This window comes from Trachinotus anak, unplaced genomic scaffold, assembly GCF_046630095.1.
Source record: "Trachinotus anak isolate AG129_WGS33_773 ecotype Australia unplaced genomic scaffold, CSIRO_AGI_Tana_v1 ptg000013l, whole genome shotgun sequence".
In the NCBI taxonomy this organism is placed as follows: Eukaryota; Metazoa; Chordata; class Actinopteri; order Carangiformes; family Carangidae; genus Trachinotus; species Trachinotus anak.
Window position 1 is genome coordinate 4743850 of NW_027273864.1, and position 134973 is coordinate 4878822.

Below are 134973 nucleotides of genomic sequence, written 5' to 3' on the forward strand. Positions count from 1 at the left end.
ATATTTGAATGAAAACCTGAAAACTCATCTCTGTTATTATAAACAATAACAAACATAAAACAGTTATGTTCACATGTGTATACCATAAATAAATAATTTCACACAGTATTATCTCCCCTGTATAAAAAAAAGATTTTTTTTTCTTTTATTTCTGCTCCAGTTCCCATCTGAACTTTCAAACCCACAGCTCCCATACATTATAATACACTTTACTTTTAGCAGTGTCACATATTTTCCACTCTGAGCTGTCAAACTCATTGCAGTGAGCAGAGATCACACAGGCAAAGGTATTTAGGTAAGGTGACTCAGAAAGTGATGCTGCAGCTGAGGTCTGTCCCAGAGTGACATTATTCAGCGTAGATAGTAAGAAGTCAGGTGTAATTTTAGTGGTAGCAGCTAGTCCAGGACACTTTCTCAAGAGTAACACTTACAACTTTCTTACATTTGTACAACACAGATGACAGTAAAAGAGAAACCATATCACTGTGTGAGTATGTTCTCCTGGCACTGAGGAGCAGATGGAAAGAGAGAAGGATAGAAACTGAGATGAAATAAAGGATAAAAAACAAGCGATGACAGGATGGATGTTGGACAGTATCATGAAAGACACTGTTTGCATGTCGCGGTCCCAAAGCATGGTGAATTTAACCCAGCAGGGAAACCAAACGCTGGCTTCAGTTTGACTGTGAAGCAACAAGCCAGATGTTGCATAATAGATGTCAAGTTAGAGACAAAAACAAACCGCTGAGCTCTGAGGGTTCACAGAGCTGGAATTAAAGTTTCAAACAGGTTTTTACCTGGAAGACTGTGTGTATACCAGTATACGCCCTCTTAAGGGCCACACACACACACACACACACACACACACTTGGCCTGCATGTTCCTCAGACATATCCGAGCACTGCATGTGTGTGTGTATATATGTGTTTCTCAGTCTGTGGTGCATGTGTGTAACATTCGGAGCCCATTAACCTTGTCATCACATCCCATTCATCTATCTGCATCCGTGTGATTCCTTCTCTCTGCAGCATGACCTACTGTCACCATGGATGGAGCTGCGTGATTGGACAGAGACCAGGAAGTCCTCTGGAAGGTAATTAGCATAACAATGTTCATGGGAACGTTTTAAAACGAGCGTGTTGTCGTGAGATTGGCAAAACCTCGCTGGAACCAGTTTCCCCTCAGCTACACGAGTGTTCCCAGTTAGCCTCCATGACGTATTATTCATCCTGGGTCTCTGCTGCCTTCAGTGATGACAAGAGAAGCCACAGTCAGGATAAATAATCCCAGACAACTAAAACCGCATTAACACACTAAATGACATACACATGAGCACACATGCACACACACAGTAGTCTTAAGTCTTATATTTACTGGGTACACACACAACACAGCAGGGAACATCAGCTCGTTTGTGTAGAGAGCCATGTAGTGTTAATGTAATGATCCCATTGCAAACACATGTCAGTGTGGCACACACACAAACATACAAAAACAACATACACTGTAGGGAACCAGTGTGCAGTGTCTATCACAGTGTTTCCTCATACTACCACTGGAGAACGCCAGAAGTCAGAAAGTCCACACCTAGTAGCTTTAAAGCTGCACTAATCAACACTTTGTATTAAAGTTGATCTAACAATACATTTAATATCTATAATAACAATGGAACGTAGCCTCCATGACGTCACGCACAGGTTTCTGAAGAAGGCTCAGAGTGGGCTGCTCCGCCGTTGCAAACTTGGCAGTGCCTGACTCTACCTACCTCTTGGCTAAACCAAAAATGGGCAAAGAGGTGGGGTGCTCAAGAGTTCAGATATTGGTAGAGGAGTTGGTAGAGACCAGTGCAGAGCTAAAAAGACATTAACATTGGGGTGCTGGGCAGAAGCGTGACCCCAAACAAATGCTAATGTGGCTGGTTGCAGTGTGCTGGATGTGTAAATAGGCAAGGTTTGCACACAGTTTTGCCAACTTTATAACAATATGCCAGTGTGGCTGCCCCAAATGGCCACAAAAATATAAAATCTGTTCTGAGAAACTTGCTGTGTGTCATTTGCAAGCAACTACAAGCAAAAGTTGGTTTCCATTAAAAAGGAGAAACTCTGTTGAGTTATAGTAACATGGATACTGTGTTATCAGCTATTAAATATTAAAGGAACAATTCTGTAGTGTGACTATCTTGTATTTATAAGTGATCCATGACAGTAATTATTAGCATTGGATATCACTGTTATCAATCTATCAATCACTTTTCAGACAGGTTAGTAGAGTGCCTCACAAAAAGTACAAATGAAGAAAGAAAGCTGACAATGAGATTCAATAAAATAGATGTAAAAAGCTATGACCACGCTGTGTTCTCCAATAAAATGTCAAACTTTCAAACTATAGCTGTCAGTAAATGTCAGAAATACTGTAAAACATAATTAAAACATCTTAATGACAGACATGTTGACATGTGGTGGAGAAACCACATTGGCGACCAGACTGTTAGGGAGAAATCACGTGACATTATACACATCTTGGAGAATTTGCTGATAAGATTGACACCGCTGTCATATTTGTCGCCAGACTCCAGTTAACTTGGCTTCAGCAGTTTCACACCTGATGCATATTTGTCACTCCTGAACAGAATGATAAACTAGACCACTAACAGCTTTCTAACCAAAGGTACTTTAATGTGCAACAGGTTCTGTTTTCTTTCTAAAGGCTTTAACTGTCTGGCGTAAACACATCTGTTCATACATCACTTGTGACAAACATAGCTGCTACTGAGGTTGTTTAACAGGAGCAGATATGAAGAGTCTGTAGTAAATAACTGTATTACAGGGGCAGATGAGCTGCAGGGTGATGATGTGGTACAGTACCCAGTCTCACAGTGCTGCAGACGGTCTTCATGATCCCGGCCCAGCTGTGTAGGTGAGATGTTTTATAAACTAATAATCCTCTTATCTGGGTCATCTACTGTGCTGCTCTGCTCTCTTCACGCCACACTACATCTGAGACACACGCACACACACACACACCTCACCTGTGTATAACCGTGCATGCTCCAGCACCTTTGTTATCTGATGGTGCTGTGCTTTCTCTCTGCCAGCAGCAGGACTGTCACTGGAGACACACAGGTGGTGAGGAATCCTGGTATGTGAGTGTTGAAGTATGTCTGCTTACCTCAGTCCATACGGCCAAGTTTGACTAAACACAAAAATAGATTTTTGTACCTCTACAGACCACTGATACAGAACTTAACTACATCCTGTACTTTTTACTCCAAAGCCACACTCACCTATTCACGCATGCATTCATATAGCACCTTTTCTCTATTTCTATGATTCACACACTGACATATCAGGGAAAACTTGGGCCCAAGGTCAAACCACCGATCCTCTGATTAGTGGATGACGCAGTCTACCTCCTGAGCCACAGCCAGCAGAGTGCCAGTGTGTGGCTGTGTGTCCATATTCAAAGTTTCTGTAATCAATTCCAGTGGGCTGTGTTACTCAGAAAATGCAAGTAGATATAAAACATTTAAAAGCCACAATACCCAATATGCGAAATATGTTATCTACAGGTTCCAGGTGATGCTCACAATAAAACCACCAATATCCATTATTGCTGTAGCCAACATTTCACTGCAGTTCCCATGCTTTTAAATTCACTTTGCTAGACACAACAGCAGCTCTGCAGCTGTGCCAAACTGTGGTGAGTGCTGTCTCATCACTTATCTAACAGTGTGAATCTCATAGCATGGGGATACCACATGATCACAGAAGGTTAAGAGAACAGGCCTCAATAAACACGCTGACTTTGCTATTGTGAGGAGATGTAAGTGGCTGCTGTGACAGCATAGTGATAGTAAAAAACAGAATCTGTGGCTCCTGTTGGTCATTTTCCAACAGTGAGAAATTTTCTGGGAACAGTGGGAAGTGTAGAATGAGTCACTCTCAAGGAAAATTAAAATAACTAGAATTACTGCTTCAAAGTTGTACGCCTCCACCACTCAGACTAGTTTCAGGTTACATCCCTTCTTATCCAGAATCATATAAAATATTAAAAATTTGTGTGAAAGTTTGTCATAATTGCTGTGTCAAGTCTTGAATTATGGCTAAAAAGTTCAAATTTGAAGAAATTCCTTCAAGGCATTCCTGAGATATTGCGCTCACATGAATGGGGCGAACAGATGGACAACCTGAAAACATAATGCCTCTGGCCCTGGCTGACGCCTGCGCAGAGGCATAAAAACACAAATAATGGCCATGTTTGGTCCTGAGAGAAGGCTGATTTTATTATGAAGGGACACAGAGCCTTGGAGAAACAGCGTCAAACCTGAGATGTGAATGAATGTGTTGTTTTTAACCCGATCTGTGACTGCTGAGAGGAGAGGTGGAAAGGCCCTGCAGCTCTGTGCGTTATGACACTTATCAGATGCTCTCTGATTTGTAGTGGAGCAGCACATGGGGAAGCCCTCATGTTGAATATCACCTTACTGTAAACTACATGATAAATGCACTGCAGAGCAGAGGGGAGGGGGGAGCAACACTTTATTCACAACAGGTGGCCATGCGTGCTAAGACTGAAATGACAAGCATCTGGAGTGGTGTGCTCATGGCAACACTCACATGAACACACACACACACACACACACTTGCTCCTGAACTTTAACATGATTGTCTGTCAGCCTTTTTCTGTCTCATAAGATGCTTGAAGTCTCTTTTTGTCCATCCCACAGGTTGGGCTCTGTAGTCTGAGCAAAGTCAAACAAACAGTAAGCGCTGATTAAACATTAATCCAATTCTGATTTGTCATTAAGATCGAATCTGAGTACTCCTGTCTTCAGCTGGAATGATCCATACAGTGCTGTGCAAAACTTTTAAGCACCTAAGATATTTAGATTCTTCACCATCACGCGATACCTAAAGCCTAAATTCCTTCTGCAGCAGGACAATGAGCCCAAACACACAGCCAGAGTCATAAAGAACTACCTTCAGAGACAAGAAGAACAACGAGTCGTGCAACAGATGTGATGGCCCCCACAGAGCCCCGATCTCAACAGAGTCAGTCTGGGATGAAGAGACAGAGGACACTGAGACAGCCTTAATCCGCAGAAGGACTGTGCCAAGTTCTCCATGACCCTTGGAACAACCTACCTGCCCAGTACCTGCCAAAACTGTGTGTAAGTGTACTGAGGAGGATTGGCGATGTTTGGGAGGAAAAGGGTGGTCACAGCAAATACAGATTTGATTTAGTTTTTATTCTGTTTACTGCACTTTGTATCAAGTTCATTGATGAATAAAAATGATTCACGCACCCTCACTTTACTTTTAGTGGCTAAAACCTTTGCACAGCTCCGTATGTAAACAAGACTAAGGGGTTACAGCCATTCTAGCAGCTCTGTCAGGCTGTAATTAGGCATAGTGTACTGTAGCTTTGTGCTAAGTGCTAACACAGCTTAGTTTAGCATGCTAACATTTGCTAATTAGCGCTACATAAAAAGTACAGCTGAAGGTATTGTCAATAGTTTTGCAGGTATTTGGTCATAAAACACAAATTGAAAGTTACATTTTTAACTGATGAAGGTGTTGAAGAAAACTCATTAAAATTCATCCATCCAAATTTGATGGTAACACATCCAGTAGGTGTAGTGACATCTCAAAATCACAAATCACCGAAGTCATTAAGATTTATCCTCTCGGGATCATAAATGTCTGTACAAAAATTTAATCCCAATCTGCCCAGTAGTTGTTGTGATATTTTAGTCTGGACCCAAGTAGTGGACTGACTGACAAAAGACCAGCATTGTCATCCCTGAAACAATGCAGTTTAAGTCAAAGGTCTTATTTGAAGTCAAAGGTCTTATTTGAAGTTTTTTTTTACATTAACAATAGTTCAAATATAATGTGAAAGTGTAGTCACACAGGACTACTGCACTGCAGTTCCTCTCAGCTCTACGGATCATTTTAGTGCCTTTTAGTCAGTTTTTTGGTTTTACAACCCACAACTTTACCAGTTGGGAAAAGCTGTGATCCAGCTTCAAACAACAGACAGACACAGTTATCGGCTCACTAGCAACATAGTGAGGGATCCCAGCTGACACTGGACGTCAATGTGACATCGGACAGACGAACCCTAACGACTCTTACGTCTAACACTGACATCAAAACCCAACGTTGGCTCACGACATTGTGACATTTGGCTGACATTGGGTTTGTTCACACTTAGGTATTTTACATGTCAAGATGGTGTTGGTAAGAGACATCTGGAAGATGGTGGATTCTGGTTACTTGAGAACACAACTGAAAACTAAAAAAATAAAATCAGCTGTCGTCACTATTCTAAGTCAAATTGACGTTGGCATTAGACGTTGTCCTGACATTGAAGTTTTGTCACCTGACGTCAGAACTTACATTCAACCAAATGTCAACATCTAACGCCACTGATGTTGCAGCTGGTCGATATCACGCTTATTATGTTTGTTGTTATTGTTATTATGTTTAAGTGTTGAGTGTAGAAAGGTATTTTAAAGGAGAGGCTTCTAAGTCAATAGGATGCCCTGCTGTCTGCCATTTAAACAAACAGTTCCTCAAGAGGGTTTTATTTATCTTTTTGGACCTAAATTTTTGTGTGGTAAGGTATGCTTGTTTAAACTGTCCACTAAGTGACTGACATCCCGTACTGTGAGCTGAGCAGCCATGCTCCCATGTTGCAGTCACCTATGGTTTTTGGAGATCTAAGAGCTCTTATCTCTCGCAGTTAGAGCATGACACTAGGGGCTAAGGGCACAGATTCACACCAAATCGCTTTCCATTTTCCCACCTCTCTGAGCCTGTATGAGTGTGTGTGTGTTTATAAAGTTCAGATTGAATGAGTGGCATGCCTGTCTCGCACGAAGGAACTCTGAGTGCCAGTTTCACGCTAAGGGCCGTTCCAACGTCAATCCACTTTGTCAGTTAATTTGCTTAATGGACCTCCTCACCTTTCATGTTGAGCTGTTTATCTGGCTGTTGCCCAGCCAACTCTGTTCTTCCATGGCCTGGAGTCACCAGGAATTTGTACGTATAAACAGCTAGGAAAAGCTCTGAGGATAGTGCAAGGTCTGCTTTTATCACTTGGACATTTTTGTCTTCATATCACATTTGTATTCATAATTATATTATCCACCAGGTCCTGAAAAATTGCATCCGGGCATGTCAATAGGCCCTTTCACACAGCATGCATTTATACCAATATTGTCCTATTCCTCCATAGCTGGAGTAAGGTAGTATGTGCATAGACAAGCAGAGACTAATAAACCATCAGCTTTGTGAATGCATGTCCAAAGCCTTGATATCCGGCTGCCGTCCTGAGCGTCCAATCAGGTCTCTGATCCAGGCTGAAGCCGGGCCAAGAGTAACTCTCTGTGGCTGCTCTGAAGGAGCCAGGCCGTGACTAACATGAACCACCGTCACCATCACTGAGCTGCCAGCCAGGAAATAAATACAGCTGGAGAAGACTGTGGACCAACGCGCCTTTCACTTATGTTTGGTCCCAGGTGAACCTGCACAGAACAGGGAATTAGTGGATCAGCACACAAACTACTGGCAAGCTTTTACAGAAGGTGACAGGACCTCAAGATTATGTCACTCAACAACTGCATGTTCACATAACTGTAAGGATAACTGTTATGAAAGGACACAAGGAAGCAAAACATTGACATGATTTGACTATTTAACACACTGTAACTGCAGACACATGTAATCAGTCAAATCACTTCTAACCAAACTGAAACAGAGTAACACCTACCTAGCTGGATATTCTACTGCCCCATTTTTGCCACACTCCTCTACTGTTAATTTTATTACATAAGAAATAGTTTTTACAAAGACACAACACAAAATCTGCATAGAAAAATCACCTCATGAACACAGCTGTACAATGTTTTCTGTGGCTTTGCAAAGTCTAACACCTCGGTTTGGAGACTGTCCATTTCAATGGAAAGCCTGCATTATACACTGGGGCAATAAAGTTCAAAGACATGGGCATTTAGCAGACATGGACAGTCTAGCAAAGGAACATGATTGAGTTGCACTACTGAAAATGTAGAATCCGGCATTTTTTAAGTATATTATGTAAAATTTTACACATTAAAATGTCTAATTCAAGATAAATCCATAACTTTTATCACCGGTCTGTTTAATTAATTAAGTGGCGTCATCCTTTTGTAGATGCATCAGGATTATGGTTTTCTATCAGAAGTGGTCAAAACTGACTTTTCATTCAGTTTTAAGCAATATTTTTTACAATACACTGTCTACATCTTGATTGTTTTTTAACTATATATTTCAAGTGTATAAAGGATTTTAGTCATAAGATATCTGGATCATAGGTTATCTGAGAAATAAGCTGAACAAAGCCCCTCAAATCCATCTTTGTTTGTGTGTTTTTACCAGTTTTGATTACCTGGTCCCTTCGTTTTGGAGAGGAACTTTACTTTATGTTATGTGGCAACTGTACTCTGCTGTACCAAAAAATCAAGGGTGTGTATCTAACCCTGTTAAATTGGTCAATATGTTCAGTATTTCTGCACATTATTCATGTTTTCATGCAAATTACCACAATTTACAACCAAATTTTCAGAAAATCAGCAAAACAAAATGTAAATCAATGTGCGTTGCCTTCTTTTCTTCAGTTGGGTGCAATTAAAACTTTGCAGAAGAAGAGGATGTAACATGATGCAATTAAAAGAGCACCAGTTAAAACCTCAAGTGAATTAAATCAATGTAAAAATGGCTTCCTTCCAAAAGAGCAGACGAAAGTTGATTACCCCACTGCATCTGCCTGTCCATCACGAAAATGTAAGAATAATTATATAATTCCTGTACATTTATAAAACCAACAAAAATGTGTAAAGTTAAGGACAGATGTAAACGTTCTGCAGGACATTTACAATATACAATCCATGGCAGCATCTGTTGCCAAGTTGGGAACAAGCCCCTCTGATCCACGGCCCATTTGAGCTCCCTGGTGGAACCGTGCTGCCCAGGCCTGTGCAACTGTAGTGTTGGTGTGACCCATGTCCCGTTCTCTGTGGGCTGAGCAGAAGCATTCCAGCAGCTGTCACGCTCCCATCCTTAAGTAAACCCTGCTGGCGTAATCATCCGAGGGAAGCAGCCAGAGGAGTTGCTGAAACACTGGAATCACGCACTCACTTAACAGTGCCCGCATTGAATGAGGCTCAGCGAACGAGGCGGCCCAGAGCAGATCTGCAACACCTGCAACACCTGCCCCGTTTAATGCGGCATTCACATGATGTGGGAGAGACGGCAGATATGAGATTCCAGCTTTAAGAAGCTGTTCGCATCAGACTTAAGCCAAAAAATACCTTTGAACTCAGTTCTCTGGTTGTAACTATAGCAAGCTGGGCTTGGTGCTCGGGCCAGACTTCTCTGATTTTACATATTTTAAAATAACCTGTAGAAGAAAATGCAGGAAGTTGTGTATTCATTTCAAATAACCCCCCCACAAAATGATGGGTTGTCCATGTGACGACTTGTATTCACAAGTCAACAGATGGAAACTGCATTTGTTGTGATTTTAATCTTAAAGTTTAGTTTGACCTGGAAATTCACACCTTCCACGTCCAGAACAGCTTTGGTTCACTTGACACCATGTCTGCGAGGGTCTGCACGGACTATGTGGACGTCTGTGTGCAGCTCAAAAGTTGTGCAAAGGAGGTCAGGCGTTAACTCACATTTATATGATTCTTCTGTGAAATAATGCAATATACAGTACTACATTGCTTTTAATGCATTACCAACACCAACCAAAATGGAGTGTGGACAGGAGAATGCACATTTGGAAAGCCAGACTGACGTGGACCAACCAGATTTTGTCGCAGTAGCAGCAGGCTAAAGAAAGAAATCCGTACTTCCCTTTCCCCATCAACACTTTCCAGCTCCTCCTGGAGGAGCTCAGAGTGCTCCCAGTTCAGATGAGATATACAGTATGATCACCAGGTGGCCCTGTGAATATATAATCTGTACAAACCATGGATGCATAGTACAAACTCACTCAGTAGATCTACTTAATCAAATACACAGACGTATGCACCCCTCTGCAACACCTAATCATTATCTGTCAGTTGTCAGTGTGTTTACATGTGCTGTAGGCAAGATGCAGTGATAACTCATCTGGATAACGCAACAGATATAAAACTTAACTTTTCCAACAAACAGGAAATATGCTGCCATTGATGAAGTGAGTTAATCTGTGGACTTCAACTTGAGCCTTGTTTTTATTTTAGCCCATGTTTGTTCATGTTTTGGAAAATTAAGTGTACTGCATTAGCTATTTTAAGTTCCTGTTTGGATAAACTGACAACTATCAGTGGATCACTCACTGAGGAGCTTTGTTTTTCTCTGATCTCTGAGCAGATTTATGGAGGTTTATTTGCAGTGGTGTTTTCATGTCTGTGTGTTCAGGTTTAACTGAATCATGACACAAAAATTGACACTGATGTGAGTTTCAGATGTTTTTGGTACAAAATGTGAGTTTTGGATATTGATATTTGATCTTCTGATTTGTTTTGGAGATCAGTTTTGATGCAATATGTGAATAAATGTAACCAGTGATATAAAACCTGAGGAGCTGTCAGACCCTTTTTTTACACAGTAAAAAAGGTTGGGGACCCTGATGTAGGCACACTCACACACTATACATACACACCATGAGCTGAAATGTGTAAATCTGCTTTTATTAGGAGTTACAGAGCACCATGCAGATATTGCATGACAATCAAATGCCATCACAAATAGTTATTTTAGTTAAATCGTTAAATAATTATATAGTTAAATTATCTGGAGGCATTCACAGGAAACAGTGAACTCTTCATTTGACAGCAGTAAAGGGCAGAAAGGGCCACTGAAGTTATTTACCACAGCAAGACTGCTCCTCGTTCCATACGGTCTTACCTAACTCACACTTTCTCTCTCAACACACACACACACACACACACACACACACACACACAGAAGAGGGCCTGTAAGCGTCCCTCTCAATTAGGTGTGTTTAGCTTTAACAGTGCGCCAGCGTCGGCTAAGCCACAGCTCCCTCGAGACCAAGCCGCCAATCTCACTGAGTCAACACATGTATACATACAGTACTCTGACTGCTCCACAGACTGAGTCAGAGACACACACACACACAATCTCACACACAATTTGCTGACAACTGTAATAGGTCTACCTAGTAGTTTGCTACTTCAGCAGAGACAGCGCCCCCTCAGGAGGCCTTGCTGCACACACACACAATGCTGGTACACAGTCCATTTCATCAACCTCACCTGTCTGAGCTGTGTCTATATGTTGATTTAGTGTGATAGCGTGTGTGTGTGTGTGTGTGTGTGTGTGTGCCGGTGGGATACACTACACTCATTCATACAAAGACACCTGGTTGTCTTGGAGAGCATGTTTCTTTCTGTGTATGCGTGTGTGTTTGTGTGTGTGTGCATGTGTGTTTTGACAGCTGGGTCTAAGTAGGCAGCACAGTGTCCTCAGATGTCCCACAGAAACCATAACCTTTTGACCTGGCACCTCAGTCGCCACCAGCTACACACTGCAGCTCAAGTCAACTGCAGCTACATTAACTCAACACCAGAGTCAAGTTCAGGCAACCCTGCTATACACAGCTAACAAACAAACATTAGCTGGATTCAGGGATTGTGGTATCACCATCTGGGTAACAATAACGTCTCCATCTAATCACAATAACAGATCTAAATTTTCATTTAGTCCACAAGCCATTAAGTTTTTAAATGAGTCATCTTCATAACAATTAGGCAGGACATCCAACTGGTCTGGCCCGCCTTCTTTGGTACAAGGCGCAATACATGAGTATGAGCATGTCTATTGTTATGTTTTCCTAGCTCTATAAGAGTATGGGTATGTGTTTTGTTTTTTGTTTTTTTTTTTCAGAAGAACTGATAAAGGAAGCTAAACAAAAGTTTAATTTGAGTTACACAGTGAGGCTTATTTAGCTCTCGACGGTGAAAATGCCAGCAAAGACAAGAGTTAGAGCTCAACGTTGTTGCAGTTTGCAAGAAAAAAATGTGTCATAGTTGCAGAAGTCATCTAAGATTGAACTTTAATCCAAATCTAAATCAATTAAAACTTCATAATGTACAGTAATATCAAGTTCCATTAGCCTTATCTCACTTTTTTTATGTGACAATGTCTATTTTATTATGACTTCTTCTGCCTTAGCGATTATATTATTTAATTTAGAATTATACTATTTATTTTAGAATATATTACTTATTTTATCAATTATAACTATTTATTATTTTAGGATATTATATTTTAGGATGCTGCTATATGGAGTGCTGCTGAACTAAGTTTCGTTGTATTGTTTTATCAGTGCAATGACAGTGAAGTATCTGTCTATCTGTCTATCTGTTAACTTTATCTTACCATTAGCTTCATCTCACTGTTAGCTTAATCTCACCGTTAACCTCAGTTTACCATTAGCTTCATTTTACCGTTGGATTCATCTCACCTTCATCTGACTTTAAAATATTTAATGCTTACCAAACTTCTCATTGGTCATCATTAGTGATAAGTTTTTTTTGGCTTCTTTTTTGAATGAGTACAGTGACAAACAGTAAATATGGGAAGAAAGAGATATGCAACAAAGGCCCCTTGGATGTGAGTCAAGCAGTACATGGTTGAGGTTGTGGTATGTGTGCCTGTCCGTGTATGTGCTTGCAAGCTACCATGGCACCTACCATTGACTTCTTCTCAGAGTTATCAAACATATTTCCAATCAAACAGAAGTTTGACTTTGGGAATCCTGGATGCACAAATTAACTCATTCTACTTTGCAACTTATAGGACCTGAATTAATTATAAATTGTTTTTAACATTTTTTTTAAGTTATATGATTTGACTAGTGAATACAAAAAAAAACAAAGGATAAGAAAATAAATAGAATATACACTCATTAAGCATATATGTCATCCATATATGACTAAATGTTTTATTTTCATAAAGCCAAACAGTTTTGTTTAAGGGTCACTGAATAAACTGTACAGAGAGCTTCTGTTCTGTATTGGGTATTAGTCTCTCACAGTCACATATTTTGACATGATTCTTATTAATGTCAAGTTGTGAATGTTCCTATATGCCTGACTTGCAATAATGTAATTTTTTTGCCAACAGTGTACTTTTTTCAGGTTTCCCATTTTTCCAAAGAAAAGAGCGACTGTTGGTCGTAATTCAACATCTTTCTGTTACATTTTGACCACAGGGCTGCAGTGTGCCTGGACCCTGTTGGGAAACACTCTGCTCTGGAGAATGCTCACTGAATCATTTGTGTGTTCACAGTCCTGTTGTATGTGTCTGTGTGTATGTGTGTGAGAAAAACCACAGGGTTTTAGCCTATGTACAGCCATTTTTATAACTGCTGGAGGGCACAGCCAGATCAGTCTGTATGTGTGTTTACATATGTGTTGCACTGCGTGTATGTCTGTTTGTGCATGTATCTGTGTATGTGTCTGCCAGACACTAAGAATGCATGTATTGTTTATCACACTCCTGGTGTGTGCGGGGAAACAGACAGAGAAACCTAAACCTAACAGGGCTGTACGCTCACTGCTCTCCACAGCCCGTCCACAGGCTGTCCCAGACAGAAAATTGGGAGGGTTGGGGTCCAAATTACACTTGGTGAGAGAAGAGAACGCTGCATTTGTTTCCTGCGCTGTGTGTTCGCCGTGTGTACAGTGGCGGGAGTGTGTGTTGCGGAGTGTAATGGCTGTGTGGCATATGTTTTTCTCTGGCTTGGCCCACTGTGGGCAAAAGCAGCCTCACTGTGACAGGCTCTTTAAGGGGTATTATCGATTCTATCTCAGCTAAACGGTGTCAGTGTTCGGTAGAATAAACACAAGAAACACTGGCACTGTGTGTGTCTCCGTGCAAAGTCCACAATGCTCTCCATCTGCCCCTGACAGAGATTGCATTTACAGTTTTGGTGGGGAGCAAATTGTAACCTTTATGTTAAAAAAAAAACAAAATGAACAACAAAAATCAACTTCCAAGACATCTACACTGAAATCTCTCAAGCTAAATCAAGTTGACCTATGTGTTAAGTATGGTGAAAATGACCACATTTTAAGTTTATAAGTTCCACAGCTACACTTGTGAGGAGCCTCCTGCTGGATGCATCACACTTGGTGTGTTTTGCATCTCTTTGTCCTCTTTAAACAATGAATGGTACAAATGGAGATAATGGCGTACAGTTCAGCGCTGGCTCTCCTCATAGTCATTCACTGTGTTGCTTTTGGCTGCACTCACAAATAGTGACAGATGTAGTCCAGAGCTTGAGGAACAAGTTTAACCCTGACTCTGTCTCACCTCTGCATATACCTGTCCAGCTGCTGTGGGAAGTGTGTGTGTGTGTGTGTGTGTGTTTGTGTGTGTGTGTAATTGTCAGTTTCTCAATGTTAGAAAATTGTTGGATGCAGGCTCTCAGTTTCAACATTGGAGAGCTGTGAGAGAGGAGAGCTGCAGCTGCTGTTGGACAATATGGCAAGTACTTCATTTAAAGTACTTAGATCCCTGCATCGTCACTGGCTCACATGCAGTGATGGATGCAAACCCAGTCCAACATCACTAACATTTGTCCATACGAATACAAAATGTTTGTGATTCACTCTTGCACTGCTGGACTATATATTTCTCCTCCTGTAGAATTTATTTTATCATATATTTTATCTTCATATTTTTTATATTATCATTGTAAATTGTTATTAATTGTAATTTGCCTGAGTAGAAGCACAGTTTTCAACTTTAAAAATATATATTAGGCAGTGGAACAGCGATTTCCTCTTAAATTCTTCTCCAGAACCAAATATCTCTGCCTTCACTCATTGTTTGTAGGATAATATTCTCTCTTTGTTCCCTGACTCTGCTGATATTGTTGCTGGTAAACTGGTAATCCTCTTTGTTCAACCTTGTGTACATATAATAAGATAAAATAACACTTTTTGCATGATGTTACAGCATAATATGCAGGAAGATTTGATTTGGTTTATACCATTTGATTGCACTGTTAAACCAAGTTTTCCACGTGTTATTCTAATGTGGACTTTTGCTTCATAAACCCTGTTGATTCTGGGCCTCGGTTAGTTGGTGTATCCTTTGTCAACTAAGCTGCCGTTGTTGTTTTATCCCTGCAGATTTCAACACAGGATTCACCTCTTTTCTGGCAACTCACACCCCGCATGATCTCATTTGTCCTTATGAATATTGCATCATGTCATCAGCGCTTTTGTAAGAAAAACCTCTGCAAGTAGCATGAAGGTATCATCATCTTACTTTGCTTTAAGGCACTTTATAATTGTGTTTAAAGCACTAATTATAGAGCTCATTAACATCAGAGAAACAACTCCAGAGGATTTTTTCCACCTTTCTCGACTCACCTGTGGAATTATTGGACATTTTGGTCAGAGGTCACTGACCGTTGCTCTCGCAGTGAAACGCCGGAGGAGAGGAAAACGTGCCGGTGCGCCTGCGCGTCTCCGCCGGCGCGGACTCCGCACACCGCTCCCAGGTACCTTTCTCTCCAACGTGCGTTCACTGCCCAACAAGCTGGATGAACTTCAGCTACTGGTGCAGAAGAACAGAGACTTTTCTTCATCTTCCGTTCTGTGCTTCACGGAGACGTGGCTGTGTGGATGGTTCCGGACTCTGCGCTGGAGCTGGCCGGCTTCCAGCTCTTCAGAGTGGATCGCGACACAGAGCTGTCCGGCAAAACGAAAGGTGGAGGAATCTGCTTTTATGCTAACAGTGGCTGGTGCAGAGACGTGACAGTGATCCTGCAGCACTGTTCTCCTGACCTGGAGACTTTCATCATAAACTGCAGGCCCTTCTACTCCCCCCGTGAGTTCACTTCATTCATCCTGGTCAGTGTTTCCATCCCACCACAGGCCACAGCAGATACTGTGTGTGGAGCGGACCAACCCGGACTCCTTAGTTATTGTCCTTAGTGACTTTAACAAAGGTAACCTCAGCCACGAACTGCCCAAATACAGACAGTTTGTTAATTGCCCGACCAGAGAGGGGAACACTCTGGACCACTGTTACACCACAATCAGTGGTGCTTATCCCGCCGTCCCCCGGGCTGCACTGGGCCACTCTGACCGTGTCATGGTCCACCTGATTCCCACATACAGGCAGAAACTAAAACTGTGTAAACCTGTTGTGAAGACATCGAAGCAGTGGAGCAGTGAAGCCATAGAGGATCTGCGGGCATGTTTGGACTGCACTGACTGGGAGGTGTTCAGGACTGCTTCCAACAGTCTGGATGAGTTCACAGAGGCTGTGACGTCATACATCAGCTTCTGTGAGGACTGCTGTATCCCATCATGCACCAGGGTGAGTTACAACAATGACAAACCCTGGTTCACAGCTAAGCTCAGTCAGCTCAGGAGGCAAAAGGAGGAAGCTTTCAGGAGTGGGGACAGGGACAGGTTTAAAGAGTCCAAGTACAGGTTTAGCAAGGCGGTGAGAGAAGCTAAACGACTGTACTCTGAGAAACTTCAGCTCCAGTTCAGAGCCACATCAGAACCCCCCTCCTCCTCCCCTACCAAATGAACGTCTCTCTCTATCCTGGAGAGAGATGTCAACAGGCTTTTTAAGAAGCAGAACCCCCGCAAAGCAGCTGGTCCTGACTCTGTCTCTCCATCATCCCTGAAGCACTGTGCTGATCAGCTGTCTCCAGTGTTCACGGACATCTTCAACACCTCACTGGAGACCTGCCACGTGCCAGCCTGCTTCAAATCCTCCACCATCATCCCTGTCCCCAAAAAACCAAGGCCCACAGGTCTAAATGACTATAGACCCATTGCCCTGACCTCTGTGGTCATGAAATCATTTGAGCGCCTTGTCCTGTCCCACCTCAAATCCATCACTGACCCACTCCTGCACCCCCTGCAGTTCGCCTACAGAGCCAACAGGTCTGTAGATGACGCCGTCAACATGGCTCTCCACTTCATCCTCCAGCACCTGGACTCCTCAGGGACCTATGCCAGGATCCTGTTTGTGGACTTCAGCTCTGCCTTCAACACCATCATCCCGGCTCTGCTGCAGGACAAGCTCTCCCAGCTGAGCGTGCCTGACTCCACCTGCAGGTGGATCACCGACTTCCTGTCTGACAGGAGGCAGCACGTGAAGCTAGGAAAGCATGTGTCTGACTCCCAGACCATCAGCACTGGATCCCCGCAAGGCTGCGTTCTTTCTCCTCTGCTCTTCTCCCTGTACACCAACACCTGCACCTCCAGCCATCAGTCTGTCAAGCTCCTGAAGTTTGCAGACGACACCACTCTCATTGGACTCATCTCTGATGGCGATGAGTCTGCCTACAGGTGGGAGACTGACCGTCTGGTGACCTGGTGCAGGCAGAACAACCTAGAGCTAAACGCTCTGAAGACAGTGGAAATGATAGTGGACTTCAGGAAGAGCCCAGCCCCACTCACCCCCATCACCCTGTGTGACTCCCCCGTGGCTACCGTGGAGCATTTTCGCTTCTTGGGAACCACCATCACACAGGATCTCAAATGGGAGCTAAACATCAGCTCCCTCATCAAAAAAGCTCAGCAGAGGATGTATTTCCTGAGGCAGTTGAAGAAGTTCAACCTGCCAAGGACTATGATGGTGAACTTCTACACCTCCATCATTGAGTCCATCCTCACCTCCTCCATCACCATCTGGTACGCTGCTGCCACGGAGAGGGACAATAACAGACTGCAGCGTATCATCCACTCTGCTGAGAAGGTGATTGGCTGCAATCTTCCATCCCTCCAGGACCTGTACACCTCAAGGACTCTGAGGCGTGCAGGGAAGATTGTAGCTGACTCCTCCCACCCTGGACACAAACTCTTTGTGACACTCCCCTCTGGCAGGAGGCTGCGGTCCTTCAGGACCAAAACCTCTCGCCACAAAAATAGCTTCTTCCCATCTGCTATTAGCCTTATCAACAAGGCTAGAGAGCCCCACTGTTGCTGATCCCCTTGATCCTCAATTGCACCAATCACCAGAAAAAATTCCTTGTATGTGAAAACATACTTGGCAATAAAACTGATTCTGATTCTGATTCTGATTAAAGTTAGAGACTCATATTCTCTCGTTTTAGCTCCCACAATATGATAGTTCGCTGCTTTTGTCTGTGTTGTCCGATTGTAAATGAAACAGTTTTGGGTTTGATCTTTTGATCAGACAAAACAAGCAACTTGAAGATGTCACTCAGCCTCTGAGAATTTGAGATCTCTCATAATTTGGGGAATATTTTATGTGGAAAACAACAGATTTATAGACTGAAAGAAATTATCAGATGAATGTATAATGAAAGAATAAATACAAAGAATTCAAAGAATACACAAAGAATACAAAGAATAAATTCAGTGTAAGCATACAAACAAAAAAAAATTAAGAAGGACAAAAGAACTTGAAATTACGTGGATTTAAATAAATGTTATTAGGAGAGTAAGAAAATGGGTAAAATATTAATTCCTGGTGTACATTTTCAAGTTCACCATATTCAGCTCGGTTCGACGTGCGTACAATCGAAGGGGGAGTGTGTCCACGCTCTGCAAAGTAAACACAGTGGTGTGTTCGGCTGATCGCTGGCGTTTAGAGGCTCTGCTAAGTGGCACCTGGCCACTGCCAAAACAAACAAGACTCTGTGCGCGTGTGGGCATGTGAGGTGCATGTGTGTCTGCGCGCACACACGTGGGCGAGCGTGTTGCTGCTAAGTGCCACTGTGTGTCGGCCAAAGCAAACAGGCTTAATGAGAAACAGCTCTTGGGACAGGGAGAGAGAGAGAGAGAGAGAGAGAGGGAGAGAGAGAGAGAGAGAGCGATGGAGGAGACCCGGCCAGGCCAAACACACTGACCCCGCTGTCTCTCTCACATGGACTTAAAGGATACACTGTTCCCCTCTGTCCTCCCCCTATAGCACGGCCATCACCTCCATCGGCCTCACCCCTCTCTCTCCTCCACGCTCCTTCCTGTCCCCCGGCTCTCACCCTTCTATTCACCGCCGAGGTGTGAGGGTGAAGGGGGTGATAGGAGGAGGGTGGTGGGGGTGTGTGAGGTGGGTGAAGTACATTTGTAACTGTGTGTGGGAAACACAGGGCAGTTATGAACAAGGTCGTCTGCAGATGCACTGGCTCAGCAGCTGTCTGCGTGAGCGAACCTGAACGCAGCCTTTTTAACACACGTATTTCATATTTAAGGGTTGATATGTTCAGTTGTTGCACAAAATAAACATCTGTTATTTACTGTAGGGTTGTTGAGCACTCCCCAGTTTCCACAGAGATTCATTAAAGTGAGTCAGGAAACGTATAATGCATCTTATAAACTGTACATCAGCCACTCGGTGAAACAAGCTGGGAAAAAAAATCGTGCTATTTTCTGTATTTAATGATGTATTGTCATGGATTCCTAGAACAGGTGCTGACTGACATTTCTGGAGCTGACACTGAAAAAGCCATCAGTAATTTATTGTATGTGAGAGCAGATGATAGACTGAAGTGGCTCTTGTAATGATGACATGTGATGAATGTCAAAGTGTCACGCTGTCAGCCCGTATCATGAACATGTACCACGTTTTGGTACTGACCTTGCTTCACTGTAGATCTCACCAGGTTGTAGCAGCCTGATGCACAACACAGAGATCAGCTTTCCTGCTAAAGCCTCCTTTTTAAATTAACACGTCTTGTCCTGCAACTCATCTTTTTGATCAAGCCACCAAAAGTGCAACGCTAACATCAGTTTGTCACTAGGAAAGCGTGTCGCTGGAAGAACATCATATTGATTTGAGCCAGGTTCAACTTTCTTGAGGAGTGTTTATTTTTTTGGAGCCCTCTGCATCAGCACCCAACTCTGTCCACTGACACAGGTTAAATGTGCATCAAACTGAAAGAGTCAACAACTCAATCAGCTGAACACAGGTCAGACACTGTCATATCTGTGGTTTATATTAAATATGGCTAATAAAGCAATAAGACTGACATTCGTTTTATTGACATTTCATCAGTGAAAAGCTCTAATTTCCTGTTTAAAAAGTGTTCATGTTTAACTAAAGATACAGTCCCAAAAAATGAGTCATAGTTTCATCAATGGACAAATTTAGTGTGTGTGTGTGTGTGTGTGTGTGTGTGTGCGTGTGTGCCAGACCCCAGAGTGAGTCTGTTTTGTTATGTGAGAGACTGGAGGAGGAGACAGGAGATTAAGGTCTAAAGTCTCTCAGTCTCCAGAAACATCCTGATGCTGAGGGGACAGGGCTGGAGCCGCTCGTTCAGCACAGATGTTTTGGGATTCAGAAAAATAAATCTATAGTTGTTCATGTGCTTCACGTGCTTTACCTGTATCATTTGTGTAACTGGTTATTATAAGCTTAATATATTTCTGATATCAGGTCAGAGCTGTAGAGGCTCAGAGTTGAAACTTTAATCTCTGCTTGAATCTCAGAAATGAGGCCTGGAGACTGGACTTGGACTTTACTGCTGTTAGGACTGTCTGACTTTCTTCAGAGTTGAATCCCTGAAGACTAAACCTGATTTAAAAGCAAGTTCTGACCTGGTAGACCTTGACTCAGAAACTTGAGACTTGAGATTCACTCTGACAGACTTGACACTCGGCCTCAGGGACTATAGACTTGACTTTAGACTTTGCATTAAAGACTTGAGACTTCAGTTTGACTTGAACACAGTGAACTCAGTACTGAAACAGCTCTGTTAAAGGTGGCTGATGACCTGCTGCTCACTGTTGACTGAGGATCCCAGTTTTATTAGATCTTAGTGCTGCCTTAAAGGCACATTTTTATTCACTGGCCTTTGTATCTCACTAACCTTTTAGTCCATTGTCATTGTGGATTTCTTGTTTTTGATAGTATGTGTATAGATTTCTGTGTACCATATGTTTAGTACACTCTCCTTGTGTTTTACTTATTTTATACATTTGTTTTACTTCCTTGTATTTATTTTTGTACAGCTGTAAAGCTTTGCACAGCACTTTGCTCAAGCTGTGTTTAAATGTGCTCTAGAAATAAAGTTGACTTGACTTGAGACCTGACTTGAACTTGAACTTGAACTCATCCTTGACTAGGCCTCAAGGACTTGAGACGTGACCTGGACTTTTGTTTTCCATGTCACTGTCCATCAGACAGATGGAGGGATGTTTTCTGTCAGGAATCATCAGCACCCTCTATCTTTAACTCTCTATGCGGAGTCACCAAGTGGAAATGTTTAAGCATCATCTCACCCATTTTTCTCCCATCTCCTCACCACGCACCTCAGCAGGTACTGTTTAGGTGCCCTTGAGCAAGGCACTCACCTCTCTGTTATTCCTGCCAGCTACCAGCTGAAGCAGAGCGGTGTTAAGGAGGCATGAAATCTGAAAGCCTTTCATCAAAACAGGAACCTCAAATACACCCTGTCAGAGTTCAGAGTGTGTGTGTGCGTGTGTGTGCATGTATGTGTGTGTGTGTGTGTGTGTGTGTGTGTGTGTGTGTGTGTGTGTGTGTGTGTGTGTGAGAGTGCACGCGCTGCATCACTCGCCCTGACCCCTGCTTGTCAGGTCACATCCTGTCCATATCTTTGCTGGTTGCTGTTTGCTCTGGCGGCTGCAGGTCTGTTGGGGTTCAGGTGTGAAGCGAGCAACAGAGTGTGTTCACATGTCCATGAGTGCGTGTGTGCATGCGTGAAGGCCTTTGTGTATGCGTGTACAGTAAGCGTATGTTTGTGGATGCGTGTGTGTGTCCAGTTATTTTAGGCACCGTCACCATGGTCATTTATTTTTAGTCCTGAAAGACTTTGTGTGTGTATGAATATGTACATGTCTATGGGGATTTGTACACACCATGCTTACGTGTGTGTGTGCGCGCTGCGTGTGCGTGTGTGTGTTTTTTGGCAGTGGACTGGCGAGCTGGATTAGGAGGTTGTGGTGAGTTTGTGTGTTCAGGGCCGCTGGTGTGAAAGAGCAGTCAGAGCTGTGCTTCCCCCTGGAGAGAGAGTTTAATTTAGAAGAACAAGGCTCCTAACACACACTTGTGCCGCTGCCGTCTCCCCGGCCCGTCTCTCCACACCTCATCCCTCCCCTCTCCAGCCCTCTCTGCCACTCTATAAAACATTAACCATCTCTCCATCTTCTCTTCCTTTACTTCTCAACCTTTTCATCTCTTTTCCTCCTCTCTCTCTAACACTCTAGTCTGACTGACTGTACAGTCCAGCATCAGATGGTGAGGTTTCCACTGACAGCTCAAAACCTCTCAACTCCTCTCTCAGCTGTTGTCAGGTTGTTTAAAATAACAAAGTGTGTGATTGTTCCTTGGTGAATCACTAATCTCGCGAAAGCATCTTAAGGCTGAGATGATCTTTAGACTTTAGGCAGCTTAAGACTGAACAACAACAAAAATGGGTCTAATAAAATCTTGGTGTCAATCAGTGTGATTGTACAACATCAGTCTGATGCATGTCAGATTGTGTGAATCATAGTTCAATGATGTAGATCAAAAAAAGGATAAGAGAACAGTGGCATGTCATCAGCCTGCGTCATCCATCTGCTGCTCCTGTGTTGAAAATGCAGCAAAAAAGGTTTGGAGATAAGTGCAGAAAGAGAAGGAGAGTGTTGTTGTTTTTTTCTTACAAGACGACTTACCACTTGCCATGTCAGCCAGTGGATTCTGCTTCATTTCATGTTATATTCTGATTGGTTGGTTTGTTGATCGTGGCAGCAGTCACATTGTGAAACTTTTGGTCCTAATTTCTGACACTGTTTAAAGGTCCCATATCTCACACTTTGCCTGTGTTTTATTTGAAGTGTTGATATCCATAAGAAGATATATTTGTGGTTTTAAGAACCAAAAACTGTCTCAGTGTAGTTTTACATCTCCTCTCTCAGACTTCTCTCCGGAGCTCTTGCAGGTCAGTCAGCCAATCAGAAGAGAGACTCTGACTCTCTTCTGATTGGCTGACTGATTTCGGGTAAACCCTCAGAGAAACCAAATCCTGCAAGGTCGGATGGTGGGTCCAGGTGGGCGGGGCTTGGGGCATGGCTGAGAGCAGTGACTGCTTTGTTGTGACATCACAAAGTTACAGAAGTCCTGACGGCTGGTTTTAAGGCTCAGTTTCTGAATACAGGCTGTGTGCATTTCTCTGTGGACTGAGGCTCAATACTTTCACAGTATTAATACAGACACTAGACCTGCTTTATAATCAAACAATATGGGTCTGTTGTGAATATTATTGTTGTGAATGATGGGCTTCTACATGAACATGCAATTTTCTGCCAACATTAGTTTTGCTTCTACATGTTTTGTCTTTGGTCTTTTCACTGGTTTGAAATAAGCAGGGCTCATATGAAAAAAAGTCACCTAGATGTGTGACCAAACAGGATTTAGCAACGCTTGAATCACACTAAGGTGACAGTTGTGAGGTTGTTTGCATATGTTGTCAAGCTACTGTCAATCAGATCTAATCAAACCAGACACACAAGTTTTTGAGTGTTAAACTCTTTTGCAACAGTTTTAACATGGTTTATTTAGTCTTGGATATTTCATGTTATGTTTAAACCAAATTTTCAAGAGCTTTAAAGGTAACTTTAAGGTAACTGTTGTTTGTTTTGTTTTTTTACGTTAACCCATCAGGCCTTCTCAGACCTGCATGATGCAAAGATATTAGTGTGTAGTTAGAGTGTTATATGACACATATAACACACATTACATCCTGAATATAAGCAGAGACAGTTGAGAACAGAGACAACCCACTTAGACTTATTCCCTGTATCACAGGGGATTCACCACTTCCCGCCCCTTTAAGACACCGGCGGCAGGTCTGAATCTGTTCACTCCAATGGGAAAAGTGAACGTGATCACAGGTTATGACCAATTCTTTTGCCCCATAGTCACCAAGATAAACACTGGATCCATTTTCCACAAGCCACAGATCTTCCAATCATTCTGACGCTAAAATGGTATTTTTTTAGATGAGCAGATCAGGAGAAAATTAATTCTCTCAGCAACCAACTCTTTTGAGATCTGGTCTGGTTTCACTGCTGCACTGCTGCCAAAGTCATTTTTCAACTGCATAAACAGAAGTTTAGAGGGACTTATACGTGAAACCATGAATTAAAAGTTAAAACAGATGTACAACTTGTGTTTCTTTGCTTAATAATAATATTACTGTTACTGTTATGTAACTGTTTTTGGAGGGAAAACAGAGACTATTATTAGACTGATATGATCCTGTTCTGGGTTGATCAGATATGAAGCTAGAAAGATAAAAATAAGCTGCAATTCAGTTATAAATTTATACTGTATCTAGTGTTGCATTCTTGTGTATTATAAGGTTGTATTGTTTTGACATGGACAAGACATTCATCAGTTAGCCTATTGCCTAAAGCCTAAAGCCTAAAGCCTATTGCTGCACATTAAAAAATGTGCAGCAATAGGCTTTTTACTTTTCCAAAAGGCTGCAGACAGCTCAGTCTGGATAATGTTAGATATTAATATCAAAGATGATACTGTCACTTGCAATGTCCACTTAGGAGACAGGAAGTGTGTACCATTTCATACCACTGGCGCTGCTTGTAATGTGTCATCTTTGCTATAGAGTGCCTTTGATGTAAGTTTCTTGTCCTTTAATTATCAGACAATAAATTTACCATTTCTCAGGTAAAATATTTAAACCCCCCCACAAATTCCCATTTGTTGTCACTGATGTCCTATATCTTAACTGTCCCTGCTGTTTGCTTAAGCAGCTGAAGCAGTTCTCACTAAAGTCAACTGTTCCAAGGTAAAAGCTCCACATATAAAGCCAGTGTTACCTCTCCTCCTCTTCACATCATCTGCACTATATTAACAACACCTCAGCTGGTTCGTTACGGTGCCATGTAGTCGCTCATTGTACCTGCACCACCTTCTTCCTGTGATTTGTTGCTAAGTTTGGTTCAGTCATCACTGTGGGTGTTTGTGCTTTGCTCTTCCCAGAAATCACTTGTCAATCAGACAGCGTGGTCAGCACTGTGACGTCTTTCACCTTGGCTTTTTCTGTGGGTGGCACACTTTTCTGACAGCTGATGACTTGCTAACTGCCCCAGTTGGTCTACTCTTTAATTCAAATAAACTAAAAAAGACAGTTACCTTCCCCAAACCTGGGGGTTTATGACAGCTCATTTAAAGATTTCTTGAGCTATATTGAGTCAAAATAACTTGTGGGTTACATAAATCAGCAAAGCAGAAAAAAAGTTTCAGATTATCACTAAAACACCCAGAAATACAACTTTTAGATGCAGTGTTTTCAACCAAAAGCACTGATATGTAAGTTGAGGGCCCACACTTAACCCCCGCTGTTGATTGCCAGACTTTATATAAGTGTTTTTCCTTTATGCTGCTGTGCATATGGAGCAGCAGGTCTGGTTGTTGTCTGCAGTGTTCAGCAGAAGTTGTTCTTGGCAGGATATTATTCCAAGGGAGAGTGCTCTCCTGTAGTTGGAGGATAAATCCAGGTAAACCGTTGGTATGCCGCACGATAAATCTCTGTGGCGTAGCACTGCCAGAGGGCACACATGCATACATTCAGCACTCGAGTTCACAACAACACCGGAGACTTCCAGTGCTGTCAGGTAGTTTGGTCTGAGAGGACGATTTTCCTCACTTCACATGTGAGAGTGTTTAGTTATTCTGTCCCTTCATAATGACTGTTTTTGTTTCTGAGGTGATAAATGTGTTCTGGGCCACCCTTCAGCTGGTGTCAGCCTCACTCCTCACCCAGCTGATTTATGCAGTGAAGAGTTGCCCTGAGGGGAGTCTGTGCAGTATGTGTGTGTGTGTGTGTGTGTGTGTAATGCTTATCAGTAAGCTGTCTTAAATCAAAAGTGAAAATGCAGCGAAAACACTTAGAAAACAGTTTGACTGTCAAAGAATTCATTTTTTTACCCAATAAGCAGGTGTCAGAGGTCAGGCTTAGTGACACTAAAGACTCCAACAGGATTAGTTCATCAGAGACTCTCCTGTCAAACTCCTCTGCTCTCTGGAGGCACCTTCACCATCAGATACACACATCAGATTGATGTTGAATGATGTCGCATGCCCGAAATATCTGTGTTAATGCAAACTCATTTACTTTAATATATGACTGTATCACTAGACTGTTATACAAGGGCGACATCTTGTGGTCGAAGGTCAACTGTAAAGCAGAGATCACTGTAGTGACAGTGAAGCTCATGTTCTCATCATCTAAATTTGCTAAAATAATACTTTCAGTATCTTGTGTCTGAGGAAATTGACTGGACTCCTGCATAAGCAGTTAGCTAGTAGACTGAAACTAACTGGAGTTGAGTGGAATTTTATTTGTGGTTCTCAGGGCAATGAAAAATTTCACTTCAGTGAAATGCAGCAGCATGTCTTTCCAGAAACAATTAATTTCACAATTATTCAATCAAATGTTTGCTATAATCAGTTATTGGGAAGTATTTTTTACAAAAAGTGAGGTAAGCCAAATTTAGTTTTGGTAAAACCTGAGATTAGTTGACCATAATTGGCATAAACCATTAATGCACACTCTGTTACTAGTTATTCCTAGTATGAAGTACATGAGTGTACAAAAAGCATGTTAGTACTGAAGTGTGTTTATGAATGAATACTTGTGGTCAGTACAAAAGATTCTTATTGAGCATGGAGAACTGGTACATAATAATACAAGATGTATTATTATGTAACAGTTCTCCATTCATATAACATTAAGCTATGAACGATAAATATTGCAGACAAAAAGGGATGTTTCAGTGCCTCATATTCAGAGTAAAGAGACTGAGATCAAATTAGCTAGTAAATCAGATGTTAAAACCCAGTACAACTTACAATTTAGTCTAGTTCATATTATTCTGATGACAAGAAAGAAAAAGGGGTGACTTCAATTCGCCTGGGCAGAGGTAAACGCCATCACCACGTCAGAACACTCGGTGGCGGTAATGTGCAGCTAAGTCGTTAGCTAACCGCTTTTAGTGACAGAAGAAGAAAAAAACCGGAACCGGAATAGTTGTACAAATGCCTCACTATTCAACTCGGATTTGTTTACTGGTGACACATTGGGAACAGCTGTTTTAATCGGCTAGTGGCTAGCTGCAGCCAACTGCCTGGCAAATTTAACGTCACTGTAATTACATTACTCTTTACCATCTTTTATATTTCCCGGGTAAGTCTGCTATTATCTGCACTCTAATGTTACCGTTGGTGGAATGTTGTTTTATAAAAAGTAACCAACAGCTAGCCAACATTAGCTAGCTAAAAATGTGAGTCTCTTCACTAACATTTAACTTACCAAGGATTAATCCTTCTAGCAGTTGGCTGAAAAGAAATATGTCTTTTGTAGCTGGGTAGCATTAAACATTATTGCTACTAAACATTTGGTGACACCAACTGTACTTTCGGTCCGTTACTCAGTGAGAGTGGGACGTTTGCTTCAACGTTAGTAGCTTAACATTAACAACATGACTCGAAGAGCTGAAATGAACAGCCACGATTCATCACGATACTATTGTTCTGTTCAACACCTCATCTGCACCCAGCTTCATTTATTGTCATTACTTATAACTACGTTCAGAAATTGTTTAGATGTTGTAATTGCTGTGTGTGTATCAAGTTCTGTTCACCAAATCAAGGTGCTTTTTTGATGACTTCTATCTCCGATTTATATATATATATATATATATATATTTTTTTTTTTTTTTTTTTTTTTTTCTTTTTGGTGGTTTGTGTTTTTACAGAAAACCAAGACTCTTTTACCTTACAGTAGGGCTGAACAATGAATCGAGATATTAACAAAGTCACAGTATGGCCAAGTGCAATATCCAAATCACAGGATCTACAATTTTTTTGACAGGTAAATTGGTGTCACAACAACAACTATACAATTATTACAATGATAAATAAAGCTTTATGATGCTCCAGAGGTGCACCCGTCCTCCGAAGCATATTCCCCAGATGTTAGGGAATATGCAGTCCCCAGCAAAAATCACATATTTTTTCATATTTATTTCAGTGAAAATAAAATGCAATGAGTAGCTTTCCCACTACAATCGTGACAAGTCTCAATATCTGTCAAAATAGTGCCAGTATTATTTTTTTATGCATATCATTCAGCCCTTGCATACAGTAAGCGAGACAGTGTCAAAAATGTCAAGTATCTCCTCTTAAATCTCTCAGGTTGATTGAGGAGTGCCACCATGGAGCCTGCCTGCCGTAAAGACAAGCCAAAGCTGAACTCCACCCCGACCAGGGGAGACAGAGCCAAGCAGAAATCTGCACAACAGGAGCTCAAACAGAGACAGAGAGCAGAGGTGATACAGTTCATCACTACGCTTTATTTATTTTTAAATCCTGACACACATGCACTAATCTCCAAGGGGAATTATTTTGGTAGTGTGCTAACTGTATTATGTTTCATAATGCTTCTTACTCCTGTATACTGAGCTGTTTCCTGCTTCTTTATTTACAGATTTATGCTCTGAACAAGGTGATGACAGAGTTGGAGCAGCAGCAGTTTGAGGCCTTTTGTAAACAGATGCAGTCACAGGGAGAATAAGTGTCCCACCTGCTTGGCCTTCCTATTTCATCTGGACCAGGACCTATCGCACTCCAAAAACACCATGTACATACACTGTTACAGACACTTGTATTTAGACTGATATTTGAGTAGAGTTGTGGTGCTGTCTTACTTTTCAAGAAGACTAGTAATTGTTTTCTGATGTTGAATCAGACAATTCCTGCCTCTGATGTTTTCCTGGCTTGAGTTCCTGACTCAAACACTGAGAACAGGAAGCAGAGTTACAGATTTCCTACAGACACATCAGGTCACTGATATTTTCTTTCCTCGAATATAAGCATTTGTAACATTTCAGTAATGGTTAAACCGAGCTCGCATCCTGTTTTTTCAGTATTGTCCAAATTCACATTTACATGTTTCAAGTTGCGCAGCTCAAATATACATATTAACTTTACATGAAGTCGCTCAAAGGCACCACAGTGTTGATGACCGAAGGATGGGCCATTTAAAAGCACGGGCAGCTGTAGATCTTATTAAAACTGTATTAATGGTTTTTGACAAGTAGCAGACCTTCAGGCAGAGAGTCTTGATATGTGATGACAATCCATCACAGTATAACTGGCTTACATATTGTCACACTGGCTAATGATACTTACACCTAATGAGCATCCACAACATGAGCATCCCACTCAAGTCCTTGTTGTTATCCATTTGCATGGGTTCAGTACTCATTCCCCTCTAGCTGTGGACTGGGTCAGAAACTCCTAACAGAAATGTCTGGGTCCGTATTTATCAAGCGTCTCAGAGTAGGAAATCATTCATAACTGTCCTGAAATTCTCACCTTTTTTATCAACTTTCTTTACTTATGAAATCACTCTTACTGCTGCTTAAATGAGGGAGAGCTCCAGAGGAGTCGTAATGTGTTATGTCGCCGTTAGGTGGCAGGAGAGATGTTGTTTTTGTAACTGACTTTGTGAGCGATGCAGAGAAGAACTCTTCCTGCAGAAATCAGTTTCCTCACAGTGTTACACCTTTTTGCAACAGGAAAAATGCAGCTTTCTAACAGCGATACTTCTGTCAGAACAGAGAATTTCAGGACTGAACTTTGATTAACTGAACTTTGGATGGTCTTCCAACGCATCATAAAAACAATGTGCATAACTCAGGGCTCTGCAGTGAGAGCAGACTAAAACTTTCATTTTGAACACTGTGCTCCCTCGGCTGGATGTCACCTGCTAATTGTTATTAAGGATGTCTCAACTAAATTACAATACATAAAATATAATACATAGGATCTTTATGTGTTACTTATGTATTCATTTCAAATTACAGTGCATTTCACAAGGTGACATTACAGAAATCAATTTTACCCACCTATGGGAGACCAGAGGATTTTCAACATCATTGCTTGATGTGCAACATACACAAAACATGCAAGACGCAGCACTATTACAGGCATTATAAAACAAATGGAATTATTTGAATTTGCATACGTTTATTTTTCAGCCACACAAATTGCTTGCCAGTTTTCATGCTATGTAAATGGATTGAGCTGTTAATTAATTTTTGCATCATACTTCACCTATTTATTCACCTACTCGCATGAAACCTAAAAGTTTTATTTTCTGCATTTCACTGGTCTTATACTCCAAACTGCAAAAAAAAATACATTATGTGTCATCATCATCACACATCATGTCATCATACATCTTTTGAACGTTGTAACGCAGAGATGTCACAGGCACACACTTCTAGGAACAGCAGCAAGAAGCTTCACAGATCACTGAAATCTTACTCTGAGGTAGCAGTGTTTGTAATCCCGGGTTCACTTCCAGTGTGATTCCTAAGACTGAGTCTGTGATGCTTGAGAAATACACCGTGTATGTTTGGCTTGATCGATGCTTAACTCTGCACCAGCAATATCACTGTGTCATTTCATGCTGGACAGGTTGCGTTCAGCTGGTCTGTTTTATAAATCCACCCAAGTAAACTTTCAGCATGAGGCTTAATCAGAAAAGCGCAATGCGACCCATTGTTCTTGTATATCATAAGTTTCTTGGAGAAAAATTCAAAGCACCTTTTCTATGAAACAGCCACTCTTGAAGATAATTGAATTTTTATCTTTTACTACCATAAATGCTGAATGATGGTTGAAAATTCTCTGTTACCTTTGTTACCGAGGCTGCGATTTGTGATTACAATGCTAACAGCGCTACAGCTAAATCACATTTTCGTTGGCTCTTTCTCTGCTTTCTAACACTGGCCATGGTAAAAACAAATGTTACACTAAACTGACTGGTAACCACAGCTACTGTTAGAACTCATTGGCACAGTCACTGATTCTGAGGAGTGGCAGAACAAAAGGTAATTCAGTGATTCATGAACGTTGCCTAATGTAGCTTTAATCTAAACAGTGCCCTTAAATTGTCAGTGTTAATGGTGCTCACTTTGAACACTATCATGTCAGTGACATGTAATGCCAACTGGCCTGTATATGAATTTTTACTGTCACAGTCACAAGTTTGCAATCTAATGTTTATTTATGGCTGACACCAGCAGATATTTATATTGTTTAACACAGTTTGTCAGCCACCTTCATTTGAGTTATGTAATTTTGATTTAATGAAAATAAATGTGTGTTTTTTAAAAATGTGTGTTTTTATTTGATGGTGTCTATAAAATAGATGAGGTCGTGGTCCTGACATGTACTACGTTATAACTTTGGAGCCTTGTTCATCAAATGTAATTCAACAAATCAGGCTAACAATCTCTTATCAGGCTTAAATAATCTTAATTGTCATTCAGCAAATCTGGATACAGTTTGATCTGTTTAATCAAGGAGGAGTGAGGGAGGATCTGACCTGCTGTGTACTCTATCCTGACTGTCAGGCAGGTCGCCATGTGTGGAAGTCTGTCAGTCACACAGTAGCTCCACCCTAATGCATACCCTGTTTTACATTTAATTCAATTCAATTCAATTTTATTTGTATAGCGCCAAATCATAATATACATTATCTCAAGGCACTTTACAGGGTAATGTCAAGACCTTACTTTGTTACAGAGAAAAACCCAACAGTTCCCACAACGAGCAAGCGCTTGGCGACGGGGGAGGAAAAACTCCCTTTTAACAGGAAGAAACCTCCAACAGAACCGGGCTCAGGGTGGGCGGCCGTCTGCCTCGACCGGTTGGGTTTAGGAGAAGATAGAAAGAGGGGGAGGGGGAGGAGAGGGGAGAGAAGAGAGAGAGAGAGAGAGAGAGACCAGGAACAGCTGTGTAGGTAATGGTGTTATCAATAATAATGATGACAGGTAACAGTGGTTAATAGTAAAGATGAGTAGTGGTGGATCTGGATCCTGCTGCTCCCGAGGCAGAGATACCTGCAGAATGAGGACAGAGAGAGGGAGAGAGAGGAGAAGCACAAACTACGGGAGAGAAAAGGAAACAAAGTTAATGGCATGAGGTCATCGAGAGAGAGAGGGGGAGAGAGACAGAAATAGGGAGAGAGCGCCCAGTGAATCATGGGAATCCCCCAGCAGTCTAGCTCTATAGCAGCAACTAACAGCAACTAAGGGATGGGTCAGGATTTACTTAGGTAATCTATCAAGTGAGAAGTAGAGACATTTTCCCATAGACTTCAATACAATCAGACTTCTTTTTGCAACCAGTGGAGTCGCCCCCTGATGGTCATTAGATAAAATATACAGATTTGAGGCTCTTCCCCATTGGCTTCACTTTTCAGACCCAAGTCTATGTCCATTTTATAAATAGTCTATGTGAATAACATTGCGCTCTTATTTTGAAATAAAAGCAACACAAGTAGAGAGTTGCAACCATGATCAGCATTCATATGACACACTGGGCATTGATCATGTTATTGTGCTTATATGAAGTGGACTTGCAGGGGAGCATTCACTGGAGCAAAAAAATGATGGAAACGAGTCTGACTTACACTGTTGTTACACAATTAGTAATTACAAGTTGAATGCAATTAGTTACCATAAGTAATGTGAGCAAGGTTAAGCAGGTTTAAGTGGGTTATTACAGTTAGTTCTTTTTTCCATTTTGTATCTTATTTATTTAACTTTTTACTATAAAAAATGTTTTTAGTCACACCAACAGATCGCGGAAGTTTCAATAACCAATGTTCTCATTTAAAATAATCACATATCTGTGGGTCGTTTTTATCTGACATTGTGTTCATATGTGAGGGTTCAGCCTAAAGTCTTGATCATGATCCAGCTGATTGAATAAACCTTCACTTTGGCAGGTTTGAGCTTCCTGACATGTTGCTCAGACAACAGCTGCTGATACACTCACTGAGGACTTTATTAGGAACAATCATAATAACACTCAGTATGGTCTCCCTCTGCTCTCACAGCCTCATTTCTTTGTGGCGTGGATTCCTCAAGATGTTGACAGGACTACATCTCATCATTTCTGCAGATTTGTCAGCTGCACATTCAAGCTGCCAATCTCCTGTTCTACCACATCCCAAAGGTGTGACACCACCACCAGCCTGGACTGTTGACACGAGTCAGGTTGGGTTCATGGATTCATGCTGCTGAGGTTCATCAGACCAGGCTACATCTCTCCAGTCCTCATCTGTCCAGTTTAGCTCAGACTGTGTCCACTGCAGCCTCAGATTTCTGTTCTTGCTGACGGGGGTGGAACCTGATGTGGTCTTCAGCTCAAGGTTGGACGTGTTGTGTGTTCTGAGAAGCTTTTCTGCTCAGCACAGCTGTAAAGAGTAGTAATTTGAGTCACTGTAGCCTCTCAGTCAGCTCTATTCTCCTCTGACCTCTCATCAACAAGGTGTTTCTGTTTCAGTCCAGAGAGCTGCTGCTGCTGCTCATTGGAGGTTTTTGTTTTTGGCCCCATTCTGAGGAAAAACTCTAGAGACTGCTGTGTATGAAAATCCAGAGAGTTTCAGAAAAAACTCAAACCATCTGACACCAACAGTCATATCACGGTTAAAGTCACTGACCACATGTTTCTCCGTATTGATGTGATGTTTGATGTGAACATTAACTGAAGCTCCTGATCTGGATCTGCAGGATTTCACGTATTGCACTGCTGCCACATGATTGGCTGATTGGATGAAGGCACGAATAAGCGGCTGCACAGGTGCCAGCAGTAACAGTTAAATCATCTTGAAAATGAGAGGTCACATTCAGTTGATTAGATCTTCACATTAAAGCTCAACTTGACAAAACAGACAGTTTAGTAGATGACAGTTTATTGCATCATTTTAATTCCCATCTGAATGATAAATCATTTGACTGCTTACAACACCCCCACCTACCAAACAAGTCATGTGGTTGAGCCCCAGCATATGTGTGCAGAGGTAGAAACAGATCGTGATTGTTGTAAGCAGCGATTTTAAAGTTAGTAAAGCCAAGCTGCCTGCCACCGTCATCGTATTTTGTGGTGTCTCTCAGATTAGTAACAGCAGTTCTACATTTCTATAGCATGAACAGCAATATGAGTGATATATCGTGGCCTCAGTTTTCAGACCCCCTTGTTTTTTGCACGTGTTATTGTGTTATACATGTAATTGTAAATGGATAAAAAAAGACATTTGCTCACCAATTCAATAACAGATAATGACATTGTGAAAACATGTGTTTGCAAATTTACTAAAAATCAACAAGTGAAGTCTCTCACTCAAACGTCATTAGGCCCTAGATTCAGCACTTTGTAGAAAACCTTTTGTCAGCAACTACAGCTTCAAGTCTTCTTGGGTAAGTCTGCACAAGCTCTGCACACCTGGATTTGGACAGTTTATCCCAGTCCTCCTGACAGATCCTCTCTGGCTTCATCAGATTGGCTGGGAAGCATCTTAAGTGCCATCCTCAGGTCTGGACTTTGGCTAAGCCACTCAAGGAGAGTCAAAGACTTATTCTTTCAACTCTCCCATGTCACAATTATTGAGGCCACTGTTCTCGTGGAAACGCTCAAAGCTCGGCCACAGTTTCATCATGGAGGTTTACAGAGAGTTCCTTGGACTTCATGGCTTGGTTTTTCTGTGTGGGACCTTATACACACGTCTATTCAATTCAGTTTGCCACAGGTGGACTCTAGTCAAGTTCTAGACACATCTCAAGGATAATTAAAGCAAACAGGATGCACCTTTAAGCAGATTAAAGTGTTTTCAACTTGGAGTGCCACAGCAGGGGGTCTGAGTACTTTTGAAAATGTGAGACTTCAGTTTTTGATTTTCAATACATTTGCAAAAATGTCTAATGTAACTTATTCATGATGGGTTATTGAGTGATGGGCAAAATTGGCATGTTTCTCCATTTAGAATGAAAACTATAACAATAAAGTGTGAAAAAAGTAAAGGGGTCTGAATAGTGTCTGAACCCACTCTACAGAGGTGTAAGCTACAGTATAGGTGCATAAGGCAAAGCTGGTCCTGTTGAAACCTTGAACCTCTGTCACTCTGGTGCCCTTTTATCACACTAGTTCTCCACCCACCCCACCTTCTTCCTTCACCTCTCAGTATTTCTTACTCTCCTCTCACTCTTTTTCCTCTCGATCAGACATCAAGAGTGACAGAGCTGCCGGTGACCCGCACTCCAAACCAACCATCCCAGTACTTGGTGTCTTGTCCTCCATGTTCAAAGCAGATGAAACGCATTCCGGTGCCGTATTCAGAAAAAGTATGGTTGACCTAGAGTTCACACAGAGACAAAAAACCACTGTTATCTGTACTGTTGGCTGTGGACCCTGCAGGGCGTCGTCACACGTCTAATCAGAGCACTCTCCCCTCTGCGTACCTTCTTCCACGAGCAGTCGTCCTCAGACTCGGGGTCGAGAGTCACCGGCTCAGGTTTGAACTCCTGTATGACCTCTTGATTCTCATCCAGCAGACACACCGTGATGTGGTAAGTGCAGCCACAGTCTGTCCTCCCACAGAACCTGCAGGGTGAGCCACACATTAACCAGTGACATTTACAGAGGGTGTCTGCATGCATGTCAGTCCGCCGCTGTCTCACCAGTCCTCCACTGTGACAGCAGGCTGAGCGTCCAGCTGTTCAGGGGTGTAACCCTCCGCCAACAAGTCGATCACCTGTCTCTTCAGACACAGCCTGGGACATATATGAATGATCCATATTAAATATAATTTGAATAAATATAAGAGAAAACACAGGAAATAAAACATACTGGGATGAAAGTAACATGCCCCTGATGGATGTTTTTGTTTGTTTGTTTTTTGGTATATTTTACTTTTGTATTGTCATCTTGAGAAAAAAATTCAATGAACTGAAAAAATAAAAGAATAAAAGAATAATAATACAAGCAAGCTCCCTTTTTGGTTTCATTAACACAAGTCCAGGCACATAATTTCACTTACATGTGATTTGCTCTATAGCTTCAATTTTCCCTTTTATCATTTTCATGGACGCACATGATTTGTGTAACCTTAATTAAGTTTCAAAGCAGAAATCCTTAAAATACATTTTATTTGCTCTGCTGGTTGGTATTCCACTAAGTAGGCTAAAGTGAATTCTACAGCCAAAATAAAGCCCTTTCAAATATTTTTTTCAGTCTCTGTAAATATCTTTTCCCAGACACTGGGAAAACCTACTTCTAATTGAGGCACAGTTTTCCCACATCTTCCCTGTATTTTGAAGCCACCAACAAATCACAGTTTTTTGAATTAGTAAAATGTGTTTTCCACTGGATGCTGTAGTTGTATCATTATTATTATTATTATTATTATTATTATTATTATTATTTATGTTAGTTAAATCACAGATAGAAGTGGTTTCTTAGCTGGAGAATTCTAAAAACAATCTTTATTTATTTATCTTTATCTTTATTATGGTCTACATGGTTTGAGTCTTAACTTTTTTTTCTCTAGTGTTATGTGCTGCCCCTCTTTGTCACTTGCCTGGACTCTGGACTCTCTGCTATTATTTCCTGTTTTACCTTGAAATTACTTTACCTGACGTGTCCATGGTTCTTCTACTTCCTGCTCTTGTCTATACCCACCTTTCTGATTGCCTGCCCAACCCCAGCTGGTTTCACTTGTTCCCCAAATGTTCTGTAGGTAAACTATCAGTGTCTTTATCAAGGTGTTTTCTTGCAGCTCAACTAATCTCCTCATTTGTGAGTCCTTATTGATCCATCGTCTGATACTTTCATTTTGACCCTTTTCTTCTTCCCATTCCATATGAAACATTCAAAGTTTAAAGTTTAGAGTCTGAAAAAAAATGGTGTTTAGATGGTCTGATAATGGTAATGGAAGCATTTTCCATCTATTTCTACTTTCTTTTTCCATTTGAGACTGTCCTCCTGTAAAAAGAGAAAATCACCCCATAGGTCGTCTGTGCCTGCAAGTTTTCCTAGTTACGTTTTATTGTTAGTCGACCTCTAGTGGCTGCAGTAGTTATGGCTGGAGCAATGGAATGATTCAGGTTATGTCATATAAAGAGCAGTGGGAGGGGGTTGGGGTGGATGAATGTATCAACAGAAGGACTTTCACACAAGAGACTACTGCTCGTCTTATCCATAACTATTCCACAATCTTAACCATGTGTTTATTATTGTAACCATGACGATGTAGGTCCTAAAGAAATATTTATTTCAACCCAAACCACAATCTTTTCCTAATCCTAACCAAGAAGTTTTGGTGCCTAAATCTAACCAGACCCGCACTGATTTATTTAGCATTTGAATTTGGTCGTATAACTAAACATACACTGATAAATACTCACTCATACGAAGTTGCAAAGTACTTGGTCACGCCATTGTTGCAGAAGTCGTGGCCACAGTCTCCTGGCATGTCCTCCACCTTCCACTGGCTCCCACCATTCTCCTTCAGATCCCAGAATTCCAGCTGCTCTGGGAGGGAAATGCACAGTCTCAAGCTGCCAATAGCTGTATCATGTTTTCTACTCTGTATGAGTCAATTCCAATTCCAAGAGCAGGTTTAGCAAGGTTGAAGAGCAACAGAAGGGCTCTCGGCCAAGACCAGAGCTAATCTATTCCCATTTTTCTCCCGCTATAAAAATTTTATTTGAGTGTGTAAGGTTCAAAATAATCTTTGTGTGAAGTCCATTTACTGGCTTTTTCCAGAACAGCAACTGCACTTCAAGAGGATTGATATCACTCTCGCATCTGTCTGTCTGTCTGTCTACAAAGCCATCAATAGTCAGGCACACTCATATCTTAAAGAGTTTCTAGATCCCTGTTATCCTAATAGGACACTGCGCTCTCTAAACGCAGGTCTACTTGGGGTTCCTGGAGTGTCGCCAAGGGATTGCTCTTTGTGAGAACTGTTGTCTTGACCTTACCCTGTAAAGCACCTTGAGATTATGTATATTATGATTTGGTGCTATACAAATAAAATGTAATTAAATCGAATTGTCTGTTAAATCTCAGGACAGGAGATGGTGAAGTAATGAGCTTTCGAGGTGATAGGTGGGCGGTGTCACCTTTGGACAGAGCCAGGCTAGCTCTTTCCCCCTGTTTCCAGTCTTCATTCCAAGCTAAGATAACTAGGTGCTGGCTGTATTGTCATATTTAGCATATAGACATGAGAGTGGTGTCTATGTTCTCTAACGCTCAGCAAAAATGTATCAAACAATTCATTTAAGAATGAGCACGAATATAGGTCAGTGTTCAGAGAGTGTAGCAAGAAAATAAATTTAACATAAGTTTTACACCAGTGGTTCCAAAACCTTTTCCAACTCATGACCCACTTGAGAATCTCAAAAATGTTTGCCTTATCAGAACACTTTCTATTTTAATGATATGTTCATTGAACGTTTAATCAACATTTAATGACCGTTCAGGACTGAACTGGAACCAGGGGAAGCTCATTTTTTCCTTTTTTGTTTGACGGGGGAGAGATCACTTATAGATTCACCATCTGACTCTCTTTCCTGTTAGCTCCCCTGTTGCTAACCAGCTATCCATACGATGTGTATACGATGTGGTGCAAAGTGGTCAGGCTGGCGACAACATAAAAGGTCCTGTCACTGGATTATCACAGCCTGTTAGTATTTTCTATATTTACATCTTTTCTCCAAAATTGTGCAGTTTTGCAATTAATTTGATGATTTGTCTGCCCACTTGAAAAACTCTCACTGTTCACCAGTGGGCCACAGGCCCACAGGTTGAAAACCACCGCATTAGATAATAAAAAAAAACTCTGAACACTTTATCCATTCATTGAGTAAAACATCCAGTTACACAGTTGTAGATGATCCACAAAGAAAATGACACCTTACCTTCCCCACTTGGATTCTTCAGCAGGTTTCTGGCCATGACTACAGTTTATACAGAGGAGGCAGGACCTGCACAGAGCAACTCTGATCAATACATCTCTCCACTGCAGTTTCCATCAGATCGCATCTACCCCCATGAATCAGGTCACAGCAATGGACCAGCTGAAATCTTTGCAGGGGGGTTTGAACAATGAGTCTAATGATGGACACAGAGCTGGGTCCAGTGGGGTTTGAGAGGTTAATAATAAAACAGGAGGACCCTCATCCCCAAACCGGGCTGGGTCATCCCCAGAGATTCCAAACCCCAACACTAATACCCTGTCTGCTGACTCACAGCACAGCAGATGAGCTGAAAGCCTCCTTCTGTCCGTCCTGAATAGGAGGAATCACAGAGGATCAACCAGTCATCAGATCAGCCAGCAGGAAAACAACCTGGGCAGCACATTGATGTCAAAACCGTGGTTCAAGGGGCCGGTTTAATTTCACTCATTTATGAGTTTCTCATTCATTTTGTGTCCACATACAAAGTGTTTGTGTTCTTCAGGGTCAGTCCTAACACAAGCAATAATAAGTATTATAGAAAGTGTAAATCGCAGTTTTTAGAGGTCTACTTTACCTGAGGCACAGGAGCAGATTTATGTGCACTGAACACCACTTTGCTGCATGTTCACTCACTAAAGCGCCAAACACAAACAGCTGAGTCATCTGCCCCTGCAGACTCTTAAAGATGCAGTATATGCACATTAATTTCCTGCTCTACTGCAAATGACACAGTCAGCTCAGTCTAAACATATATGACAGCAGAATGTGTTACTCACAGCCAGGGGAAAGCAAGCACAGTCTTCTGTTTCCTCTCTGTCTCTTACTCAGATGGACTCTTGAGCTCCTCTGCAGGGTAGCACCCTTGTGACGGTGGCTTTTATAGCCAGGGTGCGCACGCACGCACACACACACATACTTGTACTTCTATCTTTGTGAGGACACTCATTGACATAATGCATTCCCTAGCCCCTTACCCTAACCTTAACCATCACAACTGAGAGCCTAACCCTAACCCTGACGCTAACCTTAACCTAAACCTAATTCTAACCAGAACTCTAAAACCAAGTCTTAACCCTCAAAATATGATTTTAATGCGTCTCAAAAAGTGAGGACCAGCCAAAATGTCCTCACTTTCCCAAAATGTGCTCAATGTGTTAGTAAAATACTTTTTTTGGTCATTACTATGTAGCAAGTACAAGTACACACACACACACAGTAAAATAGTTAGGGAGTGTCATGCCTCAGCTGGATAGCTGAGTTCCCTTTTTTGTTTCCCCCAGTGTTCTTTGTCTTGTACTTCCTGTTTTATTCTGATACTCACCTCTTTTCTCGTTTCAGGTTCTTCACTTCCTGCCCTCATGTGTCCTCCCCTTGTGTGATTACCTGCCCTGCCCTAATGTGCTGCACCTGTGTCTCATCGTCTTCCCTCTCCCAGAGTATTTAGTCTCAGTGTTCCCTCCCTTCTGTGCCAGTTCGTCTTGTTCTTTATGACTACGTTCCAGCCTTTATTCCCCGTGTGCCTTATTCTTGTCTTGTCTTGTTTTTGGTTTTTGACCCTGCCTTTGCCTTCCGATTTTGATACCTTTGCTCTGCGGACTGATCTCCTGTGTACCGACTTTTGCCTTATTAAAGGACATTGAGAACTCGCTTACTGTGTCAGTCTGCATCTGAGTCCGAGCCATTGTTCAGCCCTGTCAGGGAGAGAGAGGGATGGAGGGAGAAGAGATAAAAAAAACAACCTATCTGCAGGTTGGGAGGGAGGGATCCATGCAGTGGAACTCAGCAGAACCACACATGCACACACTCAGCACAAATGTGCGTTAGAGCAAACACATCAATCTCAACGGTTGGGGAAAAAAAATCCAGTACTCTTCATAAAGGTCAGAGACATGCCCTGGTCCAACTGTCAAAAAAAGGTGAGAAAAAGAGAATTTCCCATTTATAGAGGTGGGGGATTTCAGTCACACGATTCAACTTAAGTCAGACAGTAGCGCATACCTCCACCAAGGCCATACAGTCCCACACATGAAAGAAAGTGAGAAAACTTGGGACTTAAAGGTTGAGACTTGAGACTCGCACATGTGTGACTTTCTCTCACCTCTGCCATTTAATGATTTGAAAGTGAATATTCTACTTTTTCCTACGTTACATTTATCTGACAGCTATACTTAATAGTTCATTTTTTAGATTAATATTTTACATGAAACACATGATCGTCTTATAAAATAGTACATACTGTTAATTTGTATAAATTACAGCATTAAAGATTCTACCAACTTTTTGGCTTGTGTGTTGTTAAACATTGCAGCAAGTGAATTCTCTACCAAACCTCTCACATGGTTTGAATTTCATTAATTTCACAAAATGACTAAAGAAAATATGAAAATATAGACTGCCTCCGCAGAGCCGACAACTCACCCCTTCATCAGCTCTTCACACTTTTACCCTCTGGAAGGTGCTACAGAGCCCTTAAAACCAGGTTGAAAAAAAGTTTTATCCCAAGAGCCATCCCTGAGCTGAACTCTATTAAACCTTCCCTCTGCCACCACCTCTGCATCATTATAACTTATCATGATCTCTCAGGACTAGACCACTATCTGTTCATCTTATGTGCAATCTCTATGGTCATACTTTGTGCAATAATATTTCAGACAGTACTTATCAATGTTCTCTTTTGATGTTGATGTGTGTGAATGAGTTGTGTGCATGTATGTATAGTGTTTCATGGGTTTTGTGCAGCCAATCTCATTGTACTATTTGGTGCAATGACAATAAAGCTTTCAATTTAAAATATGAACACACATTTCTGTAGCAGACCTTTGTTTTTGAACTTTGGTTTTTGACCACAGCCCCACTCACACTAGAGTCACATTATTTTCAGCACAGCAAAAAACAGCTAAAAATCACCAGTTTATTCTTTTCTCATATACGTTCAGGATGGAACGAGAGCTGAAGTCCATCCACTCTGCTTATCATTACTTGACTTGAATGCCTCATCTTCACTGTGCAGAATAATGTGCACTCAGTTTGACGCTTGATGGGACAAGCTTCTCCGCACTCACCTCAAATCTCATTTATGACATCACAACTACTTTAGAGGCCAATCATGGTCAGATATGAGCTTTACACAAGTGTAATGTGAAAACTGATACCTCTGATGGCACTTGAAGGCATCAGAAGACTCACTGTGTAGTGGTAGTGGTAGTAACATGTTCCACCTGCAGAGGGAAGTAATGGGCCACTGAATAACTTTGAGTGAAGAAGTGCAGACTCAAATCATGAGATAAGAAAATGTTGATGTGGTAATTCCACTCTGGGTCTGATACCTGAACCTGCTAAGGGGCTCCAGCTTGACTTAGAACTGGCACAACTTTATCCAGTTGTGCCTCTTGTTGTATGTTTGGTGGCCCCTTGCACTGGGCTCCATAATACATAATATATGCTGGCTGAGAGTGTGAACAGAGGGGAGGGGGCCAATGAAGTATTTGTTTTGGTCTGAGATGCTGGTGGTCTAGTGTGACATCTAGTGGCAGAGATGATTATTTACTGAACCTTTATAAAGTAACTGCCCCGGTCCATCGCCCATAACTTTAAAGGGGTCTCTTTTATCTCTGCTTACTTGCAGTTAGCACATCAATCTGCATTTTGTATGGGTATACAAAATTAGGCTTTATTCGGGGCCACAACACCAACATAACACAATGAATACATTACAAACATTACAACACACACAAAATACCTCCCAATATGGGAGAGGAATAATTCAAGTTAAACATCGCAGTTTCACCAGGATTGTCCTGCAGACAGTACAGTACAACATTCAACAATCAACAGGAAAACACTGTGCCATAAATAACAAGTGGTGTATAGATCATACAAAAGCAGGAATTTCAAAAGATATTAAACACTGTGTTTGCAAATGTGGCTTACAATACAGTTTTTAGGAATAAAAGAATATGGTAGCATTAGTGCCTTTGTTGGAGGTGCATTTGTTTTCCTGTATTGCGTACTGTCCAAGGAGTATTTTCCAAAGAGACATTTTTCCACAGGGACGAGCTCCTGAGGACAAAGTTCCTGTTTTTTCTTTTTCTGCAGAAGCTTCATTAATCTTGCTCTGATTGGACGTCCAGAAGAGCAGTGCATATATACATATACATACACACAACTGCACAGCCCTTGTAGTCATCTTTCCTGCTTTGGCATTTTAGTGCAGCACCAGATATTTTGTATTCCAGTGATACAGCACCCATAATTGTCCCTTCATAAATGGGTTGCCTGCCTATCGTTAGCAAGTTTCCTTCTGTGTTTGGGAATGTGACAATAAGTCCAGTTCTTTGGAAAAGCTGCAGGGGAGGCTCTGTCCTGGATCTAAGCTTCAGAGGACGCCTGGGGTTTGAGCTGGGCCTTCTCCATGGTCGTACCGTACGGATCTGACCTTTTAAAGAAGCCCATCTGGAGGGAAATGGAGAGAGATGAGAGAAGATCAGACACATGGCAATCTGACAAAGTCTCCACTTAAAGGGAGGAAACTTATAGAAATTAATATTCCCAGTCTCTTTCACAGGTTTCACACTAATGATGGTAAAAAAAAATGATTCCAGTAGTGCAGACCCAGTATGTACTAGTCAGTAAGTGCAAATGCACACACTATATTCTACATGTATGTACAGTCAGACTTTCACACCCAAAAAGTACAGTTTGTAATACTGCAATAAGAAGTTTGCTGCTTTCATATTGAACTTTCAAATTTTATAAGGAAATATGTACATCTGAAATTGAATTTGCTGATGTAAGAAGCTGTTCCTCCTATGTGGCTTATTATTCAGAAAATCTTCATAAACAATAAAGTTCAATGAATTATTATGGGACAGATTTTTTTTTTTGGCTTAGTCTCTCCATCCTTTAAGTGCAGGGCAGTACTGTGCAGTGGGGTTTATCATACTGGAAACAGGTTTGATTAGGCTGATGAGACTGACCCAGACAGTAAACTCAAGACAATCAGCTGAAAGACTTATGATGATTAGTGCAGCTTTAAGGAAACTTCTACTTCAGAGTTAAGATTTTTGTTTATTTTATGCACATACTCGTATCTCTTGTTAAGTTTGCATTAGTTAAACAGACCCAGCATGTTGCACAGTCAAACAAAACTATGTCTGTCCCGCCTGTTGGCTAAAATGTTACACGTTTTTCTTCCCCTCAGTGTTGACTAGAAGGATATTTGCCCCGATCTCCCTTCACCACATTTAATGGCAGTAAACTACAGTATTTTGTGTTGTTGATACCCAGACGTCGCAGTTTGTTTCATTTTATATGTTAGGAATTGCTTTGGAGTCAGCGCAATGATAGCTATCTAAAACATTAATACTTAGCAAATAGCTACTGGCTAATTGTGAACAATACCATTTAAGCTACACCTGAAGTGCGGCAATATTCAACTCTAACACATGGCAGCCAGTCAGAAACTGTTATTCTCTGTGGTAACAGTATCACAGCAGGGTTATTCATCAGCTCTTTACCTTGTACAGTAGATATATGAGCAGGGCGAGTAACAGCAATCCTGCTAGAATAGCCAGGATGATGATCCACACTGGAACAGAGAACAGACTGTCCGGCTTGTTCCACATCACAGCCGTCACCACCTGAACAACAGGAAACCACAGCGATCACATGAGTCTGCACAGATCTGTACCAGCTGGCACCAACAGTCACATGTAAATAAGTTTACAAGTTTGTGAATTTGTAAAATCAAATAAAAGAATTAGATGAAGTTACCTTTTTGGATCCCAGTGGTTTGAATTTGGGAGGAATAGAATAAGGCATCCTGTCCACTTGGTACTGAACAGAGCACTCCAGAACGTATTGCTTATAGGCCTTCTGCGGACAAGCACAACACAGGTTCAATGAGGGGTCGATATCTGAAGGCTGCTGATAGCTGACATTTTTAGGGCTCATTTATTACACAGATTAACCCTGATACACATATTCTAAAATGACTATATGCTGTAGTATATTCTGTAGAAAATTAGCATGTAGTATGGAGTTGACACACAGCATCTGTAATTGTTGTTTGGTGACCTCCAACAGAGGGCAGTATAAGAACAGAGATCATCTGACTTCATGGTGGTTCACTCATGCAGTCTAGAGTCTCCTGTACTAACAGTGTATGTACGACTGATAGTCCAGAACAGCACTGCAGAGCAGATCGACCCGTGGTCTCACCTCGATGAAGGTTTCAGCCCAGATCCTGGAGCGTACGGTCAGGATAACACTGTCTCCTCTCTCCAGCAGCCCAACATTGCACTGCAGCAGCCAGCACTCCACTGTGGAGCAGGTCTGAGGAGGGACGGAGCCAAACACAGCCAATGTCACATTCAACTCTAGTTCTTTAATGAATAGTTTTAGCTTCTTCTGCAGGAATCACACATGAAAGAGTTCATGAGTTCCCATTCATTTGAACCTTTAATGGTCTTGTTGTTGAACTTAAACTGACTGACCTATCTTTGGCACTCAGAATTCCCAGGGTGCACTGTGGTTTTCAGATGGCTTCCTTTCAGGAGGTTGTCAGCAGAAAAATCACTTGTATGTGACATGTTGTTTTTAAAACTGATTACATATGTTTTTATTTAGTTCAGTTTCAGAGGACTGACTGAACAGAATGAAAGTCTGATCATTTCTTAAAAGTGGTATTGATAACAATTTTTAACAAAAACTTATTATTGTCATTCAATAAAATGTTTTAGGATAATCATCTAATGTAATGTAATCCAATGTATTTTCAATGCGTATTAGTTGATCTAATTTCATTTCATTTATTTCACACAAATCACAATGAAATGCATACAAAAGCCCAGTAAGCTTCAGGAGCTTGTGAATAGGGGCCCAGTCACTACATTATTATATCAGTGTAATTTTTTGACATTGTTTTACATGTCATCACTGGGGGCAGAGGAGCTCCTCCTACAATAGAGATAGATTGAAGTGTATAGGAAATACTTGTGAGTGGTATATCCCAGCACAGAGACCCACATGTCTGATCTTCATCTAAAAAGAGTGTTTATATGGGCATTTTCTAATTTCAGTTAAAATGTCTTTCATATTTATGTAATGTTTTATTTCTAAGGATTTACACATTGTTCTTTAAATTTGATGTGTGTCTTCTCTTTCACTTTAATTAATCTGAAAAATCTGTGCAGATTGTTGAACATCTTTGATTATAACTGGACATTTTGTTTGGACATAATATTTGGTAGAGGCTAATAAATTTAAAGTCGGTCTGGTCTGAACTAAGAAATCCAAAGAAAGGGAAAGGGGGGCTTTAAAGCATAGTGGACAATTCCCTGCCTGCACAATATCCAGTTTTAGAGACAAATCAACTATTAAAACATACAGAGAACCCAGTATAATATAGATTTCTAAAAATAAGATGATAAATAGAAGATATATATTGTCCTCCAGTAAGAAATGTATGACAACAGTGTGCATAGTCCAGAGGAACATATCCTGTATGGAACCTCCTGCACCTCTGTTCCCACATGTTTCTTTTGCTGTAACTGAGCAGTGTTTAACTTGCACCTGATAAAAGCATTACACTTAGTAATTTAAATATTAGGAGGTAATCACTTACATTTTTGTCAGACTAGGCAGAGTCAAAACTGCTCATTCACGTGAATTGGAACTATGTTTGGTACAGTAGTGAGCACTAATGCATATGCTGCTCTGGGCTCCAAACCTCCCAGTAACCAGAGACATCTATTCAAATGAACTACTGTTAATGGGGTTTGAGTTTCTGTCATTCTGTTTTCTCTCTGGATATCAGAACCTGTTTTTGTCTTTTTGTTTCACTTCATTCATTCTCCTTAAAATGCTGAACTAATCAGAGATGTAGGCATTAATTTAAAGGTCCAAAGATATCTGTCCATGAACACATTTAACTGTTTCAGAGAAACAAACCTGTGTAAGATGCTTTGAATGTTAACTTTGAAAAGTAGACTTTAGACTTAAACACAGAATCTGTCAAAACATCTACAGGATTGGGTTGGTACTGATTTAAAAGTAATTTCACTGCTTAAATTAACATGCAGCTTTCAAACAGTGAAGAATAATTGTTTGGAAACGTCTTCATGTGGCTGAATTCTCCAATTTAAAGATGGTTCTTCTGAATACCATAAGAGATGAGCTGTCAGTGGCATAACGGTCAGTGATGCAACCCGCACCAAAGCAACCCAGGCCTACGTCACAAACATAATTAATTTCATCTCAGAAACAATTACTGCCAGCAGCAGGAGATGTTGACCAGAGCTCATTATATCTATTCCCATTTCCTCTAGTGAAAGAAGAAATCTCATTATGATTTAAATCTTTTTCAAGTTCAGGGGGGCAGAGCTGCCTCTTCCTACAACCTGATTGGACTATTTTTGTTTAAATGCACAACATAAACATGCAAACCCACCCGGCAGAGCCACACACACAGTCACATAAGAAACCCATTGGGGTTGAAGACTCAACACAAGACCCATTGACTTTATTTAAGAGCCTCTGTTGTGGTGTGTTTGGACTGAACTGCTCAACAGACTCACGTCAGCATGATCCCCTCTACATGCTGAGTCAAGGAGGAAAGGGAAGGAGAAAAACAAACACCTCCTGAGGTCTTTACGAAATACACAGAGTCAACAATTCTATCCTGATGAGGAACAAATGTTCTCAAGAAGTTTAAGAGAAAAGATAAATCCACCCCAAAATTGGTTATTTTGTCTCTTTACACTTCTTTGGTTAAGTTTACTATCAGATGACAAATCATCAGTATCAACATTATGAGTTGCTGGAGAGCCTTTTTTCTTGCATTTTACAGAGCTAAGCTAACAGGTTGTGTTTGTGCTGTGCTAAACTGAGTTTTCCTTAAAACGTCTTAACAACTGGATTTTCTATCTATGCCATAGTGTCTCACCAAGTTTCCGTGTTCAGCCAGGGGATACACCTCCCTCCTGTGGACGTGGTGCTCAGTGTTGGATTTCAGTGAAGTGGGACCCTCTGCTGCTGGAGGCTGGAGCTTCACGCACAAAGACATTGACAGAGTCATTAACAAACAATCAGGGGGTCATGGACAAGAGTAGAACAAGGGGAATGGCCTCAACATGCCAACCAAGTTTTGTGTGTGTGTGTGTGTCCTCACCTTGAGTTTCAGTGCATTAACGGTGGTTTTGGAGGAGCAGCTGAGCGGCCCCTCAGTGACCACCTCCACAGGGTAGAGCAGCTCGTGGCTGTGAGTCCTCAGAGGACATTTCACATCTAACGTTGTCTGGCTGACCACACTGGGACCATTATTCACCAGCTGAAACAGACAGAGAGAGAGTTTGAACTAAGATGATGTTTAAAGCAGGTTTAAGCAGAAACATCAGCTTAGTTCAAAACACCAACAGCTTTATATTTTGAAAACATCTTCAGGAAAGACAGACGCACTGCATATCTGATGGAGGTTATGAAGATAAATCTACTCTCTAACAGTATAATGGAAAGTAACATTTCCTTTTATTTATTTAGCTTATCGAGGGGGCATACTACCTACCAAGCTGGCTGAATGGCTGTGCTTAGTTTTTATAATACATCCATGGTGGAGCAACATTAGCATTTATTTGAAATCAAGATGGCAGCGCACACTGTCGGTGTGGCTCTGTGCACAGCGTATTCCTCTACACTGCACTGTTTTGCACTATTGCTGTTTAATAGTCCTCAATTAAGTGACAGGTTCAAGGACATTACCTCAATATTTCAACATTTTGATCTTGCTATGTATCTTGTCTCTATTATTTATCTTACCTTTAGAGAGGGGTCGTTTAAGGCTCAGTCATTTCAAATTGGTGTTAAAGTTTGGTTTTCAGTTCCAAGTTGAAGTTTAGGGTCCATAGAACAATTTGAGTCCGAGTGTCAAACACGCAGATAGGGGGCGCCGTAAAATATGTAAACTGCTACAACTTTTGATTAGATTATCCAATTTTAACATATGAGGTATGTATGGATTCAGAATTAAAAGGAGAAACAGGTATGCCAAGCATTTGGTGACCAGATTAAAAATAAATACACTTTTAGCCCAATATATTAAATGGAAACAAGCAAAATTGTGCTTTTTTTGAAGAAAAAGTCTGGAAATGTCCTCAAAGTTGCTATGAAACATGATTTTTAAAGTTATTGTAAATAAAGGCTGTGTAATGACTCAACTGGATTTAAGATTGGTGTTCAGAATATCCCTATAACACAAAGATATAGGATACCCATATACAAATATGGCTGCATATAGCCTACGTGATATGAAGCACCCAACTTGCAGGCCTTTTGTTATTGTTGCACTTCTTAATTATTTTTTCTGCTTTCATCCATATACATAATACTGTGATTTTTGAAAATTAAGGTTATGGTACATCCATTTTACGTCCATTTTACATCCTGGGAAATCCTGGGAATATCTGACAATGAGGAGATAGTTGCACCAGATCTTTATGATTTCATTGTTATTGATGGTGGAGCACTTATCCATTCACTGCCTGGCACGACTGTCCAAGGGAAGATCTTTGAGTCCTACTTCGACAAGGTCTTCTGCCCAAGAGTTCAACGTGACTTTAAAAGATCAACACGAGTGGACATCGTCTGGGACCAGTATCGTGCTTTGACAATCAAAGGAGGAACAAGAGAAAAAAGAGGATCAGGCACCCGAGAACGCATCTCTGGCACTCCCAAGAGATTGGCAGGCATTTCTGGCAAATGAGGATAATAAGACAGAACTGTTTTCATTCCTGTCAACTGCACTTGTAACAAATGGACAGTTCCCAGATGACAAAGATGTCTTCATAGCAGCAGATGATTGCGTCCACCATGTTGGAAACAGTTCTCCAATGGATCGCTGCAACCATGAGAAAGCTGACACTCATGTCCTAGTGCATCCTCTCCATGCCCTCCAAACAGCATCAGTTGGGATGGTCTATACTGGAGACACAGATGTTGTCGTAATCCTGCTGAGTAATTTCCATCATATCAAGGCTTTGAATGCAACTGCAGAAATCTGGATCTACTTCAAAACTGGAAAGACATCAAGAATGATCTCCCTGAACACTCTTGCCACAAAACTGGGCACAGAAACATGTAAAGCCATGGCTCTCTTCCACGCATTCACTTGATCAGACAGCACATCTTCTTTCAAGTTCAGGGGTAAGCGATCCTGCTGCAAATTGATGCATGAAGTTCCACACTTGACAGAGGAGTTCGCAACTATCGTTGAGACTCCATTCCAAAGCTCTCCAAGGCTGAAAGAAGTTGCAATAAACTTTGTCTGCAGGCTGTACTCCAGTGAATCAAATGAGGAAAATGATGTTGATCTTCTTCGCATGAGACTATTCTCACAGAAGACGAGGGATGTTGAAAGAATCCCCCCAACAATGGATGCTTTGGATCTACATCTCAAAAGGAGTGTCTTCCAAGCAAGCATCTGGACGACAGCCCACATGTAAGTATGCACCTGTATTGATTTGAGTATTGTACCATATAATCACAAAAAAATCATGCATTTATTCATTCATTTATTTATTCATTCATTCATTTAGGTCAACAATGCCTGTCAACAACCCCACTGACCATGGGTGGAAAGAAGAGGACAGCAAACTTCTTCCCATTTGGACTACGCTACCACTTGCCAAAGACGTATTCCAACTAGATGTGAACTGCGGTTGTACAAGTACTTGTACAAGTCGACCTGCCAGTTCTCGGTGCGAGTGCATGAAGGCGAAGTTAAAGTGCACACATCTGTGCAAGTGCACATGTCAGAACCTCTAAGACTGACATAGAATAAATCAAAGAAGTAAACCATAATTATCATTGTATAGTGAAGCTCTCGGAATAAATGTTAGCCCTATGGTCCTCTGTTCATTTTTTGAATGCCAGAAAAACTATTGTTTCTCTTCTTATTGTTATTGATTTACTTTCTTCCAGATATAAAGTTCTTTTGTGAAAATTTCTTGTGAATAAAATGATGGCTTGATGGCTTGATGGCTTGATTGATTGATTGATGAAAGATGAAAAAAGTTGGGACTCCTGATCCTAAATCCATACATACAAAGGTTATGGCTGTTACTACATTTTGCGGCATCCTCTAGGGCATAGAATAGAAGAGTGAGGAACATTTCAATTTCAGTTTAATCACTACACAGTCTTGACTTAATGAAATACCATTAAAAAGTAAAATTCCTTAGCAACTGTGAGGATATTTTCAGACTTTATCTTTAAAAAAGCACAATTTCGCTTGTGTCCATTTAATATTTTGGGCTAAAAGTGATTTTATTTTTAATCTGGTCACCAAATGCTTGGCATACCAGTTTCTCCTTTTAATTCTGAATCCATACATACCTCAGATGTTAAATTTGGTTAATCTAATCAAAAGTTGTAGCAGTTTACATATTTTGCGGCGCCCCCTAGAGGCCATTTTTTATCTGTGTGTTTGACACTCAGACTCAAATTGTTCTATGGACCCTAAACTTCAAATTAGAAGTGAAAACCAAACGTTAACACCAATTTGAAATGACTGAGAAAAATTACACATGCATCCGACCCCACTATTTATTTGTTTTGTGTTGAATATTCAGATAACCGCTAGTTGAATATCTTATGAAGGCTTCTATCTATAATTTAGGTCAGCTCTTTAAACTCACTAACAGAAGCAGAGAGTTACCTTTGTCATCTGGTACATTTATACCTACTTCTGTCCACCTGTTTGATATTTTTATAGTTTAATATTCTCTCTCATTTTAGCTCTATTCATGCAACACAGTGCACCGATGCAGACACTACCATAGCTAGCTAGTTACCTAGCTAGCTAGCTTTGCTTCCCAGCATCAAAGTGAGGAGACAGTGTTAACAGCAGGTGCTAACATTCGCCGGCTAATTCAGAGTTACCTCAGTGTTTTGACTCTAGAGAAGTTCCTCAGAGAAAGACACAAAACTCTGTGAAGAGCAAAAGACAATCTGTCTGTGGTCGTTCTGACACACAGGAGCTAGCTAGTCTCTTCACTTTGATGAGGGGGTTATAAATTAATTCTGTAATAATAATTATATATTATTTTCTCATTTCAAAGAAAACGAGGGCTGTAATAAGTAGATAACAGAGAGCTTTTTAAAAATAAATCTTTAAATAAAGAAAAACTGTGTAGCTTCAGTTTCCCTATTTCTTCTTTTTCACTAACTCTATTTCACATTTTTAACAAACTCAAGCATTTTATGATAATCTCAAAACATCCCAACAATAAAACAGCTTTAACACGTGCTTTTCTCTTTCTCTCCCTCTTATAACCCACTCTATCAAACTTTAACATTTCTCAGTAATTTATAGGTTATGGGTCCGGATCCAGATACCACGGCGTTTGGGTCCAGATCCGGTCAGCTGTTAGTGACCTCTGATATAGGGTTATAAAAAATCATGGTTTACCTCATAGACATGCTGAAGCTCAGGGCCAACTTCCTGCTCTTCACTCAGACTCTGACGAGCAGTCCAGTTAGGAGGGGGAAAGATTACTTTGTCTGGCCGAGAAACACTGCAACAGACCCAAACACAGAGTTTAGCAGTAATCTCAACAGGATTCACAGTGATAAGATTGATTATATGACAGTGATGTCATGATGTCATGGTAGAGTCAGAAAATGAAGCCTCACCCCTGCAGGATGACATCGGCCATCGCAGCCACCTCCAGCTCATACAGCACCACCTCGCTCTCAGAGTTATTTACATTTTTACTGCAACAGACACAAAATAATTTGGACAAATTCGAACAGAAAATTACTAATATTTGTCCCCAAAAAAATGTCACAAGCATTAATTTTATCTTTGTTAACTTACTAAACGCAACCCCAACCTGAATTTAAAGACCAACCAAAATAAAAGATATTATTGCTGTGACCTACCTTCGTATTTGGAGCTCAAATTGTACAGTACTGTGAGTGTCCTTCAGTCTGGGCACAGTGAACCGAAGGCCGGCCCATAGCTAGAAATGACCCAGAGATAATGTAGACAATTAATCCCAGGAACATGAAAAAGGAATCATAAATAAATGAAACATCAGTGAAAAGGGAAATAATTTTCTTCATTCTGTCCACATTCAGCATATCTAAAAAATCTGATTCTGTCAGTGATGATGAAAGGTTTTTATTCTTTTAGGAGCCAGGAAGAAACTATTTCTCATAAATAGAGCCTGGACTCTTATTCTGGGCTTAGTTATTCGCCAGCTGCTGGAAACATAAAAGTTTGTCTGATGTTTTGTATGTTTTATCAGATCAATATGAAAACATTTCGAGTTTGCTTGTGCATGAATTACGCTACGCAGGAACAGTTTAACTTGACTTAATTGTACAGAGACACAAAAACTGAAAAAAGCCAAAAGCAACATGTGGGCTTTGTTGGCTCTTACACTGGTACCAGGCTTCATGGGGTTTCCCAGATCACACACGAGATAGCGGGTCTGGTTTTCTGCCTCATAGCTGCACGTCAGCTGAGTCAAGCTCTGGAAAGGACACAAAAGCATCAAATATTGTCTGCTCTTTTCTTCTGCTATTAAGGTTGCTAGATTACGCATAACGTAAAATATTTTGCCTGGTCTTTTTTTAAAAAGACATCTTGATACATTTTGGTGAACTGACAGTGTTAATAAAAAGGATTAAACACACGCAAAATGATTCCTGTTTAGTTTGGGTTTTTTTGTGTATTTTTTATATAGTGTTTTTACTCTGCCTAGATCCCAGTGGTGGGGACACAATGTGGGTTTTCCACATCTTTTTAAGTACAGCATTGCAATGGAGTGATACTTTGTTGGGAAACCAAACAAAACTTTGTAATAAGCAAACAAGCTGTACATTATTATGAAAGACAGAGACTTGTTATTTGTACTAAAGTTAGAGAGTAATAATATTTCAGTAATAAAGGAATCATACTAATTCCTGGTATTCATACACACAACAAAAAGCCTGAGCCTGTCCTCCTCACCACATTGTTGCGTGCTATCCCGCTGTAGTCCGCCTCTGGGGGAAGTATCACGTAGAGCTCAGCCTCGTACGCCCCTCCCTCTCCCTCGTTCCTGGCATTGAAGGTCAGACTCAAGGAGTTTTCATCTCCCAGGTAAACCTCTGTTCTGTCACTGGAAGAGGAGAACCACAACATCATGACTACACTTCCTCTGAATGTTTTACAATTACAAACTCTGTACTCTGTCTTCATATTGCATATATCACAGCTAAAAGAGAAATACAGAACCCATAATGGAATGTAGAAATATCCAGTAAAGCGCTATCATATTACCATCCTCCCTATTACACTGAATAATATTAGTTTATATTTTGATTTGTTGCCTTGTAAAAGTTAATTGTGAAACCTGCATTTAGTTGTTTTTTTTTTTGGCCACTTGAGGGCAGTGCATTAAACTGTAAACACCACATCTGGCATATTTTCACCAATTTAGGTTGCATAAATACACATACAGTAGACAGGGTCTCCATCAACTCCTGAGGGAAACATTTGACTCTTAAGGAGCTAAATGCTCTGCTATCTTCACCAGCTAGTCACTAACTTTATCTGTGTTTAGTTCTGAGCAGTTTGTGTAACAAGAGGTTCTTAGAACAAACACAGACACAGCCTAGGTCAAAAACTAGTCTATGGCCCATATATGGTCAATGAAATCAAGGACGTCTAGTTGAAAACTGTTGAGGAAGTGCTGTAAACAACAACCTTTTGAGCTAAAGCCTGCTCGAAAAGTCTCTAAATGTCACTAGATGACATAATACATGAATATTGTGTCACATTTACATTTAGCCTAGTGTCAGCAGGTCTCAGTCCTTTATCTGCTTGCTTCTCTCCTCCTCTCTGTGCTCACAGATACAGTATTTTAATACAGCTGAATTTCCAAGCTGTTCTCATTTAGACAACAGAACAAGTATAAATCTGATGCTAATATAAAAATATTGGTTAGTGCAGCTTTAAAGCTAAACTCCAGTGAAATGGTTTGTTCCAAACACAGCAAATGTGTTCATAAGTGTTTGTGCTGTTTGTGTTGACTGAAACATTTGCCTGTTTCCAACACTACTAGGTGTCAAATCCTACTGCATAGTATACAAATATAACCAAGAGATTAATCGATAAAAACATTAAAATCGCTAAAGAATTTAATCTTTTACAGTCATTTATGATCCCTGACTGATATTTGTGGTTTTCAGTGAAATGTCTCAAGAACCTTTGGATGAATTGTAGTTAATTCAGTACAGACAATCATGCCCCACCATCAGTATGAATTTTAATAACTTTGATTATCCCTTAACTTTTCATCTAGCGTCCCCCAATTTTTATTATCTCCAACATTTTATGACAAAATAGTTGCGAAACTAAAGACATTCCCATAAGCCTCAGCTGTTCTTTGAGTGAGCCTAATCAGTAAAATGCCCCCACTCTAAATTAAGTGTTACACCTCAGCACGTTAGCATCGTCACTGCGAGTATGATAGTATGCTGATGTTAGCATTTAGCTCAAAGCACCACCATGCCTACAACATTTACAGAGTGACTAGCATGGCTGTGGACTGTTGGTCTCCATCTTATTTTAAAGGTGGTATTTCCCCAACATTTTTTATTGTCAGTCTTGAAAAACCCAGTTATCTATGTGGCAATCAAAATGACCAAAACCAGCAGCTTCTATTTACAGCCTCTACATGCAGGCAATTTAGTTTGTGCTATCTGAGTCAATTTCAAGTGAGTTGGTGCAGGGTATGACCAAAATGCCCAAGGAGTGATTGTAAAACGTAATGAAAAGCAGGAACATGGAGTCGTTCCAGACAATACTTCTCTGTTTAAGACAGTCCCCAAAGGCCAACCTCCTGCATATCTGTCCATGACTGACCTGGGAAATGACCCAAATCTGATCGCTGTGATTTGTCTCAGGAAACCGACCCCCACCGTATTCTGCATGTTCACAGTGACGCCCCCTGTGTGCAAACACACTCTCAGTGTAGTGATAAATCCTCTCAACACCCTCCAGTTCCATCCCTCCCCCATCAGGTATACTCTGTGGTAGTAAATTCATGTTTCTATTGAGCAGAAGGGGGGAAAGAATCAGGGTTCTTTTTTCATTCCCTGTTTCCTCCTCCCCTCCCCCTCTCTTCAGAAGGTTTGGACACAGTGACCCCTCGCTAGGTAAGACAACCACCAGATGATTTTAATTAGGCTCGGGAAAGTTTAGCGAATGCAGAGGAAGCAAGACTGATACCCTAACACCAACACTGAGCAGATGCTGAAAACACACTGTTGGAAAAATACAGTGAATCATAAAGCTCATAAAAGTGTAACTGAAGCCAGCGGATACAACCGAAACAGCAGTGACAGCCCTCTAGGCTGTGAATGTTAAACATCCCACTGTTTGTGAATTCTTGGCGAGCAAGAGAAAAATGCTGTGTCTTATGTGTCAGTGACGGGAAATTCTGCTTCGTGAAAGTGCTGAATCATTTGGTCCTGTGGCAACTACAAATGTAGATCTTTGAGTTTTCATGGGAAACTTTTTGCACTGAGTGTGTTTCTGCAGCTAAGAGAAATCACGTGGCTGTGTAATAAAAAACAGAGCTAGCTGGGTGGGAGGAGAGAGTCTGAGCATGCGTGTGCGTGTGCGTGTGTGTGTGAGTATGTGTATGTGTGTAATCGCTTTGTGAATGGACTGAGACACTGCCAAATATCTGGCTGACGTCCATTCACAAACAAAGATACATGATTAATTAACAACAATAAGTGAGTGAGCCAGGACTCAGGAATCTTTCCTCCATGTCTGTACATCGGTGTAGACATGTTATTGTCACAGTCACAGAATCATGTTTGTTCCTTTTATATCGTTACTGAGCTTCTTCTCTTTCATTATTTTTCACCACTCACTGTCCTATCTGCAGGTAACCATAGCAACGATACTTCTATCACTAGTTAACTCAGTGAGGAAACTAACCCCAGGTTAAAAACATTGTGTGTGTTTGTGTCCATGAGAGGAAGTGTGTTTTTAATTGTGGACATTGTGCAATATCATTTACTTATTGAGATCTTTAAAATCTTTTTGGTTCCGACCTGGGGACCTTGTTGCATGTCTCACTGCTCTCTCATTTTCTCCCAATGTTTACTTCCCCTCTACACTGTGACTATCAAATAAAGGCAAAACATGCCAAAAAAATGATCTAAAACTTCTCCTGTATCCAAGCTGTAGTGCTGTTCTGCAACACGACAGTTAAAGCTGCACTAATCAGTATTTTTTATATTAACCATATAATGTGAAAGGGGTCGCTTGTCATGATTAACCCACAGAGAATTAACTTCTGACTCTACAGTTGTCTTCAACTCTGTGAATCATTTTAGCTCCTTTCAGCTCATTGTTTTGATTTTCCTACAATTTTCCTGTTCACAGCAGCTGTTTTCACATCGCTGTATGCTACCTGGATACAGCTTCCCTCAGCAGTTGGTGCAGACCAACTAACAGGAATGTTAATATTGAACTTTAGGTTGCATCCACACTAATACGTTTTAGTTTTAAGTTTTCATACCCCTAAAATGGCAACTTGGGAAACGATGACATAGTCACCAACAGCTCCCTGATTGGATCTTATCAGCCTCGACTATCAGTGGAGTATGCAACATGGATAATGAATTTCAAGACCTTGTTGTCTCTGTTAGCAGCTGTTGAGCAGTTAATTTCTGCATTTTAAATTACAGCTGGCTTTGCTCTTCCTCATCCTGCAAATAACCAACTGCAGATTAGACAACTGCTTCCTGTTTACCCTGGCACTCATATGCCCAATGTCCAACACTGGTCCTCATGTGTTTCCAGCTGTGGCAGCATGGATGGAGATTATTTGTGATACAGAGGCAAAACAGTCATCTGGATGGAGATCATATTAGCATGGATGCAGCCCTAAAGAAAACTGACTCCTAAAGATTGCTAATGTATGTATGTAATGCCAATGAATGTATAAATACACAAATATGTTAGCCATATCAACTTTATGTCAGTGTTATGTTTACATCTTGTTCTGTTTCCCTCAAGTGGCCAAAAAACTCAATTAATACCTTTTTAAACAGTGTGGCCTCTGCTGGGACAACTTTTTTTTTTTACATGTGTTGTTTACTTTGTTCAGCCAAGATGGCTGCTGCTCAAGCTTTCCTCTTGTTTCTCCTCCACAGTAACCAGAAACATAAAATGCATCCGACGAATGACCCACAAGATGCATTTTCTTTGGCGGATTAGCACCATGTAGCTGGAGGGTTTAAGTTTGTTTGTTGTATCAGGTAGAGCAACACAAAAGGTGATTTCCTCTCACCCATAAACAGCCAGTTTCAGGTCAGGGACACAGATGTTGTCCTCTCCGCAGTCAAGTTGAATCTGGGCCTGAGAAAGAAAGAAGAATAGAGAGGGTTAACGCAGCAAGGACGAATGAGGGATGGATATGATGGGTGAAAGAAAGAGAGGTACTATACCCAGGGAACAGAGTCCAAAGGTATCGAGAGAATAAAGCTTTGGAGGAAGAGGATGTTTACAGGAGCCATTGCTCTACATTCATGATTTAATGAAAGGCTAAAAGATAAAGACTATACATATCCTACAAAACTATACCAATATTTATAACAACCAGAGAGCAGTATCCTTTCATGTTCAGCATAGAAGTAATATGTGCTTTACATGTGGGAAAGAAGAGAGGAAGAAAAACATGGTGAAGCTTTAGGAGAATGAAAGGACGATAAATTTCATCTAAACAACTAAGACATTTTTGTGGAAAAGCCTCGATCAGAGAGAGTGAAAACCTTACATTTAGAGGAGAATTGGTCTAATCTCGCTCTTCAGTCTTACATGACAGATGACTTGGTAAAACCCACAGTAAAAGATAAATGTGATTTGATTTGATGGTATTGTCTTTTCCAGTGTGTCCCTTGAGCTTTCTGCTTTATTCTCTCTTTTCTGTTTCCAGCACTCCTCCCATGTAGCTCTGTACTGTCAGTGTTGCCGTGGCCCCATCTCTCCAACATATGGGAAACATTAGATTGTAAAAGAATGCTACAGAGAGCAAAGAATCAGCCTGGCAATGGTTAACAGTGTCTCAGTGGAGATTCCTGAGTCCAGTCCCTGGTTTTACACTCATCCAGGAGGCTATCGATCATTTAACACCAAGCAGACAGGAGCGCACGCGCTCTGTAACAGACTCCCTTACATTACATTACACAAGTGATGAGTCCAAACTTATCTTCTTTTCCCTCTTAACCACTTCTCATCTCTTTTTCACTTTCATCTCTTCATCCCCCCAAAACTTTGACCCATGTGACCCATGTTTAACTCCAGCTCTTGAAGGAATCGACCACGCTGTCGCCCTTTAACCTTAAGACATTGAGCAATGAACATACAGACATCTAAATTATACCTGGTGGAGCAATGACTATTCTGCTGCATGCTAAGACCATGTTCAGAGACTGTGGGACAGATTAAGAGTTTAAATGAAGAATTACAGCAACAGTAAGCTATTTACAATAATCACTTATCAAATTTAGTGTCCAGCCCATTTACATCAGTGAGGGAAAGCTAATAACACAAACACCTCTAATACAATGCAGTTCAACAGCATCACAAACTACATTCACCAAAAAAGACCAGAAAGGTGAATCAACACCTCTATAAAGCACTTTCAACACAAACCAAACATTAGCACCTCTGTGTCTATGGTTGGAGCTTAAAGGATGAAAACTTTGAAGAAAATTCACCTTGTTTTGAATAATTCACTGTCTTTTTTTGTTTTGTTTTGTTCAAATTAAATTACATTCATGGCAAGAAATCAAGAATCATAAAGACTGATCATAGTCATGATTTTAAATCACAAGAAGATCTTCAAGAAATTGCCCTTAAGCCATTTTGCCACACCCTAGACCAACAGCCACATGAGTTACTGAATTAAGCCACGTCTGATGCTTGTGCAACGTATTGTGTGGTTTCGAGAATCCTCAGCATGTCAAAAATAAATAGTTAGGGGCCACAATAGAGCAAGAAACATATAGAAATAACTACTCCCTAATACAAACATGTGTGCAAGGTTTGGTGAGTTCTTGCACATGCTAAGGGCCTCAAATATGTGTAATACTTGTAAAATGAAAATTGTGGCATGAAATCCAAAATGGCTGACTTCCTGTCCGCCAAAAAAAAAGAGAAATGTGGATTATATCCTTTATAGTGAGACCAATCATCCTACCAATTTTCATAAACATCCAAGGACCTTCATCCCGATATGGCCCTGTGTTTGGGGGCATTATTGAGCCCGCTGGCCACGCCAAAGCCCAGTCCCTACAGAAATTTGCAGTTTTTACCTAGCTTGACGTGCGTTTCGCAAATTTTCATGAGTTTTTGAGCATCCTAAAAATCCTCAAAAATCAATTTTTAATCCAATAGTAATAATCTTGATAAAAACAATAGGTTCCTGGCTCCCTCGGTGCTCAGGCCCTAACTAACTGAAACAATTACAGAACACAGATACATGAAATGGCTTTTAGTGGAAAACCATAAATTGGGTGAATAATAGGGCGTGACATCATAAAACTTTTAAGTATTATAAGTGTTGGTGTGGTCAGAATTGTGGCCTGAAGCGCTCTGATTACACCCAGCAATGATCTAATGTGAATTGTTATTTCACTGCCACAGTATAAAAGTTTGATGGCAGCAGTGATTCATTTCTCTCAGTCCATCACTTTACTGAAATGAATATAACTCCTGCTGGACTCCGCCCATCAGAAGGCAGTCAAATCCACCCCATTTAAATTCATGCATTCGATCGGAGGGACAGAGGAGTCACTAAACAGAGTGTGTGTTAAATTGTCGGCATGGAGCCTAGTGTTACTCTACACGTAGCCACACTGAAATGTTTGCACGAACAAGAGGTTTTCACACCGTGAGGCCCACATCCCAGCAGGGAGGGGAGAATTATACGTGGGGAGGAGGGACAGACATGAGGCTATAGACTGTATATAAAGATATATAGACTGTATAGAGTATAAAAATATATGTATAAATTTACATACAGTCAATGTCTGAGGCAAAGACACTGCATGAGATGAAAGTCATAAAAAAAAGTCGTAAAAAGTCATACTTCTTCTCAGAGTCATAACTCAGTCAAATATTTACACAGGCATGATACATATGTTTTTAGACTTGTGACTTACACTTCTCTGATGTCCACTGTGAATACATGTCTATGAATCCACTTAGAAAAAACGTTCCTTATAAAGCCATTTTTCAAAGTTATCCAGTGGTGGTTGTCTGTACAACTTTAATGGTGCTGATTTGCCAAAATGTAAACAAACAGACTAAAATAATGTGTAGCTCACAGTGTAATCCACTAGCTCCGTTCACTGTACTACATCCACTGTCCACCATGTCACAAGAGAGTCCAAATTCTGGGGGTGCAAACGAATATAAATGTAAAAAGTTGCTTTCATGGCATGTACACCACTTTATGCTAACACTCCCACAATGCAATGCTTTGCATTTTACAGATGCAAAAATTACCACAGTGTGACTCTATAGTTGTCAGTAATGATGCAAAATAAACATTAGTTTGTGTCCAAAATCTCAATTCATTGTTCACTACTGAGTGAACCATTTAGTGTCTATTATACACAGTGAATCACTCAAGACAATATTATACTTCCTGTTCATGTGTTCAAAGGCATCATGGGAACTATAGTTTCAAAGCTTAGATGTGATTATTCCCCAATAGTAGTTACAAAATCCATTGAACTCCATTATCAATAAATTTTCTGATAAATTTTCTAAGACATGGTTCTTACAGTCCTCTATCCATTCATATCCATTCATATCCATTCATATTCATATTCATATTTACTGTGTGTCTGCTGTGGGGGAAAAGATCAATGTATTAAAAGCTTGTTTATTCTTCTCACATGAGGAGAAGGTTTCTGGTCTAAATAAAAGTTGGTGTGTTCTGTAAAAAAAAAAAAAAAAAACTGCCACTTACAAGCACACGACACACACACTCTCACCCCCACATCACACACTCCCTTCACCTTATATCACTCACATAAACATGTGCACGTTTTCAGGCTCTGGCTCTTGCTTTGGTGGAGGAGACCACTGACAACATACATAAACAAACCACAACCAGATGTCTGAGAGCTGAGCGCCGCCCCACCCAAACGGAGCTGTCAGTCCTCCCTCTGTGTTTTTGCAGAGCCATGACTCACCAGTCCTCCATAAACCTTCCAACTCTTCATATAGGAAACAAAACAAAAAAAAAAAAAAAACGCAAACGAAGACCAGAGAGTGCTGTAATCAGCTCTTGCTCTGTCAGGCCTGACCCTCAACCTCCAACCATATGTGGTTCAGCATTAGAGCGGGCCCTTACATTTGATGTCAGATTTAAAATGGCGTCCCGTAACCTCCGTCTTTGCCTTTCAAATAAATTTCCTGCATGCAGTCTGTAAACAATGGGATGTGTGCTGTGGTAGGGAGTAAAGTTAAACACATATAGTTCAGAGAACCACTGTGTATATAAGAACCACTTGTACATGATTTTAGATTGTTTGGTAAAGCTTTGTGAAAATATTCTTCATACCATATGTTATGCTCTCGTTAATCGTTATGGTGACCATCTGTTTGGTCCGTAAAGTACAAGGCGTGTGGCCATATAAGTGGTGCGGTCTCCATGTTTAGTGTGGTAATGTCATATATAGATACACTTCACATCCTTGGGGATTTCAGCTTCCAAACGAGAACTGAGACAGACCAGTGCTTCAAGGATTTCCAGGTTGGGAATTTAAGGAAGATTTTTCATATTTCTGATATTTATTTATTATACATGATGTTAAAGCACTACACACTGTGCTAACAAATATTACTCCTAAATGTTTAAAATACAAAAAATATACTCAAATCCAAGCACTGCCTGAATTGGGTCCAGTATTTGTCTTTACCTACAGATGCTAAGGACCAAGCCAATCCTATAGGTAACGGCGAGGGATGCAACTAGCAATTAATTATATTATCACTTAGTGTGTCTACTATTTTCTCAGCTTATTGTTATGTCTATTGAATAATGAAAAACACCCAATATACAGTAATTCCCCCAAGGAAATGTATTCAAATTACTTGTTTTATCCAAAACACAAACATATTCACTTTACTCAGGTTTATTCATGTTTCATTTGAAAGGAAAAAGCAACAAAACTAGTATTTGGCATTTTTTGCTTGAAAAATTACAAAAACTATTCCCTGAATAATATCTCCTACTGGAGCAATGGAAATATTTGTCATTGCAAATTTTGGTTTTGATTCAACATTGAGTCAAGAGCATAATTTCTACTGGGGATAAGGGAGCATGTCCCACTCCCTTTCCAAAATCCTATTTTTTTCCTCCTGACTCTAATGTTTCAGTTCAGTTTACTCTCTGAATTCTCTCTAAACAGAATCCTTGTACTGTATGGCTGCCAACATCCAGAGGAAAGGAAGAGGAGTTGAGTGACACTTTGGACAGTTTTTGCCCCGAGTTTTGCCTCTCAGACTACAAAGAGGCTACTGCTCTACCATCTGATTGGTGGAGGTTATAACTGCAGCTTGACATAAAAACCTGCAGACAAAGCTCAGGGTTGAAAAAACACTGTAACCACCTTCACATGTTGTTCCAGTAAGAAATTAATTTAATGTTTGCGATCACTTACAGTCAGTAATCTCCTAAAAACACACTATTGAACATCAGTCAAAGATGATTATTTATTAGATATCTTGTTTGTTTGTGATTGATCACAGCAGGGTGAGGGTGGGGGGGGTGGGGGTGATGTAACTGTGTGGCCTTCATGTGGCTGTGTTAATGTATCATTAGATAACACTTACCTTCTGCTCTATAAGCTGTTCTGTCTGATAATTCAGGATTGGTCTGAGGCCATGCTGGGCTACTGTGGCATGAGGATCCAGACTGAAGTTGAGACTGATGTAAATGGGAGAGAGTTTATCCCGAAACTCCTCTTCACCCTGCAACACAGATGCAACTGTCTGAGTAACTGGTGTTAATGACACAAATCCACATATTGTCTCTGTGGATTGATAAACCTTCATTTGGTTTATTAATGTGCTGTTTGGTTCAGTTTTCAGTTTATATTTTGAGTAAATGCACAATGTACATGTCACACTATATGAAATCAAAAGCAGATGTTACAACAACTGTTGGCTTAAGTAATTTAATAATTTAGTCATTTATGACGCCCTTTTAAATAAGTACAAGGCAGAAATGGTGTACGGACAGGTAAGTGTGGACCCACAGGTGAGTGGATGATTGGCAGTTTCTATTCAAACCATCTCTTACCTGTCAAAGTGCAAAGCGCTCTTTTCATTATGCCCTTAAAGTGAACATCTACACATGACCCAAGTGTTTGTGTCAGACATTCACTTTGATCAGGTCGCCTCCGAGAGACGAGAAGATTGGTACTGTAGAGGTTTCACCACAAACAGCGCTTCAAACAGAAACTTCAAACTCTGTGTATTAGGAAATGACTTCAACCTCTGTCCAGGCAATGAGTTAATTGCCTTCACCTGGTGGTGCAGGTGCAAAACAGTCTCTGATCAGGCGGCCCCAGTGAAAACCAGCGGGGCTCCGGCACAGGATTAAGAGCCAGAACAATGGTGAAAGATGTAAAAGGCACCGGCCTGAGACGACTGGCCTGAGAAATAGTTAGTGCACATTACTCTTATGTTTGTAAATCATTTGTCTTTATTTTCATCTTCAGATGACAGCATGAAATAAGACTGAAATTAAAGGGACACAAACAGTTTAATAAGGGCTTATTATCATAGTTTTGGCCATGAATGCTCATGTGCACATTTTCAACAATGAACATTTGAAGTCATCTGGAAACAGCTGTATAATGGACAAGCTGGCCTCATAAACAGTCCAACCTTAAAGGTGCCCATGTGAGTTTTCATGTAAACAGCACAGGTACGTTTACATTCACAGAACACATGGTGTGTTATCCGTGACCCCTAACAAGCATGTCAAGTGCATTTTTTTCCTCATAAAACATTTGCAAAGCTGATTTTGTGACTATTCTCAAACCACTAACAGTTTACATCAGAGTTTGCTAGCTAGCAAGACTTACTTCAGACATTCCTGGTCCTGACAGAATGAATTTCTTGGTTTATAGTGACACCGCATTGTCATTAAATTTGGTTCAGACATTGTGTTCCCCTCAGGATTATTTCTAATGATGACTGTGATCCCTTAACTTTCATTTTTCTCCATCATCATGTCAAAATTGTCCAATACTACTGTTTTATGATCACATAGATGCAAAATGACATTCCCATCAGCCTCAGCTGTACTTTGTGCTTAATGCTAAACTAAGACAGTGACAATGTTAAACAATATACTTGATTACACCCGAGAGTTGCCTTACATCACCATAATAGGATTGTCGTTGTGAGCATGTTAGCATACTGATGTTAGAATTTAGTTTAAAGCATTACTCTGCCTAATTGTGTCGACAGAGCTGCTAGCATCTTGTTTAATTATTTATTCTTGCCTACCTCACAGAAATATACAGAGAGTGCATTTTCTTATATGTAACAATTTAAAAAGAATTAAATTCAATCTGCAAACATTGAGGTATAAACACAGCTAGCGAGACTGACCCGTAGATAGATCCTGGTGTCATGGCAGGAGCGCTCCCCGTTGGCGAGGCTGAAGGTCCTCACCAGACTGGGCTGCTGACTGTCCAGAAACAGAGTCCTCCTTATGGCTTCCTTCTGGTGCTGCTTCATACTGTCCAGCTGAACCTCCACCACAAAGCCTTGAGAATATACACACATAAAGACGCACACAAAAGGTAAGAAAAAAGTGAGGAGGCTTCTGTACATCCGTATGCCTGAATTACAACCAAAAATGCATGTAAATGTATGCATCAGCACACAAACAAATATTTGCACAGATATACTACACAGTATATGTGCTTCACCACATATGTACACACACACACACACACACACACACACACACACACACACACACACACACACATATTTACACATTATTATGGTAAAGTGCCTTTATGTACTACTTTGTTCAGCATACAGTATACAGAAACACACAGAGGATATTTCTGTCTGAGTTCTGCAGAGAACTCAGACAATGACAACACACGCACTTAAAATAAACACACACGCACTTTTCTAAACTGCAGGACCCACCAAGTTACCCTGTATTTACATGATTGTTCTTTTATCTTGATCTTAACTGCCAAATTGACCACAGTGAGGTCCAGCATACTTGTGGCTACACAAAGAAAGCAAGGTAATAGGGACCATCTGTGTGTCTGAGTGACTGTGTGTGTGTGTGTGTGTGTGTGTGTGTGTGTGTGTGTTTGCCTCACCTAGATGAGAGGGGAGGTGCTTCCCATTAACCAGCAGGCAGAAAGTGATGCTGACGCTGGAGGTTGAACACAGACAAAATATGTAAAAAAAAAAAAAAAAAAAACACTTAACATACTGAACATGCACGCTGAGCGTACAGAGATGTGTTGACACTGATCTGGTGTACTTCTATGCTTTATTCAAAGTTATAATTCTTAAGATTTTCATAAAATCAAACCCTATTTTTGATACTGTTTATGTCTGCATAAATGTCTGTATTTACATTTGGAGATTATCTTTCTATATTTTAGTTTTTATTGGTAGAGAGTCTGAAATTCCTGCTCTTGATTCAGATTGCCAACTCAAGCACGAGGGATCCACGGGGTAGCAATGCATTCATGTAATCCAGTGCTACCACTCGTTCAGCCTCACTGTTTACCATTCACTGTCTCTACATCATGTCAGAACTGCACCAAGTTACTGCAAATGCTAAGGGGACATCCCACTGCTGCTTAAAAACCTCGACCGGTGAAACACAGCAAAAAGCCACTGAAAACACAAAGTGTTTGTCTCTGCATTTAGTACTTTTTTTAATTTTTTTTTTAAATGGTGATTTTTGGTTGTTGAATAATAACAAATGTAAGCATTCACAGCTGTTGCTTCTCATATTTCTGAGAAAGTAGTTGTTAAAAGTCCCATATTTTACACTTTTCCTTTTATTTGAAGTGTTGATCTCCATAAAAAGATATATTTGTGGTTTTAAGAACCAAAAACAATCTCAATGTAGTTTTACATCTCCTTTCTCAGACTTCTCTCTGGAGCTCTAGTAACAACAGGTTCATGAGCCAATCAGAAGAGAGGCTCTGTCTCTCTCTTCTGATTGTTGATACACTAAAATACAGCAGATTTCAGGTAAATACCAAATCCTGCAAGGTTGGATGGTGGGTCCAGGTGGGCGGGGCTTGGTCCTGACGGCTGGTTTTAAGGCTCAGTTTCTGAATACAGGCTGTGTGCATTTCTCTGTGGACTGAGGCTTAGATACTTTCACAATATTAATATAGAACCTACACCTGCTTTATAATCAAGAAAACCAAATGGAAATCTCACTTTATACAACATGGGACCTTTAAAAGCAACTTATGCTGTTCAATTAAACCACATTTGTTGTTACCACGGTAACGTGGGTTAACAAAATTAGATCGGGACTGAAATTCTTCAGAAAATCAGTAGAAATACACGTGTGATTGTATGAATGCTCACATGAACCGAGGGTACGCCTCGCGCTGATGCCAAACAATATCTGATTCATTTCAAGAAAGTTACAACCCTTTTCCAACCTTTTAAAGCTCAATACTCCACTCCACTCTCTCCATCTTTTCATCTTTCCATTTAACTACTCCACCTTTCTTCCACTTCCTCTTCTCCACTCCCTCCTTCTCATTTTTTGTTTCCAAGGCAGCAAAAACACCAATAAACACAAAAACAAGACTTACTTGTATCAACCTACCGGGCAGATACTAAAACACCAGCCAGTTTAGCAAATGCCTGCCACAGTAGTCTAAAAATGTTCCACATTTAATGCGATGGTTAAACTGAGCTTGTGGAAAGAGCTTCACTAAGATTGAAGGTGTGGTGTATTTTCCCTTTTATTATTCACTGGATCTAAGAATACTGAGTGTGTAGCTCAGAGCAGCCTGGACAGGAAACTGGTAGGAACATGAAGTCATTCTCATGAGGAAAAATTTAGAAAGCTGCAATTGAACTAAGATGTGTGTTACATAACATTTGCAAGAGTTTCCATGTTCTGTTATTCTGTCAGCTCAGCTCATTAACTACTGTTAAACTCCCTTTGGTCAACCATTACCAATATTTCCACTTCAGTGACAAATACTACATGTTGGATCAGACAGTGTATAATTTTCCTATTAATATACAAGTGTAGCTGAACTTTACCAAGACACAGCAATGGTTTCATTTCTAGTGATCAGCCCACAAGTCTTCTCCTCCTGGTTGAACATGGTCGGCTGCACTGTGAGAGACGCGCTGGCGCTCACTATTGGCCGAGCCCTGATTGATGACACAGACCATGGAAGAATAAGATTACGTACAAAGGTATATTTGTGTGTCATTACGCTGCTGAGGGCGCTAACATACCTGTATAGCACTGCTTTATCCGCCCCAAAAGCACCGACAATCAGATCTGCAAGGAGGGAAAGTGCATTCAATGAGGACATCACACAGGAAGATAAGAGTGCTGATAGCGGTCTGGTGGTGGACTGTTTTCTGAAGTACCTGGGTAGCCGTTTTGATCCAGATCTCTGTTGCCTCGCAGAGCAAAACCAAAACTGGCTGGGAACGAGCTGGAAGCCCATTGGCCAGAGAGAGTCTGAGTGGGCGTGTCCAACAGTCCCCCAGCATGACCATTATAAATGAGAACCAATCCCTGCTGGTCCTCTCCTCCATAGGGACAGCTAACGGCCATGTCTGATTGTAAAGCAGAACAACAACACACTGTTACTCTCTTTTCTCAAAATCTATATAAAACCTGTGTTAAATATTTAATTCAGAGTAGCTCACAGTGGGTGCAGCACATTATTTTTTTACTCCTAATCAGCAAAACTATAAACAGTTATTGCAATGGACTGGGCTAGGAGTCAAGTTTTCTTGTGCGCCCGATAAGGAATTACTGATTATTATTTTCTGTTCATTTGCTTTGTTTTAAAGTGATTTAGACTTGGCTGAATCATGATTGAATGAAATGGTGACTCTTCCAGTAACTAAGATGTTGCTGCCAAATTGTTTTTCATATTTGAAAAGGCAGTGTAGCTAGTTTTAAATAAGTGCTGGAGCATTAAATCAGTTATGTGAACACTATGATCAACAGAAAATTTACTAATTCTAGCTTTTAAAATGTGAGTCTTTGCTTTTTCCTGATTCATATCAGTCTGAACTGAATATTTTTCAGTTTTAAGATAAAAGTCAAACAAAACAAGCGATCTGCAGATTTCATTGTGTATTCTGAGAAACTGTGATGCCATTCTTCACCATTTTCTAACATTTCAAGTAACTTAACATTTGTTAAGGAGTAAACTGTTAATTACAGATCTTTATTTTCATAGATTTCAAGATTAACCTAGTTATAATTTCCCATGGCCCAAGATGATGTGTGTTTTTGCCCAACCAACACTAGAAAACCCCAAAATAGTCAAATCAGTTTTCTTTCATGTTTGAAAGCAACAAATCCTTAAATTTGAGAGGATGAAACTAATAAATGTTGACATTGCGGAGCCAACACTCCACTGAGCTACATCAGCGTGTAACATGAAACTGTGAAATGAATATTATCATATGCAAACAAAATAAAAATGCTGTGCAGGTTAAGCTGTTGCTATCCAACGATTAACTCATGCTGTTTGTAACACACGTACCATTGAATCCATCTTGGTTGAGATCGCCCAGTGGAGCCAGTGAGGTGCCAAACCGGCTGAAGGCCTGCTGCCCGAGGAGGTGGGACTGGCTTTCCTCCAGCTGCAAAGGGCCCCTCTGGAGGTACACATATACCTTTCCCAGCTCCTCCAGACGCCCATTGGACCCTCGACGCATGAACATTGGAGCTCCCACCACCAGGTCATCCAGCCTAGGGAGGTAAACAAAGGCAAGATTGAGATAATGTGAATAGAGATGGAAAGAGAAGAGATATCTAAACTGGATTTCAGGGCCTAAGCATCTTATTTGACAATTTTCTCTGAATTAACCCCTTAAAGGACCTATTTCTAAGTTTTGCTATTGCTACATAGCCAACATTAGCATTAGGAGCTGTTTATAGTCTTCACGAGAGCTGCAGATAGCATTTACACTACAGGAGGTTAAAATGCTGAGCAGCACTACCGCTTCAGTGACTCTGTATCAGAAGTGTCAAGACAGTCCAACCAGACTGAGGCTAGCTGGTTAGCATGCTAACTTCAGCAGAAGAAAAGAAGTGAAATAGAAGCAAAACAAGAGTTAACATTGGTGTTGCTTTCCACCACTGGAGACAGCTCTCAGTGAGTAAAGGCATGAAGTTTGATGCTGAATTCACGATGTTTCTTCTGGACTGGTAGATATTCAGCTGTCAATGCTAACATTAGCTATGTAGCAAAAGGAAATAGGTCTTTTAACAGTTTTCCCCTTTTAGTTCTCCCCATTAAAGGAGCATCAAAGTTCATTCCTTTACCCACCAAGAGCTGTCTCCAGAGGTGGAAAGCAACACAAATGTTAATTCTTGTCTCTATCACATCTTCTCTCCTAGTGAAGTTAACATGCTAACCAGCTTGCCCCATCTCCTCAGTTTCCAATAGCAACTCACTGTAGCCTCCAAATTGCCCTGAAGATGGAGAGGGTGTACTATTACCCCTTGTATTATATAGACAATGATGGCTAAAGCTCTTGTCTCGCAAAATCACCACCAAACGCTTCCGGCAAGAAACCACATTCTGCAGCAGAGAAAACTCACAAATAAACTGTTTAAAGACACAGTGAAAGAAAAACAAAATCCAAATTCTAATCCTGTATCCCTGAGCTACAATGAAACTTTAAAAACAAAAAAAGTTCTCACGGTGTGATTCTACCAGGGATGGAGAAGTGAAACGGGCAGAGAGAAGCTACACACAGAGTGAGAGTACAAAATATTTTAACAGAAGTTAAACTGAGATTTTCATGACACATTACAGAGTGACAGGATGAGTGACAAACTGTGGGAATCTCCCAGAAAGTCCTGCTGTTGACCTCTGTTTCAGTGACCTCACACTTCACTTTTAGTCTCTATATTTCTTCACCCATGTGAGCTCCTTTCCCCTACTTTTTTGCCAGCATCTGTGTCACCATCACTCCATTCACTCACCCGTCGTTGTTGATGTCGGTGGCTGCCACTGCGTAGCCAAAGTAGGACCCCATCTGGAAAGTATTACAAACAAGACCCAGTTAGCCTGTAATCACACCATGGTGTATAGATGCTTCATTTTTCTTTCATTTTCTTTCTCCATGTCCTTTTTTCCCTTTTGTACCTTCCACCACCGCCCTCACAAACTTTCCTCCTCAATCTCTCAATCCCACAATCCCCTGGGGTCTCCTCTTCTCCCTTTTCATGGAGCTCAGTGTCAGAGCTTCTGTAAACTCCAGGAGAGGTAGGGGGTCCAGGGATCGGGGATTCAAACTCCTTTAAAAATCACTTGGAGAAAATGCTCATGGGGCTTGGGTTTTTCCGGTTTAATTTCATACCTATGATAAATTAGGGTCAGGTTACAACTTCTGGTGACTCTCACTTTTCAAAGTGATTTGCAATGTAGCTACACAGAAGTGAGTCTGGAGACCCTTGTGGAAAACAAAAACTGAATACTGGCGTTGTCTTCCTGTACCGCACATGCAACACAGCTCAAATCAACATTAATCAAACTGAGGCCCAGGACAAAGTTCAAATCCACCATAATACCCTGTAGGAGCACTATTTGCCACATTCATCCACATTCAAACATGATCAACACTTGAATAGCCACTGGTTCCAAAACTGAGTCAGTCCCCATAGACTCCCATGTTAAAATGTCCAACTTTACAGCAGAAAAAAACATGTTTGCAGTCTGCTAGAAAAATGATTTTGGTCTCTCTCACTAATTTCTCTCTTCAGGACAACTGTACAGGGGGTACATTTTTATAGTTACGGCTTAAAGTTATGCGTAATTGTGGGTGTGCCACTTTGAGCAACAGGTGAGCAAGCATATGCTTGCCACATCCCAGCAGGCAGCAAAGTCTCGGCTCCACACACGCCCCACTTCTTTGTCCATTAGTTAGGCGGGGTCAGGTGCTGCCAAGATGGCAATGGCAGAGCAACCCACTCTGAGCTCTTCATAAGCCTATGGCTATAAAACATTATATAGTGGAATATCTAAGTCATAGGAGCTGCAATTTTTTGATAAAGGTAAATCGTGTCACAACATTGTTATACATTGGTATCACCATAAGCGTTGGGATGCGACAGAGATGCCCCGGCCTGCAAATCATGTTCTCCAGATGTAAGGGAACACAATTCTTTGGTACAAGCTCCAGCAAAAATCACATTATCATCATTTTTTTTTTCTGTGAAAATGAAACACAAAAATGATTATTTCAACTAAAATCGTAGCTCATATCGCAATTGAGATATCTGCAATATTAAAAAAAGCACAATATCATTTGTTGTTTGCATATCGTTCAGCCCTACACCCAACCATAGAATAAAGTAGCCTATGCAATTTGGATACAACAAGGATTGATAAGATAACGAAATGCAACTGAGGAGAGAAAATACTGTAGATATCAGTGTCTTGAACAGACATTTACTGGCATAACAAATGACAGTGTTTTCAACAGGGCCTCCTGCACAAAGACCCTCTGGTGTGTTTTTGCAGCTGACAGCACAGTCCAAGCACCCACAGAGGGACCAGCCTTCACCCACAGAGCGCTGAGAGAGTTTACCTCAGATCACTCTCACTACGACCTAACAGTTTACTCAGCACCCTCCACCCTGAGACTGACACCTCTGAACAGTCACTGATGACCTCCCACACTGAACGCACACTGCCACACACACACTCAGACACATGATTTCCTTTGTGTGCACAGTCACATGCTCCTATATGCTGAAATGTGAAGACTTGTTAAATCAGTCAATTTCCCTGTGATGTCCAAATTTAAAGGACGGGGGCACATTTGTTCACGTTTATCTTAAAACAACACTCACGTACCCAGACTTTCAGTTTTTGGTCTCCATAGTCCACATACAGAAACACCAATTTTCTGTAAAAATGGATCCCAAAGTTCAACCAACGTTAACATGATGTTTCAGAAATTCGGGTTAGAAATACTAATTGTGTATCCAAAATTTTACTCAAAATATCACCAAAATAGTTTGAGATGGAAAAGTTGGTATATCAATGAAAAGAAAACGCCATTAAATAATAAATGAAGCATGTGACTTGAATGTCACATGGCACATCACAGTTGTGGATAGATACACATTCTTTTGCACTTTTCTTTGATGATTTATTGGAAATGGTTTTAAAATTTATGCCACATTTTGATGAAAAACTGTCTGTGAAAGCCAAAAGAGAGAATTTTATATCAAACACTTTAACTTTGGGAGTTGACTAACTCAGACTGTTGAAATCTGAGTTTACACAAAACAAGGATTTTTCACTTACAATGAAATGGCTTTAGAGACGGATCTCTTTGCGGCCAGTATGGTAGGCAAAACAGTTACAATGGCAAATGACTATCAATAAATACTCCCAATATTATATCCTTTAAAGGTCCTATATTGTATTGAGAGAGATTTTACTGTGAAAGTATCAAAGCCTCAGTCCACAGAGAAATGCACACAGCCTGTATTCAGAAACTGAGCCTTAAAACGAGTCTTCAGGATTTCTGGAACTTTGTGATGTCACAACAAAACAGTCACAGTCACAGTCACAGTCTCAGTCGTGCCCCGAGCCCCGCCCACCTGGACCCACCATCCAACCTTGTAGAAGAAACTCAGACCCTCTCTTCTGACTGGCTGATTGACCTGTTATTGCTAAAGCTTCAGAGAGAAGCCTGAGAGAAGAGATGTAAAACTACACTGAGATTGTTTTTGGTTATTAAAACCACAAATACATCTTATGGAGATCAACACTTCAAATAAAGCTCTGGGGAAGTGTAAAATATGGCAGATATGGTATACTGTGGATCTTATCTGTTGCACTCTTGTTTTTTGTTTCCAAAGGAAGTGAAGTTGGTGGTCAGTGGGAAACATTCACACTCTAAAACACACAGCAGATGACCAATTTGTTTACTCTTGAGAAAGGTTCCAAAAATGAAATTGGCTGCAGAGTTAGTGAAATTTTCTTTGAAAAAAAATCATCTGTGGGTTATATTTTAAGCCTGGCCGGTGTCTGACAGAGCACTTCCCTTTTAAAAGCACATGCTGAATCAATACAGTGACAATACAACCACTATCCCGGAGTCTGCTGTTTCTGGGTTTGATTTACAGCTTTCAGAGGCCATGAGCTGTGCATACAGTAAGCTAGACCTTTGACCCTGGTATAGGCCTGCTCTCCACAGGGCAAATTCCTTTGTCTTCAACACACGCCACTTTAAATGTGTACCCACATGTGAAAATAGAGGCCAGGCTAAAGAACAGAAAATCTCCAGCCAGATGTGCACGTACCTGCTCCCCTGTCAGGTTGAGCACAGACTTCAGATTCCTTCCGTTTAATATGGACACCTATTTTGAGGCAGACAGAAGTCATTATTGATAACAAATTGTGGTTCATAATGCCAAAATACATTTACTGCATGTATATTTATAGGGATGTTATTTTAATTGTATGTTTTGCAGACTATTTGCACTGTAAAATGGTGTAAAATGAAAATGTGGGGACTCCTTACTAAACCATACAGCATGAGTCCTTTAGGAACTCCTGTGATGAAATCTGCAAAAAAAAAAAAAAAAAGAGGCAAAAGGTTTGGAGGAGTTATTTCAAAACAAGAATGATAGCTAAGAACACAGTGCAATGCTGGATACAGTTTGTGGCCCACTACCAAAACCACAATTATCAGATTTCTTTATTTTATTTTATTCTAAACTTCTTTGCTTCCTGAAAGACTTAATAATCCCTTTCTGTTACAACAACATCACATGTGCCAAGACTGAGCAGTTAACTATTAGACTTGAGGGGGGAGTCAACAAACTCTGTACTCAGCCATGCATTTTGGCTCTCAGCATTGTAAATATGACCCTCACCTTCCTCATCGTCCCCACTGAACTCACCACCAGCCACAGAGTAACCTGCAGGAGAGATTGAGAGAAAAGAGTTTGGAAATGGTGGATACAATATTACTGACACTGCAAGTTACCTGAGCCTGTTTGAGCTTGAACTTGGTTACAACAGTAATTATCAGAAGCATCAAAGTCGCCATCAAAGTTAACACGATAATAATGAGTTTACACAAATCCCTTTTAACGCCACAATTTTTTCTGACGCACGATTAATGCGCGCACGTTCTGTTATGACATGATTAGGACCTTCGGCCTGCTCCTGTAGTTTGGGAAATCAGGGAAAGACGCAGCAGTAATGTTGAGGACGGCAGCAGAAACAGACCCTCTCCAGCAGAAATGGATAAAAGGGTCTTTTGAACAGCAAGTTCAGCTTCAAAGCCTGCATGCAGTACCTTTGAGGTTATTCTGGAGAATATTATGGACAGTATTTTTCATTTTACATTTTACATTTAGAACAGATTTTTAAAAATGTGTGATCAATTTGCAATTAATCGCGAGTTAACTATGGACAATCATGCAATTAATTACGATTAAATTAAATTTTCATCAATTGTCAGTCCTAGTTATAATATAATTATATGTATTATTTTTTGTAGTATTTGTGGTTAGAACAAACCTACAAGCTTTAAGTGTAACACTCATTCATGGTGACATGTAGCATTTCATTATTTGACACAGTCGCAGGAAGTGCTAATCCAGGACACGAATAAGGGAAAAAATCTGAAACAACTACTGGAATTGGACAGTGACATATACAGATGCATGTCCAAGCCAGCTAGCATAAAAAACAATGGATGCTGGTGTTTTGATGTGCACCATGCACAGTCAGAGCTGCAGGAACAGGTTTTTAGTGGTGGGTGCTGCATATATATATATGCAAAGAAGTTTTGTATGGGGTTGTTACAAATCACATCTTGAAAGCCTGACTAAATTTGAGCTTCAGTATTTTGTTCATGCTGCTGAAGCTGATGGAATCCATGACACAACAAAACAACACAGACGTAACACAATAGGACGCTATACAAAACATAAGGAAAGAAACTATCCTGAAAGCTCATGCAACTCGCACTAATTAAAACAGAAGATATTGTAGTTGACGGAGACCAGAAAAGGTGGTGAGGCAGCAATAAAAAAAGTCTTTGAACAGTTCAACAGATTTCTGTGTATAAAGTCAGACACCAGGAGCACAGTTAATGAAGTATGCAAAATAGAAAGAATGCATCCTCTGGGGAGTATGAACGTGATGAGAGAATTGATGAAAAATCTGCAGGTTTGATCTTGACAAATGTGGTCATCATGGCTCTCATGGTAACTTCAGTTGATCGCTGAAAATATTCAAATCCTCTTGGGACCATGCATCCATAGAAAATTTCATGAAATCCAGTGAAAGGTTTTCAAGGAGAAAGAGTGCAGTAGTGTAAGTAGTTCACTATAAGTAGTGTGTCGTGGTGCTTTCTCACCCAGGTAACTGTCGTCATAGCTTCCCTGCACCTGTTGGGTCTGAATCTGCCCGGCAACTGACAGCAGAAAGTAAGAGGGGTAATAGGCCTTCACAATCTCCTCTGTGGTGGCTGAGATCAGCTGACCTGCAGGATGGAAGGGAAAGAAAGGGTTAAAGGTCAGAGGTTAAAATAAGACATGTGACTTCTGAACTCGTTCCACTGTAATTCACTGACTGACAAAGATGATGGATTGATTTTCTGAATCCCTCAAAGGGAAAATCCATTGGAAGATATCTGCTGAGAAGCCACGCTGCTCCACATTCCTGTGAGCTCACCTTGCCAGTAAAAGCTGCCTGGTCCTCCAAGCACAACCCTCCCGTCCTGTAACGCACACACAACAGTAGCCAGAGCTGAGGAATCTGTGTGTCACCAGTTTCATCATGAGCTTCAAACAAACTCTGCAAGTCTGATCTACACAGTGTAATCTCCTCTGCTTACATCAGCTGAAACAGAGAAACTGTGACTGTGTGATTGTGTAGAAAGAAGCAAAAGCTCTGACAAATATTTCTCTTACCTTAGTGAAGTCAGCACTAAATCCCCCCTGACAATAGCCCTGTCCTGCAGGTCCGTGTCTTTCTGCGGGGAACAGAACCAAAACATGGCAAACTAATACATTTTATGTTTCACAAAAACCAAGAGGCAAAGAAAGCAGCATTTAGTTGTTCATTGTCTAAAAGCTGAACTCCAGATGAACAAAAGAAGAAAACACAAAAAATAAAACAAATCATCACCTGCACAAACCATTGCTTTAGTTTCCAATAAGATTATATGATCTGTTTTCTGTAGCATCTCTGCTTATGGCTTTAACATTACCTGGCAACAGTTTTAACTCTCTGCTTCTGTTAGTGAGTTTAAAGAGCTGACCTAAATTATAGATAGAAGCCTTCATAAGATGTTCAACTAGCGGTTATCTGAATATTCAACACAAACACATTTTAGGCCAACTATAAAAATGCCAGTAAACAAATAAAAACAAGACTCTGCAAGACTTTGGCTAAATGTGTTCAATGGTTGTTTTTAAGCCTGTATTTGTTTAAAACCATCAAATATATGATTAATTAGCAATAGCAGCTCTCACTGATGTACAGACAGCTATCACTGGATTACTTTGACACTGAAAGTAAAAAAATATCTGACTCACGTCTTTGTGAGTTATGAGCAGGAGCAAATTTTGGAGCATATTGCAGCAGCCATATGTTGAAGGTCTGTGGTAGCAGCTGCTTCTGCTGCAGCTACTGAAGAGCTGCTCATGCTGTCTCACATCTGTTGAATTAAGGTATCTAACCTTAGCCTTATCAACTTGGTGGTGGCTGTATATTTCTGCCCCTCGAGTGTCATTCATGCAGCTTTAAATCCCCTGGAGGTCAGAGACTCACCTGTTCGACAAGGGGCATACTCCACAAAGGTTTTGAGGCCGTCTACAGAGAGGTAGCAGGTTCCTGTAACATCTGCAAAGGGTGTGTCGTGTTCAGTCCTCCAGTAATACCTGGGAGCACAAGCCTGGAAAGAACGGAGAGACAGCTCAGTGACAAAAGTGTTTTCTACCTCACAAGTGTTAAACTGACCCTAAACTCCTTCCTTGAACGTTGACGCTGCAATCATAGTGTAAGTGTAACTAGATGGAAAATCTGTCAAGGTTTTCAAGTATTCTCAACATACTGAAGCAATCTAATGGAGAACCATTCTTCCATCCATGAGCTATACTGCTTGGGAATGGGGAGACCAGCAAAAACAATGTTCTGTATGATTCTGCAGTTTGTAAGGTGGAGTCCATTTTTGGCCATAACAAAAAACTACAAGAGCTGGTGCAAGGTATGAATGAAACATGGCTGGATAAGAAGGATAAGAGTCTTACTGCCTTCACTAGAAACCTTCCTCCATGGCCAAGGGGCAGAGTAACAGTAACCAACTACACTTTGTGAGATTACAGTTTGTTACCTGTGACATATCCACCATGAGAGAGCCAGTAGCAAATGTTTACTATTCATTAGTCAAATTTTATCCTTGTTAAAGCGACATATATTGTTTGAAAATGCTTACAATAAATGGTAACCCTCAAATCTTGTTAGTATCTGAGGAAAGCTTCCAGTACTACCACCACTGAGTCCTACCCTGCATTACCAGACCAGTGCCAATTCAGGGGCCGCACCCATTGGAGGCTGCATTTGAAGACTGGTTGTCCAATTTCAAAGACTGCCTCCATTGCTGCTGAGAAATGCAGTCCTCCACTGGGTGGAACCTTTATGACCACCAAACTATCCAAAGATTCATTGCACGCTGGTTATGAAAATAATATGGCAACAAACAACACTGGCAGAGACCCTGAGGATTACATATTTAAATTTAAGCATTGTGTTTCAGCTCAGGTCAACAGCTAACAGTGCAACTGTTAAATCCAAGCGCCATAAAACCTCCAGTTTTTGTTAAAAAAAAAGGCAACAGTAGCCGCACTTTGTGACGTAACGGCAAGGGCAGGTACAGCCGGTGACGCAAAGCACAGGTCCTCCATAGAACAGACTGTCTCGTTTAGGTCCGGCCTCTGCCGTCTATAGCGGCTACAAATGCCACATCTTCATAAACCATGTCTTCCGAAGGATGTAGACCCTGAATTGGGACACAGGTCCTGTTGCCATGTCTTCTACATGAATTATCAATCAGTGAGGATGCTGACTTTTTGCCTGTGACATTTAAGGATTTGCTGTTTTTTGCATTATGATGAGTTAGCTCATTCAAATGACAAGATCCTTTTACAGGAGTACTGCCAGGATTCAGCGCTCTCTGACACTATTTGAGACAAAATTACCAGAGAAAGAAGGCTTGACACAGACTATTCAAAATCTTCTAGACAGTGACAATGTTTTTAGTACCAGAACCACTAGTTAGAGAGTTGTCAGATTGCCATGTCTCTTAAGTACATTAAGCTGCTCCACATGGAGCCATATTAAAAAATTCCTGCTGGTGTGATACCAATAAAAGTCCCTTATTTTAGTATAATGTGCAATAAGACATATCTATGGTAGATATCAACCATCCTAATGTAGGTACATTATCTGAACTGAACCAACAGTCATGGTACCATTCTTACCAGGATGCTGTTGCCATGGGAACGCACAGTAGCTCCAAACCACTGATGGGACTTGAACTCAACCTGGGTGTTCACATCATTAAAATAAAAATATCGATCACCTGGAAGAAAAAAAAAAGAATATGTAATATGTTTACCCACATGTGTTAGCAGCACTTTAATAAAATGTAATTGCTACATTTTTTTCTTCTCTTGGTCTTGGAAGAAACTTCAGTGATGTCAGGAGTTGCTATATCAACGAAGTCAAAGATCCCCGTGTCATCAGTGTTTGATTTTAGTGCTGTCAGGGCTTCATTTGAGAGCCTTCCCCACATGTTCTTGGCTTTTTACATGGATATTTTATGGCCTTGTTCCCGGGGTCTGCAGTCTTAATCCATCCTCCATGCTATGGCAGACATCAAACAGCTCAAAGGGACTTGGACCTTGTTGTTACTGTAACCCAAACGGCTGTACTTCATTGTCAGGATCTGTTTTAAGAAGAGGCCCTGGTGTGTGTGTGTGTGTGTGTGTGTGCATGTGTGCGTGTGTATTTTTGCAACTTCAGCAACATTACACCTCCATGATTTTTTCATTCAACAACACAGTGTTAATAATTAATTTGGAAAAATAAGGCAGTCATATTTCTACTTCGATTACTGCTCCTCTAGAGCCAGGTTAAGTCAGCCAGGCTGCTTTTATGGAACACTGTAAAAACTAGTCTCTGATTTGGAAAAACAGTTCACATCCTTACTCAAGTACTAAATAAAAGTTTGTGATGCTGGGATTTGCTGTCAGTCCTAATTTCTTCTACATGTGGGAACACACATGGATCACACCTTCTGTGAAAAAAAGTAAACACCAAACATTTTTGCCATTCAGCATCCTTGAAAGGTCATTCAACAAAACCTGATGCCTTCAGTGTGCCTGAAAGAGAAAGCCTCTCTTTAGTCCTTGTTTGAGCACTAAAGAAAATTTCAATCATATTAAAATGTGCCTGTAACTGTGAAAGCTTAACTGTGGTATATATTTTCTGATAAATGTGCCTGCTGTCTGCAGCAGAGTGGTGACATTAAACTGTCCTGGCTGCAGCTCAGTGCGCCTGTTTGGTTAATGGAGTCTGGCCTGTGTCCTCAAACACACCATGAATCCTGAGGCCTGTAATGGGAAATGCAAGACTACTGAATGTAAAAGCATGTGTGCGTGGACATATTTGTGCATGTGAACATAAGTGTGGCTCTGCACCCTTTTTTCTACAATGTATCACGTTTCAGAGGCAGTTTGTGTTTGTAAATATTTTGTAGGTGTGTATTTATGTAGGCAGGGTTTGCACAGTCAGTCTGGGTAAACCACCATCCGATATCAGCCTGCGACCACGTACGATAAGTTCGACCCTGTGATCCTCAAACGGCGGTCCTTATCGCTTCCTGCATTTGTGATGTAAGTGATTGTTTTCCTGGCATTGCCTGGGGCTGCCCAGGCCCTCTGGGGTCCTTGTCCCCGTAATGACTCTGCCATAATTAAAGACTGCTCACAACATTGGGCCTGAGTCCAGCAGGAAATCAAAGCGCTGTGAAAATACTGCAAACACAGCCTATGCCCCAAAATGGAGACCTCACAGAGGGGCGGAGTGGAGGAAAGCCTCAGCCACCATTAAAACACAGGAGAGACATCAAAGGCTGGTTTCAATCAACACAGAGAGGCATTGGATTAGGAGCTGTAAGATGGCAGGGAGCTGCACTTCTGACCTCAGGGTCAAGCACAGTGGTGCTTAACTCAGGATGCTACCTATAGCTTCTCTCAGCCACTTTTATGGCTGGTTAGAGACAGTTGAGAGTTTACTACACACTGTTTAACAGTCCCGTTAGGGAAAGGGACATTTTTATGTCCTGGAACAATGTGAGTTACCAACTGCTGCTGTGATTATGATGTCGGGAAAATTGTCTCTCTTGGGTTTTAAAGACAGAGCTTGATTTTTCACAGATCACATTTTTATCAGTGTGGGTACACAGAGGCAGACCATCAATCCAGGTTTAACAAGACACCCTACCTTGCTTGTCAAAGTTGATAATGCTGCAGTTAGTTTGGCTCCAGGGGCACAAGTACACAGCTCCTCCTTCACTGATGTCAGGTTGGCTGGTGTTGGCTTTCGGAGCACCAATCAAAACACTGATACTAGACGAGAGAAAAGACAAAGACATCTTACATATTGTGGTGAAGAACCAAGATTATGCCAAGAAACATCTGTTAAAAAACTACAAAAAAAGTTTTGGCATAGATACAGCTGGTGAAATAAATACTGTTTCTTCTCCAAAGGTTAAACATCTATCTATGATTAATGTCATATCAAGATAAGCATAAGCTCTGCTACCTCAGCATGAAGTCTAAGTCAGCATTGAATCTCTTATCACCTGCTTATGACTTCATTTAAAAACCAGTGTAGCCAGAAGAGTCTTTTGTAGAGGCCAAAAACACTGTAGTTTCTACATGATGCCAAATAAAGAATTATTCTTCATTATTAAAGCCATAATGGTGTCAGTGTCTGAGTGTCATGTACTGTGTGATGACTCCAGCAGAAGCAGAATCTTTTCACTACTTTGTGAAGTGAAGTTTCTACTCCTTACACTGTAAGCTAGCACTTTTCACTCCTCCTTTGGCTCTTTGTTTGGTCTCCTGGACCAACTCCTGAGTCAAATATCTGACATTTTAGCTGGTAAATGTTCCACTGTGTTCACCAGCTAGTTGCTAAGTATGTCCGTTGGTGCTGGGCAGGCAATGTGCAGTCATTTTTTTTTAGCTTGTTCACTGAAAACAACAGCCTGCTGCTGCCAGAAGCCTTGCTGGTGAAAGTTGTGACAATGCACCAAAACAGTAAAACCAAAAATATTCGCTGAAAGACACTAAAAACTCAGTAGAGCTGAGGGGGAGTGCAGCTCTGAAGTTAGCATGCTACATATCTGTTATAGGGAAACTACTGCAACAGTTGCTGAATGATTACACGTCACACTGGGCCTCTATGAAACCTGAATGGGGGTGACATGATAGAATGCAATTACTGTCAGTCTTTGTAGCTTAATGAATGACAATCATCTCTTGAAAACCTTGTTTGGTGATTTTTTTTAGTCTTTGTTTAGGTAACATGGTCATCAAGACATAGTATGTGGTAATTTTAGTGTTCTTACATCTAAGAGAGGCTATTTCATGGAAAAGGTGGCCCTGAAGCTGCACTGAGTGTTCAATTCCCTCCTAAATCCACCAGGTCTTTAAAGGTCCCATTTGTATAAAGGTAGATAAAGGTTTAGGTCTAGGTTCTATATTAATACTGTGAAAGTATCAAAGCCTCAGTCCACAGAGAAATGCACACAGCCTGCATTCAGAAACTGAGCCTTAAAATCAGCCGTCAGGACTTCTGGAACTTTGTGATGTCACAACAAAGCAGTTACTGTTCTCAGCCACGCCCCAAGCCCCGCCCACCTGGACCCACCACCCAACCTTGCAGGATTTGGTTTCCCTGCAGAAATCTGTTATATATATTTTTGATTACTCATAACAGTGAGGCTCAAAGCCTCTCTTCTGATTGGCTGATCAACCTGAGAGAGGAGATGTAAAACTTCACTGAGATAGTTTTTTGTTCTTAAAGCCACAAATGTATCTTCTTATGGATATCAACACTTCAAAAAAAAACCCCAGACAAGTCTAAAATATGGGACCTTTAATAATGTGCATATCAAAACTGCTGTGCTAAGATAGCTACCTATCTGCTGGGAAGCTGGATTTAAGCATTTCTCCGATGGTTTCAAAAGAAAATGTGTGAGCAAGACACTACATAAGTCTCTCACTTTCTGCAGATATTTCTGCAGATTTTAACTAAAGGACAGTCTGGAAATGGATGAATGGCGAGAGCGAACCAGAGAGAGATAAAGAAAAACACATGCTACAGCTAAACAGTATCACTACATTTATTTGTATGTAAGTTTGATTATAATGCAAATATGCACGTGCAAGTGTGTGTATATATGTGAGTGTGTTACAAACCAGCTACACTTTCAAGGATTTCAGACAGCCCTGCTAAAAAGGCCTGGCCCACAGAGAATGGCACAACTTTAGACACTGGTGACTGATGACATTAGCAGAGATCAGACAGACTCTGTGCTCCCCCCATCCCCCAAAATGTCTGGAGAGCAAAAGAGGAATATTTACATGGCTGGATAAGCTTTCCTATAAACCACTCACTCCACGGCCCCTCAGCCAACAGAGTGCAGGCTTTCAATGGCTTTCTCTTTCAAAGGTACATGACTTTTAACCACCCACCACCCCCTGTGATCTCTGCACATGGGGAGTTGTAATATATACCTTGAGTCAATTAAAGGCACTTGTAATGAAAACCTAACATCCAACAAAAGCCTCCTTAACAATATAATTGTATCAGTGAGATGATGGATGCTTCTGTGGAGACCTGAAATCAGGATTCCTTTCCTTTAACTCACATTCGACATGATCATCTGCAAACAGAGGAATGGCTTGTAGGCACGGCTATGTCAAAGATGCAAGCTGTAATTTTTACGAAAGGATTTATGAGCTCCACTGGATGCATTTATATGGCCACATTATTCTAAAACAAGTCATACCCTAATGGTAGGTCTTTCTCTAATAACTATTGTTATTAGAGAATCTATTGTCAGAAGTTAAATATAATATTTGTAATTATGTTTTCATGAGTAAAATCACCTGAAACTCAGAATCGTGTTTTCATAAGATTAGAATGAGCCCTTCATATCTATACAGGTAGCTGGTCCTCTTCCACAAAGTTCAACATGATGCATCGCTATGTTTCTACAGTGTCCCAGAACAATATGCAAAAAAAAATCATATTGAGATTATTTTTGCCAGATGCAATTGCAATATGAGTCACAATTTCAGTAAGAATGGCATTTTTTGCATCTCATTTTCACTGGAAATAATTCAAAAATGATTATGATGATTGGATTTTTGTTGGGTCTTGTACCAAAAAAGCATGTTCCCTAACCCCCAGAGAATATGCTCTTGCATCTCTGTGGACCACAATGCTTCATTTATGATATGTTGTAACACATTTTACCTTTATTAAATTTACTGAAGGTCCTGCAATTTGGATATATTGCAATTTCAATTCCATTCAATCGTTCAGCCCTATTTTACAGTAGCCCAGGATGGACAAATAAAACACTGGCTCTAAAGAGGGTCTTTTTATGTTTTTATGTCACCTTAAGGCCACCATAGATTCTCCTACACGCTTTGGAGGAGATCGCTGGTTGCCACTAAACCCGCAACAATGGTCCTTTAAATGAACAGGGTAATCACTTTGGTTGAACTGCTCACAATGTATAGTCATATTAAACATGTCACAAGGGGTCATACATTGACATTGCGTCATTTTAATGGGTGCAAGCCAAAACAGTTGGAAACCACTGTATACTGATATGATCTTCCATTACATTCAGTAAAGAACACAATATATGTCCATGGAAACCAGCAGAGCTTCTCTATCCCAGTTAACCCTGTTCAGGGTTCTCAAGATTTTATCTGACTTATTACAATAAACAGCCAGACCTCTCGAATATCTGCTTTATTTGGTTAACATGCAAATACAGTCATTAAACTCATACATATGTGGGTGGCCCAGAATTATCTGACAAAATACCCAGTGAGTGTGTTTTCTTTCCTGTCGTATAAACCATGAGATCATGAGTGAATCTCTGCGAGTCACTGAGAGCAAAAGGCACAAATCAGAGCTGTGATGTTGGTTTAACCTATATTAAAGCTGCACTTTAATGTAGAGCACACAGACAGGTTGGTAAATATAAAGAAGTTCACTGGCACCAGGTCACAAGATTTCAGTAGTTGTGTCCTATCTCTAATTATAAGCAGGTCTAAGCAGAAGCTCTGCAAGGCTGCACACAAACAAAGCTAAATGCTGTTCATGTTGATGTTTAACAGGTATAATGTTTATCATTTTAGCTTAGTATGTTAGCATTATAGCATTTGCACTAAAACAAGAATAGCTGAGGTTGGTGGGAATGTCATTAGTCTTGGAGGCATTTGGTCATAAACCAAAGCATTAAGCAACCAGGTTTTTACACCTCACTGTCTGGAGACAATGAATATCTGAACCAAAGTTAACATCAATCCATCCAATCTGTGTGAAGATATTTCACTAAAAACTAAAAACATCAAGCTTGTCATGGTGCTAAAGAAAAAGTTGGGAGATCAGTAACATCAGTTCATTCATCTCCTGGAAATTATGAACATCTGTAAAAGATTTATGGCAATTAACCCAACTGTTGACATTTCAGTCCAGTGTACAGTGATGTTGCCTCACCGTGCAATGCATACATGCAGAAAAAGTTAATAAAGTGCAGTGAACCAGCCAAAGGAGGATCTTGATAAACGAAAAAAAAAACAAAGTAATAAATCTGCGTTTTCTCTTTGTGAAGTTTCATTGCCAGTGACAAACTAAAGTTGCAGTTTGATTGATATTGGCACATGTACCATTTCATGTTAGTGCAAAACAGTATATTATGTTAATTTTCTGGATCCTAACTGTAAAAACAGTACACTATTAAAATTTGTAAAAATATATAAAATTACAGAACTGAGATACAGCTCACTATTTAAGGTGGGTTTTCAAACCTCTCTCAGTCCAGTTTTGGTCAAAGTCAAAAAAAGCACATACCACTGATGATTACAGTAAAAGTAAACATAAAATGTCTTTTTTTCCCCCCGCCAAAAGAAAAAAAAATCCCTCCAGTCAGACAATTATTTCCAGCCCAGTTAATGTGCTGAAACCTTCCAAACCTCACTCACTTTTTGCTCAGTTGTGATTATCTCAAAATTGGTCAAAGTGAACTGAATGAGTCTTGGAAATCCCCTCATCAGTGATAGTGTGCAAGTTGCCCAGTCTGAAATGTCTCTCATTACTGTCTGAGTACTTGCCCTGTACTAACAGAAAACATACTTCACCTAAATTAATGTACTGTATATTTATTAACCATGGCCTGATACACCTGATATGAGAGAGGAACCAGCTCTAACACACTTGATGCCTGCCTCCTAAACTGGACTTCTTGACTTACGCTGGACACGTGGGCTGAGACAATGAAAGCAGTGACCACGTGGTGAGCAACAGGAGCTACTCTACAAACAAGGCTCCCTACAGCCAAACAGTCCATTAATTGTCAGGCATGACAACCAGCAAAAGCAACCCCTTCAGCAGAAGGAAAACATCTCCCTCATATGGGAAAGCATCCTTTTCCTACGTTGTTTACCCACCACAAAACAAGAACCACTAGATTCACATGGAGATGTTCACCAATAATCATGAGCTGTCAAAATACAGGAATTTGCTCAAAAACAACGTGTGGTATTGTTCATTGTGACTATTGCAGGCATAAATGTGCTGAGTCTGTACAAACTGGTCTAAATCAACATGTCAGTAATTACTCCACAACATGCCCCCTAACCACCAGAGGCTTAGTTAAGCAAACTGAGAGAATCTTAACCAATTTCCTCACAGGAAAATATCTACATTCATTAAACCAACACCGCTTTCACTCTGTGAGCCCTTGAGGATGTTAGTGAGGAAAAAACTGGGGCGCAGAGGGCCCATAAGGTGTAACTGGGATTTATAAGGCAAAGATCTCAGCGGTTTAACCTTTTACAGGAGCAGCAGTGCACATACCTTTCAAACCATGTCTGCTACAAGCAGGTTATCATAGAAAAGATAAGAAAGAGTTGATATGCACGAGATTCCTGTCACCATCTGTACAGAGCTTGGTGGTGATGTAAAACATCCTCCAGAGATTCTCTGCTCAGCAGCTGTGAACAGCTGGCTGCGAGGACAAGCCAAAATGTATTTGACTGTTTCAACAGGGTGTGTTTCAGTTAGAGAAAAAAAAATTATTATGAAAAGCTGTTGTTTTCAGTGCATTACATTTTTATTTGTTTATTTTATATCACAGCTATATTAATAAATGAATGTACATTAATATTTAGGTGACACTGAGTCAGACTTCTCCATGCCATCAGTTTTGAATATCAAATTTGCAAAGTGACAATAGCTATTCATATATTCATCAAAAAAATCATTAAAGTTAAAATATAAATTCTCAGGTAACACATATACATATGCACAGTACATGTGACTACATTGATTTGTGCTAACAGAGTCCGTGGTAACACTGATGTTTGCTGTTTGCTGTTTGCTAATTGCGCTTGCTGGCTGACTAGATCACAGTTAGTTCCGCTAAAGTTAGACAACAGTAACACTAATTGCTGAACAATGATCACTGGAGCAACAAGTGATAATTGTGGGATGATGATAAATAGTAAAAACAGTTAAAAACTAGTACAAGTGTAGAAAGAAGAGTAGTAAAATCAGCAAACTGAGTCCCTCAGTGGTGCAGTATAACGTTTGCTAACATTAGCTTTAGCCACCATACTCTCCTGCAGCAAAATGTTGAGTGTATTAAACTGAGCACGGGAGTTTTGTGTTGCTTGTAAATTCAATTTTTTTATATAAGATGAAGAAGACTTTTTTCAAGTTAATCTAACTAGCCTCAATTCAGAGCGGAAACAGTTTAATGTATCACAGTGGTATACACAAGAAGTTTATGGTTAGCCTGCCCTGGGCTTGTGCTAAATGTCACCAGTTATCAGCAGCCTATTCACCATCAAACACAGAGAGCAGACAAGATCATTGACCTGTGCCTTATGACCGGCTCAATTAAAAGAAAATCAAAGAAAATCTCAGATATAATGGGCACAACAGGCTGGTGTTAAGTGTTATAGCCGCCATGACTGAGACTAGTAGTGCTTTCCATGTCATCCAGACAGCATTCATATGTGTGATAACACTGATGCTACATAAATAGCACCACTTGTTGCTGTGCAGTGTGTGAGGTGCAGGGGTTGTCGATGATTGAAAATTGTCCCAGCTGACTTTCTTCCACACAAGCTCACCACAGCACTGCTGAAGGAGTAGACGTTTGTTTCTGGGATGTTTGGGGAGTCAGGTGGTCCAGGAGCTTTATTTTAATGCTTAAGCAGTGTTTGGTCTGAAAACGTTTCAGAAACACTGTTATATATACATTGGGGTCCAAAAGTCTGCTCATGTTGAAATAGACAAGTAAAATGAACATGTTATTTTGTATGCCAAAATAAAATACTGGGATGTAACATCCAAGTCAAACAATATAACTGATCATCTTGGAAACAAGTTAACCCTCGACAGCTCTGGGTTTTTCAGATTGCTGGCTATTTTTATTTTATTTTTCTTTCAAATCAGTTACATGGCTCTGGGACTCGGATATAATGGTAATACATGAAAGGCACAGACTGGAGCTTATCTGTGTGCAGATAATAAGTGAACTCCATCAAGCCACCAGCCTTAGTTGATACACTTCACACCTCATTCATATCCGGGCTACTTTGAATTATGACCCTGTGTGTGTGTGTGTGTGTGTGTGTGTGTGTGTGTGTGTGAGTTTCACACTAGTACCCAGAGGAGAGTTTTCTCAGTGAGTCTAAACAGGTGATGGTACTGTACATGCTGTGTCTGTGAGGCAAGAAGAACATGTTTGATCTTTGACTTTATCTCACTCAGCAGTTCCTCATCTGTCAACAAAAACCAGCAGGAAACCCTGACTGCCCCTTCAGTACATATTCACAAGAGGATTAGTGTATTTCTTACATTGTGGTAGGTTAACCCCCTCCCCTTTGAATCTCTCTCTCACACACACACACACACACACACACACACACACACAGACTTGTATGTCTGTTTCCAATCATACTCAGGCTGGAATCCAGAGTGTATGTGTGTGTGTCTGTGTGTGTGTGTGTGTGTGTGTGTGTGTGTGTGTGTGTGTGTGTGTGTGTGTGTGTATGTGTGTGTGTCTGTGTGTGTGTGTGTGTGTGTGTGTGTGTGTGTGTGTGTGTGTGTGTGTAATGAGAAAGTCTAAAAAACCATAGTTAACTTATACATGCAAACAAATGAGCAAATGTTTTATAGGATTCTAATAGTTGTGGTCTGGGCCATGTTACTGATGGTATAATAGAAACATTTCAAGTCTGCAGAACTGACTCTTTAGAAGCACAGACACAACTACAACACAGGAATATTGTATATTATTGTGTTTGTTATTGTATTGTATAGTATAAGAATGCCATGAGAGAGAAAAAATAAAGGTAACTGTGTGGTCATAAAGACCCTATAAGACTGTATAAATATAGTGATTCCATAAGGCAGTGGTTCTCAAAGTTGGGTCTGGGAACCCCCAGGGATCCTTGAGGGGGTTCTTGGGGGTCCCCAGCAAAAAGATGAATAATTTATTTTTACTATATTTCCATCCATCCATGAGACAATGACAAGGATGTATGACCATTGCGGTCATAAGTTTTGAACACTTTCTTTAATGAAACATCTAAAAGCAAAAATCTTATCAAATAGAGGACCCTGGACTTAATCTTATCAAATGGGGGTCCTTGGTCTAATTTGTGTCAGTTCAGGGTCATTGATGTGAAAAGGTTTGAGAACCACTGCCATAAGAGGCCAATACCACTGATTTCTTTCATTCATATTATCCCTATTGTGATCTGAAAGAAGTGGGACTGCTGTAAACGTAGACTTGGAGAGAACATCGAGCTTCGTGGTGATGGTTAGAGACTTTACCTGGATGAGTTGGTGAAGAACTCCACAGAGTAGCCGAAATAACTCCCCTGCGGTCCGGAGAAAACGACGCGTGTCTCAGTGTCCAGGTTAAAAGCTGCGCAAAACTGCACCAAAGCCACCACTACAGGTCCGAGCAGCACGGCGCAGTGACAGCGTTTTGCCCCTGACCGGGGAGGTGGAAGTCCAGGAACGGTGCCCATCTGTGCTGCTGCGCGTCTCTTCTCTCATTGAACAGCCGCGGCGCAAAACACATCATCCGTGCTGTTCCTTCTGTGGGACAGTTCGGGTCGGGATCATAGACCTGGCGTCCTGGGTAATCCCTTCAGCTCCGACAGGTCCAGCGCACTGATCCAGAGTAAGTGGTGGAGTGTAAAGAAAGGCAGGACTGAGTCAGAGAGAGTGTGAGCAACAGAGGGAGGGAAGAAGGAGGAGAGGGGGATCGTTGCGACCTCACTGTGGGGTGGAGCTTTAAATATTACCAGACAATCTGGTTTCCACAGAAAAGAAAAAAAAAAAGAAATGCTGTAAAACACGACAACACACAGAGTCAGGAATATCACAGTAAAGCCTCCAGTCTGGGCTGAGAGCTTTTATGAGACAGAAGATTACAAGATAATATGATGTAGTCAATACAAACTCACACACTGTAGCTACATCCTAACAGGATTACCATGTCATATAATATGTAAAAGGAGATTCATTCATGCAGCTTCCTGGGATTTTATTCATTACATCCCAACATGAATGTATGTTTGCAGTGGCAGGTGTTTTAAGGGGTCATAGCACAGGTCTAATTAATATCATTATATGAGACAGTTTGGTAGAACAAGTGAGTAATTCTTTTCACACCTGTTGAATGCTTATGTGAAACTGTCCTATTATATCAACTTTACAGTGCAATGAAGTTTAACTGCATATAACAATCTGTGTCACTTTCTACAAATCATCAGCTCAGACATTAAGAGTCATTCAGCCTCTCAGTTTTCTGACAACAGACTACATTAAACAGCAGCCAGTCCTGCTGCAGGAGGAGGAAAACCTCACACTGACTTGTTCAGGACTCAAGACACAAAGTGTGGGACTTAGACTAGACCTGGGACTTGACATGAGACCTCACTCAGGACTTCATAGACCTGACTTGAGACTTGGGTCTGACTTTTTCCCTCCTCTGCCAATAATGTTTTATGATTCACATTAAACAACTGTGATTAAGCCAGCAGCAGTGCAGTGAGCTGAACTGACATTAACCTCATTTACACTGTAAAACATTTTAAAGAGGCATCAATTGGAAAAAAAGCCTCAAGCTAAAGTTTCATATTTTATTCAAAGTCTGATTCTTGTAATGTCAAACTAAGAGAGTTAAATTTGGAGAGATATTTAATAAACCTAATTTGTTGAGTCGCCCTGATAAACATCAAAGTCATATTTTTTTTACAGTTAAATTTTCACAGTTTAAAGTTAGTTCTTCATTTGTTAAAGACCTTACAGCTTTGGTTTTAGCTCATTATTTTCAGTCAGAAGAACTCACGTTTCTAGGTCCTGACATGGTCTGAAATGAAAAACAGAAATGTGAAGTTGACATAACTTGATATTAATAAAACATCTATTTTTATATTAAATACGGTGCAGGTGAGTGTTTTACATTTCCACTAGTTAAGCACAAACAGAGGTAAGCATCTCCCTGCAGAAACAGCACAGTGATGAACTTAATCATTCTGACAACATTTCCAAATTGAGATTACTTGAGAAAATCAATGTCTCTTTCACCTTTGTTGTTGCTGTTTGGCAAAAAAAACGGAAGTTCACTGAACTCTGGGTGTCCTGACAGAAACAAAGGAAGTCTTTACATGTATAACCTGGGGTCACTTTTACTGCACATCTTCCTTGATGCTTACGGTCATAAAATGTTTGCTTTAACATACTTTACATGTCAAGACAGAAATCAGTGTGACTAAACCTGGAAAACCCACAGACATCCATCTTCAGCTCCGTCTGTCGTCAGTCAGTTGGAACTAAACTTGCTGTTATGGCAAACTGACAGGCAGTATGTGATTATTTGTAGGTCTCCTTGTGCTTATGTGTGTGTGTGTGTGTGTGTGTGTGTGTGTATCCTTGAATTTGAAGAACTGTGAGTCACGATGTGTTACCTGCCAAAGGCAACAGAACCTGGACAAAGAAAGTTTTCACTGTGTGGAAACACATTTGGACATGGCACAGAGGAAGTACACTGTGCCCTGCAGAGGCTGATAGCACAACAGTTGGTTCCCCTCATAAAGTAACACATGCCAGCTGATGTGGTAATGTTCTGGATGCTGGAGTTTATTTCATGAGGAGGTTTAAACAGAAACTTTTTCAATAGATTTACATGGACATGTCTTCATATTTTTACAAGTTTATTATCCACAGCACAGAAGTTGCTTGCAGCCTCACGGCTCACTGTAAAATCTGACCAAACAATTCAAAATTATGATGAATTCTTAGAGAAATTATCATCTCTCAGCGCAAAAATCAAAAGTTTGAGTTGGTGTCATGCTTTGAGACAAAAACCTGGTGAAACTCAGAGAAAGAAGTCACCACATGCGGTATATGAAAACTGCTGGGCTTGTATTCAAGCAATCAGGCAATCTATGACCTCTATTGGCAACAGGCATGAATTGCAACATGTCATGTGAAAACATTTAGCAAAAGGTCTATAGCTGCACTTGTATACAATAAAGTCACATTTTCATAATGTAAAGCTGGACCTGAACTTATTAGAGCAGATACAGAAAGTGAAAGAAGTCAAAAAAAACCACCTGACTCTACAGTTCACCTCAGCTCTGTGTGCTTCAGCATCGTCTTGTTCATAGTTTTGCCTTTGTGGCCCCTAACTCCACTGCTCTGGTTTGCTCTCGCTGCTCTCATCGACCTCATTTCCAGCAGCAGGCAGATGAATCCACTGTTTGTTACCAAAGCTGCACCAAACAGCAGACAGAAAAATTAGCAACTAGCTAACTTAAGGAGCACTTAGCAGCTAAACATGTAGGTCTTTTCTCCTGACAGTGATGTTTACATTCAGCTTTTCCTCACCAAAACACATGTTGTGTGTGTGACCTAAAAAAGAAGTGTGTTTTTCTTTGTGCACCTTGTGCAATATCATTGACTACCGCAATATAGTAATTATTTGTTTTACTACTACTACATGACTATATTTACTGTGTTGTTTGTTTCCAAGCAGCAGTGCTGTTCTAAAAAAAACAACAGCTACACTAATATTTTTGTACTAACCATGTACTAAATGACAGTGTATAATGTGAAAGTGATCGCCTGTTATAATTATCCCACAGGTAATTAACACTCGACTCTATAGTTCCCTTCAGCTCTATGGATCATTTTAGCTTCTTTCAGCTCATTGTTTTGGTTCACTCACTGCTCTCATCAACCTCAGTTACAGAGGGCAGCTGTTTTCAACTCACTGTCTGCTACCTGCCCAGCAACAAACAGCAGACACACAAAGAACACAGCGGAGCCAGACATTTCCCCCAGGAGTTGGTGGAGACCAAAACAGAGCTGAAAGAAGTGTGAATATTGGACTTAAATTTGTCAGGTAGACAAAAACATAAAAATGCTAATATTCACAGATGTGTAAATATGCAAATGCTTGGTAACATGTCCCTAAAGCACATATAATAATAAAGCATTTTTGGCTGAGCGTGAAGTCTGTGCAGTGTTGACTTTCTAATTTTACTTCAGTGTGAACGTTGGCTCACAAACCAAAGGCCATCATCACATTAAAGAAATCAGACTTGAAACCCTTGAGAAGGAGTGATGTACTCTCTGATGCATGGACTCTCTACATCAGTGGCGACTAAGTTTTATTCTTATTTTAGTTTCGAAGAAGAAAGTGAGAGACAGTGGGAGAGTGGGGGAGAAAGTGAACATAGGTGACCTTTACTGATTTGGCTCAAGACTGTGGAAAAAGATCATACATCTCGCTGAAAGGAGCCAGCTGAAACTGCAAAAGCTCAAAGGCTCCTGTGCTAGTTACATCTGCAGGCTAATTGGAAAGGCCTGAGAAAAGAAGCCTGCTGGAACACCTATTTCAGCATTTCTGCAATTATTTTGTTATGTGGATGCTTGTAAATTTTAAAAGGTTTCATTTTCCACTGGCCAACTTGCCAGCTGTGTGGGGGATTTTATCTATGTCTTTTCACAGCCAAAATTACCCCCCAACCCCCACACACTCACACACACACACACACACAAGCTAGTCTCCATTCTCCATTATGTCAGAGTACAGGTGATAAGAGACATAACACACACCTACTAGCAGTGTCTGCATGATGTCTCGAGCACTGAAAGATGGAGGAAGGAGTACTCTTCCCTCCGTACACACACATGCATGCACCAGGCCACCTACATACACAGGAAGCAGAATAACCACAATTAAAACAACAACATGGCTGCTAGTGTGAGAGTTTGGGGGGATTTTTGCTTAAGTCAACTTTAAGGTATTTACAAAGCCTGACGTCACTCACCTCAGGAGGATCAGACACCGATGACTCTGACTTGATGCAGCTTATGTGTCCCAAGAATGAATGTGTTTTTATCCTTCATGTGAATGACTGAAAGGACACTGGGCCAAAGTTCTGTGCTAGCAGATGTAAAGTTGACCTGAAGTCACAAAGTACTTCAGAGGTACTGTATAATCAAGTTATACTGAAGATCTCCATCTCCAGTTAATCTACCATATATCAACTAGCATTTGTAGTTTTATATGGTACAGTATAATGAATGGTATGGTAGCTACCTAAGTAGTGAGCATGAGCAGTGACAGCCAACATGGATAAAGAAACAAGCACAAATGATGGACTTTAAAGTTGCAATAATCAGGGGTGTAGGTTTGCATGTGGACGGTTGGGACATGTCCCTATCGACATTTGAGTGAACTTGAGTGCGCTGACAATGGTAAGTTATCAGTACTGTCTGTCCAGACCTCAAGCATAAGTGAAAATTTTATTTCAGATGACTGCTTAATGTTGTCCACACCAAATCTGGTATAGCTACCTAAGGTCACCAGCCTTAGATTACTAGATTATTGATACTGATACATCACTGGATCAGCAGCATTTTACTGTTGTAGCTGGTGGAGGTGGAGCCAGTTTTAAATGTGAAATCAAGGCGAGAGGGGGAACTGCAACACCAGTAGGACTACTGCCTTTCTCTGTTATCTGTTAATAAGTAATTTAGTAATTAAAATTTACTTTCTTTCAATCTTGGATATGTTACTGTGTATAGTTCTTAATTAAATGTAAATACAAGTCATGTGTAAATTAAAAAGCCCTATTTGTTTTGGAGAAGTTGTTGTGTCTCTACCAATGTTGAGACCAAACCTGTGCCCTTGGCAATAATCAGTATCTTATATTAACAATAGCTCAAAAGACACATATGTGTAGGCCTAAAGTGAAAGATATCACTTGTAGTGATGAACCCACAGGTTTCCTCTCAGCTGCATGGAGTGTTTTAGCATCTTTCAGCTAATTGTTATGGTTTTATGGCTGCAACTTTACTGTTGGGCTGAGTCTCACTGCTCACATCAATCTAGTTTCCAACAGTTGATAAACCCACCGTATGCTACCTATCAGACAACGTTAGCAAGTAACTAGTGAACATAATGGAACATTTAGCTAATGTGCCAGATGTGTTTCTCAGTGGTTGACGGAGCCCAGAACAGAGCTGAAAAGAAAATGAATATTGGACTTAAATTCATCAACGTGATTCCAAACGAAAGCTAATCTTTGTTCGCTCCTGCTGGACTGTTAGTTTTCCCATTACCCACATCAACTTTAAGCTTTAAGCTTTAAGTGACGATATGTTACAACATTGTGTTTATAGCTGTTGTGCTCTGCCACCTAAGAGGCAATAATGATAATAATAATAATAATAATAATAATAATAATAAAAATGTAGGTTTTAAGATCCTTTATATTTATTTACATTAAGAAAATGTCGCTCATGAAGAGCTGTGTGAGAGCCAAGCAGAATGCATGAACAACTGGCAGAAAGGTACTGTGGGCTGGAGGACTGTCCTTCAGCTGAAAGACTCCTGCATCAGCAAGCATCCTCCCTGCTGATGAGTCATTGAGCAACAGGCTTAGTCACAACTAGCTCCAGGGACATTTTTGTGCATCTGAGCTTGACCTCTGACCTTTCCCTGACCTCTAGTCTTCCTTAGCGGGGAGAGGGAAAAGTATAATTTTACAGGAAGAAATAAAGCTGTAAGATTTCCCCTTTTCTTTTCCCACAGAGGGAAACGTGTTCATTCATGGTTTTACACTGGTGATTCTGCTTTCTCAGTGCAAGTGTATGATTCAAAATGTGAGTTACCTTTCCATTTTGTTGACAGCATTCATACATATACAGCAGTAGATGCATATGTACAGACAGGAGAAACCGCCACCATATAGTATTCATGAATGAGGTTCAGAGGTGTATGCACTCTGATGGGTTTTAATTATCATGTGCATCTCATTTTCATCAACCGAATCCAGAATGAATTGCAGGGTGAGGAATGTGACCAAGCAGAGGTTGAAACCCCATAGCTCTCCCAGGGACCTCGTCCAAGTTTATCTATCATCTGCCTTGTCAACACAACACTGCCTCTTAATTGAGACGAGCTAATACAGCAGTTGCCCTGTATAACCTACACGCCTATTCCACAGAGAAACCATGAAGAAAAACTCACACTGCAAACAAGCGGGGAAGCACGAGGCCGGCAGGGAAGAAACGGGGCCTCTGAGTGCTGCTCTCACCCAGACAGAGGCCCCTCATTGAGAAAAAGACAAGTAATAATGCATTATATTCATACTGGAGAGGAGCCCAGAGTCTTCCACTGTGAATATCTCCTTTCAATATTAACCTCTCAGTGACGGAGCAGCTCTATTAATAACAGAATCTCAGTTACCGTTGGATTTCTATCAAGAGGGGAGACTTGTGTGTGGTTGCCTGTGTCCTCAACTTTCAGTGTGTATTCCCACAGGTTGCATGAAAAATATTCCAAAGAAAAGTTGCTCCAGTAATCAACAGTAAGGTCTGGTTTCTCTGTCGGTCCCTCAGTCACTGGTGAAGTGTCACTGCGACAGAAAGAATGAATAGAGCCAAGAGGAAAGTGTTTTTGTTAAGGAGGTTGAGGAAAATCAAAAGCCGAAATCAGTGTTATCAACCAGCAACCATGCCTGTGTGCACCTGAAAGGGCTTCCTGTAGGTTAACAGTTATTAATTGTGGTAGATATCTTAGTCTCGCATTCAGGAAAATGTTCCAGTGAAGGAAACTGTTTCCTCCGCTTCACTGGCAAAAACAACAGCTGTAAATCAGAGCCCATGTAAGTTGTAAACAATTTAATATCCAGATGTTGTTTCATAAGAGAATCATGAAGAAACCACCAAGTTTGCTACTTTAACTGATGTCATGTTCTTCTTCCAGGAAACAGGGGTAAAGAGGAGTCTAATCCAAGTCAGGCCAGTATTACACTAACTCCCTGTGTCACTGTGGTGACTTCATTTAGCAGGAATGGTGTAGAATGAGGTTTACTACAATACAAGAGACTGTGACGGAGTCCTGCAGCAGTACATTCTCATCTGGATCAGAGGACACCCCTGGCACGCTTTTGTTCCAGCATTTATTCCTCCCTCCAAGCCATTAACTCCAGCTATTGCATTCAAGTTACTGAGTACCCTGAAATTCATGTTGACAAGAACTGATCCCACGTTGTGGAAGTTTGGACCATTGGCCACCTGAGTTCATGAGGGACAAGGTCACTCCAACAAAGCCACCTACACCTCACTTCCTTCAAATTCAGTTCATAATGATAAGCTCACCTCAAAATCTATTTCAGTTTTTATAAAGCTCTCTGTCATAGCACATGGTCTTCATCAGTAAATGGAGGTAACCAGTTGTTGTGGAATTGTAGATGTTTAGATTAACTTTTGACGTTCAACATTTACTTCGACATGGATGCAAAGTCTTTGAAGTGCTCTGAAAAACTGTAAGTTTGAACATCCACACTTATCACCATCTTATCATGAACATCATGTAATAAGACGTTAATGTTGTTGTCAACTGTGGTGAAAAATGTTTGTTTTTATCTGCTAACACCTTTTCGTGGCACCTACTATAATACCCATGGGTATCAACAAGTGAAGCACACAATGTGAACACCTCGTCACAGTGCTCCTTTCTGTACGTCTGTGCTCTGGGAGTAACAGAAGTGTCAGTCTAACACCTCTGTTGAATGGACCAGAGCAGCATGCCTGGTTTAATCTCCGATGAGCAATTTTTAGCCTTGCTAGCCACATGGGTCTTGCGATATCGGCCTGTCAGTCAGTCTTGGTGCAGACTGTAAAATATCTCAAACAACTGGATGAACTGATATGTGATTTGGTTCAGACATTCATGTCCTCCAAACACTCGGGACACACCACCTGCCTTGCTGATTTGCTGCGGCCGATCCCTTAACTTTTTATCTGGCACCATCATCAGATCAAAAGTTTTACTTTGTTCAGTAGGTTAATGAATACATACTAAATACTAGGTTAATAACATCAGCTTTGGCGTCATGTTAGTAATTACCAAATGTTAACATGCTAACATGCTAAACAATAATGGTGAAGTAAAAGTTATACCATCTTAACCACACTTTAGCATGGTCCAGAGTAATTCCCTTGTTCACTCACTCACTACCTCCTGCACAATAGACGCTTACTAATTGCCCACACTTACTGATCACTGTCATTTTGCATCAATCGTTAATTTTCATATCTAAAAGTGTGACACATTGCATTGTGGGATAGTAGTAGTGTCTATGCCATGGACACGACTGCACAAGTGAATTTACACACTTAGAGTTCAGACACTCAAAAAAATGGCAGAGGGTAACTGTGTGCACTGACACAGGCAACGTGAGCATGTTAGTACTGCTGTGCCAAAGTACAGCCAGACTCTTATACATTAGTTAGCAGCGCATCAGTAAATTACAGATTGTAATGCCCAGATATATTGTTCACAAAAGTTAGGTTTTAGCATGCGAATAAAGCTTTAGTCAAATTAAAACATCATTGGCAGAGCTGCCTTTAACACAGCATCCATGTCATTTGCGGTACGGGAATGCTCCATCACTTTTCTCCATTACAATGATTGTGCTAATAGTCTACATGCTGCTTGAAATGTGCATTAACTTACATGTGTAAAGCACCACAGGAATGGTAATCATCTTGTTTTTCAGACTAAATATGTGGTCCGCCTTGTGTCAGTCCTTCGGATACATGAAAATTGCAGCTAATTGATTTACTGGTGCAGGGGCATGTTGACAGCCCCTAGCTGTTTACCACAGCAAACTCAAGACTAAACCATGGATTGTATATAAAAAGGCAATCACCAAACCACAGCGTCTGTCTGAAAACCCATGAAACACCCATGTCACAGAGCTGCCTTGTAGCTGCAGTATCCTATCCTTCTCGTCCCCTTCTTGGTGTCACCTCATTAGCCCAGCCGGCTACAGTATGACTGTGTACAGTTAGGAGATATGCAGAAACTCACTTTAGATTTTCATGTCCACAGAGCAGAACTTTCAAACTGAGGAAGTGAGCCCCAGCTCAAAAAGGTTTTCATACAAGAGAGACCCCTCTTCCATAAACTTCTCACAGTCAATCAGTTAACTTGTCTCAGTTCCCAGGTCTTGACAATATTTTCACATTCCATTCTGGTGAATCATTGTCGCCCTTTCTCAAGCTTATGCTGTTTATCTGCGGTCTTCCAGCAACAATTTCCTTTATTTACAAAATGCAAATCCTATTTACCAAATGCTATCCACTTCTTAGAGTGGCAGTTCACAGACAAACTGAATACATGGCACAGCACTGAACCTTTTCATATCAAAATTTCAACATCCTCTTTTACACAGAACTTTATTGGCAAGTTTTACAAAAGATTAAAGCATCATTATAAAAAGTATTTCTGTTTCACAGTGTTGTATAGAAAGACATTGAAAATACAAAAAGAGCAAAATACTGTAACTTTTCCAAACATCTATTACAAAATGTTCTGCAGCTCAGTCACTTTTGTTCCACAAGCTGCAACATCATAACATGTGAGTAACCACTGGGACTTGTGCTCATCTGTTTGTACAGCTTCTGCACCCAAAACATATGGGTTCACTCCCTCTGTGAATGGGTGTGGGTGGGTAGGTGGGTGTGTGTGTGTGAGTCACCATAACTGTTCAGAGGAGGAAGAACGTTTTACAGAAGACTGAGGAGTGACTATTGCCTCACTCAGCCTCAACAGGCTGGATGAGTTTTTCTGAGAAGATCCCAGAGTGCTTTTCTAGATCCATGTGCTGGTTCCAGCTCTCCTCCCTGATCCCCCTCACCAGGCCTTCCTGCTGCCAGAAACATTAAACACATGTCAGACCTTAAGGAAACAAATCAACCCTCTGATCAGATACTTTGTGAACGTCGTCTGTACTTTCACTGTGATATACTATTTTATTAAAGGGAATGACAAAAACTCTGGGGCCATATTCACAAATCGTACCATTAACAGTCCTCCTAAATGGTTCTAAATGTTTCCTCTTAAGTTAATTATTCATGAATAAGCTGTTGAGAGCTAATTTTAGTGATGGTTGATAAATGACCTGTCTGTATCAGAAAATGTGAAATAAAATATTCATTAATACATAGTGTAAAATGAACTGGAAGACTGGATTACATGAGATTGAATTAGATATAAAAAAATATAAATAAAATTTAAAATGTAACTTCTGGATTTAATTAAAATTTTAAACAAAATATAATTCAATTAACAACTAGTTACTAATTAAAAATTTCAAAACATTTACTTGAGAGAATTATATTAAATATGTTAATTAAAGGTAGTATTAAAATATATTTTAAAAATTAAGAAATAAAAAAAAAAACTTTTCATTACATTAATAATATTACTCACATTTATTTAAATTAGGATACATTTAATTCAATATTTTAATTATTTTATAAATTGTGTCACAAATTTCATGTATGAAATGAAGTAAAATATTGATTGATTTTTCACTTAATTCACACTTTGATGAGGTCGTTCCACATTTAACATCGGGTATACATAATACCGATGAAACCAGCTTTTCATTTGGAGCTTATTTAATGTTCACTTAATAATCTGACAAACAAATATAGATTGTTTCGATTTTCTAGTGAGGTGATCTTTGTGGTGTGGAAAATATCTTTTTAAAAGTTAATTATTAATGAATTTTTCCACAACACATTACCTGCAGCATTTGACTGACAGGTCTTAGTGATCTCTCTCCTCTTGCCTCTGACTTCTAACAGAGTCAGGTTCTGGTTTTGTTGCTAATACTTTGTGAATTATTATTAGACCAAAAAGCAGGAGTTGACAGGAATTTTAAAGCTACAACTTCCATGGATTTTATTTTTAGGAGTTTCTCCGAACTCTGCCAGACAGAAGCTACATTCAGCCTTAGGATGTTTTGTGAATAGCGCCCCTGTTGTTTATTAAGAATATTTTAAATGAAATAATGAATTTGTGCTTTCAGATCCATTTAATCTGCAGTGGGAAATTTTCCACTGTGACATCAGTTGAACTAGTTTCCTGGGAAAGAGTTTAAAAAAATAAAAATCACTCAACAAAGAAAAGAAAGCAAAAGTGATGTGCTGTAATGAAAAGTACATTACCAGCGGGGGAAAAAAAATTCCCACAATGTAGAGGCTTAAACAACATATTCAGGTTCAGGGAAAGGTCCAAAGGCAAAAGGAGGGAGCAGATTTTACAGGAAATCTCTCTCTTTTTTATCTCCTCTATCTCTGAAGAACCACAGGAAGTGAGATATGCTGAACAAGAACACACACAAACCTCTGGAGTGTCGGCGAGCACGAGGATGATGTCCCCCTGTTCAAACTGCAGCAGCCCGTCCTCCGATGCTGCATGGCTCTCTAACGCCACCGCCTGGTGTAAAACATAAGATACATCAATGCAAGTTTAACACTGAAAATGTTCATTTACACAGATGTCAGTTCATTTAAAAATATCAGTCCACCCAAATTAAATAAAAAAACATCTAGTTTGAGATTTTCTGTTGGAGATCAAACCAAATAAAATGGAGGTAAATTACATTAAGGAAATTCAACAGCAACTATTCTATACACACAAAGAACACACTCAACTGTTTCTTCAATGCAAAGAAGTTCCAATAAAAACATTTTCGAGGCGTGGCCTATTAAATGTTTTTTTTTTTTTTTTTTTTAATGCTGTGAGCAACCACAAATAATTTCTACTCACCTCCTTTGTATTGGAGCAGAAACAGAAATCTCAAAACCCTGACAAATCAAACAAAAGGTCGATACCACTGGAGCTAAATGAGGAAATAGTTTATTTTTGTAATCTGGTAAACCAACCCTTTAACTCAAAGTTCAATGGTTGTCCTGGTTTAAATATACCACACCACTGTGGCCGGCTGCAGATTAGTCTGTAGATTAACTGCTTCATTTTGTTTTCACAGTCATTTCATTGTTATTTTTTATAATATTGTAAAAATATTGATTACAGCCACTTCAAAAGATTAGTTGGGTACCTTGTATAGGAAGCCAGGTGGACTGTGGGAACTGGAGTCATCTCCTGATTCAGCTGTCTCCTGGTTGACTGGCGCTTCTTTTGTCTCCTCCTGCTCCTCGGCCAGGAGGAGGGAGCGTGTGTCTGAGGAGTGGAAGGAGAGGCGAGGAGCAGGAACTGGTGGAGGCTGGGGTTGGGCCTCCTCTGGTGGTGGATCACTCACATTCTCCTGCTCAGGACTCTGTGGGGCATCGCTGTCGGCAGAATCAGAGGGATTGGACACTTCCTGGCTTGCAGCCTCTGACTTTGTGACTCCCACCCCGGAGTCATCCGACTGGTTTGTAGCGAGCTCTGCTTCTGCTTCTGCTTCTGCTTCAGCCGCTGCCGCCTCCTCCTCCTCCGCTTCCTCTGAACTTTGACCCCCTGTGCTCCTGTCGTTGTTCTCGCTGTCACACACTGACTGCCTCTTGGGTGTGTTGGTGCCAGTAGAGCTGAGATCGGAGTCTGACGAGTTGACATCTTTGGAGGAGACACTGCTCTCTTCCGGTGCGCCGGTTTCTTCAGAGATGCTCTGAGTTCGCTGGGCAGGGGAAGAGGGTGCAGTGTCCTTCCCGTTTTGGGTGGAGGAGTGGATGGAGACGTGGTCAGCTGGGAACGCAGTATTGCAGGGGATGGGATTGGAGATAACCAGGGACTTTCTCTTCTTTGACTTGCTTGATGAGCTATTTGAAGAAAAACTGTATTTTTACTGAACACATTTTGTAAATCTAATAGAAGAGGCATAAAAGAGCTTGTTTTCATTGGTGCCCCAGAAAACAGAAGAAAAATGGCATCATTATGTATGTATGTACGTATGTTGGGAACACTGTAACCACAGATGAGGAAACATTTGCATCTCAGCCCTTACCTGTTCAGACCCTTGATGATGAAAGCTTTCCCCGAGTGCTGAGTCTCCAGTTTCTTCATCACATTGTAAAGCTCACGGTTAAGCTGCAAAACAAAGTGCAGCATTAACAAACAAGTCAAGTTGCAACATGAACACCTGAGTAAATCTGAAGCAGCACTGGAGTCATGGTAATAGTTGTCATGGCGGTTTTTTTTAACAGTATTCGGGCGAGAGTGATGACATAAAATCATCTGTCGTCTCTTACCACACTCATTTCCTTATAGAAGACGTCTCTCAGGTTTGATACGTTTTGGAACACAGTCACGTAGCAGCCTATACGGCTACAGAGACAGAGACAGCAGCTCAGTTTATCCAAATGACCTTAGTTAGTTACATGTCAAATTCAAATACGTTGTCCAACATTTGAAGAGCAGCAACACCATTGATAACATTTCTGCTTGGACTAATTCCAGAGGGAAACACTATGATGCACATTTACACATCAGATCTGAGTTTCATTTTTTTCAAAACTTTTAAGAATAATGTCACAGAACCTGTTCGTGTTTTGTTTTTTTGCACTTGAGCCACAACAATACTGGACAGTTGAGGCCAATACTGATATTGATATTTGAAGAAGATTTATCGGTCAATAATAAACAAACAAACACATAACATGGACTGCAGTCTTCATATGGATCCATTAGATTTGTTATGTAAGGCTCTGGTCAGACCTGGCATTAACATCAGTCTCAGGTGCTCTGATCACAAGTGTTCAATCCGACCCGCGGCCCTTTGCTGCATGTCATCCTCTCTTTCCTCACTGTAACTATAATAAAGGCATACAAAAGCCCGAAAAAAGAACAAAAAGTGACATCCAATCACAAGTGGTCACTAGAGACGCATTTGGAGATTCATACAAATGCTGATGTGCTTAAAGCTGACCACTTGTGATCGGAGCATCTGAGACACATGTTAATGATGCCAGAGACTGAGAAAAGTGACAGACAGGAGGCAGGTTTACACCTGGTGCCTCTGTGCACGTCATTTCCACCTCTCTCTCTTCATTTCACCACTGTCTGTGATCTGTTATCTAACAGAGGCAAGAAAGCCCTCCAATATAATACAAATCAAAAGGAAAGGAAAAGCCTGTTTTTCACCATAAACTGAATATGAAATGTTACTGTGAATAATTTGCATGTGTGTGATTTCAGATTTGAATTTTATTTTGCACATCACTTTCTATATTTTAAGTTCAAGACACTTGCACATGAGCTTTTAACCTGTTTATTCATGCACAGATATTCCACCGTTACTTATAATGTCAGGATCCTATATCGCACACAGTCCAACATACCTCTGATAGAGAACAGGCAGCTCCTCCCTCAGCTCTTTATTTATTTCTTCAAACACATTCTGGGCCTTGCTAAACTCCTCCTCTGCCTGTTACGGAGAATTGGGAAGTAGTAAGCAGTTTTGTTTTTGTTTTGTTTTTTTTATCAGCCAACACGCTGCATTTTTGTGTTACTGTACTGTAATATCAATGCTACCTTTGCTATTTTGGCTTCATCCTTTTTCTTGGCGCTCTGCAGCGCCTCCAGGTGGTGACGAGCTGAGTCATAGTCCACCAGCTTGCGACCGCGTTTAGCAACTCGCTCCTAAAGAAACAAAAACAAATGGCAGTTCTACTAATTAAAAGTGTCATTGTCTACCAGCAACAGGATGGATCGTGTGACCATGTGATAGATTTGTTTGCCGTCTGCTTCAAGCGTAAAAGCCTGACGTTACCTTGACCTCGGGGAACTGGCTGGTGTAGTTCTCCATTGTGCGGACGATCTGGTCACTCAGTTTCTCTTCATAGTCATTCCACAGCAAGTCTTCACTCTGAGAAACACAGTTGGTATCACATCAGTGCAACTGTAACAAGTCTTTCCAACTGCTACACAAAATAAATTCATTTACCAGCCATCACATTTATTAACTCTTGTGTAGTGGAAGAAATATTATCCATAACTGAAGAGCCAATAAGAAATATCAATATTTTATTATATGTTTGCCATTAGCCTCATTTTAATTTACCAGAAAATTGTCTTTTTTATTCTGTATTTCACTTCCTCACAGCAAACTGATTACCAGTTAATTACTGTATGACGGAACAGCTCCATTTAAGCATTATCAAACAGTGATTGAACAGTCAGAATAAATAATTCAAATTTGTCAAACTTAAAATATGCGTCACAACTTTTTGCTAGTATGTGTAACAACCTCCCTCTCACTAGGCTGTTTCCATCTTGCGTTCATTTGAAATACAAAAACAAGATCCTGCAACAACATGTTTTTGCTCTTTGGCTCCTCCAGAAAGACAACTATCACTCAACCATGTGGGCTTCATGGCAGAGAGGCCTCTCCTCAGCCACAGAGTCTGTAATAAAAACATTTTCTGGTCTAATGAAACCAAGACTGAACTGTCTGTAGGGAACCAGGCATGATGTTCAGAATTGGAAGTTTCTCCCAGATCTTCACAGGATCTCTGGAGCTCAGTTAGAGTGACCTTCAGCTTCTTGGTCACCTCTCTTACTGAAGCCCTTCTCCCCCAATTATTCACTTTGGCTCTATCCAAACCCGCAGCCAGCTCTAGGTAGAGTTCTGGTTGTTCCAAACTTCTTCTATATGAGAATGATGTAAACGATGGGAGGTAGATCTTCAGAGCATCTATGATGAAGACACTTGGGAGGGATGTAGGTCACCATTATGTCTTAAATGTAAACTGACAGATGGGCCATAGATACATTGTTTTTGGAGTTGTCCAAGAACAGCTAGGTTTTGGTCACGTATAACTAAGGGAATTAGTACAATATTAAGGAACGAGATGTGTAAAGACCCAGGCCCAGTTCTATTAGGACTGCCCTCAAAAAATAGAATTAAGGATGTAAGAAGATGTAGGCTGTTGGATAAAACTTCCTTTTTGGCCAGAAAGCACATAGTATTCAATTGGATTCTTGAAAAACCTCCTCCTTTAATTCAGTGGTATAAGGACATTTTCGGGGTTTTTCCAGTGGAGAGGCTCAATGACAACAGCTTCATGGATCTGTGGCGACCCCTCCTGGATTATTTGCCCAGAGATCTCACCAATGTCATCCAAAGGGGAAAGGGCACATTGAGAGCAGGCTCGAGGGGGACTTCCCTATACACGACAGTAACTGAGTAGTGGTCAGGGTAATAATATCTTGATAGTGTAAAGACTCTGAAGTGCAAGTATTAATTTATTGTTTATTGTATCTATCTATCTATCTATCTATCTATTTTATTTATTTATTTGTACTTGTTGCTTATTTCATCTTTATTTTTATTTTATTTTTTTATTTCCCTCAGTTCAGGCCTGTGATCTGTTTTGGAATAATGCATGTATTATTGTCATGCAAATAATGAAAATAAAAATGTGATTTAAATAAAAACTGAATGGAGGCCACTGTGCTCCTGGGAACCTTCAATGCAGCAGAAAATGCTTTGTATCCTTCCCCAGATCTGTGCCTCCTGTCTCTGAGCTCTGCACACAGCTCCTTCCACCTCATGGCTTGTTTTTTGCTCTGATATGTAATTTCAGTTGTGAGACCTTATTTAGAAAGGTGTGTGTCTTTCCAAACCATGTCCAATGACTCCAATCAAGGTGTAGAAATATCTCAAAGATGGTCAAGAGAAATGGGAGGAACCTGAGCTAAATTTCAAGAGTCATCGCAAAGAATCTGGAAACTTATGTCATTGTGATATTCATTCAGTTTTTCCTTCTTAAATCCTTTTTTTCCCGAAATTCTGTTTTCACTTTGTCGTTATGGGGTGAGCATAAACTGATGATGGAAAAATTACTTTTGATTTTACCGTAAGGCTCCAACCTAACAAAAGTTGCAAAAACTGAAGGGGTCTGAATAATTTACGAAAACACGTCTATGTTTCCATGGTAAGTCAGATCATGCTTGTTAAAACCTGCTTGGTGAAACCAAATTTCCCAAAAACAAGCCTGGCCTGCTGAAATGAAACTGATTCCATCAAATTATCTGGCTCTCGGATTACTGTTGCACCACATATTCACACATGAACTCACCTCTGTAATGATGGCAAGATCCTCCGCTCCGTTCCAGTCGGACTCGTAGATGTCTCGCAACGTCTGGGACAGCCGTTTGGACGTGTCGTGCACGGCTGTGGGAAAAGAGCAGGAAACTGTAGCAGCTAAAATAAAATGTTATAATGTCATCATGACTCCACATGGATCAGCTTATCATTTGCATCAGCAGCACACACAGAGCATTGTGGTGGTATTGTTTTTAGGGTCTGTGGCGCTGTTACACCCACACCGAGAAGGTCAGAACAACACCGGCTTCCTGAGTGGAGCTCACAATGCAGGAGAAACATAACGGTTTCTTGCACAAGAATCACATATGCACTGCTGCGTCTGCTGTTTTTCAATGCAGGATTTTATTTGCTTTTGTAAAACTTGGCAACGCAGACAGAATTGCAAAAGTCAGACACAGGGTCCAAGAATAGAAGAAATTCACTTCCCTATTATCAACTTACTCTCCTGAGTGGAGTGGTGCTCTGTTAGCACTGTGGTATGTATCTGTATATGCTGTCAAAACCCACCTTTCACTGCCATGTGGTAGGCTTTGACGTCTTTAAACAACCTGCTTCCATCGATCTGTGTGCAGAGGCAAAAAGACAGAGCAGAAAACAACAAGAGGTTAAATTCAGTGACACCCAGTAACAGTATCACTATGTGCGATCTATGCCACTTATGATTCATCATTTCCCCAACAACCTAAAGAAATGAAATCCGTGTGTTTCTGTTCAGCTACAGACTGCTTTCATTTGCAGTTGAACTTTTCATGCATCAGGTGTCAAGCTGCATATTATCCACAATATAATACAACCTAACCACAAATTCAGGTTTAGATGAAGTTACAATAAAAAAACATTTCATGTGGTGATAAGTAGTGAACTGAAAGTGGCATTGTGTAACATGTCCTTCCTGTTGCTCATCATCAGTTTTCCTCCAATATATCCTCTATAGTTGTTGCTTGAACAAGCCCTGACCAACCTTAAAGTGAACCTGTAAGATTCAAGAGATCATGGCCACAAGTAACAGGGTCACGGTGAATACTAAAGCAACAGTAGCGCATGTGGGAAGGAGCCAAAGTTGGTGCACACGTTCCATCATACAGCTATATCAATTTTAAGTTTGCTAACATTAGCACAAAGGCCAACGATCATCCCAGACCAAGTAAGTCTGTAACAGCGAGTGTATTACACTCTGAAAGGGTGCATTTTAATGTATTTTACTTTTAAAAAGGTCCCATAGTTTACACTTTTCCAGTGTTTTATTTTAAGCGCTGATATCCATAAGAAGATATATTTGTGGTTTTAAGAACCAAAAACCATCTCAGTGTAGAGAAATCAAATTCTGTAAGGTTGGATGGTGGGTCCAGGTGGGCGGGGCTTGGGCCATGGCTGAGAACAGTAACTGCTTTGTTGTGACATCACAAAGTTCCAGAAGTCCTGATGGCTGGTTTTAAGGCTCAGTGTCTGAATACAGGCTGTGTGCATTTCTCTGTGGACTGAGGCTTTGATACTTTCACAGTATTAATATAGAACCAAGACCTGCTTTATAATCAACAAAGACATGGAAATCTCACTTTATACAATATGGAACCTTTAATTTGTAAAAGAAATGAATTAAAAATTGTTTTTGAAATGTCTTTTCCTCTTTCAGAAGTGACATAGTGTTACTTTAAATCCTTTCAAAGACCAAAACTGGGTGAAGTGATTTGCTCATAAGGATGTGAATACCCCTTAAAATGGCTAGATTGTTAAATATTAGTATAGACTGTGTCATTACTTCTAGTATCAAGGGTAATGTTTGTGTTATCTAGAGCAGAGATACCAAGCAGAATTTGCACAGAATCAATGAGAAAAGAGAGCTGTAGCTTGTTTGAACTATTTCCTGTTTTCAAGGACAAGCTGACTGAACTTGTGGGTTGGCATCTCAATGTAACAACAAAAAAACAAAATCACTTCTTTTTAGACTTGGCAGTAATGCATTTAACTGGAGATTTATGGAAAGGGTGGGGGGTGGGGGGGTTAATTGAGTAGTTTAAAAGATTTTTAAAAAATACTTTATTGATCCCTATGGGGAAATTCAAATAACATTAAAAGTAGACTTTATGTGACCTTTATTTGCAGCTCGGAGTGAACGGCGAAGGATGAGCATGTGAAGAGACCTGCTTGTATTGAAAAGGTAAAATGCTGCTGTACCTGTTGTTTGTTGAGGTTCTGGAAACATAGCTCAAACTGCTCGTCCTTGGTCTCCATGGTTTTGCCCAGTTTCTGAAGGACCTGAGAGAGGGCAACAGGGTGTGAAAGTTTCAACATTAGACAAACAGGTTTCTACCATCAATGATCACCGGAGCAAGACCAGTAAGTTGGCCTGGATGATTCACTTATCAGTCCACACATGAGGCAATACCGATACATCTGCATTAAGTTAATATGGGGATTCAGTGGAATACATCGGCCTGGTTGATATCTTGGTTTATCGTGTTAATCGTGACAAACTGATGCCCCATATACAGTGCCCCATATGGCTCACCTACATATGGCTAATGGTTGCAGGTCCTTCACAGTCCAATGCACGCAGGTGTTTGAAAGACTAAACGACACGTCATGAGTCATGACCTTTAGCTTTAAATCTGCAACAAAGGCTCTCATTATTGTGTCCATCCTCTCATTTTCCATGATATAAAAAAATCCCCTGAAATCCCCAAAATAGGCTTCTAACTTGCAACTTCAGGGTAACTCCAGCCAGACGTTGCAGTTGCTGTTTTTAGGTGGAGCAGTGAAATCAAACAAGTCAACCACAAACTGAGTGAGAAAGGCTCAACAAGCGAGAGGAAGTGCAGAGTCAGGAAGTGGCAGCTTTTGTGTCCGCACACAGCTGTACAGCTCTCAACAACACTGTGGTGTTCTGACAGGGACAGTCCAGCTACTGGTTTGTTAATGCATCAGGCTAAGAGTCTGGCAATCCTTCAGAAATGTAGACAGTTTATAACACAGAGAAGACAGGGCCTGGAGCATCTGGTTTAGTCTTGTACAGCGAACAGTCTGCATCAACACTTCTCCACTTTCTCTTTCTCTCAACGTCACTATCACAGGTTCTCAGACCCAGTTGATATGATTTGATCCTCTGGCCTTGGAGCCTTTTATTTTGAGTACGGACCGAGATAACGGTACTACGGAGAGGGAGGGTGGCTCCACTACAACATATGTATGAGGAAAACTGCCACTCTCTTACAAACCAGCTTCTTCTGAGAGAAATAATAGTGAAATTAAACTATTTTGCCCTCTGAAGCTCATTTAAGGATGCTGGATTTGTTGTGTACTACCGCATACACTCCCTTCATATGTGTTTCAAACAAACTATTTATTTTAATGCTCAGGAAAAGTCTGGTTAATTTTACAGCGGGGCTCCTGTAGAGTTTATGCCACCAAAAGACAAAGCTGGTTGACTAAAGAAGCACTAGTAAGCCTGTCTCATCAAACCAAACTGATGACAGTGGGTGTAGTTTACAATCCAGAAGTTACACAGACCCGGTGCAACTTTACAAAGCTGGTTTCCCAGGCTCACCTTCTCCTGAGCTCGATTCAGGGACTTCTGGACCCGTTTGGCGAGGAACCCGGCGCCAGCCTGCAGGTTTGGGCCCATCTTGTTGTCAGCCATCGTCGGTTTTCTTGCTGTGTTTCTCCTCTCTGAGCGGCGCCCACCTCCCGTCTGCTTCCTCTTGAGAAACCGTCTAAACGCGGCTGAACTGCGACTTCAGCTCAAGGCGGTGGAGGTGGAGCAAACGACAAGACAGACACCCCCCCCCCCCCCCCCAACCCACACCCCCACAGACACACGCACACACACAGGCAGCGATGATCAACCCAGCTGAGAGTGAGGTCGCTCACTTCGTCATGAGCAGGAGCCCGCTCTTGCTCAGACTCGTTAGTGAGAGGTGTTTCTGCGTGTCCCGGGCCGCAGAGCGCGCAGGAGCCGCGCTGTGGTGGAGCTGCTCCCCGCTCCCTGCGCTCCGACACCCGGTGAAGCTGGAGGTGATCCAGCGACGCTCACCTGAAAACTATGAGCGCAGATTGCGTTTTTCTGATGACGCTTACCTGATTCAGCAACGTGACGCAAGCAGGTGAGCCGCGGCTCAGCGGTAGGGGCTGCGGTGCTGCTTTCACATGTCAGTCAAGTTCTTGTGAGTTTATTGTGAGATATCTACATTAGTTCATTCAGTTCAGTGGCTTTTCTGACATTAATTCCTGTGCCCTTTTCTTCTTCTTTTTTTAACCGTGATACTGATATCACTTTGCCTCATCAGCCTGCTGCTGAGCTGAGCTGAGCTGTCTGTTGAGTTGGCCTGTGTTGACACATCTGCTTCTCACAATAGTTTCACCCCCAATGTGTGATTTCACAAAGGAACAGGACTCTCTACATTTCATTTGACTGAAATTAATGCAGCAGAAATTACACATACACTGACTCAACCTGTGTCGACAGGCCCAACCTCCTCATACAATTATATTGTTATATTGCCTAAAAATCATTAGTAAAGGTGAATGTGACTTTTGTGCAGGTCATGTAGATATGAAAAAATACATCTCAGAGCTTTCGCATTACCACAAAAGCCACTGAGGATGTCTCTTGTTTGTTTGTCAACTAATAATATAAATAATAGATATTCATCTAACTGGCCAGAAAATGTTTGATGTTTTTGCTTTACACTTGTGGTCTCCCATATCATGACTCCCAACAAGTCTGTGATTTCCACTGATACATCAGCTGAATTTTAACTGTATCACATGCTGCTGAAATGTTGAAGATTGTTTTACAGAATTTCATTCCTCTGGTTCTTTCCTTTGAAACATGGTTCATAGCTTTTCCCCATCCCCATGAAGAATGTGACCACTTTCTTTTTTTATTCATTTTGTCCTTTTCCAGCTTCAACCTCTGGATAGGGAAGCCTAACTATGCAGTTTGTAGAGGAAACAGTATAAGGCAATTTAATTGAAAGTATTGTTGTAGCTATGCCTGTCCAGGAGGCTTCTTCTCTGCCTGTAATCAGCTGACAGCTTGCTATTTGACAGACCTGTGCTGTCTATGGTCCTCGGTGCATCCACCCAGTGGTAATGTGTGGAAATACATCACAGCACACAGTAGCCAATTTTTAAAAACATTGTGGTTGACCAGTATTAGTGGATTTAGTCTCTTCTATTATCATTCTTTGTCTTACTTCTATCTTGTAGATAATCATGTATTTGTTTTAGCTGTTTACATCCATTTTGGCAAACTGGCATCTTCATACGCCGTGATACGATCACCAGCAATGCTGACAGCTAGCCAGCGAGCGATGGCAACATTTATAGGTAATAGCAAGTTATCTAACATTATCATGTCTACTGTAGCTGGTGACTAATGAAAACAGACACGCAACATTATGTACCTGTCAAGTTACTTACACACTGAGGGGAAGAAAAGCCAGTTCTGAGTCAAACTGGAGCCCTTTAGCAGCTCGTAGGGTTCTCCATCTCAGTAAAGCCAGACCATGTATTGGTATCCACCAGAGGTGTTGCTGTAGTTTTGTTGTGTTGTCCTATATTATTCTACATTTCATTTATTTTATGCCATGTGTCTACTTGAATCATTCAAACTACATTTTATTTATTAAACATGAGATGCTACAGTGCATCCCGAAAATATTCACAGCCCTTCACTTTTTCCACATTTTGTTATGTTACAGCCTTATTCCAAAGTAGATTAAATTCATTTTTTACCTCTAAATTCTACACACAATACTCCATAATGACAAAGTGAAAAAAGTTTGCTTGAAACTTTTGCAAATATATTAAAAAAATCACTTGTACATAAGTATTCACAGCCTTTGCTCAATACGTTGTTGAAGCACCTTTGGCAGCAATTACAGCCTCAAGTCTTTTTGAGTATGATGCTACAAGCTTGGCACACCTATTTTTGGGCATTGTCGTCATTAGCTTTTTGTGAGTGCGCACACACACACACACACACACACACACACACACACAAACAAACTAGTCTGTGTAGTGCCCTCAAATGTCCACTAGTCATTAATAAGCAGGGTCCTCTTCTTCACCAACCTGAGTCTGTAGGTGAGTCAGTGTCACTGTGACGTCCTGACCCACCTGCAGCTACAATAGGTAACTCTTCCTCCACCTCCTCCAGCCTCACTTGGGCCTTGTTGCCTCTTTCATCCTTTTTGTTTTTCAATTTTATTTGTATAGCACCAAATCATAATATACATTATCTCAAGGCACTTTACAGGGTAAGGTCAAGACCTTACTTTGTTACAGAGAAAAAACCCAACAGTTCCCACAACGAGCAAGCGCTTGGCGACAGGGGGGAGGAAAAACTCCCTTTTAACAGGAAGAAACCTCCAACAGAACCGGGCTCAGGGTGCCTGGACCGGTTGGGTTTAGGAGAAGATAAAAAGAGGGGGTGGGGGGAGGAGAGAGGAGAGAAGAGAGAGAGAGAGAGAGGGAGAGAGACAGAAATAGAGAGAGAGCACCCAGTGAATCATGGGAATCCCCCAGCAGTCTAGCTCTATAGCAGCATAACTAAGGGATGGGTCAGGACACACCCGAGCCAGCCCTAACTATAAGCTTTACTAAACAGGACAGTTTTAAGCCTGATCTTAAAGGTAGAGAGGGTGTCTGCCTCCCGAACCCACACTGGGAGCTGGTTCCACAGGAGAGGAGCCTGATAGCTGGAGGCTCTGCCCCCCATTCTGCTCTTACAAACTCTGGGAACCACAAGTTGACCTGCATTTAGAGAGCGAAGTGTCCTATTGGGAAAATAGGGAACTATAAGCTCTTTAAGGTACGATGGTGCCTGACCATTAATGGCTTTGTAGGTGAGGAGGAGGATTTTAAATTCTATCCTGGAGTTTACAGGGAGCCAATGCAGAGAGGCTAACACAGGAGAGATGTGATCCCGTTTCCTAGTTCCTGTCAGTACTCGTGCTGCCGCATTTTGGATCAATTGGAGGCTTTTTACTGAATTTTTGGGACATCCTGACAATAAAGAGTTACAGTAGTCCAGTCTTGAGGTAACAAATGCATGAACTAGTTTTTCAGCATCCTTTAGACACAGAATGGGTCTGATTTTTGCAATATTGCGCAGGTGGAAGAAGGCTGTCCTAGAGACTTGCTTTATATGTGAAGTAAAGGACAAGTCCTGGTCAAAAATGACACCAAGGTTTCTCACTAGCACTGGAGGCCAAGGTGATGTCATCCAGAGTCAGTATATTATCACATAGTGTATCTCTGAGGTGTTTTGGGCCAATTACAATAACTTCAGTTTTGTCTGAATTTAAGAGTAAGAGATTACTGGTCATCCAGGTTTTTATGTCCTTAAGACAGACCTGAAGCTTGGCTACCTGGTTAGTCTCACCTGGCTTCATGGATAAGTACAGCTGGGTGTCATCTGCGTAACAATGGAAATTTATCTGGTGCCTCCTAATAATGTTTCCTAGAGGAAGCATATATAGACCGAGGAGTATTGGTCCTAGCACAGAACCTTGTGGAACTCCATGACTGACTTTAGTGTTGATAGAAGAGTCATTATTAACATGAACAAACTGGAGTCTATCTGACAAATATGACTTAAACCAGCTTAGTTGTGTTCCTTTGATGCTGACCATATGTTCTAGTCTCTGTAAGATCTAGTAGGACAAGTACAGAGACAAGTCCATTTTCTGAGGCTATGAGGAGATCATTGGTAACCTTAACTAGAGCTGTGTCTGTGCTGTGATGGACTCTAAAACCTGACTGAAAATCTTCAAACAAACCATTCCTGTGCAAATAATCACATAACTGGTTTGTAACAACCTTCTCAAGGATTTTGGAAATAAAGGGGAGGTTGGATATAGGTCTATAATTGAGTAGAGGTTTAATTACTGCAACTTTAAAAGCCTGCGGTACATAACCAGTTGATAAAGATAAGTTAATCAGACTTGAAAAGGAAAAACTTCTTTGACCCATAGCCTTAGGACATTTGCTACCACCAGATACCAACAACAGCCTTTTAACCACTGCACTCTCTGTCACACACACAAAATGTGGGTGTACCAGGTAATGTGAAGTCAATCTGCTGCTTGAATGTCACAGAGAATGATTAGTTATCAGCTGTTTTTGTCTCCTTCAGTTTCTCTCTGAACCTGTTTCTCTCCAGTCACCTGTCACATGCCGTCTGAATGTATGAAGCTCTAAGTTTCACCGTCAAAGTTATTAAAGTTATAAACGATCTTGGGTTTCTGATCAACAATATCATGTTATTTTCAAGGGTTTTAATGCAGGAGCAGAATGACTAACAAATAGATTCGGAGTAATTTTTTATTTTTTCTTATTTTTGTGTAAAATAAATAAATCTTTGAGACCAGGGGCTATTAGTAAAATACCCTGAGATGAAGTCCCGGATGCCCAGGCCTAGCAACACCTGTGGGCTCCACGGTAGGACTGGGAAAGAAATTCTGCCCTGGACTTATCCACGAGGACCGCAGTCGCAGGAATGACGCTGACAGAGCCCGTGAAAACTTTTAAATGAGGTAGTACTCCCCATGACCAGTCCGCCTGTGCTCTGGTCTCACTCTTTCTTTGTCAGAGGCCTTTTTAGCCAGTGGAGGAAATTCTGGAAGGTGGCTTTCACCTGGACACTGCTTACTGCACTGTGCCATCTGGTGTGTGGGTCCCTGTGTGTACAGTATAAACATGGAGGGGGGGGCAACGGTTTAACAGGAGGGACTCACATGCACTAATACGCACACGTATGTGCACTAACATGCACAAGCCAGTGAACGCTGCCACTCAAATTACAGCACACAGAGAGGATGTGACTTCTTTCTCTGTTCAGGACGCCATCACTCACTTTATAGTCGTTTGCTGCTGTATTATTGTTTAAAATCTCAATTACAGAACCTTTAAGTAAAGAAAACAATCACTGCACTTTGATACTGATACCTACCTACCTACCTACCTATCTATCTATCTATCCGGTATCATTTTTGGGCCCCAATAAGAATGTAGTGTGTAACCTCTGCAAACATTTACAACCTCCTTGAGTTTGAGTCAAGGTCAGCAACAAGTTTCAGGTTGCAGGGAGCTCCAGTGTTACCACTGAGCCACTGTGTGGCCATAGACAGTGCATCCAGAAAGTCTTAACATGCATTTGTTTCTTTCACATAAACACCATAAGCAATAAACTACTGAATGTCTGGATTCAGCAATTGCAAACAGCAAAATTGCACATAGTGAAATTGTTGATGTTTGACCCTTTCTGAGCTGCTGCAGGCAGGGTACAGCCCCCAAAACAGCCCAGACTCTTTTGCAAGATCTTGTTTTGTGGGTTAATTTTTAAATCTTAGTTCCACCTTTTTTCACCTTCCCAAGATGCTCAGCTGTTTATAGTAAAGTTTGCAGTGAATTACTGTAGATAATGGCATTCTGTGAAGTGCTGTAGTCACGTTTTTCTTCTCTCCCACATTGCATTGTTGTTAACAGTATGGCACTGTATGACACTAATACTACAGCAGAACACAGTTCAAATTTCACTGTACTGTTTTTTTTTTCAATCACTAACACACAAAAATGAGAAATAAAGAACAATTATAAAACAGCTTACATATAACATCTTTGTATATCACTCAGTTTCTGAGACCTGTCGCTCAAGCAGCAAAAAACACACATCAAATCTGCAAAACCATGAGATCATTCAAAAATCTAACAGGAAGTAACTTGCTTGCTTTTTCCAAACACAGCGAATCAAAATGCTACACACATTCACCAGAGTAACACATCCGCTCCTCAAGTGTCCAAACACACATGTTTTTTAACCAATCACAAATCAATCACAGCCTCAGCGCGGCCCATGGCCCAGCGGTCAGCTCGCGACTGTGCGGGACGGGATCCTGTTTCTGACGTCCAGGCCCCGGTCGCCACTGCGTGAAGTTCCCATTTCATCAAGGTCGAAGTTCACAGGAAAAAACTTCCATGTTGCAGACAAAAGAATGAGGCTAGATCAGGTTTCTGTGTGGCCGGCGTGACAGCGGTAAAAACCGTGCATCATTAGCGGGTGTGTTGCACCTGTGCCTCCTCTGACCTCCACCTCTCATTACTCTACACCACCACCCGTGATCCAGCTCACCGTGGACCACACGTACACACGTGATCAATGGCTCCTACAGTCCGTGCTTTAGAAAACTAGCCGAACGCTGAGCACTACTGTATGCTATGGTTTTGCAGATTTGGTGTGTGGTTTTTTTGCTGTTTGAGTGGCAGGTTGCAGAAACTGTGATTTTGTGTGTAAGCAGTTTTTAAAAAACTGCATTTGGCTTGAGTCTGGAGCCAAGTTCTGCAACAAGTGTCTAAGCAATCGCAACAAATTGTAATTTATCTGGAGGAATTAAACATATTCATACTGACATGTTGGCAGAATATGTTTCCTGGATCATTTGCTGAAACATAAAAGTTGTAAAACTGGTTTGGTTTCAGTGAAAGTATTTACTCCTTCCTTCAGGGCAAAATCTCCTAGTATCATTATGAACTTTAGAAATGTTATTCTTTGTGAAGAGAAAAAGAAACACACCAGATCAGAATTGTTATACATTTAGCATTTTATTTAGCTTGCCTGCACATGACTGTACATAGACTGTACTGTACTGAATATAGAGTGCTTACATGTAATTACATAACAGCATATCCTACAGAAAAGTCACCTGGCCACACCTGCTGACAAAGTCAAAGAGAATGAAATTAGATTTTGACATTGTTTATCAGAGCTAAGACGCTAACACAGAGAGTGAGATCTCTCCTGGAAAACGGACATTTGGAGGATTTAAAGCAACAAAGGGGAAGAACAGTAACCTGGTGAGCCTTGCTATCGAAAGACAATACACATACCAAGACAAATGGCTGAGAAAAGTTCGGTGCTTGAAAGTTTCCTGAGCTGCCATGTGTGCGCAGAAACCTTCACAGATCCTGTGTCTCTGAGCTGTAACCACAGCTTCTGTTCAAGCTGCCTGCAAAAATTCTGGGAACAAGCGAAAAACAAAAACTGTCCCATTTGTAAAAGAAAATCTTCAAAGGAGAATCTATCCGTGAATTTTACACTGAAGGAGCTGGTTACCTCCTTTGCTGGGAGGAAGAAATCTGGATCATCTGAGACAGAACTGGAAGAGAAGAAGGTGATAGATCAGGAGGAGTCTACATTGTTGGTGGATCCTATAGAGCAAGCAGTCAGAGACCTGAAGGAGCAGCTGAGATCTGACTTAAAGTCTCTACAGGACAAGAGGGAGAAATATGAAGAAGTGGAGGAAACTTACTGTGAAATTATTCAGTTCTCCAAGAAGCAGCTGTTGTCCACAGAGAAGCAGATCAGAGCAGAGTTCAACAAGCTCCACCAGTTCCTGAAAGAGGAAGAGGAGTCCAGACTGGCAGCTCTGAGGGAGGAAGAGGAGCAGAAGGGGAAGGCGATCAGCAGAGAGATGAAGATGATTCAGGAGCAGATCTCCTCTCTGTCAGACAGCATCTGTGCTGTTGAAGAAGACCTGCAGAAACACAGCATGCTGTTCCTCAGCAGCTATAAACCCACTCAGACCAGAGCCAGAGCCCAGTGCTCACTGTCAGACCCGCAGCTGCTCTCAGGAGCTCTGATAGATGTGGCCAAACACCTGGGCAACCTGTCCTTCAGAGTCTGGGAGAAGATGAAGGAGAAGGTCCACTTCAGTCCTGTCATTCTGGACCCAAACACTGCAAACCGGTGGCTCCATCTGTCTGACGATCTGACCAGTGTTCGACGTGGAGACACAAAGCAGCAGCTCCCTGATAATCCAGAGAGATGCACTAACTATACCACTGTTCTGGGCTGTGAGGGCTTCAGCTCAGGGAAACACAGCTGGGAGGTGGAGGTGGGAGACCACCCCGACTGGAACGTGGGTTTGGCTAAAGAGTCAGTTGAAAGAAAGGGAAAACGATGCGCCGCACCAGAACATGGAGTCTGGTGTTTATCACATGATGATGGAGAATACACCAATGGTGATGGTAAAACTGTCACAGTGGAGAAGAGTCTCCGGAGGATCAGAGTCCAGCTGGACTATGACAGGGGGGAGGTGTCCTTCTACGACCCTGAGGACATGACTCACATCTACACTCACAGAGACACTTTCACAGAGAAACTCTTCCCACTGTTTGGAGTTGGAAAAGCTGGTGATGCTAAAACCACTGATATCAAAATGTGTCACGCTGAGATTTCTCTGTGATGTTCAGGGATGTTAGGTTTTGTTTTGTTTTTTATTGTAATGGTTTGAGTTTATAACTCTCTAAACTCATCATCACACTTAACAGCCAACCAAGCTTCAAAATCTGTCATTTTGTCTTTAAAGCAAATTATATTTGCTGTTGAGGAACCCTAAAATATTTAGCTTGTTGTTTTTGTGTTATGAAATAAATTATCAAGTTGTTTTCATATACAAAACAGTTCAATAACAGTTTTAAACTGAAAAGTTACTACAAAGACAAATACTGTACTTTTGACTCCACTATATTTCTATGAAGTTGAAGCAGAGCTTTTAGTCAGCAGAATGAATTTTCTTTTATTTTGAAAGTGTGATAGACCATACACTGTATGGTCACAGAGGAAAAAAATCGCAGCCAAGTATGACACTGCCAGTCTAACGATGGCCACGTTAGATAAAGATGAGGCAGGAGATTCTTCAGCAGAGCAACACGGCCTTATCTTAAGTCTATGTTTGAAATTTTAGAAATAAAGAGAGATTTCCATGGTTTTAAATGTTTGCTGTGTTTATCACGTCCAAATTTCATTACTGCCTAAAGAAAAATAAATATGAAAACAACAATGGCTGTTCTGTTTAATTTCATTTTTATGGCCATTTCTATCAACTTTGTGTCATATTCTAGCTTTTTATTCTACAGGCTTTATAGTCAGTCAGTGGGCTGTTTCAGAGTCGTTAGGTTCTGTAAATGTGGAACAATACACCAATGTGTCAACCTAAAAATGTACTTTTGAATACTTAATATTTTTAAAAGCAAGTACACCAGTACTTTGGTGTCAAAGGCACAATTGGAGATAATTATACATGCTTTTATTTAATCTCGACTCGACTACTGCAACAGCCTTTTTACTTGTTTTAATAAGAGAGAGCTTGACCGTCTCCAGGCTGTTCAGAACTCTGCTGCAAGGCTTTTAACCCACACTTGCAAAAGAGCACATATCACAGCTGTTCGAGCATCGCTCCACTGGTTACCAGTCCATCTTAGAATTCATTTTAATGTCCTTATTCTTACTTTCAGAGCCTTGAATGGACAAGCTCCTTCTTACATCTCTGATCTGCTGCGTCTTCATACTCCAACGCGTAGTTTAAGGTCATCAGGTCAGAGTCACGCTGCTTTTTAAACAGGCCTTTAGTTAAACAAGGGTTTTTATGGCTGTTTGTTTTATGTTTTACGTCGTTATTTAATTGTTATTTATGCTTTACTACTTTATCTCATTTATACTGTGAAGCACTCTGTGATTTTTATCTGTGAAAGGTGCTATATAAATAAAATGTACTTACTTACTTACTTTAACTCAAGTAAAAAATTGACTGGACAACTTTCACTTGCATCTGAGTAGTATGTTACCAGAAGTATCTATACTTATGTAGCTGCCCATCAGAGTGGCAGGGTATTAAAAAAAAGGTGGACTGTTAGCTGATTTGTCAGAATCCCTTTGTTTTCTTTTGACCCCTAAATAATGTCTGAATAATGTTTAGAAAAGTCTTGAGGTGTAGCATGAACAACTTGTTTGCAACATTTTAACTAAAGGTTTCTCTCATCATCAAAATGTCAGTTATATGTCCCCTAATGTCCCTAATATCTTAATATCATTAGCTTATTCTAATAAAATCTCTCCACCAAGTTTGATGCAAATTGGTTCAGTATTTCTTGCATATTCCTGCTGACAAATAAACAGACAACTTCATTAACTAATGAAATATATTTTAGGTAAAAACTGCAGAAACACAATCAAGCATCTCCTCACTAATTAATATTCAGTAAATGTATCTATTATGGTGAGGCATCCCTGAGATGCAGGTTTAAGTGATCAAAAAAATACTGCTTTTAAGGGCTCAGTTACATTGTTCTTCCGGGGGTAGGGTGGCATTGGGGGGCTCATGGCCTCAGTATTATTAAACTCCTGACTAAGCTCCTGCATTGACCACATATCAGTGCAATAACTTAAAGGTGTCTGTGTCTTTATTTCTTTATGAATAGGAATATTCACTGCACCTGTTGCTTGTCGTACACAACTCTCACCGGCAGATGGCACTAAATAACCAACTATGTGCTCATGGACCAATAGTCAGACAAGTTGAGGCAACATGGAGACAGAGGTCTGAACCTCTAAGCTGCCACATTATCACTCATCGACTTTATATTCGGTTGCTGTCGGCATTAGCCTTAATACATCCATACTCTTCTTTTCAGTTCTTTCTTAGTTTAGGATTAGCTGTCCTCCAGAGGTGCCTGTAGGCCCCCTTACCTCGGTTACTGGCGCCCTAATTTCTACGAGGTCTTTATTTTTATGTTTTTAACGATTTTTTTTAACAAGCACTTAACTCTGAAATACTTTGGTTTGAATATAAATATTTCCGGGCAATAATAGTTTCTGCTCTTAAGGCATGTGGATCGACAACCCTGTGATGTTTTGTAGGTTGGTGCGTTTTGAAACACGGGATTGAGCGTGTGGGCGGAGCTCTTCCCGCTGCCGGTCATCAGCATCGTAAAAGGCGGTGGACACGGTGACACAGATCGAGTGCACCCAAGGCAGAGAGACCAGAAATAATAAAAGGCGTTTGGCGCGGGTGTTGCTGACAGCAGAGGAAGAGGAGCCGACGACGGGATCGCTGTTCGGCCGCTTTGTCGCATTGTCCCCAGGGGAGAGGATCAGGAGACCTTCGTCCATTTACGGAGAGAGAGAGAGAGAGAGAGAGAGGCAGAGCAGCGTGATTCAGTCTTTTCCTCATTCTCTAATCAGCCGTCTGTCGAAGCTTGCCCTGCGCAGGCAGACGGAAATACCTTGAAAATGCCTCCAATCGAAAATGACACCGGGAAGAATGAACTCAAATCTCGGATACAGCAGCTCATTGACACCAATCAAGTGGTGGTTTTCAGCAAAAGCTACTGCCCGTTTTGTGTCAAGGTAAGGTGTTCGTTTCGTCGCCGGGGAGACCTCGCCTTCCGCCGGTCGGAAACTTCCATTTTCTCCCGCGAAGTCGACGGGCTCGGTCTAATAGCTGGTTTCTCGTTGCTGCGTCAATGTGGCCGGCAACTTCGGTTTGAGTGCGAAGTTTATCACTACAAAGTCATTACAACCACACAGAACGACTAACGTGAACCCGTTTGAGAGACAGTGTTAGTAGAGATAAATGTTGTCAAGTTAACCGTGTGGTTAGCCCGTTATCTGAGTGTGGTCGCGAAGTAGAAAAGTTGCATAATCTATAGCTCATAGCTAGCATTAACACCTAGTTAAGTTAATTAGATATCAAATAAAAATTGTACTGATGTATCCTGTTTACAAAGCAGCGCTTGTGTCTTTTGCAGTTTCCACTTAATTTGTAAAGTTTCCTTTGAGGTTTGGTTTCTCGTGGCTAAATCCTGTGGTCCGCCTACGTAACGGAGGCAGTGAGGGGTTAGCTAGCGTTTAACACGGGATTGTATTGAGCCAAAGTCAAGTTTTATAACCCTCAATTTAAATGATGGAGTATCTCAAATTTCCTCCCGACAAAGCAAGTTATAGTGAATCTGTTAAAGTGCTGCCAATACAACAGAGTGTTTCGGGTTGTATTGTTGTCTTGTGCTTCATGTGACTAAGGGAATTAAAACATCTCCTTTCATATTGTGTCTTCCCAGGTGAAAGACCTGTTCACAGAGCTGAAAGTCGAGTGTAACGTGGTGGAGTTGGACCTCCTAGGTAAGATAGAGACCTTATGTCAAGAGTAAAAAGCTGTATACCTTCTTTTATTTTGGTTATGTCTCACAAAATGTGTTGCGAGGTTCAGCAGCAGGTTTGACATTAAGGTTAAATAGTAATGGATCGTCAAAGTGAAGTTTGGTCCAATATGGCATAAATTTGCATTTTGTCACCATGCACCTCTAACTTCTGCACCTTAGACTTAATGCGCTCGACTGTTTGGTAACATCAACAACACTTAACTTTCTTATTTATGAACAAAGCATGAACATGAAATAAATGTGTTGCTACAGGCTATAATGTAGTTATAAGCAGATATAAGCGTGTATTAATGTATTTGTCCACAACCCAAGCTTTAACTCATAAACGGGGGTTAGTGCATAAATAGACAAAAGCTTTACAGAACATGTTTGCATCTCTTTGGCTTCAAACATCTAAAGCACTTCATTCATTTGAAATTACATTTTCTTATTAGATGTAGTATGTGTAAACTGCCTTCATGTTTCTGCCATCACCCTCATCGTATCGTAGTAAGGAGGGATGTTGTTTTCTTCAGACTGTGCTGTGGTCTTCCTCTGCAGCAGCACAAAACATGCTGAGTCACTCACTCAGGATATCTTGGCCTCCTGCCATTTCTCACTAAACTTCAACCTCTTGCCGAGTTAATTCTGTCACAGTCTCAGCTGTAATGTTGACGGTGGCTGCACATTACTGCAGGCATGTTGATGATGAATCAGTTAATTAATCAGTATTGATAATATTATCGATGAATCCTCAATCAAAGATTTGGTTGATGGTTTACCTTTGTGTCCCACCTTCAGTGGGCATGTTAGACCGCAGGTAACCATAGCAACCAAGTTACTTTGTTATTAGTCAGCTCTGACTGATGAAACAGACCTTACTCTGGCTTAAACTGACCAAATACTGACTTTTAAGAAAACTTGTGACTTTTTCAACACAGCCTGTTTTTTGCTTGGTGTGAGTAGCACAATTAGAGACCCAAAGGTTTCCTGTTACAGAAAATAATGGACTCAGTGAATGAATGGCATAGCGTGCTTCCTGTGTTAGTCTTTTTCCATATATTTGTGTGTATTAATAAGATTCAAAACAAAGACGTAATACAGAGCTAGTACAAATATTACCATATGAAAAGCAGATATGTGGAAGAGGGATTCGCCTTCAGCAATTGGAAGCTTTATTGTCATTGCACCAAATAGTACAATGAGATTTGCTGCGCGAGACCCAAAAAAACCCACTATTCATACACTATACACACTCATTCATACACATTCTCTGCATTTTTCAATAAATAGTAAAAACAAAAAACAGCATATTAAGAGCATCAACGTCATAAAAAATAAGTACTGTCTAAAATATTGCACATAGTGGCCCAAGATTATTGCACAAAGTATGACCACAGTGATTGCATGTAAGATGAACAGATAGAGTTCAGCTCAGTGATGGCTCTTGAGATAAAGCTGTTTTTCAGCCTGGAGATGCAGGGGGGGGCTTAAAGGTTCTGTAGCACCTTCCAGACGGGAATAGAGTGAAGAACCCCATTAACTTGCATGTAAACATGAACTTTTCTGTCTAGAGGATGGAACCAACTACCAGGAGATGCTGCTCGAGATGACTGGACAGAAGACTGTTCCTAATGTCTTCATCAATAAGACACACGTTGGCGGCTGCGACAAAACAATGCAGGTAAGGAGCAAATGTCTGAAGTGTGTATTTGATTGTCTTGTCCTCTGATGCTCTGAACCCTTGTGTTACACATCACTGTAAATGTTGCACATCTCCTTAATCCACAATTGCTTTGAAATGTTTCTTAATCAAGTGGCTTGTTGAGACTCCAGAAACTGTACAAACAAAGCTGTTTGGCTCAAGTGATTTCAAGCTCAACTCACTAGTTTTTTTTAAATTTGCATAAATGAAGTGCACAGTGTGTTGTTCCCTTTGTTTTTTTTGCCACAGCAGACATCGCAAACATTTTGGTGTGCCAAGAGCTCATGCTAGTGAGCCATGCATATCGACAAATACTTGAGAAACATGAGAAACAGGTTTTAGAGCACACCTAACATGTGTTCTCTGTGGGGCAGGTTGGTTGTTTTTAATGATTAATCGATTATGAGATGAAACTGTCCACGTTAACGTCTTTGTCTGACCAACAGTCCAAAACCCAAAGATATTCAAGTTGATAAATAAAAGCAGCAAATTCTCACATTTAAAGTAAAACCAACAGATGTTTTTTTAAACACTGGAAAAATTAATTGATTATTTCATCAATCATCCTAATAGCACCAAAAATAACTTCAACCTTAATGCTCTCTGGCAAACACAGCCTCAATAGGACTAGAACTAGTGTTTGTCATTATCAATTAATCTGATCTGATAATTTTCCTCGATGAATCATTTGTCTATAAAATGTCAGATTAAAAAAAGATGCACCCAATGTTTTCCCAAAGCTGAAGGTGATATCTTCACATGACATGTTTTCTCCTACCAACAGTCCAAAATCCAAAGAGATTAATTTTACTATCACAGAAGACTTAAAAGAAAAATTATTATTTATTTATTGTTCTTAAAGTTACTCAAAACGACCAGTCGAATATCAAAGTAGTTGTTGGGGTAGTGGAGCTCATACTGGGACACCTGTTAATTGTAACAGCTGTTATCAGAGCTGGGTCGTTGCCACTGATTTTTCTGGATTGATTCAATTTCCATTTCACAAGGTCCAAATGTGATTTCCAATACGATTCAGAGATATTTCAGTTACAGTACCACCTTTTCCATGGATGTAAATGAGACTCTCACAACTACTGCAGTAAATTGTATGTCTAACCTAGTGTGTTATTTAAAAAATATAAATGAAATATTATTATTATTAAAATTAATTAACTACTTTTGTCTTCATAGTTTTTAAAACCAAAATGCAGCCATACATCTGCCTTTAGATCTGTGCGTTTACTGGAGCCGTGTCTGCTGTGTTTCTGTCTCTCACATGGTCAGAGCTTGATGTGTGAGAAGGCTGGTCACACGAGACAGACGTGGTTACATGTCTGTCTCGTCACAGCCCTGCTGTTGTGAGGAGGCTCTATAAGAAGACTTCTGTTTTTAGTATTTCCTGCTGTATTTGAAATTGGTTGTGCATATTGTAGCTACACACATAAGTGCTGTGGTGCTGAGGTTTGTGTTCGTGTTTCTGTCAGGCTCATAAAGATGGCAGCCTGCAGCAGCTGCTGAGTGGTGATAATGAATCCTACGACTACGACCTGATCGTCATCGGAGGAGGCTCTGGAGGCCTGGCCTGCTCAAAGGTGACCAGATAAGACGCAACACATTCACAGTATCACATGTTAAAACTTTAGTGCTGTTCTGTTGTGAAATTTGGTAGTTGGCGCTTTGTCAGAATATCAGAGTGAAACTGAAGCTGATGTTGTAATGAGTAACCACAGTTTTGTTTGAGCCACTTGCAAATAGGTTGCAGGAACATATTGGTAAATGTGTGTTATGTTGCACTAACATTGGCTGTGTTAACAACAGGAAGCTGCTATGTTGGGGAAGAAGGTCATGGTTCTGGACTATGTTGTGCCGACACCAAAAGGAACCAGCTGGGGTAAGATAATTCCACTTAGACCACCTAGTTAGATACAGGTGAAGCAGTATTTATCAGAATCTAATTTTGCTGTTAGCTGACCATTTCCATGTGTCGTTGATGTGCTCTGCTGTGGTGATCAGGTCTTGGTGGAACTTGTGTGAACGTGGGCTGCATTCCCAAGAAGCTGATGCACCAGACGGCCATGTTGGGCACGGCCCTGCAGGATGCACGCAAGTACGGCTGGGAGTTTGACGAGACAGGTGAGGCCGCAGAGCACCGATCCAGAAGGTCACAAAAGGTCACCAGCTCTCAGTGGTGAATCAGTTGTCACTTGTTGTCATTCCACTGATGGGTGTCTCTGTCTGTCTGTCCTCAGTGAAACACAACTGGGACACGATGAAGACAGCAGTGAACAACTACATCGGCTCATTAAACTGGGGCTACAGGGTGGCACTGAGAGACAAGAATGTCAACTATGTCAACGCCTATGCAGAGTTCATTGAACCACACAAAATCAAGGTAAATGAGTACTTAAGAAATAGAGGAACCTTCTGTGTGCGCACAGATATTCAACTGGGATTGCTGATTTGGTTTGACTATAAGGAGACTTGACAGATTTTTCTGTAACCACAATATGCAGTTGCTCCTCTTTTCATAATTGGCTATGTGCTTTACTTAGTTTGCCAGGTTATCATCCTAAAGATCTCATCACTAATCTTGATAAGTCACCAGCTTTGAAATGATGTTCAGCGTGTTTTTGTTTTGTTGTTGTTAACAGGCTTTGATAAACATAGCCTTCCTTTCTAGCTGCCTTTCAGCATTGTTGTTGGCTTTTCTACTTGTGATCACATCACTAGCTGCACCCAGAATACACCCAGAGTTTCAGCACATCCTGCACATCAGTGACAAAAAGTGTTTCATGAATTAGTTAAATTGCACATTGAACTTCTGCTCCAACAGAATCTCAGAGCATCAGTTTGTGTTTTCTGACAGGCGACAAACAAACGGGGGAAGGAGACATTTTACACCTCTGCTAAGTTTATCTTAGCTACAGGCGAGAGGCCGCGCTACCTGGGCATTCCTGGAGACAAGGAGTACTGCATCACCAGGTGAGAGCGTGATGCCAACTACATGGTGGATATGACACCACCAGTCCTATCTAATAACATGCTGTGTCACTGGAAGCTCCTTTGTTAGACCAGAAGGTGGATTCAGCAGATGTATGATCTCTGAAAACACAAACACATCCTTTAATGATCTGGACTCTGGTGTCCTCCACAGGTGGCCGTGCCTCAGGGCATCTCATTAATCTCCCAGCTGTCTAAATGTTACGTAAGATTATCCTCAGGTGTTTTATGTGATTATGCTGCTGTGGTAGCAACCGACAAATGGTCTCCTGCTGCTCTCTTAGTCCCAAAAACCAAAGGTGGTAGTGACATAAGTGACATAAGACACAACCCCAGGCCGGACACCTCTGCATGGACAGTGTTATTTTGTGTTTAATGCTAGTTTTTATGTAGTGTGCGGAGACAACAGTTTTATTTTTAACCTGTAATCTTTTGCTTCCTGAACTTTTGAAGAGCAAAAAGAGTTGATAAGTTATTGCTGCTGGTTAAGTAGCTTCACATTTTGCTCTGCTCTGTTTGACCTCCTCTGTGCTTCTCTTTAATTCCCAAAGTGACGACCTGTTCTCGTTGTCTTACTGCCCGGGAAAGACCCTGGTGATCGGGGCGTCGTACGTGGCTCTGGAGTGCGGTGGCTTCCTGGCCGGCTTGGGTCTCGATGTCACCATCATGGTCCGGTCCATTCTGCTGAGGGGCTTTGACCAGGACATGGCCAACCGTGCAGGAGAGCACATGGAGGAGCACGGTGTCAAGTTCCTCCGCAAATATGTTCCAATAAAGGTGAGTGTTAACTAGATCAGTAAATTCTTTAAAACGCACACCGTTTCACAGTTTCACCTTACCAAAGGTTACCTCCATTTGTAAGGCAGCAGGTTGTCAGCAGACTTTGATCTGTGTGTAACCAGATTTATTTTCTTACCATATTGCATCATAACTCTTATCTATCTTTTTTCCCTCTGCTTCCCGTGCATCTGTATGTGTCAGGTAGAGGAGCTGGAAGCTGGTACTCCTGGCAGACTGAAGGTGACGGCCAAGTCCACAGAAACCGATGAGATCATCGAGGGAGAGTACAACACTGTATGTCCTGATCTCAGTTCATCCTTCCCTGAACGCCCATCTCTCACTGTTACTGTAGAATAGCTTTTAAGTTATTTATGTTTCTGTCTTGGCCCATTTTTATATAGTATCCCAAAGTGTTCAATCATAAGACATTGCAAAATAAAAAAAAAAAAACATAAAACCAAATGTAAGAAAATATATAAAGAATTTGTGAAATTGGAGAAATTATGAAAATTCATTTGAATTAAATATTATTTATTTTACAGTTTTATTAGCAAGCTCAACAACTGCTGCCAGATTTAGCCACTTAGCTTGACTCCTGTTAGCTTGAGCAATAACAATGTCAAAGTCATTCTGGTGTAAATAAACACAGTAAACACACACACACAGTACACACACAGTAACTCAAGTAGTTTCAAGCCGTAGCTTAACAAAACTGCTAATGCTTCTTACATTATTCTGATCATTACTCTGCATCAAAATGAAGAGAGACAGACTCGTGTGTGAGTTGCGTGTCTTTAAACTCAAAACATTGCAGAGCAACTCTAAATTAACCAGCTAATGTTAGCTGCTGCTGCTAACTCTGTGCCTTCACTGTGATACCCACGTTTGACCAAGCACAGCTTGAGCAAGCGTGTGAAGCTAAATAAATACAAAGAGATATTATCTCCTGGGTGCTGTGTTTACAGCAGCAGCTACTGTAAATAGTTGACCCAGAATTAGTTCGACATCGTTTTTCTAGCCGGCGGATTAAAAACTTTTTTTAATCTGAAATAAAAATGAACTCCTACAAAACTTTTATTGTGAAAATAAGTGAATTCACATTTTATAATGACTTGAGTTTTGAGCAATTTTCGCTTTTCAGTTATTTCATAAAGTGTCAATACTGTTTTATACAATTTGTACATCTAACTGTTTATTGCTTATTTATTATTGAACAACATTGAACTTGAGCTCCATAATTTAGTTGTTTCAGGGTCTGTTTTCATTGTCCTTACGGCCATCTGCCTAGGTTTCACATTTTCACTTGATCTGCTGTTTCAAATTTTCAAATTTTACATTGAAAGTTAAGTGTAAGGATTAGATTTTGGTGAGAGTTAAAAAAAAAATTTAAAAAAAGCAAGAAAGCTGCCATGTTCTGATATTCAGCTGTCATCACACAGGGTTAATGCCAAACAACATAAAGGGTCAAAAAAAGGAAATGATCAAGTTAACTAAGACAATATGATGCAATCCCATTTTCTGTATATTTAGCCATTCTTGTGCAAACAAGTGATTTTCTTTGTTCTGAAGGTGTTAATAGCAGTGGGTAGAGACGCGTGCACGGACAAGATTGGTCTGGACAAGGCTGGGGTCAAAGTCAACTCCAAGTAAGTTTATTATCTCAATGTATATTTTCTTTCTACGTATATTCATCCCTGTTGCATATGGCAGCCTGCGCCTTTAAGACTCATGGTACAGTCACGGTGATTCAGCAGTTACTGCCGTCTCATGGCTCCCTGTGGGGGTGGTGTGTGAATGTGCAGTGGGATTTGATCAGGAGAGAGGAGGGGTTTCTTCTTAGTACAATGAGAAAACCCTTCTGCAGTGTATCAGCAGGTTTAAATGGGAGAAAATGAATTATCTAAATGTAAGATGATTACGTGCTCGTGTCATTATGTTGCACTGTCTGACTCAGTTTTGCTTAATGTGCCCCGTCAATACTTTTCCTGTTCTTTTTTCTGTCCATTTATAATTTCAAAGCTTTCGTCAGAAAACCAGTGTTAAAGCTTAAATAATCTTTTAAAGTCATGTGTTTTGCAGTTGATTATTTATTTTTAATATTACAGTCGTGAAAGTAGCCTTTTCTTTGAGGTTTTGGTCTTTCTGCTATTTTGTGAATGACTCAACGGTTCAGCCTCTGAGGCCAGCAGGGATTAAGACAGCATGAGGCCAGCTTAAAAGAGCACTCATATGAGTCATATGCCCCGGTCTTATGACCATAGTAGTATTCAGATGAAGCAAACACGCAGCCTCACAGCGCCTGGGTTCAGGGGCCATCAGCAGGTTGGTGTGTTCTCCTGCTGCACAGAGTAGAATTGAAACATGGCCTGTATAAGCACTCCATGCTGCCTAACATGACCTTAGACCAACTTAATGTGACCCCCGCCTTGTGATGGACACAGTCCTCCACTGCTGTCGCTCCTTTGGCCAAATATGTATTCACCTATAGTAATTTGTTTCCACTATATCTATGTTTGCATGTTCCTAGCAGTCAGAATGATGAATGATGAATGATTTAATTATGGGTTAATATTTTCCATGAGGAGGCTAAAATTAATACATGTATGTTAGTGTGCTAAAAAGGAATGACATTTAAATGAAGCGTGGCTTGTTCTTGCTCGATGAACTCTCTGTGCCATCCTCTAGAAATGGAAAAATCCCAGTGAACGATGAGGAGCAGACCAACGTGCCCCACATCTACGCCATTGGAGACATTCTGGAGGGCAAGTGGGAGCTGACACCTGTCGCCATTCAGGCTGGCAAACTGTTGGCACGACGCCTCTACGGGGGATCGACACTCAAGGTGCACCAGCATTCAAAGATACTTGTACTGAGGGCCCACAGGAACCTCAATGTCAAACCTTCCACTATTAAATTACCACTGGGATATTGTGTGACGTGTGAGAGCAGGAGGATAATTTCTCCTGACAGCAAACATTAATTAATTGTCTGTGTTTGTGCAGTGTGACTACATCAACGTTCCCACAACTGTTTTCACCCCTCTGGAGTACGGCTCCTGTGGTCTGTCAGAGGAGAGAGCCATTGAGCTGTATGGGCAGGGCAACATCGAGGTAGCGCACTCACTCACTCACTCACTCACTCACTCACTCACTCACTCACTCACTCACACAGAGTCATCTGAATAATGTATTAGAGATCTGGTTCACCTCACTGTGAACCTTGTGATCGGCTGGAGTAAAGTCCATTTCTAAGAGTTCTGCGTTGTAATCTGGATTCCCAAAATCAGTGAAGACTTGTAATCCTCTTAACATCAGTAGACTTGGCTAGAACCAGATTTTGTCTAATGTAAGCCACACAAACACTTGTCGTTAAATTCTGCCGAGTCATGTTGGTAAACTTGTATGTTTTCGTCCATGTGAGCTGAAGTGTTTTTCCTCTGAACTCGTCCAGGCTGATTTGTTTATCTGCTGCTGGCAGCATGTTAGTATCTGTGTCACTGTGTCACTGTTTGTTTGTGTATGCAAGTTGGTTATTGTACCAGCCAGGGAATACATAGTGCATTCTTTCTTTTTCCATAACATGAGCTGCTCAGTACACTCAGGCAGACTCTGACAACAGATTAATTTGAACATTAAAATTTCACAACTCTTTATTCTCACTTTTTAGCACAGCCTGCCTGAATATAAACACTTGAGCTGAGAAGAACTGATGTTATTCATGTCTTATAAAATGCAGCTGGTTACTGTTACACAGTCGTGAACCATCAGTGTGTTTCTGGTCTCCGTGTTCAGGTCTTCCACAGTCTGTTCTGGCCTCTGGAGTTCACTGTGCCCGGCAGGGACAACAACAAATGCTACTCCAAGATCATCTGCAATAAACTGGACGATGTAAGATTATTACTGCTTTGTACACAGTTTTATGAATCAAGACAGAAGCAACCAGCAAGTTGAACTCTTAGATTTGTCACATGAATAATAATGTCTTTGTTTGCAGGATCGAGTCATCGGCTTCCACTACCTGGGCCCCAACGCAGGAGAGGTGACGCAGGGCTTCGGTGCAGCCATGAAATGTAGAGTCACCAAGGAGCTGCTGGACAGCACCATCGGCATCCACCCGACCTGTGCTGAGGTACAAAGACAACTGTCATTAAAAGCCAGAGTATTCAATTCAATTCAATTCAATTTTATTTGTATAGCGCCAAATCATAATATACATTATCTCAAGGCACTTTACAGGGTAAGGTCAAGACCTTACTTTGTTACAGAGAAAAACCCAACAGTTCCCACAACGAGCAAGCGCTTGGTGACAGGGGGGAGGAAAAACTCCCTTTTAACAGGAAGAAACCTCCAACAGAACCGGGCTCAGGGTGGGCGGCCGTCTGCCTCGACCGGTTGGGTTTAGGGGAAGATAGAAAGAGGGGGAGGGGGAGGAGAGGGGAGAGAAGAGAGAGAGACCAGGAACAGCTGTGTCGATAATGGCGTTATTAATAATAAAGACAGGTAATAGTAATAGTAAAGATGAGTAGTGGTGGATCTGGATCCTGCTGCTCCCGAGGCAGAGATACCTGCAGAATGAGGACAGAGAGAGGGAGTACAACATTATTTATTTGTTTACTTATTTATTTTTCCCCTCCATCCCTAAGTCCATCATTGCGTGTAGTTAGTGATGACTGAACCTGATTTTAGTGATTAGTTGTAATGTAGCTTAACTATCTTTATGAAACCACATTCCTAGTGTGTGAGCGGTTCCTCATTCGTGCAAAAGCTACACAAAGAAAAAATTGAGACAAAATCAAACTGTTTTTAATGTTCAAATTTTCTCTCACAAAGACTGCGACGCAACTCCTCAAATCTTCTACAAACTATCTCTGTCTCTGAATATTCTAGGGAGGCGAGAGTTGGACAGTCTGTAGAGCAGAGTCAGCAGATTCAGACATTTTTTGTTTCTTTATGTGATGAGAAATGATAAAGATAAAAATGCAGCACCGGTCCCATCTCATTTGTATATTTTAACACACCTGAATTTCATCACATTTATGTTATCATATGTCAGTTTTTACCCAGATGATGTTTGATGTTTATCATCAAACAAAAACTAGTATTTCATTTCTGCACCTTTGGCCGAACTGAACGTAAATACACTTTGTTTTCATGCTGCGACGTCTTGAACCAGCCACGTGATTTGATCACGTTGGCATCATCATCGGTGACTTCAGGAGTCACCGATGATGATGATGATGCCAAGGCTCAGTACCTCTACTGACTCCGTTTAAGATCTTAACACCCGGAAATTGCTTTGTCAAACTGAGCCTGGGGTTTATCAAACCTTTCACAGTAAAACAGAACATTACTTATTTACACAATGTAGCAACAGTGTTGTCTTGACAAACTTGTTCGAACACAGCAGGAAATGACAAAAAATTTACAGACAAAATGCAGAACAAACAAGCTGAACTCAAACACAAAGCTGTGTATTTATGTAGATCTTGCAGGTGTTGTTTCATATACAGTAGGACAGGCAGTAAAACAGTT

General features: G+C 40.8%; 6 protein-coding genes across 8 annotated transcripts in view; 3 read left to right on the plus strand and 3 right to left on the minus strand.

Moving 5' to 3' along the window:
• Window positions 1-27024: 27024 nt before the first annotated feature.
• On the plus strand, window positions 27025-31217 carry svbp (small vasohibin binding protein). The gene is made up of 3 exons (XM_071494747.1): window positions 27025-27216; window positions 28227-28360; window positions 28519-31217. Exons 2-3 carry the CDS (start codon window positions 28247-28249, stop codon window positions 28603-28605), a joined length of 201 nt encoding a protein of 66 aa, XP_071350848.1. The 5' UTR covers window positions 27025-27216; window positions 28227-28246; the 3' UTR covers window positions 28606-31217.
• Window positions 31218-33782: 2565 nt separating this feature from the next.
• On the minus strand, window positions 33783-39742 carry fbxo2 (F-box protein 2). The gene is made up of 6 exons (XM_071494899.1): window positions 39625-39742; window positions 38810-38875; window positions 37292-37418; window positions 35567-35659; window positions 35348-35489; window positions 33783-35241 (listed from the first exon to the last, which is right to left on the minus strand). The coding sequence occupies exons 2-6, from the start codon at window positions 38844-38846 to the stop codon at window positions 35107-35109; spliced, it is 534 nt and encodes a 177-aa protein (XP_071351000.1). The 5' UTR covers window positions 38847-38875; window positions 39625-39742; the 3' UTR covers window positions 33783-35106.
• Window positions 39743-42491: 2749 nt separating this feature from the next.
• LOC139630712 (integrin alpha-5-like) lies at window positions 42492-90975 on the minus strand. 2 transcript variants are annotated; one of them, XM_071494382.1, is made up of 30 exons: window positions 90371-90975; window positions 81713-81837; window positions 79687-79787; window positions 77978-78101; window positions 77116-77177; window positions 76877-76922; window positions 76560-76685; window positions 75064-75108; window positions 74709-74752; window positions 74488-74544; window positions 71152-71204; window positions 69701-69909; window positions 68565-68756; window positions 68427-68472; window positions 68226-68339; window positions 66293-66348; window positions 65556-65713; window positions 63765-63902; window positions 58204-58271; window positions 53859-54009; window positions 53287-53379; window positions 52784-52863; window positions 52535-52615; window positions 52311-52416; window positions 48018-48176; window positions 47793-47894; window positions 45068-45181; window positions 44621-44719; window positions 44365-44487; window positions 42492-43300 (listed from the first exon to the last, which is right to left on the minus strand). In XM_071494382.1, exons 1-30 carry the CDS (start codon window positions 90568-90570, stop codon window positions 43217-43219), a joined length of 3156 nt encoding a protein of 1051 aa, XP_071350483.1. In that variant the 5' UTR covers window positions 90571-90975; the 3' UTR covers window positions 42492-43216. The 2 variants fall into 2 exon arrangements, with proteins under 2 accessions (XP_071350483.1, XP_071350482.1); XM_071494381.1 differs by having other exon boundaries at window positions 44621-44722; window positions 90371-90970.
• Window positions 90976-100295: 9320 nt separating this feature from the next.
• Window positions 100296-112057, minus strand: bin2b (bridging integrator 2b). Of its 2 annotated transcripts, none has more exons than XM_071494652.1 (12): window positions 111521-112057; window positions 110152-110232; window positions 108484-108538; window positions 107948-108042; window positions 105637-105732; window positions 105399-105506; window positions 105206-105291; window positions 104117-104192; window positions 103873-103955; window positions 102988-103687; window positions 102270-102362; window positions 100296-100785 (listed from the first exon to the last, which is right to left on the minus strand). In XM_071494652.1, exons 1-12 carry the CDS (start codon window positions 111611-111613, stop codon window positions 100672-100674), a joined length of 1680 nt encoding a protein of 559 aa, XP_071350753.1. In that variant the 5' UTR covers window positions 111614-112057; the 3' UTR covers window positions 100296-100671. The 2 variants fall into 2 exon arrangements, with proteins under 2 accessions (XP_071350753.1, XP_071350754.1); XM_071494653.1 differs by having other exon boundaries at window positions 100296-100782; window positions 111521-112020.
• A 6675-nt stretch (window positions 112058-118732) lies between these two features.
• LOC139630377 (E3 ubiquitin-protein ligase TRIM35-like) lies at window positions 118733-120370 on the plus strand. The gene has a single exon (XM_071493755.1). It carries the CDS (start codon window positions 118875-118877, stop codon window positions 120222-120224), a length of 1350 nt encoding a protein of 449 aa, XP_071349856.1. The 5' UTR covers window positions 118733-118874; the 3' UTR covers window positions 120225-120370.
• A 2450-nt stretch (window positions 120371-122820) lies between these two features.
• txnrd3 (thioredoxin reductase 3) overlaps window positions 122821-134973 on the plus strand; it is a 14690-nt gene continuing 2537 nt past the window's right edge. Inside the window, exons 1-15 of the mRNA XM_071493754.1 lie at window positions 122821-123166; window positions 123877-123937; window positions 125532-125641; window positions 127147-127254; window positions 127481-127553; window positions 127676-127795; window positions 127912-128054; window positions 128529-128644; window positions 129214-129439; window positions 129644-129736; window positions 131012-131088; window positions 132128-132284; window positions 132445-132552; window positions 133234-133329; window positions 133436-133570. Coding sequence (XP_071349855.1) covers window positions 123050-123166; window positions 123877-123937; window positions 125532-125641; window positions 127147-127254; window positions 127481-127553; window positions 127676-127795; window positions 127912-128054; window positions 128529-128644; window positions 129214-129439; window positions 129644-129736; window positions 131012-131088; window positions 132128-132284; window positions 132445-132552; window positions 133234-133329; window positions 133436-133570 — 1740 coding nt within the window. The 5' untranslated portion in view covers window positions 122821-123049. The remainder of the gene's footprint in view (window positions 123167-123876; window positions 123938-125531; window positions 125642-127146; window positions 127255-127480; window positions 127554-127675; window positions 127796-127911; window positions 128055-128528; window positions 128645-129213; window positions 129440-129643; window positions 129737-131011; window positions 131089-132127; window positions 132285-132444; window positions 132553-133233; window positions 133330-133435; window positions 133571-134973) is intronic.

Bases quoted from the DNA above. Each gene is read 5' to 3' on its own strand.
- LOC139630712 (XM_071494381.1), bottom strand. From the start codon at position 90,570: ATGGGCACCGTTCCTGGACTTCCACCTCCCCGGTCAGGGGCAAAACGC. The intron at 79,788-81,712 runs GTAGGGTGTCTT...TTTTTCTTCCAG, and splicing joins TATCAACTTTGACAAGCAAG to GTGATCGATATTTTTATTTT. The intron at 65,714-66,292 runs GTGAGGCAAACA...TATATTCTCAAG, and splicing joins GCACCTCCCCTCTCATCTAG to GCTTTGTGGTGGAGGTTCAG.
- fbxo2 (XM_071494899.1), bottom strand. From the start codon at position 38,846: ATGGCCAGAAACCTGCTGAAGAATCCAAGTGGGGAAG. The intron at 35,660-37,291 runs GTGAGTATTTAT...TATATGTCCCAG, and splicing joins TACTTTGCAACTTCGTATGA to GCTGTGTCTGAAGAGACAGG. The intron at 35,490-35,566 runs GTGAGACAGCGG...CTCACCCTGCAG, and splicing joins GCTGTCACAGTGGAGGACTG to GTTCTGTGGGAGGACAGACT.
- LOC139630377 (XM_071493755.1), top strand. From the start codon at position 118,875: ATGGCTGAGAAAAGTTCGGTGCTTGAAAGTTTCCTGAGCTGCCATGTG.
- bin2b (XM_071494652.1), bottom strand. From the start codon at position 111,613: ATGGCTGACAACAAGATGGGCCCAAACCTGCAGGCTGGCGCCGGGTTC. The intron at 105,507-105,636 runs GTAACGTCAGGC...TTGTTTCTTTAG, and splicing joins GCCAGTTCCCCGAGGTCAAG to GAGCGAGTTGCTAAACGCGG. The intron at 105,292-105,398 runs GTAGCATTGATA...TCTCCGTAACAG, and splicing joins ATGAAGCCAAAATAGCAAAG to GCAGAGGAGGAGTTTAGCAA.
- svbp (XM_071494747.1), top strand. From the start codon at position 28,247: ATGGAGCCTGCCTGCCGTAAAGACAAGCCAAAGCTGAACTCCACCCCG. The intron at 28,361-28,518 runs GTGATACAGTTC...CTTTATTTACAG, and splicing joins AACAGAGACAGAGAGCAGAG to ATTTATGCTCTGAACAAGGT.